Source organism: Alexandromys fortis, unplaced genomic scaffold (assembly GCF_014885135.2).
Source record: "Alexandromys fortis isolate MF-2015 unplaced genomic scaffold, M_Fortis_MF-2015_v1.1 scaffold_1, whole genome shotgun sequence".
Classification (NCBI taxonomy): domain Eukaryota; kingdom Metazoa; phylum Chordata; class Mammalia; order Rodentia; family Cricetidae; genus Alexandromys; species Alexandromys fortis.
This window is the reverse complement of record NW_026067927.1, coordinates 482,967-625,859: the sequence shown is the minus strand read 5'-3', so window position 1 is coordinate 625,859 and position 142,893 is coordinate 482,967. Positions and strand designations below refer to the sequence as shown.

The following is a 142,893-nucleotide window of genomic DNA, read 5'->3' as shown; positions in this document are numbered from 1 at the left end:
CCTCCCCCCCCCCCCCCCCCCCCCCCCCCCCCCCCCCCCCCCCCGCTCCTCTCCCCCTCCCTCTCCAATCCAGAGAGCAGTCAGGGTTTCCTGCCCTGTGGAAAGTCCAAGGTCCTCCCCTCTCTGTCCATGTCTAGGAAGGTGAACATCCAAACATGACATTTTAAAGAGAGTAATGTGCTGGGCTTTCCCTTGATTACAGCATTCAGATCGTGTAGTACCCTGGCTGTGGGCTGCCTTTTTGGTCAGTGCCTTCCATAAATCTTTCTGCACTGCCTGATACAGCAATGCATAAGCTCTTAGCATTACAGCAGGCAGGCGGCTTGCTCTATCTACCAGCTAACACGTTAAGTCTATTGGACTAACACAGACCCAATAAGCACCTTGAGGATGCTCAGATCAATCATTTCTCAGGAGTTTTTAATATTCCATGATCAACAGTGTGTAATCAGAGGGAAAACAAAGATCAGATTAAGTTACCTTCCCCAAGAGTCGAAACAGTGCGTTCTCTGGAGTCCAAGTGGAAGTGTGAAGATGGGAGCTCACAGCTTGTATTGAAGCAGGCTTTCTCACCCAGGTCTTAGCGACTTCTCTGCTGCTGCGAAGCGACACCGTGATGAAGGCAGCCTAGAGAAGAAAGAGTTTATTAGGGCATTATAGCTTCAGAGGGTAGTCCATGACTGTCATGGTAGGGACAGTGGCCGAAGATGGGCATGACTGAGGGATTATATACTGAGACATCAACATGAGGCAGAAAGGGAGCCAACTGGAATGCCATGGCCTTTGAAAGGTCAGAGCTCCTCCCAGTGGCACACCCCCTCCAACAAGGCCACACTCCTAATCCTTCCCAAACACTTCAGCCAACTGGGGACCAAGCATTGAAACATGAGCATATGAGGATCATTCTCATTCAAACCAAAATGATCGTGATGATTTGAGACAGTGTCTCTCTATGTGGCCCTAGCTGTCCAGATTGACTGGCCTTGAGCTCTCATAGATTCCACCTGCCTCTGCTTCCCAAGTGCTGGGATTAAGAGCATGAGTCACCAAACCAGGCTACTATGATATTTTTTGACAGTCTTAGAAACTGCATTTTAAGAAACACATATAGTCTTGCTGTTGTAGCAACAGGATTACAGATGATCGTGCCTGCTCAAAACACTGACCTTTGTAGAAATATGTTCATTGTTTGTGCAGTAATAGTGAGGACTCAGAGATTTGCTCTAATCCTATCTGTGTTCTAACTAATGAGTGAACTTGGTCTAGATATGTTGATTCCCTAGCTCCTTCATTTCTTATTATAAGACAAAGTGATTTCTGAGATCCCATCCAGTTCATACTCTGTAACAAGTGACGGCTTGAGAGATTGTCTGAGAAGTTAGTGGTGTGGTCAGGACAAGAACCTGAGTGCATCCTTTCACTCACTTGCTGTCAAAGAAACATTCCCAAATGTATTTTCTCAAGTTTCCTAAAGATATTCAATTGCATAGTACCAGAAAAATAAACTATATCAAAATATTAGCAGTAGTAAGAAAGGTGTTCACTAAATTTTAACTACTCCAAGGAAAGAGATAAACTTTGGCCTTTATTTTGTGTAGAGGTCACCAAAACAGTGTTCAGATGAAATGGCAACAGATTGTTCTTGAGAAATCACCTGTACACTGGGCAAGGTGGCCATGTAGCAGAACAGCTGTTTTCATTTGCCTAGAAAGCATGCCCAGTCCTTCAGGTGAAATCTCTGATGCATGCAGACGCCTCCCAGGTTTTGTGCACATGCGTTGTAGAGGTCTCTTTGGAATCTTGCTGCCAGGTCGCCCTATTTCTCCCCTTTATTGCAAGGCCTCTGCTATCTGATTGGGGTTTTGAGAGCTTATTATGATTCTAAGGAATTAGCCATTTGATTGGGGGCAGGGAACACCTTTTAGGATAGAAAAGAATTGAGTAGCAATACTGTTATATATACGTAAGTTTCTGTTCTTGTCTGTTGAGTTCTGACTGACTGATGGTAAGCTTCTTTGTGAGGAGGGAAGGAAATGCACTCGGCACTTAAAGCTGCGTAATTTCATATCAGAAACTGAAGTCCCAGGTCATCACAAAATTTGGGAAATTTTAACTTTATTAGCATTTTTTCAGTTGGGCAGAACAGTAGGAATGTTTATTCTTTAATTACTAATCTGTCTCACTGTTGCAGAGACTTCCTTGAATTTTTGGCTAATGAACAATATAACTAACTATTGTACTAGTTACCATTCACTTGTTACTTAGAGAAAGTCGACAAAAACAGCCTTATACCCTCGAAATCTCATTGAAAGTTAATGAAAGTCATTTTATTTCCAAATTGGCTTCAAAACCCAATGGGAGATTTAGGGCACAATTTAGACACACTCTATTGTGTGAACACTCTACCCATAGAGAGGTCCTCTTGCCTCAGCTCTGTTCCGACTGTACATTATGATCTGAACCACACAAAAGGAACTTGAATTCCAAGGCCTAAATTAGGTACATAAGATGACTGGAATAAACTGGAAATCCCCAGGATTATTCTTAATCAAATGCAGTCTTTATGAAGAGGTGTTAATGCTAGCTCCACGTGCAGACGAGAGTATCTTCTTAGGACTGTTTCTGAATAACACTGAAGTTCCCTTCACTTGGTAGACATTAGTAGCGAGAATACAACATTTGCACTTTATTGGGCTTGAAAATTTTACTCCAAGAATGCTGAGTAAAGAAAATAGTTTTTTGGGTGGGAAGATTAATGGTAGGCCTGAAGCATGTTGTCTGGGCTGCATAAAGCTTTCTGGGGAATTGACAGTAGGAAGAAGAAAGATTAATGAAATCGGCTGAGGTTTTTATGAGACTTGTGCAGATCCGGACCCGTAGTCTCCGAGGATTGAGCAGTCTATCTTTTGGAACAATTAAAGTTTAATTCAGAAAATGAAAAGGATGTAGAACATCAGATTTTGTTACTAATAGGAAGAGAAATTTTGCAAAGATAAAGATTACAGGGGTGATAATATTTTAATATAAAAGTTATCAAAGGTTCAAGGTTAACAACCTCCTATAGTTAAACCATCTGTACTTCTTGCATTTCATATGGATGGAGAACGTGCAGATTTCTTCAGCCTACCAAAGGGAGGGACGCTTTGCTGTATTTAATTGACACAATAATTATAAATGTTGGAGTATAGATAGAGTCAGTGCTAGAGTATTTGTTTAACAAGCATGAAACCCGAAGCTCAAACCCTGAGCCCCAGAGGATAATAGTAAATAAGAGCTGTCCTTCTTTACAGGCACCACGTGCTGTTGCCATATGTGTACACGGCACGCCATGTTCAGCGCAGACTCTTTCCTTCCCTGTGGTAAAAATATTCTAAATTTTTTTCATGGAAATAGAAATCCTGTCCAATGTCCACCAGAACTTCCTTCTCTTATCTGATATGAGCTGGGAACCCTGCTCAGCCTTTGCCATCCCTCCCACCATCTCCCCCAGCTTCTGGGAAATATTGTTCTCAGGCTCTGAGATCAGCTTCTCTAGAGACCACCTGTGCCAGCCCAACCTATTGGACTGAACATAATGCTCTCCAACCCCCCAGTCCCATTCATGTTGAAACGACTAACAGAATTCCATTTTTTCTGTGACTGAAAATTATTAAAATGGGTGCTAACTGGAAATTAGCTTGAATTTGGGCTATTATCTTTTTAAGTGTGTTTTATAAAGTTAAAACTTAGCAAGTTCTACACAAATGTGATCTCTCATGGACATGGGAGTTAACACTACCTGAGAGAGTTTACTTTTAGTGCCTACTATAATTACATTTTAAAGGGTTTGTTTAAAATCAAAATTATTTTTTAAATGCTCATCTGTTATTTCAGAATCCCACATGAATCTTGGTGGTCACAGCGTCATAGCGTCATATGTCAGAATTGTAGGTGGCCAAAGTGTCCCTCTTTCCCACAGCATTCAACACAGAGTGTTTAGAACTTCCTGATCTCATTTAAACTTGGGTGGAGAAATGTTGGTCTGCGATGGTCCTTGGTGTGTGGTAGCCTGGCCAGCGTACCATATCAATGTATCAGGGTACCTTGATATCAGCAAGAGGAAAGATGTTGCACTGGTACATTCTTGGGCTGTGCCACAGATGCCTTGAATCAGAAATGAAACTCTGAGGGTTCCGCACAGTAATCTGCATTTTACCAAGCCATCCCAGTAGCTGGAATGTGTGTTAAACAGAGAACCACTAAGCTAAACTCAGGAGCCCCATCTAGGATGTTTGTACAAACAGGCACAGTTACAAGTAGGTATGCATTTCTAAAACGAAATTTATTGGTTGGGAACTAGAATTTGATTTTCAAAAAATGAATTTTTAAGAGTCAACCAGTATATTTAAGTCAACTTGATGGATCTAATCAATATCCCTTTGTGGAAGAATGAGAAAGAAGGTAGGTGCCCCAGCTCAGGTACAGACCTCTCTTCACTCCAGCCTTGGACCAACAAAATGCCAGGTTGAAATGCCAGGAGAAGCTTAGCTGTAGGGGGAGGGAGGCGCAGACACTAGAGAGCCTCACTGTATTCTAACAAAGCTCTGGCTTTCTCTGGTCTGCTTAGCCATCTGTAAAATACAGATCAACCTTGCTCTCAACCCTATGGCTGAGTGTAGTGCCTTGTGCCAAAATGTCACTCATAAATGCCCAGCAGGGTGGTGTAGAAATGTGTAGTTGGGGAGTTAATGTTTGAAGGTTTAACATGGAACCACCGTTTGTCTCAGCAGCTCTGCCTCTGTGTAAATAGAGAGAATCGGAATCAAGGACACAAACACACAGTGTGTGTGTGTGGAATATAATTGAGCATTGCATATGATACATGCGGCAGCAGAGATGAGCCCTGTAAAGATCACTGCTAAGAGAAATAAGCCAGAGATGAAGGACAGATGTGTGACTCCACTTAGAGGAGGTTAGTCGAGACAGACGGGAATGAAAAGTCAATAATTAGTAGGTAGACTTTCAGCAGGGGATGAGGGGAAGATTCTAGAGAGGAAAAGTAGCAACATATCCACCATGTCCACATTTAATGTCAATAAGCATGTGCTATAAAGTGATTAAAATACATTTTAAGTTATATGTATGTTACCACAGAAATTTAAATTCATCAAAACTAATCTAAATGTAATTGAAAGACCTTTTTATTTAAATTTGAATGATGAAGTTGGAAATTCAGAGGCTTTTACTACAAAAAAATATTTCTATTTATGTATCAGAGACTTAAAAAATTATTTGAAAACAAAGAAATTTTTTTTTTGATAAAGATAACAGAGTTCATGTCATGACACATGTCTGAAAAGCTATAGTTACTGTTTCTGCCTCAATTTTTTTTAACTTTCTAAGTGTGAGGAAGAGAGTGTGGGCACACGTGTGCCACAGCACTTGTGTGAAAGCCAGAGATTAGCCTTGGTAGTGGGTTCACTCAATCCCCATGTTCCAGGGATTGCTCTTAGGTCACCAGGCCTGTGCAGCAAGAGCTTGTGTCTGCTGAGCCAGCACACCACCCTACCTCAGTTGTTCTTCTAGATGACTTTCATTATTCTGGCCCTCAAATGTTGGAAACCAATATGATGTAAAAGTTTTGGGATTATGAAGTAGAAGAACATACAATAAGCCAGATACTGAATTAGAAAAAAAATCCTAGTAAGTTTGATATACTGACAGTTTGAAATACTAAAAATGAGGTACTGACCCACAACATTAGTGAAATGTATCTACTATGATACTTTCTGGCAATGATAAGAAAAACACTCAGGGGCTGGAGAGATGGCTCAGGGGTTAAGAGCACTGGCTGCTCTTCCAGAGGACCCAGGTTCAATTCCCAGCAACCACATGGTGGCTCACAGCCATCCGTTATTTGATCTGGTCCTCTCATCTGGTGTGCAGGCAGAATACTAGAACACTGTAGACATAATAAATAAATAAATAAATAAATAAATAAATAAATAAATAAATAAATAAATAAGTCTGAAAGAGAGAGGAAAAGGAAAGAAAAACATTCAAAGCCATCTGTGTTGGTCTGCAAATTTCAGTGAGCTCCACAGAGTATGGCATTCTGTAAGGACAGTGGCTTTAGTTCTCCAGAGCTGTGACTTGACTCCTGCTCTTTCATTGACTCTGCTTCTCCTGAGCAACTAAGTTACCACCTTACAGGCATTTTGTCTTCCACTCCATGCCTAACTCCCACAGGAAAAACCTTTGGATTTTGATTAATACTGTTCAGGAAGCCAAGCCGTTGAGTGAGTCAATGGTATGGTCATTTGGAGCTGAACTGAAATTGTCCTTGCAAAATTGTCAGTGAAATGTGTGTGCACAGTGGCCCTGGAGGAGCACGAGTTCTGGAGTCATCCCAGCTCTGTCCCTGTGTGCACTCGTGATCATGTCTGAGCTCCAGAGTCCCAGCTCTGTCCCCGTGTGCTCTTGTGATGGTGTCCGAGCTCCAGAGTCCCAGCTCTGTCCCCGTGTGCACTCGTGATCATGTCTGAGCTCCAGAGTCCGAGCCCTGTCCCCGTGTGCACTCGTGATGGTGTCTGAGCTCCAGAGTCCCAGCTCTGCCCCCGTGTGTACTTGTGATGGTGTCCGAGCTCCAGAGTCCCAGCGCTGTCCCTGTGTGCACTCGTGATCATGTCTGAGCTGAGATCTGGCTGCAAGAGAGCCCAGACTGGCATGTACAAGAGGAGAGTCTCCTGCTAAGAAGCAGGGTGCCAGGTGCACACTGTGTGAATAGTCCGTCTGCACTGCCATCCTCCAAGTGGCATCCACCCTTGACAGGTATTCCATCTGTTTCAGCCACATTCCTAAGCGCCAGGACCAAAGCAGTCTTCACACACCAAATAGCCCCTCCCTTTCCTCCACCACACAGCCATGTCAGCCTTGAATTTCTTCACCTGCACACTGGATGCTTCTTTTATTGCATGCAGTGGCAGGAGAGGAGGCTTAAACTACTGGGCTGTCAAGAAGGACAAGCATGCTGCTCTACAGTATCATCATCACTTGCTTCTTGGGTGAAAGAAAATACTGTGAATCCCTCAAATACAAAGCAATGAAGACCTCCAGCTTGTCTGTGAGGTCTGCCAGAGCCGTTCACAGGCAGTGATGGTGGTAAGCACTCTGAGATGTGCCCGTGCCCTTTCTAACAGTGTGCACATAACCTGCCCGTGGTGGGACACTAGATCACATTCAGATTGGATTCTGATTTCTCAGACACACAAGCAAGATGGCATGGAGTGTGTCTTTAAAAATGGAATCTACAGAGTGCAGGATGGTATCCATGGAGTGTGGGTCTGAATGACTTCCTTTACAGACCTGTTTTTCCTTTTGTTATAGTGATCTACCTGGATAAAGAAAACAACCGAGCGGAGAGAGGCATCTTAAAGGCCATACTGCAAAGACAAGAACTGCCTCACAGAAGGTACTGGCAGCAGGTTCACAGAAAGCAGCTCTCTATGTCCTCTTTATGTCTGAATGTTGGAATTACTGCCTCCAAAGAAGTTCAGAAATGAAGGCATAGGGGTGGGGGTAGCTCAGTGGTAGAGTGCTTGCTTAGCATGAATGAGACAGTAGGTTTGAAGTTTGATACCCGGCACCATAGAAAAAAAAGAAAAGCAAAAGAAAAAAGGCCACAGTAACTGCAGTAACTCCTACATCCCAACATTGTTCCGTTAAAAATGGCTAAATGTCCCTAACAGACACAAGCGTTCATGTCAAGTTTTTTGTTTGGAGAGCATAGTGCAGACGCCAGGTGGGCATTGCTTGTCTAGTGAATGCTGGGATGCTGCTCACCTCCCTGTGCTGAAGAAAGAGATGGCGTGCCCCTTCCCACAGCCACAGCCAGGGGCCACTAACAAGTGCTCTCTCCTGTTGCTAATACTCAGAGGTAGTTCCCTAGTTTGAGAACTCCCTTACTCAGATGACAGCCCTGCATAATGCCAGTGCTAAGTCACCAGCTACAGCCAGGGGTCACATTCTTCCATGACATGGGCAGCTCATAGAGAATTGCTTACCGTACCTTTACATACTGTCCCATCTGCATTTGGAAATACACAAATGTTTTAAACAACGATACACTGAAATAAAACTTTACAAATTATTAACTTGGGGATGGAGAGGCAGCTTAGTGGCCAAGAGTACCGGCCCGTTCTTCCAGAGAATTTGAATTTGGTTCCCAGCACCACTAGATGGTGGCTCACAACCATCTACTCCAGCCCCAGGGGTTCTGATGCCCGCTTCTGGCCTCCATGGGCACTACGTGCACATGGGACACATACATACATTCAGACAAACACTTGTACACATAAGATATCAAAAAATTCCTTATTAATTTTAGGTCATAGTTTTGAGTGCTTCAAGTTTTCTTTTGATTTCTTTTTCTTGAGTAAAATTTCTACTGAAAAAAATTCACCAAGGAAGAAGACAAACTTTGATGACAATTAAACAAATAAATTAATGACACATGGTGATGATTAGTAATAAAAATTGAACAAACACGGGGTATGGTGGCACTCATCTTCAATCCCAGTACTTAGGAGGCAGAAGCAGGTACATCTCTGTGAGTTAGAGGCCCTACATAAGAAGTTACAGGCCAGACAGAGCTATGTAGTGAGGACCCTTAAAAAGATAAAGAGAAAGAAAAAAGATTGAACAAACTAAATACTAAAAGAGTAGATAAGAATGAAAGCCAATCCGGGAAGGGGACATTTAAGCTGATTTATGAAGGTTGAAGGGACTCAGTTGAGATACAAGAGCCTGGGACATAGGGTTCTAGGCTGAGGGAATACCAGGCAAGAAGGATGAGGCAGAGGGCATTCTGGGGTAGATGGGAGGACTAGCAAAGCTGATCTTAGAAGTAGAGAGTTGCAGGAAGACACAGCTGGGGATCACATGATGTTTGCACCCCCAGATGTGCATCTGGGTCCTTAGGCAGGCCAGGAGCCTCCATGAGGAATGGCCACCAGAACGCATTTGTTCTAACAGCCAAAAGTAGGTCAGGAGGTATGCTTGGGTGCATGCATGTGTGTATACAAGCTAGTTTTTTTTTTAATTTTATCTAGTAAACTTTCTTCCCTTTTGAGTTTAACTTTCTAGTTCTTTCATTGGTTTTATTTATTTTTAATGCTGGGAATGGAAACCAGGTTATTGCTGAGGTCCATGTGAGGCTGGAGTTGTTTTATTTATTTATTTATTTATTTATTTATTTATTTATTTATTTATTTTAAAAGAAAGTCTTTTTTCATTTTACATACCAATCCCAGTTCCCACTCCCTTGCCTCCTTCCCCCCTCCACCTAGCCTTCCCACCCCAATCCCATCCACTCCTCAGAGAGGGTAAGGCACATTGCTTTGGGAGCAAGGTATCCATCCAAAGAGAATGGGTTCCCAAAAGGCCAATACATGCAGTAGGGATAAATCCTGGTGCCACTGCCAGTGGTCCAGTAGTCTGCCCCAGAGGCTAGAGTTTTAACATTGATCTCTGCACTAGATCTGCGAATTTTATTTGACCTCTCATTTGCTCTTTACAGAATGTAAAGTCAGGAATATTACATCTTCACATTCTTAGCCCTTTTATAGAACTTAGAAGATTTTTTAATTTTGTCTCAGAATTAATGTACTACACTCAATGAAGGTAATAGCCTTTCTTTATAAGATGATGCAGGTATGAGCTAAAAATCTGAGATTGAAGTACCTGAAAATACCCCATTACTCTATGCCTCCTTTTCTGTGTGTCCCGCTCTGCAGGATGCCCTCTGCCGGCACTGTTAGGATGGTGTGCCGTAGCACTCACAATGCTACAGTGGTCATATGCTTTAATTTTTTTAATTTCTTCTTTCCAAACTACGTTCATTCTAGGACAACTTTGTTGTTGTTGTACATGAGTGTTTCACTTGCATGTCTATATATGCACCATGTGTATACTATGCCTGAAGAGATCAGAAGAGGGCATTGGATCCCCTGGAACTGGAGTTACAGATATTTGTGAGCTGCCACGTGGGTGTTGGGGCCGAAATCCAAGTTCTCTACAAGAGAGCCAGTGCTCCACCTCTTGGGCTCTATCAACAGTTGTTTTGTCTAACTGAGTAAAGAAATCAGCAGTTGACTTGGAAATCTGTTTGGCTCACCTTCTTTTGCTTTGCTCACCCTGCCGTGTTCCAGGCTCTGCTTACTTGTATCACCGCATCTAATCTCCACAAGAGCCCTCCCTGCTCATAGGTCTAATGTCATTGCACAGATAACGAAGCTGAGATCAGGGAGACGTGAGGGATTTCTTCAGCATCACACAGCTATACAAGTGTGGCAGTCAGAATGTGAACTACAAATGAATGTCCTAACCACGCATCTGGATCCCTGTATCCTGTGCGTCATGTGAAATACTTGGACCACTCGACAGTCGGGATCCATGTCTATGGTTTCTGTGTGAACGGGTGTTAACTTTCATTTGGGCTTAAGAGATCTCTATTTTCTAATTTCTTCACATTCTTTTCCTAGCTAAAAGGGCTTGTAAAGGAGTGAAATGCTGAGTGTTGTCTTCAGCAAGTTGGTTAGAGACATCGTCGTGTTTACCTATCAGCATTTGGAAAGGATTTGATGTGTGTTTTTCAAGTCTGATTTCTCAGGGGCTTCAGTTTTTCTGTTTCTTGTTTGGTTTCTGATTTGGGATAGATATGTTTCACAGAATTTAAAATGGTAAGATTTACAAGCATCCATGGTTTAAGCTATGCTGCCAAGACATATCAAAAGAGTACTTAACTGTAAATTCCTGTCATTTGGTCAATCCAAGTGTGTTTGGCCTCAGCACAAGCCACTAATTCAAATCAGTTCCATCAGAGCCCTGCAATTATGTGTCTAAAAGTAAAGTAGAACTTGGATGCTGTGGTTGTATATTAAAAGGTTGCTGAAGCAATATGAATATCTGATACAGCCGTTGGGCAGAGCTCAGCCTTTCTCTGTGGGCATTCAGACCGCTCCCCAGGCAGTGCAACCTCTGCATTTTGTAGGACAGCACATACAGTTGGGTAGATTACTTGCTACCAACCCCAGAGTTGTACTGCTAGGGAGTGGGGGAAGCATTTCTTTCTGTCAAAAATGCTGACTGTGTAACCTACCATGGCCTTTGTGAGCTTCATCCTTTTAGTATTAAAAGTAGAAGTATCAAATATCAGATTTGGTGCAATGACATGGACATTGGGTCCTTCTCTTTGCCTGGTCATTTTCTTTGATTCTGGAGATAATTACCATCCAGGCTTAAAAAGGAGATTGGTGCCCATTGGAAAGCTTCAAATAGTTCAGTTAAGATCCTTGCCTAAGGTAATTTCCTTTCTATTGGCACCACTGGAAACATTGTCATTTTCCACATAGTTATATAAAACAAAACATAAAACAAAAAAGAATGAGTGTCCGTGACCTTCTCTGTCCCGTTCTTCTTAGTGTGCGCTTCACCGTGGTGAGTGACCCTCCTGAGGACGAGCAGGACCTAGAGTGTGAGGACATCGGCATTGCTCATGTCGACCTCATGGATATGTTTCGGAAAGGGAGAGACATCATCGAGCAGGACCTTGATGGTATGAATGGAAGCATGGCTCTGTCTGCACAGCCACCACTACCAAATTATTATTATTATTATCATTATCATTATTCTGACTTCTTTCTTCTGCCTGGGAGGGGTCTGTCACACCTCAGCAGAAGGCTGTGCAACTCAGGCTAGCAACTGCTGCAGCTGGAAGCCTGTCCCTACACCCTCCTCTTCCCTTCCTCACCCTTCTGTGGCTGATAGAAACTTTAAATAACTGAGCTTCACAGAAATAACTAATGCATTTCTTAGTGGGGGGGCTAAGACACATAGCCTTAAGCTTGTTATTCCAAACCACACCAGCATCTTCTGGAGGCTTCTCTAGTTCAGGGCTGCAGCCAGAGGGTGTGTCTCCTCTGCTAACGCTAGGATTCTGGCATTTCGCATGTTCCTCACAAAACTGTAGCCTAGATTTTTACCTTTCTAGGCATGAGTCCCATCAGTGCGTCATTTCTCCTGTTCTTACATCACACAAGGGATTATACTTCATAAACCATAACCAAGGAAGGCCCTGGCCACACACAGTGAGTCGAGAAACTCAATGCTTCTGCTTCAAGCTGGCTAAGCCCTCTCTGAGACTATGTGCTGGGTTTGTGATTTACCTGTTGAGGTCACAATCAAATCCCTTTCTGAGCACTTTCTAGGGTCCAGGATTCTGCAGTGCTATGGCAGCTCTGTGGAGCTACCTGTCCCAGACACAAAGCGGGTTCTCTGAAGTCTGGACTGCACCAAATGATTGCCCCAGTTAGAGCAAATAAGTATCTGGGAGCATGTTTGGAAGCATCCGTAAAGTTTGCACAGCCAACGTGGTGGCAGCTAGTTACACTCTGTCATGGAGCAAAAAATGAGAAAATGTTCACGTACCCTTAGTCAACTCTCTGGGACTAAGAATCTAATAGGAATCACCAAAATCAGTCTCTGTAGTCAGCTCTGCTTAGTGACCTACCTCCTCCTTGGAGGCCATAGAGTCACACTCGGCTGACACCCAACTGTTAGGACCATGTTTAAGAAGCTAGTCCAATGGCCAGACACTGTTTCTAACAGCATTTTAATACCTTGTTCTGGATCATGTGCAAGTGAGTGGTCTCCAGAAAAGATGAGAGCTCAGGAGAATACGCTGGGAACCACTGGGCCACTGCGCGTCTGGGGGCTCCCTTCTCCACCCCACATGCCTACCAAGTTTTCTTTGAAGGTCTTCTCACAATGGTTCTTTGAAATAACACAGGCACTACTAGAGGCAGTCACTGTAGCTCATCTATTCAGGGTGCTGAGGCTAGAGAAACACTTGATCCACCCCCATCGTCAAAGTTCAAAGAAATAACAAGAAACTACAAGACCCATAAGCACTATCAAACATACAAACTCTAGAATTCTGGCTTTGGATCCCTCGGGAATATCTCCCCAGCTGATAGGGTCCAGGGGACTGACCTGGCATAGCACCAGGATGTGTTCAAAGAAGCCCCGAGACTTAACTAGTCTGCCTTTGGGCCATCACTGGTAACTAGTCTGCCTTTGGGCCATCACTGGTAGCTCTCTTAAGGAAAACCCACGTTCACTCAAGAAGTGAACCTCAGGCCTTCAGAGCCAATCCACAGACATCTTAAGGTTTGTGGGTCTGACTGACATTTTGCTTTTCCTAACGTTAATTGCACGATGCCTTTGCAGAGATTTGGAGGGCTGCAGTTTGTATAGCTGTAGTCTCTCACTCGGTAGGCCTCAGAGCACACCTAAAATGTGTGCCTTCACACATGTGCTCCCACACACTGTGCTCCTCTCAAAGCCGTATGACTAGCCTAGCCAAGAGCACTGCTGACCGCCATTGACCTTGCTGCTGCCCTCTTCTCAGTGTTGGATGCCCGAGCGGACGGAGGCAGCATCGGCAAGCTGAAGGTGACCGTGAGAGCGCTCGCTGCTCTGCGGTCTGTCAACGAGCAACATGGAGAGGACTAGGAAGCCTGGAAGAAGCTGCTGCAGAGGCGTCCACCTCTGAGGAAATGCCCACGTGAAAACTCCAGGATGAGATTTTGAGTAATCACTCTGGTGTGTGTAATCTATAATTCATGGGGAGCTGGGGGGTGCTGGGCTTAGGCTTCAGTTTCAAATCTTATATAGGTTTTTGTTTATTTTTCTGTTCCCTCTACCCATGACTGCCACCCCTTAGGACTTCAGTTCTCCTCAGTGGTCTACCTTCTCAATAATTTATATCAACATGTTAGGATGAAATATCTATTTACATTTGTAACATTTTCTTACAAAGAAGTGGGAATAGTTTTATTTTTCATAAGGAAAAGCCTAAATCTTGGGAAACCTATGGGAAAGAAATATTTTTTACGTTATCCCTAATCGTCCCACTAAAGGAAAAGCTTCTGATTAGCCTCATTAAGACTTTTATACTGTGAAGATTTTATTAGAAGCAATATATGAAAATTACTTGGATTAATGTGTTAATCTTGTGCTTTAAAATGCTAATATCCACTTTGAGCACATTAAAGCTCAGTATGTGTTTTCTTTGATGCATGCGGTTTCTATCAATTCAATATAAAGAAGGAGATGTGGCACCAACTTAGTAAATTGCTCCCAGTTTTTGTTGTTTTCCATAAACAGTGTAGTCGTTATATGGTATCCATGTGTCTGTAATGCTGATATGGGACCCATGATTATATAAAGATAGAGAGATACATACATGCATATATACATACATGCATACATATATATAGGGAATCCATACTTTACAAACTAAAGTTATTACATAAAAAATAAAGTATGACCCGAACTCTAAGATGTTTGGTCAGACATGAAAGGAGACCTTTCATCATTTTTAACCTTACTTCAAGCTTACACAGTGCTGGATGTGTCTGGTTATGCAGACCCTCAAAGAGCAGCTCCAGAAGTTAATTTCTAGCTTTTACACGGTCTTGCTGAAGGGTTTAATTGATATTTTTAATGGAGCTGTGATCGGTGCTGCAAAGGAATTGTCTCTGGGGGTCTGAGATATAATGCATTTCATTTTTTAATTTACTTTTTTATTTGTCGTTTTCTTCAAAGGATTTTTATAGGCTGTGGGTTTTCACTGTTTGCAAACAGGCTATTCCTTCTTAAGCATATGTAAAGTATTCAGGGAGATAAGTAATTTATTAAAATCTACCTAATTTGCCGTGCTATATTAAATCTCTGCTTCAGTGATCACAGACCATTTCATTTAGAGAATTAGGCATTCCCTCTTTGTGTGATTAAAGCCCTGGAAAATGAGTTCTTTGCTCCTATTTGTGAACATTCAAAGCCTGCTAATGGCAGGAAGATGGAATAGATTATGAGACAATTCATTACAGTTCAACAGGGGAAAAAGCAGCTATAATGCAGAAATGCAAGTATGAATATCAGTGTATAGTTGAACCGTCTGTGTGCTGACGGCTTCAGCGGTAACTCCTCCTTGGGAGGCTTTGCAATGACATCCATACGCTATTAATCTGTTGGCACGCTCTGTGGGCCCAGTAGAGTATGATGTGACCACAGGATTCTATAAATTTTCTCTGTACCATTGGGCATCCCTGCCCCCAGGCCTGCCATCTCCAAGAGGAATCTTGTTCTCACCAGACTCTGCAGATCTTCCTAACAACTCACTCCTCTGGAACCTTCTAGTGACCACAAACATCTGCAGACAAAACCTCTCCAATCCTAGTAAACAACCACATGTTTGTTGTCACTTTAGCTGGCTCTGAGCTCATCTTTTTGGCCTCCCTTTCCAGCTTTCTTTGGCTTTGTGCAGCTAATGTGTCATTAAGGCCCATAATATTCCCTGCAGTAATCTAAAACAGCCAGATTATACCCTGGGATTAGCTGAGCAGTTTTTGAAACATTTATTGTGGTATTCTCCCAGGAGGCATGCATTATTGTTTTAAAATGTTATATCCCAAACTAAATAATGCTTTCTGCGGAGAGGAAAATGGATGGTGCTGACTTCTTAGCATCTTTAAGTAGAGACAGGGAAGTCTTAGAAGTGAGTCGACCATATAGAGTCTGTGCCTCAAGTACAAGTGGGGATTTAGGCAGGCTTCTGTGCCGTTTGTATTTACTAGCCTTAAAACCCTCTACCTCAGACTCCCGCAGATGTTCCCAAGCTCACACGCAATGGCTGCTAAAGGGTTCTATGGGGAAGTGGAATGAGTGTCCTCACGCCGAGGCCACGGCTTCTTTGTCTAGCCATGTGTTAGCCAGGGTTCACTGAAAAGTTCAGCTCCATGAGCTAGCCTTGCTTTGTTAAGGATGGCTAGGGTGTGGGGGCTACCGGGCACAGGGACACAGCCCTGGAGGAGAACTTGCAGTTCTCGTAACCGCACAGTGCACGCAGCACTCGGGGAGCAGCAATGCTTTAGTCTGGAAATATAAATAGAGGCGTGATGTGCCGTGTGGGCGAGTGCATTGTACATGGTTTTTGCCTACTGTAGTAGAAATGTCAAATTCCCAGCCCCTGTCATGAGAGGCAGTTGACAAAAATAAGTTTTATGGTTTACAGTGTGGTTTACATAGAGGACATTTCTCTTCACTCTCGGTTTCAACATGTTTTCTGAATTATCATGGTTTGTTGCCATTTAACTTAAATTAGTTTTTTTAAGAATAAATAGAGGCTATGTTTAATCAAATAAAGAACGGCCGTGTTGAAATTCCACTGTTCCTGCCATTCATTTGTTACCACAAAACACAAATAATTTCTATGTGTCAGGAAGAAGTGTGGGTTCAGACGTGGTCATGTGACTTGGGAGGCTCTGCGTGCACCCATGTCCCCACAACAAAACATAAATTATTTTAGTAATCTGACATCAAGAGCTGTGACAATGAGAACCAGTTCTTACACATGTTCTAACAAGAATCTGATTAACATTTTTGTGGATATGGAAAATAGCTTTTTTTTTTCAGTCAAGCTGGCACTGTTGCTGTGTTTAGAATGATTTCCGTATGTACAAAATAGCAAAATGTGAATCATGTCTGTGAACAAATATGAGACTAAAATATGATCTTCGTGTAACACAAAACAACCGAGGAAGAAGCTGTGGTCGTAAGGTGATCACGTGATTGACACTGTTGGGATGATAACTCGTCCCAAAGGTAAGAGTGCACGCTAGTAAGTAACCCACGCCTAAAGGCCTCTGACTCTCTTAACAGAGAGAAACCAAACCATGATTTATGATAGATTGGGCACCACACCTAATTAAATCCATAAGTGGGAGCAAACACAGTCTTACATCCCTTGTGTTCCCAACAAAAACAGCCTCCAGGTCAGCCAGAAAATATCAAAGGAACAGAAACAAGCATTTTAGAGCTGAGACTGCAGCGTTAGAAAACATCCTCTTTCACTTCCATCTCAGAGCATCACCAGTGGACAGTACCTCACAGTTCAACTCCTGGGAGCCGAGCCCACGCTCTAGGTATGACTCCCTTTGTCCTGGCCTCTCCATTTTCTTTTATCTTTCTTTTGTTTAAAAAAAAAAATACAGGATCTCACTATGTAGCCTTGGCTGGCCTGGAAATCGCCATATGAAACAGTCTGGCCTCAAACTCTCAGAGATCTGCCTTCCTTCACCCCCTGAGTGCGGGATTAAAGGCAGAGGCAGGCGTGCACCATCAAGGCTGGCACCCCTTTGTTTTCCAGATAGCATTCAGGTATGGTGTGTACCAGGCTAACAGATTGAATACAAAAGCAGAAGAATCCATCTTTCTTCTACATACAAGAAACACACCTCAACCTCAAAGACAGACATCGCCTCAGAATAAAGGGTTGGGAAAAAATTTTCCAATCAAATGGACTAAGAAACAATCTGGTGTAGCTGTCCTAATATCTAACAAAATAGACTTCAAACTGAAATCAATCAAAAGAGACAAAGCAGGACATTTCATATCAGTCACAGGAGAAATCCATCAAGAGGAAATCTCAATACTGAACATCTATGCTCCAAATATAAGGGCACCCTCATATGTAAAAGAAACACTTCTAAAGCTTAAATCATACATTAAACCCCACACACTATTAGTGGGAGACTTCAACACTCCACTCTCACCACTGGACAGGTCAGTCAGACAAAAAATTAACAGAGAAATAAGGGAACTAACAAATGTTATGACTCAAATGAACCTAACAGACATCTATAGAATATTATATCCAAACATAAAAGAATATACCTTCTTCTCAGCACCTCATGGAACTGTCTCAAAAATTGACCACATACTCGGTAACAAAACAAACCTCAACAAATTCAAAAAAAAAATGGAGTAACCCCATGTATCTTATCAGATCACCATGGCTTAAAACTAGAATTCAACAGCAATACTAATTCCAGAAAGCCCACAAACACATGGAAATTAAACAATGCTCATCTGAATCATTAATGGGTCAAGGAAAAAATAAAGGGGGAAATTAAAGACTTCCTAAAATTCAATGAAAATGACCATACAACATACCCAAATTTATGGAACACAATGAAAGCAGTAGTAAGAGGAAAAAGTTCGTAGCACTAAATGCCTACATAAAGAAGCTGGGAAAATCCCACACTAGTGAATTAACAGAACATTTGAAAACTACAGAACAAAAGGACGCAAACTCACCCAAGAGAACAAGACAGCAGGAAATAATCAAATTGAGATCTGAAATCAACAAAATAGAAACAGGTATGGTGTGAGCTCTGGAGCGAAGTCTGGCCACCTCCTTTTGTCTCTTCCCACTCTCCAGAGAATCACATTGATTACTGTAACAGCACCATCTCTCTCTTCGCTACGCACCGTTTGGTTTTGTTTGATTTAAAGTTTTATATTTCATTATGTCTATGTGTTTGTCATCATGATGGCCGTAAGTTATGTGGGCAGGGCTGTCCGCAGAGGCTGGAGCTGGAGTTAAGGGAAGATGCGAGCTGACAGGTAGGTGCTGGGACCCACAGTCATATCCTCTGGAGGAGCAGCTAGTGCTCTTAACTGCTGAGCCATCTCTCCAGCCTCCATTTCTGTTTCTTTTTTATTAGTGTCTTAATTCTTATCTTTCTATTAGTTCATTCCTCTAGCCAACCAAGCAACCCATGTCTATCAGCTCGTTTGATTGGCTGGCAGCTTGGCCTTGACTTTCTAGAACTTCTCACTACGCAGCTCGCACTGCCCTGGAACTCACCTGCTTAGAGGACCCCAGCTCCCCAGCACCACCCCTCCCCCCCCAGCTCTGTTGAATACTCCTTCCTCTCTTTCTCTGCTTGGCATTCCCCATGTGTGGGGCAGCAGCATCTGTGGCAGCTCAGGGGCTTCTCACAGTGCTCCATTGTATGTCTCTCTCTTGAGAGATGGCAATGGGGCTGGGGACTGCTGTCTGGCCAAGCTGGCATTCCTGACTTGAACTCAAAGCCTTCCTGCCTCAACGTCCCAAGTAGCTGGATGGCAGTGGATGCCAACATGCATGGCACCGGCTTGTCTCTGTGCACATGGCAGGGCACTGCAGCCCTTCTGGAACTGATTTCCACGCCTGGGCTTCAGGTCACAGAGGCAGACGCTCTGGCAGCCCTGGTCAGAAAACAAAAGGGAAGTTTTATAAATATCTAAGGAAACGCTTGATCAAAATCCAGCTGTTCTTGGTACAGATATGCTTTTCCATAGGCTCACGGGTTACTAACAGCAAGGAAGTAAGAGGAATCGTAGAAGAAAACTTAAGATACTATTCGCACAACCAAGATATTAAGTAGACCTCTCTTTGACCCAAACAAGAAAGACAGGCGGTATCAAACACAAGACAGACATGCTGAATCTGTAAACATTAGGGCATCTCAGACCATGAGAGTTCACAGTGGAAACAAAAGGCAAAGACCTTGTACTATTAAAGGGAACAGTGGGCCGCGGATGTGTGCGCTCCAGCCACGCACCAAGGAATTTAGCCTCAAAATACAGCAGCCAGCGGGCTGGAGGATGTTACAGCTGCAGGAATTTTAGTCATAGATTTTTTTTTAACCCACAGACATGGCAGATCAGAGATGTAGAAAAAGTCTAGATTTGTTTAGCATGATCACCAAGCTCAGACAGATATAGAACACACATGGAACACTCCAAGGAAAATCAACAGCATACTCAACCACAAAGGAAACCTCAGTTTCCAAAGGCCTTGGATCTGCTAGACTGCACTACTCTAGGCAAAAGGCAATGAAATGAGAAGCAGATAGCAAAAAAAAGATAGCTCTAAGACCCAGTCCTTTCTAAAAGTTAAAATGCATGGATTCGTTTTCAGTTTGTTTGGGATTCTCACAGGACTAGAAATAACCCCACTCCTGCAACAGAGGGAAGAGAAAGAAAATCTCCAAATACGTTTTGATGCATGAGGGAAGGAAATGTCAGCTCAGAAAGCCACTGCCAGCCAGGCATGGTTTGGCTTGCACATAACGTGGTCTGACAGAATTCAGGTGGTGGAAGAACACAGATGGTGCCAGCGGAGGAGAGGGACCAGCCAACCCGAGTGGCCGAGTATTGGAGCTGGTGGTGAGGCCTGGTGTTACCACTGGAGTCTAGAATGTCCCCTAGAGGCTCACAGCACCCAGCCTGGGTTGCTAGTAGAAGGGGGTGGAGCCTGGTTAGAAGACCTTGGGTCACTGGGGGTGTGCTCTTGAAGGAGATGTTGAGCCTAGCCCTTCCCCCCCTTCCCCCCCCCCCCCCCCCCCCCCCCCCCCGTCTCTGCTTCCTAGAGGGCTGCTCTGTCTGCCTGCCACATACTCTACCATGATGCTCCCCCTCAGCACAGACCCAGAGCGGCAGGGCCAAGTGATTATGGCCTGAAAACCCGCAGCTCTGTGTCAAGATTAATTTTACCTCAGATGTTTTTCCATAGCAGCAGTAAGCTGATGAACACACTTGGCAACGTCAGATCATTAGCTCTTGGAGAAAAAGAAGCCACGTCCAGTCTGCAGGACCAGATGCAGCAGGGAGGAGGCCATTCTGGAAGAGGGAGATGCCTTGGAGACTTGTAGCGAAATAAAAGAGAGAACCAACTGGCTTCCCAAGAAACACGATAAATAAGATTAAATCAATAAAAGTGGGCATTTCCTAAAGAGAGCTGCAGCAACAGAAGAGGGCAATGTTGAGCTAGGAAACTTGGGTTCCCCCAAACCCTTCTCTATCCTGATTGTCTCAGCAGGTCCAAGGAATGCAGAAATTGAAAGGGAATCCTGCCTCCATCTTCTCTGAGAATACAAAATAAGGATGAAGCCTTCTCAGTAGCTGTCAGTTGAGCATCACGAAGCTGGAAAGGGCAAAGGAAACAGCAACTGCCCGTCATCCCACCAACCAGAAGTAGTCATCCACATCTGGGCATGTTCGTTTCCTTTATTTTAAATAAATAAAAATGTTGAAATAGCACAAGAGCCACATGCCCATATGTTCATTAGAAATCAGAATACAGATGGTTAAAGTCTCCCGCTACATACCACCCATAATCCAGACCTGCTTCCCACCACCATTTGTATGTAAACACATGCATTTATCCACACAATATGTATAGAATTGTTTTGCTCTTTATTTACATAACTGTCAGACACTGCAGGCATTGTTTGTACAGCTTTCTTTTTTCCACATAACTTTTAACCCATGTTTTTGAAGTCCACCCTTGTTGCTAACATTTCCGTGCCAAAATGGAGGAGTCTGTGGCTTGAGTGTGAACCTTCTGCAGCAGGACAGTGATCTGCCCAGTGTTAGTGAACCTGATGGTCTTGCCACCCACTGTTGAGAACAAGCAGGCATCATTTGGAAATGTTAAAGATGCCATCTGACTACCTGGGCTGTTATGCTCCATGGTCCCGCCTGCTGAATGCGTGGAGGATGAGCCCAGACTGGGGCTGCTCTTCCCCCACAGGTACTTGCTAGTTTGAACATGAGGACAGGAGACCACACAGAACCTCAGAGACCTCTGGGTCTTGAAGGGAGAAAGTTGGTATTGGACTTGAGACCCAAGTACGTCCTCCACAATTTGAGTCGGGACTGAAAAACTAAATGAAGTCAACCGTGGCTGGGAAGTAGACCGTCCAGTCTGAAGCCCTGTTCTCGTTCTCCCGTCTCTGCGTAGATGAAGAATTCTCAGATTGCTAGAACCACCGCCGCCTGTCACTGTCAGAAGCAACTCTCTAGAAGTTACCCTCTGCATCCTCAAATTAGTACTAATAATGGTGGAAGCAGAAAAACAATCCCTTCAAATTGCCCTCTGACCTACGCACGTGCACAAACACACACATCATATAGCATGCATAATCCCCCACACATAAACACAAAATAACTAAGTTTTACTGTAATGTTAATTTTTTTAAATTATTTAATTCTATATGTCCAGGATTCTTAAACACACCAAAATGTTTATGATACTTTATAGAAAAACTGAAAGACCAAAGGAGAAAGAAAATCTTAAAAGCAAGTGGAGATGAAAGACACATGTTCCGAGGGACAACTCTAAGACTGGAGAGACAACGTCTCAGTTAAATCACCGGAAGTGTTACAAACAGCTGGTGCTCTTCCTCTGTTCTATGTCGATGAAAACCACAGACAGGCAAATGGGCAGTCCCCTTGCTGTTACAGAGGCTCAAAGGCTGGGCTTCCAAACCCAGAGGCTTATGACTCTTAAGCCCTGAGAACCAGGGGCTTCCAAAGGAAGAGAGTTCTCCCTTTGTAAGGCTCATTGTATAGGGTTTAAAGCGCTAACAGTGGCCCACGTTTCAGTTCTCTGGGTATCAAGACCACCAACTCTCTGTTTCTTTGGCACCCTGGAACTATCCAATGGACCAGAGCTGGCTTCCCGTGGAGGATCAGCTCCCACCTTTAGCTCTTAGCAGCCTCTCGGTTTCCCTGCCATCTTTCATCATCTCAACACCTCGAGCATCCTTAGATTTTTGTAGATTCTTCCCTCAGTTGCTCCTGGAATTCTGTTGCATCCCAGTAAGAGCTCCAGTGATGGGGCTCTTTGGAGCTCATTTTCCTCAGCATTGCTGACCTTTGAGTGCTGGGACCCTCGGCTCCCAGTGCCTCTAATGGACTCCTCAGCAACCTGCCCCCTGTTGCTGCTGGTGCCAAGCTAAAAGCCCCAGTCTTTTCCTACTATTCTTTCAACTAGTTCAGCCCACCTTCCCAGTCATAAAGACCACAAAGAGACAGTAGGTAAAAGACCTATCAGGAGAAGGTTTTATTGGAGACAGAAGTTGCAACACTGGAAGTGGGGAGGTAGTTAACCAGTGCACAGAAAAGAAACCTCTAGACTAGAAGACTGAAAAGCATCTTGCTAAGCTAGCTAGAAATAGGTATGCCGTGCTAGTGCTCAGAGTATAATCTAGCCAGTCACAGGATAGCTTCTACTTCCACCAGTCATGAGCCTCACAAAAGAACCAATCACAGCTTACCGACTAGTGTTCATGGTACCAGAAGGTACTCGGCACGCTACCAGAAGAGAAAGGTGACCACTAACCCAGCCACAAACCCTGTGGTCTACAGTGGTGACCTGCCTGCATGATGCACTGGTGCACTAGTGGCACAGACATTGTAGCAGTAGCCAACCACTTGTTGCAGTTAAGGTTCACTCCATGAGATAGAACCCATGCCTGACAGTGCTAAAGTGGCCAGGAACCTGAGACTAGCTACATCATCAGCCTAGGGGAAAACCAAATATCAATAAAAGTATGCCAAACAACATTCTCCTATAACTATAGCTCAGCATCTCAGCCATCATCAGAGAAGCGTCCTCATGTAATAATGGGAACTAAGAAAGAGACCCACAACCGGACAATGTGCAGAGTGAGAGACTTTGGAGCACTCAGTCCTGGATGGTATAATTTCAGCAGACTCCTCCCCTCAAAGCTCAGGTGGTTATGCTGAAGAGGAGATGAAGATTGTAAGAGCCAGGGGGGATGGATGACTCCAAGGAAACAGTGTCTTCCAGACTAGAAGAGATGACACATGGATACAGAGCCAGCACAGGTTCAAGCCAGACAGGGTCCCAGTACTGAGAGAGGGAAGTGGACATGAGTTCCTAGCCTTAACCAAGACATCATCTCCAACAGGCATCCATTTGCAAAGGAAAAATAAGTTTATGCCAGTGAAGTCTCTCTGGGTATATTAACCTCATTTAAGGGGAAGCCCCGTACCCAGTAGCAGATGACGGACACAAAATGGACTCAATTTCTGTCATGTTGCTTTGTCTGAGTATTTTCTGTCATACTAGTCTCTTGCTTGTATATTTTTTATATATTTTGTGTTTTAATGGGCTTTGTGTATATGATACTTGTATGGTTTTCTTTTTCTTTCTTTTGTTAACCGGTTCGTTTGCTTTCTAGAGAGAGAAGGGGTGTGAAGTTGGGTGGGTGGGCAGGCAGGGAGGATCTAGGAGGAGTCGGGAGGAGAAACTATGATGAGAATATATCATGTGAAAAAGTGTATATAATATATATATATGTGTGTGTGTGTGTGTATGTATAAGTATGCATGTACTCAAGGCAGGGAGGCACAAGGGTGGGTCTGGCAACTGTCAATCAAAGGGTCATGTTCTGGAACACCACTCTGCCAACGGTTTAGCTTATTTGAAGAAAAAAGCTAAACACTGAGGTTACCTCTCAATAGTGTTTGCCAGTGCTAAGCTCCTGGCTGATGCGTCTCAGGAGCCTAAGTGGTAGGACACATCTTTAGACCCTACTTTCTCATTCTTCACCCTTCAACTCATCAAAAGAGTTAACATTACAAGCAAACTCTCATGAGCAATGAGATCAGGATGCCCCGGAGTAGTACGTACTCCCCTCCTTCATTGTTCTGATGGGATGGAGGTGTGTTATTCTGTGCCGCTCCTCGGAAGGTCTAGCAGTATCAAAGCCACTGGCACTCACAGAGGGGATCAACTTCAAATACAGCTTTACATTCGCTTCTCCATCCAAACCTCTTATTCCTCCCAGTTCCTCCCTCCTGACTCCCCGCAGACTGTGTCTGCAAGCAAGCCTTGTTGAAGATCTTCCTTCTTTCAGGAAAGCCAGGCTAAGAGTCACCAGAAGTGACTCCAGAAACTAGGACACAAGAGTGGGACTCTGAAAATTGGTCATTCACAAACCTGGGATTGCTAAGGTGAGAAACTGGTTTTAGGAAAGAAATTGAAGAAAAAAGAAAAATAATAACTTGGAAGTAACAATTACAAAGTACCTAAGAGAGAGAGAAAAAATGCAACCAAAAGTAGACTCTTACCAGAAAAGCTAAGTGGGTAGAAACAGTCAAGAAAATGATATGAAATAAATAAGTGGAAAGAATCAGAGAGAAAATAACAGACATGAGCGCTGACTGTAAAATCAAAGATGCTCAGGAAACCATCGAGGGAGATAAGAATAAGAGGAAAGTGGTGATTGTTTCATGCTCTGAAAAAGTAGAAATATATTTTAATTACAGAAAAAAGAAAAGAGTAGAATGTATTCATTAATTTTACCATACATTATGAATGATCCGAGGTATCATTTGAAGTAGGTAAAGCACACAGGCGGGAAAGGGGAAGAAAGGAAGAGATGTGAACATCCACCAACGCCAAACAGGAAGATGATGTAAGCGGAAGCTAAAGAGGGGACAGTGATAGATGGACTCTGTACAGTAATGTACGCAGGTGACGCAGCCGAGACCAAGCTGTGCTTCACAGTGATAAACTTAAATCATCACAGCACACTTAAGAAGCAAACGTCCAGCTTGACCACCCTGCAGAACTCAGCTCTTCCCTGTGAGGAGGCGCTTCTAAAAGACAACAACTGAATCAAAAGGAAAATTACCAGACAGATGCTCATGAGGAAGTGCTTGATATCTCACAGGACAAACTCCATGGATGTTCCTATTCATAGGTGCCTAACGGATCTCTGATTCTAAGAGCCATAGTTCATAGTAAAGACCACAGCAACAGCCTCCATGAAGCATAAACACAGGGACACATGCCACACGCCGCGCCCCCGTGTCTGCGCTCTGTGCGCTGGCACCCAGTTCGCGAGCTTCGGGAAAGGGGGCTGGAGGTTAAAATACACAGACAGAGAGACAGCGACACGGGTCATCCTTGAATTCCCCAAGAATGCCCCCTTTATTGTGTTCAGGGGCGGATTATATAGAGATAGCCATGCCCCAGCCAAACCCACCAGAAACCACTCTCCTGCCATCAGGGACTCCTGAAGGTCTCGTGCTCAGAGCAGCTGTAGGCACTCAGATCAGGGGATTACAAGAAATTCAGGATCTGGGGTCTCACTGCTCCCAACAGTGTGTGTCTCTGTGTGTGTGTGTGTGTGTCTGTGCATGTGTGTGTGTGTGTGTGTGTGTGTGTGTGATGTAGCATTCACATTGGAGGGGGACTATTTGGGAGGAGGAAGGGGATCAGCAAGTGGGGAGCGGAGATGAAAGTTGGGGGGGAGGGAACAGGAACCAAGTGCATGATTCATCTGGGTGAAAATGTCATGATGCAACCCGCTATCTGTATGCTAACTGAAAGAATAAAAGATACAGGACATGCAGGACGGCGCCTGCATGCTGCACATGTCTAACGAAGTGCACTGGACTTTTCTTTTGCCCTCTTCTCGTGACCCAGTCATGCTGCTAGTGTGTCAGGTGAACTTTGGGGGCTTTGTGGGTGTCTGACTTGAAATCAATGCGTGCGCCAACCACTTGGTTGAGCGTGAGCTCTCTGCAGGAGCTGATCTGCCCTTCACACGTGTCTTCAGTGCTTGTGTTCTGCAGAGTTCTCATTTTGTCCCAGGGCCTTTTTGTACCTGTTATTAAGGTGAACAGAAATCCTGATTCCAGCTTATTTTCAAACTAGTCAATACTAATATTTTTAGGTAGCAAGCAACCGTTCAAAGAGGAAATGTAATTAAAATTTAATTTTAAAGAATTTTTTTTTAAAGAATGATTAAGCAAGAACTGCCTATCCAAATCGTTAAGATGGCAATTAAAGCAGAGTCTGGAAGAAAATGCCAGGCTATGTGTTTATAAACGCTAGGCTGAGCACGTGACAGGAAACAAGGTAAACACCCATCTCCAAAGCCGGAGAATGAGTAAAAAGCAAATGTAACAAAGTAGGAGGCGGATAAAAGCAGAAATTAATTCGATTAAAACTCAAGTTGTACCGATAACTAAAAAGATAATTCTTTGAAACAATTCTCTAAACAGGTTATCATTACAAGACGGCAGGAGTACAAACTAAGCCCGATAGTTGGGGAGATTACCTAGTGTCTGAGGCATCCCTAGATAGCAGGTGTCTGTGCAAATGCCTAATTTTCTAGAAAACCCCCTTAACAAAAATATTCTACTAGAGTTAAAAAGTTTAAAAGATCAATTTTGGGGGCTGAAGAGATGGCTCAGAGGTTCAGAGCTCTAGATGCTCTTCCAGAGGTCCTGAATTCAATTCCCAGCACCCAGATGGTGGCTCGCAACCATCTATCATGAAATCTGATGCCCTCTTCTGGCCTGCAGAGGTACATGCAGGGCACTCATACATAAAAAATATAAATTGGAAAAAGACCAGTTTTCATAGATGGCAAGCTTACCATCAACCGTTTTAAATAAAGCAACTTCATTTTATGGGGGATTCTGAAGAGCCCTTCAAAATCGAGAGAATTTCACGGTGACTTGAGTTGTGTCAGAAAAAGCGGGAAAGCTTCAGGAGCCGCCGAGCAAAGCAAACAAATCCTGGAACTGAAAACCCAAGGAGACGGCTAGTATTGGTGGCCACCTTGGCAGGATTAGCGTCATCCAGAGCACGAGCCTCCAGGACACCTGTGAGGGGCTGGGTCAGGTTAGCTTCTGGCCATCCGCGGCTATGAGGGACTGCCTTGATGCGGAAGCCCTGCCTAGTGTAGAGCCACCGTTCCACGGACTGGGAACCCAGGCTGAATGAAAAGAGCAAACCCATGTTGAGCGCAAGCATCATCGCTCTGCTTCCTGACTGAACAAGGGAGCTCGGCCACTGCGACTTCTCCGACATGAGAGACTGGACCCTCAAACTGTAAGCCAAGAAAGCCTTTCCACCCTTATATTACTTCTTCATCCAGTATTTTTTCCACAAGAAAGGTAGCAAGCCCGCACAAAGAGTATTGTACACACATACACAAAAGATCTGCCATATAATCTCAATATGCATATTGAACCAAAATTCCTAAGTAAAATAGTGGCAAACAAAATTGAATGCCACAGGGGCTGGAGGGATGGCTCAACAGTTAAAATCAAGGTGCTCTTCTACAGGACCTGAGTTCGAGGCCCAGCCCTCCTAATAAGCAGTTTACAACCACTTGTTACTCCAGCTCCAGGGGGATCTGATGCCTCTGTCCTCCTCAGGCACCTGCACTTACGCAAGCGTGCACACACAATTACAATAATTAAAATACCATAGTAAAATATAACATTATGCCCTAATGGTGTTTGGGGAATGTAAATGTTGTGATCCATGTCTTAGAGGTTTCGTGCATACCAAGAGCTGGCACACCAAAAGTGACATGCCAAATTTGTGGAGAAAAATAGACTATTCAACAACAGTGTTGAGCATACTGAGAGAGTATCTAAAGAAATATTAATAGGACCCTTCACATGCTGAAGAAAACAAAGTACAGAAACCCTGGAAGGAACAAGCTGTTACCTACAGTCTCACGAGGCAATGGTCTGAGCAGGGCACAGATGCAAATGGCATTACATACGATTGCGTGGAAATGAAGGTTTCTTTGTGGCAAAATTAGCAAAAATAAGAACTCAGAAAAGTAGTTGTTAAAAGCCGGAAAAACAGATTATTTTCCTAATGCATAAAGTGCTCCTAGAGAAAACAAAAGAAAGACCAACCCACAGAAAAAATGGATAAAAGACGATGAAAACAGTCACAGCAAAACACATTGAAGTGACCATGCAAAATGGGCGCAATGTCACTGATTAGGGTAGGACGGAATATAAAGACTGCTTGGCAGAATTAAAATACAAAGTAAGGACACATAGTCTTCAGTCATATGATTGACAAGCTCAAAAATTGTATAGGGGGCTAGAGAGATGGCTCAGCGGTTAAGAGGACCTGGGTTCTATTCCCAGCACCCACGTGGCAGCTCACAACTGTCTGTAACTCCAGTTCCGGAAGACCACGCCCATATTCTGGCCTTCACAAGTACTCTGTGTACATGGTACTCAGACACACAAGCAGACAAAATACCCGTTCACAGGAAATAGTTTGCTTTGTTTATAGCACATGGTATTTCATGGCAGTGGGGACTCGTCCTCTTTGGAAGTAGAGTTTCCTACATACACTGTGCAGATGAACTTGGAAAAAATACACTTTCTTCTGTGCTGGCAGTTGAAGCGGGCATTATGCATCTCAGGGATGCATTCTATCCCAAGCTCCTCACCCCCAAACCCTGGTTATCTTTTAATCCACTTCCAAGATCTTATCCTAAAGGTAACAGGTGAGAATGCTATCACTGCAATGTTTGAGAAAAATCAAGCTTGAAATCACTGCGTGTCCAGCAGGGCGCTCACTCGTAGAGCATACATGTCGTGGAAAGGCATAGCACGCAGCCCTGTAAAACAAAGTGGTATCTTAAGTGCACCCACATGTAGCCATGACCAAGCCCCTCTCGGGTAAGCTGGCTTTGGGCTTAAAACAGAAGCTTGTACTTGCATGGTCCTAAGAGTGAGAAGTCCTAAAAGCGTTAGCAGGACTATCACCCGAGGGTGCTGGAGGAGGAGCTGCCCCTCCACGTTGTGTTGGCTCCTGGTGGTGTCAATCCGTGGTATCCCTTGTGTTGTTAGTCCATCACTCCAGTCTGCCGTCACTTCCAAGACACATTCCAAGATAAAACGCTGTAAGGGAAAAGATGGTGTGGGGCACATGAAATAAGTATTTAAGAAGGTGCTTGGGCACGTGCTGAAATGGAAATGCGGTATCTCTGGAAACGCCAAGATAAGAGCCCCCATTTGCGGGGGGGAGGGGGGGCCGGACCTCAACAGCTGACCACCGACGTCTGTGAGGACTTTACGGTACTTGGCGGTTTGTTAAAACATGTCTCCCATAAAAGATTCATCCATTCCGAGAGTCCAGCGCGTTGATTTTTCATGTAACCAGACTCAGAGTAGAAGCACTTGCCGTTCAAGCCTGACAACCTGAGCCCCATCCCTGACCCTTGTAAAAAGCTGGGCACACAGCTGTGACGCCAGCACTTACCACAAGGTGAGAGACAGAGACAGGAGGATGGTTTGAAGACTCACAGGTCAGTCCACAGCTCAGAAGTAGAAGCAATAAGAAACATCCTGTCTCGAGAGACGGTGAAGAAGAGAAGCAGCCCACCTCCACACACACTGTGCTGCGCACGCATACCAGTAAAGAAACTCACAGAATCCTAAATGAGTAGCTACCGGAGAGGATATACAGAGACAAAGTAGAAATTCAAACAAGAGAGACTGGTGTAGCTCGGTGGCAGAGCACATGCCTGGCATGCCCAGGACCTGGGTTCCATCCCAGCACCACAACACAGCAGCACACAGACAGAGCTGCTGGCAAGACAGCAGAGAAACAGGTGGCGCGGGTGCCCAGTGGGAATGCAAGATGGCATCGCACCCTGGAAGATGGTGTGGCAGCTTCTTGCTAGACTAAACACAGCCGTGCCTTGCACTCAGAAACTGAATTATCTGATACCTATCCAGAGAGGCCGAGGACATGGCCACACAGAAAGCTGTGAGGGTCGTTCACGGCAGCTCAGCCGAGACAGTCTTTAGCAGGCAATATGGAAATGCTGCCAAGTGCTGGTGCTAACGTTATGCGCTGTGAAGTCACGAAATGGCACGGCAGAGCCTTCCATGCCCAATAGTGAGAAGAGGCCTACTATGTGAAAGGTGACCTACTGTGTGGTGCTGGCTGCGTGGCACTCCACGGAGGAGAGGACAGTATAGGATACGTGCTCACAGGAGTTGGGGAGAGGGCGCAGTGGCTCAGGGAGGGACCCCAAGGCAGTGAGAATGCAGCAGGTGGGCCTAGCTGAGTGCCAGACACCCTGCCTGGAATCCCACCACTCGGGAGACTGAGGCAGAAGGATCAAGTCTGTGGCCAGCCTGGGCTACCCTGTATCTATCTATCTATCTATCTATCTATCTATCTATCTATCTATCTATCTATCTATCTATCTATCTATGGGAGTATACTTGAGTTTTCTGAGTGATTGTGGTGGGTCCTGTACCATATGCAGTGACCACTAATGAGACTGTTCTTTTATGCAGCACTGAAGAGGAAAAAAAGTGTCTAGGTTTTTAAAGATTGTCAGTACTGTTTGTCCGTTTGACACCTACGAGGTGTCTGGGCACACCTGTGCGGGGTTGTCTAGATTAAGGTTAGCCTCTGGGAATAGCTATAAGGGGTGATCTTGATCAATTCAGTTGTTATGAGAGGACGATGAGCAAGATGGGGGATAGGAAAGACCACTTCCTGGCGGAGATCCTGAGCTGTATCTGTGGAGAGGACAAATGGGCCCTAGCGTGCACACATTGACCGTTGCTCTCCACTTCTGACTGTGCATGTGAGCAGCTGCTTCAGGCTCGTCTGCCTTGACTCCTCTGCCATGGTGGGGTGTAACCCTGAAGGGGTCTCCTTAAATGGCTTTTTGTCCGGTATTTGTTTATCAAAATAGAAAAGACACTAAGATCGTCATCCTACAAAACATCCCTTAACCAACGACCCATTCCCATCAGCAGCCAAACAAATGGTCCAAGACTAAAATCCTTTCTTCCTCACGGCTTCATTCTCTTGGCGGTCGAATGGCGCCAAGACAGCTCCGAGGTCAGGATTGTCCCTTTAACCCTGTCACCTCTAATCGCAGTCCTCTCTGGGAGTTTTATACCTTTCAGGATGCGAGACTAGGCCTAAGCCTCAGATCCTGGTCTAGTGAGGGGCTTGTTGCCTTCAGAAAACGACCTACTGACCTGAGCTTTGATAAGGGAGAAGCTGGTGCTGACTAGGATACTAAACAAAATTCATTTCTAGAAGAAGCTGACCCTGTTTAGAGAGGCCATCAGTACTCCCTGCTGGGCCTCCCTGGAAGCCTTTTCTCGGCTTTTCTTCCGGCAAATAGGAACCATTGGTTACGTGTGTTTTCCTTTTAACTTTTATCCACTGACCAGCCAGGGCTCCCAAATCTCTTCCACCTGCCTTGATTGCCACCAGCCTTAGAGAGGGAGTAGGAAGAGAACCTTTCCCCTTGGATCTATGCAGAGAGAGTTAACATCTGGTTTTACAAGGGACTCTTGAAAAGGAAAAGAACCGCAGGCCTGAAGCACTCTTTGCAGCGGGCAGAGCGTGGGGAGGCATTTGCCGTCCTAGGGCTCCTGCATAAAGGAATGTTGTTTTCTGAAATGTGCAGTGAAGCCAGGGAAAGAGCCACAGAAAGTTCCCATTGACAGAAAATCAAACCAGCTCACCACCTCATGTGGACCAGTGGGCCCCTTGGCTCTGCACCCAGCATCTGCAGTCAGAGTCCCCTGAAGCCTGGGTGCATGCAGCGGTGTGTGAACATGTGGCTCGTCCCCGGATGAGCCTCTAAGGGGACACTTTGTTTTTCGTCTCAGGAGGTATCCCAGAGGTACACGGAACTTTCCCAGCACCCTCTAACCTTTTAGAGAAGTGGCTCCCCACCTTTCTGATGCTGTGACATTTCCTCATGTTGTGATGGCCCCCAACCATAGCTGTCATTTTGCTACTGTTAGGAAACCTAATGTAAATATTTTCTAAGCAGGATATCTGATAGGTGACCTCCTCCAAAAGAGTTGTGACCCACAGGTTGAGAACCACTGCTCTAGCATCTAATGGTTCCAGAATTAAATTTAAAAATTTATTCTTTGGCTGTCCTGGAACTTGCTTTGTAGATCAGACTGGCCTCAAAGTCACTGAGATCTGCCTGCATCCCAAGTGCTGGGATTAAAGACTTGAGCCACCACCACCAGGCTTAAAAACGTATTCTTATTGAACACACAGGAGACCACAAGTATAAAATGCACAGAGAGGCGCTGGGGTTTAGAAATCATTTATGTGTGCTCTCCAAAGCATGGTCCCTGCTGTGACAATTCAGAAGCTAGTGGGACACTTAAGAGGCGTGGTTTGGTAGGAAGTGTTAGGTCATGGAGGGCATGCCCTTAGAAGGAAGGATGTTGATTTTCTGGGGACTTGGTCCGTTCTGAGAGGCTGTTATAAAAGAGCAAGCCTGGCTCCTCCATAGCCGCTCTCAGGTTCCTGTCACTGTGTAGCCTCTCCTGCCATGATGCCACCCACTCTGGGGTCCTCACCAGAACGAGGCTGACATTGGGATCCTACTGTAGAACCCCCAGACTGTGTATCTCTTTCCTTTATGATGGAATCAGAATCCGGTGGGTTTTGTCTAGTGTAACAGATAATGGGCTCGTACAAAGGACCTGATAGCTGCAGTTTAAATGTGATGGGGAACCTTATTGGACAATCATCTTTAAGAGGTAGGTCTTATTTAGGGCCTGGCTTCGCTGGGACCTAGGGAAAAACCTGTGCGCCTCCAGGTGTGCTCTGCGCCTTTTCCTATGTGACATTGCTATGTTTGGGTTTCTCATTTCCTGTTTCATGAGTTTTCCTCTTATAATAAATAAAATATAATTGTTTTATTCTTAGCTAGCCTGGTTATTTCAACACTTGGAGCCCAACGAATGGATATAGAATTCCTGGCCCTGAATGCCCTTGCCCCACGTCCAGTTCATCTCTTGCTTTGTGTTTGCAGAGAAGATGTGATCTCTCCACTGAATTCTCAGGCCACCTGCTGCCAGGACTCCGCCATTATGGGTGTTCCCTTTAGGACTGTAAGCCCCAAAGGAATGCTTCTTTCTGCTTTGGGACATGGTCATGGCAGTAGAGAAGAAAGTAAGACAGGGGATGGCACCGTCTCTGGCTCAGCACTCTTCACCCAAAGTGCCGTGTTTGGAGTAGTGTTTTCTGAGCACAACATCACCCAGGTGTCTGCCCTTCCCTACAAATCCGCTTAATCATGGAGTTCCTCCTCCGCTGCTCCTCTCCTCTCCCCTCTCCTCTTCCTTTCTTCCCTTCTTTCTTTTCTTTTGTTTGGTTGGTTGGTTGGTTGGTTTTTTTGAGACTGAGTTTTGCTATGTGGCACAGGCTGGCCTGTAACTCTACTTCTTTATAACATTCTCTCTCTCTCTCTCTCTCTCTCGCTCGCTCGCTCTCTCTCACTTTTTAATAAAGATAGGTTCTATGACACAATATTGTTCAGCTCTATTTGAACCGAAGGCAAAAGCCGGTCATGCTAATTCTGTCTTTATTTAAATTCTTACTATTTTATTCATTGTGGATTTTGTATTACAGTTAGGTATTTTTCAAATATTGCATTAAAATATGATCGGTCTTGATTCTCATACGGAAATATCTCACTTGCTGGCTCTTGTCCCCACCCAGCACGGTCATGAGATCTAAGCTCCCACCTTCATCACACCCTGGTCAAGAGCAGCCTCTCCAGGATGGTGGATGGGAGCAATTGTTTCTGGTCTGTGCTGGGCCACAGACACTACAGTCTTCTCCCCACCGTCATGCATGTTTTAGCCAGCTCTCTTGGTCATGCCTCAGGGGTCCTATGCATGCTGCATTGTCACTATTGTCACAGACCATACTATTGTGTGTGACCTGTGTTTAGTTAAGGTCACAGGGTAGGATCAAGCAGTACAAGGGTCTTTAGAGTCAGCCACCATGTTGGTTGGAAGCGTCATGTTCCCTGAGTTACCAGCTGGCACGTTCCTCAAACCTTGCACAGACCTGAGCAGTGTAAGACAGTATGGGAGGATGGGGGCTCTTCACCCTCTGACCTCTCTTGCAAGACCTTGGACTTCCTCCCAAGACCTCACAGAAACTCCCAAAGTCATCTGAAGACCTTTGGCCTCTTTTTCTGTAGGATGTAACCTTGGGACAGTGCCTCTAGGATGTGTCCCTGGAACATTCCTTCGGCTAGCAGACCCAAGGGAAAGAATCCTGTCACTCGGCCAACCAGTTCACAAGCAGCTCACGCTCGTGCCCAGTGATTTACGTTAAGCACCTCCCAGTGTCTGAACCACCTATGCACAGGTCTCGGAGTCACAGCGGAAAGGCGATGTCGTCTCCATCGCTGTCCTCAGCCCCAAGAGCTGGCTCAGGGAGCAGCGGAGGGGCTGGGCTTCAGTGCCATGCACACGCGCACAGCCGTTAACGTTAAGCAGCTTGTCCTGAGTCACTTGCTTCCAGAACCTTAAGAGCTGTCCAGGAAAAACCAAGTCCAGTCCTCCTTTTCCATAATGTGTTCCTGACTCATCCATGTACCAAGACTCCTCCCTGAAGATGCTTAGCTTCCCATTCAACAACACAAAACCATGCCCATGAGTTTGCCCAGTTGGGGAAAGAAAAGAGCTTTTACCCCTCATTGCTCTGGTCCAGCTCGTCCTCATCCCTTGCCCAGAGCAGCCCATCTCAGCACAACAGACCCTTTGGCAGGCAGCCCTCATTCCGGGAAACCTGCTCCAGATTCAGTGGGTTCCAGTAGAGCACACGCACCACGGATATACTGGAGCGGCCCTGGGTTCAAGTATGAAAAGGTGAATGAGAGGCAGCTATCCTGAGACCCTGGTCTAAACAGAAGGCAGGAGCCAACCCAAGGTCAAGTTCATTTCCTAACAAAACTCCACAGCCCCCTGTGGATGCCCTGTGCTTTCCGCCCCTCTCTTGACTTCTGTGACCCAAGGTATCGGATGGCCCCAGTACCAGGTGTTTCTCAGTCTAGAATCTGCACAGCTGATGTGGGAGTGATTTCTTATTAATAAAGAAACTGCCTAGGCCCCTTGATAGGCCAACCCTTAGGTGGGTGGAGTAAACAGAACAGAATGCTGGGAGAAAGAAGCTTAGTCAAGGAGTCGCCATGATTCTCCCACTCCAGACAGATGCAGGTTAAGATCTTCCCTGGTGAGCCATCTCGTGGGCTACGCAGATTATTAAAAATGGGTTAGATCAATATATGGGAGCTAGCCAATGGGAGGCTGGAACTAATGGGCCAGGCAGCGTTTAAAAGAATACAGTTTCCGTGTAATTATTTCGGGGCATAAGCTAGCCATGCGGGCAGCCAGGTGCCGGGGACGCAGCCTCGCCGCTCGTACTACTACACACAGCTGCCACAGGGCCAGAACTCAGCAGTCTCCAGAGCATGCCCCAGCCCAGTGTGCCAGGTCACTCTGTCCTGTCCTGTCCCTCCCACTTTTGTCCTCAGGCTCCAAATGCTCCCCGATGCTCAGGACCCTTTGCCTATTCTACCTGAGAAGAGTGTGTAGTCCAATGTACACATTGACACTTTCCCCCCAAGAAAGAAATTTACCCTGTAAATTTCCCTCCTGCAGCTAAGTCTAATCGCCCACCACATACTCAGCCCAGGGTCTGCTTTGTCCCTCATCAGAACCAAGCATGTTCTCTGTGGATGGAACTGTCCCCTCTGGACTCTTCCTGAAGGCCAATCATTTCTTACTTGTTAACACTCTGCCTAGGAAGGCTTTTCTGCACTGACTCAAGTAGACAAAAGAAAGCAAGCTCATGGCACTCGCTGTTTTTATATAAAGAGGGACTCTCAATAGAGAAAATGCCTCCATAAGGTTTGCTTGTATGGACCAGGCTGCCTGGAGAGGAAACTTCAGGAGCACAGTGGGCCACAGAGACAGCAGTGGCCTCCGGAGATTGTCTGAACACCAGAGCCTCAGCCTCAACCCCAACTGCAGCTGGAGGAGTGACCATCTGAGCCATGGCCTCTACGTGCTTGGAGGAATGATTACAGACGGCTCTGCCTTGCTTGCACCTGAAGGAATGTTCAAGGGAGCCACAGGCTCAACTACATCAATTGGAGAAAAAGAGACACCTCTAAAACACAGGCCCACCTGTTCCAATTGGAGGAAGAGATGGGTAAACGACAGAGTAAGAACACACTCAACAACACAAAGAGTAATACAGCACCACCAGAAACTAGTGGTTCTACAACAGCAAGATCTGAACATCCTAACACAGATGAAGCAGATGAAAACAACCTTAAAAATAACTATGAAGATGATCGAGGCCCATAAAGAGGAAATTTAAAACTCCCTTAAAGAAGTGGAGGAAAAGACAAACAAAAAAAATTGGAAGAAAAACCAAAAAAAAAAAAAAAAGCAATCAAACAGGTGAAAGAAATGGTTCAAGACCTGAAAGGGGGAATAGAGACAATAAAGAAAACACAAACCACGGGAAATCTGGAAATGAAAAATCAGGGTAAACGATCAGGAACTACAGAAGCAGGCATAAGCAAAAGAATACAAGAGATGGGGGAGGAAAATCTCAGGTGTTGAAGATACGATAGAGGAAATAGATTCATCGGTCAAAAGAAAACGTTAAATCCAACAAATCCTTAACACAAAATATCCAGGAAATCTGGGACACCATGAAAAAACTGAACCTAAGAATAATGGGAATTGAAGGAGAAGAAGTTCAGCTCAAAGGCACAGAAAATATATTCAATAAAATCATAGAAGAAAACTTTTCCAACCTAAAGGACATGCCTATTAAAATACAAGAAGCTTACAGAACACCAAATAAACTGGACCCCATAAAAAGTCCCCTCGCCACATAATAATCAAAACACTAAACATACAGAATAAAGAATATTAAGAGCTGCAAAGGAAAAAGGCCAAGTAACATATAAAGGCTGACCTATCAGAATTTTTTTGCTTGTTTGTTTTTTGTTTTTTGAGACAGGGTTTCTCTGTAGCTTTGGAGCCTGTCCTGGAACTAACTCTTATAGACCAGGCTGGCATCGAACTCACAGAGACCTGCTTGCCTCTGCCTCCCGAGTGCTGGAATTAAAGGCATGCGCCACCACCGCCCAGCTCACCCAATTTCTCATTGGAAACAATGAAAGTCAGAAAATCCTGGTCAGGCATCATGCAGACACTAAGAGACCACAGATGCCAGGCCAGACTACTATATCCAATAAAGCTTTCAACCAATATAAATGGAGAAAACAAGATATTCCATGACAAAACCTGATCAAATCGATACCTATCCACAAATCCAGCCCTACGAAAGTACTAAACGGAAAACTCTAACCCAAGAAAGTTAGCTATACCCACAAAAACACAGGAAATAGGTAATCTCACACCAGCAAATCCCAAAGAAGAGAAACACACACACACACAATACCACCAACAAAAAAATAAATAAAATAAAGAATATAACAGAAACTAGTAATCACTGGTCATTAATACTCTTTAGTATCAATGGCTTCAATTCACCTTTAAAAAGACACACGCTAACAGATTGAGTACAAAAACAAAATCTATCCTTCTGCTACATACAAGAAACGCATCTCAACTACAAAGACAGACATTACCACAGAGTAAAGAGGTGAGAAAATATTTCTAATCAAATGGACCTAAGAAACAAGCTAGTGTAGCTATCCTAATATCTAATAAAATAGGCTTCAAACTTTAGTCAAAAGAATGAAGAAGGTCATATCATATTCAGCACAGAAAAAAAAATCCATCAAGATGAAGTCTCAATACTGAATATTTACACTCCAAATACAAGGGCATCTTTATTCAGAAAAGAAACATTACTACTAAGCTTAAATCACACATAATAATAGGAAACTTCAACACCCCACTCTCATCATTGGACAGGCCTACCAGACCAGAAACTTAACAGAGAAATCAAGTAACTAACAGGCATTATGACTCAAATGGGTTTAACAGACATCTATAGAACATTTCATCCAAATATAAAAGAATATACCTTCTTCTCAGCACCTCATGGATCCTTTTCCAAAATCGACCACATACTCAGTAACAAAGCAAATCTCAACAGATAAAAAAAAAAAAAAATTTGGAATAACCCCTTTTATCTTACCAGATCTCCATGGCTCAAAGTTACAATTCAGCAAGAACATTGGCTGCAGAAAGCCCACAAACTGGTGGAAACTGAGTAATGCTCAGATGAATCTCAAGCACTGGGTCACGGAAGAAATAAAGATGTTATGCTTAAAGTCCAGATCCCCAAAACATCACCATGAGCTGTATTACCATGAGACCGTATCCGATGAAAAGCAGTCTTTATTGCGAGTTAACGCAGGTCCCTCTATTTATCTGAAGCAGCAGCAGCAGCAGCAGCAGCAGCAGCAGCAGCAGCAACAACAACAGCAGCAAAAAGAACAACCCAGGAGAGACCCTGGGCAGTGAAAAGAGGCGTCTTATATAGGGGAAGAGGTTTGAGGAATTCCAAGCCTCTTGTGATTGGCTCCCCGCCCAACCCCTGGGAATCCCAGGCTTGGGATTGGCTGGAATTGGCCCTATGCCCCTAAGGGAGAATTCCCAACTGCCAGTAACTGTCTGAGGAGGAATGCCAAGCCTCTATGGGGCTCAGTGATTGGTCCATTTTCCTTGCTCTGGGATTGGACAGTTTTGTGTCAGTGGCAGAGATTCTGGGCTACCTAGACTTCCCTCGGGGATGGACTATAGGGAAGTGTAAGCTGAAATAAACCCTTTCCTCCCCAAGCTGCTTTTGGTCATGGTGTTTCATCATAAGAAAGGAAACCCACCCTAATTCAGACAACTAAGGCCAGTCTCCACACCGGATACCTTTTTCCCTCCGTCAAGGAAAGTAAAGAGAAGGACTAGGTGAGACAGAGCTACCTGGAAGGACGGGGTGGTCAGAGAGGAGAGGCCAAAAGCCGTTTTGTGAGCAAATCTGCTGCTGAGCAGGGCCACTGCACACCTAAAGGAATTCCAAAACTTTCCATGGTTTGATGCGTGGGGCACACCGGTGGAGTCTGGAAGATCGTTTGAAATCATTTTCTCAGTACTTTGTGAGGGATTTGGAGCTTTTGCCACGGAAAGGTTGGAGAGAACATGAATGACAACGCCACCAGGGCCGGCACCGTGCCGTGGGTAGCTGGCCACACGCATTTTTCTTTGCCCAGCCTCTCTCCAGGTATGTAACTCCACTTTTGTGTTGTTACCCTTTGTAACTAGAAAAATAGTTCTTCTAAATCCTTCAAAGCTTGAGTTATATTTTTCAAGAACTTTATTTTTTTTTAAAGAATATTAAGGCATTCTGAGACCAGAATGTTCATGAGTGGTCATTACATGGACCCTCAAAATGCCTCTATAGTACACACACAAAATTCTTCTTTAACGACGTTTCTCCCTTTCTCATCTCTCTCTCTCTCTCTCTCTCTCTCTCTCTCTCTCTCTCTCTCTCTCTCTCCCTCCTTCTCTCACTCTGTCTCTCTGCCTCGCTCCCTTTGTGTGTGTGGGGCGCTGAACTCAGAACTTTGAAATGTGTTAAGCCACACCCAACCAAAGTTCTTTTTTGTACTTTTTTTTTGCTTTAACATGTGAAATAGTGAGTTCCATTATAATATTTTTATACACACATATCATCATAGTGTGTGGTTACATCTAGGCTCAGCATGAAAAGAAACATTTGCTAATTGCCTATTTCCCCTCCATTACCTTCTGTTCCCCTCCCTACGGACCCTTTCCTCCCTTAGAAAGTAGGATAGATGTTCTTCCCCGGGCCTGCCGGACAGACCACCGCTGCTGGAACTGTAGCCTGCCCGCATGCGCCAGGCAGCCTCCGGCAACCAGAGAAACCCCTGTGTAGAGATAACCAAGCCCTAGCAGCTTGGATGTAAGGCCTGCTGGCGAGAAGGCACCATCCAGGGTGAGGCATCCTGCTCTCTGCTGCTGGGCCAGACTCTGTGTCCCAGAATCCTTCTTCATCACCACAGGCTAAAAGCGGCTACAGGACTCTCAGGCCTTTGCTCCCCAAGCCTAGAGAAGTCCGCTGAGGTCAAGGGGTTGCTGACTGGGGGAAAATGAAGGCTGGCTAACACCATCCCCTATCTCCCGTCTCTCCCTGTAAGCTGCACGGAACACAGAAATGTCTGAGTTATCTGGTTGTTCACCCTCAGAAACTGCAGCCAGAGAAGCGCCAAACATCTGCCTTTTACAGCCCCGCACCCCCAGCGTGTGCGCTGTGGTGGCCTTTCGTAAGGCTATGGCTCCATCTACAGCCCGAGGAGGGAGCATCCACGCTGGAGTTCAAGAGGAGCAGCTTAGGGGCGGAGCACGCGCTCATTGCAATTAACACTAATAAAGTGGGTTTTCCCCTCTAGCTGCACCGTTTATTCAACGCAGACGTGGACGACGCTGGAAGTTATTTATTTCAGACTGTGTCTACAGTAACAGCTGTTCAGAATATCCTAGAACCCTTTTAGCCAGAAATTGGCTTGGAATCTCCGTTTTAAACCACTGTTTGTTATGAATTGAGTTAAATAGCCTTCGCCACTTTGTTTTCTCTTGTAACCATGGAACACATACAAGCCTTGGCATAAGCCTGCATGTTCTTTCTTTCACTCTACAAACCTTTAATTAGCACCTTCCATGGAGTGGGTATAGCGCTGCACCTGAACCCGTCCCAATTACCATCAGAGAGGGCTCCTCTTAGTGACGGAAACATTTCTATATAGGTGGAGAAAGACAGAAAAGAGAGCTGACTCATGAGTGTATCAGAAATAGAGACGGTTGTAGCGGCAGCAGACACGGGATCCTTCGGTTCACAGCCACAGGGAAGGTGGAAGTCAACCTCGGACATCAGCTACATGTTTATCCTCTTCAATCATTTTTTTTTCCCTCAAAAGTCTAGTTTGGCTGGGCATGGTGTCCTACAACTGGAACAGGAGGACCAGAGTTCAAGGCTAGCCTGGGCTCAAGAGCAAGTTTGAGGCTAGCCTGTATGCAAAAATAAGGTGTAGTTAGTTTTTTCCTAAATAAGTAACTGTTTTACGCTAGAAACAAGAAGAAAAAAGACCCATGACAACACTACCAAACAAAGCTAAACTGCACCCTGATAAACATGGTGTGGTCTTTTCACTGGCCCGGAGAGAGACATGTTCTCCATCTGCCTGTTCAGTGTGATGCTGAGTTTCTATGGAGCATGTGTGAACACACCATCACTTAGGCTGTATGTGGTCACTGGGATTTCCAGTTACAGGCTTTGTATCGATGTCACCAACATCCACAAACAGATCTACAGATCAAGGAGCACGCGAGAGCTCCCAGCTCTCTGACATACATCCCTTTGCTGGCAAGGTTCATCCTCCTGGACTTCCACGTCATGTCTAAACCAAAGTCTACCTTCAGGAAGCCCTGAGTGCTCAGCCGCAGAGAGACCTGGCTGAGTGGCAAGTGGTGTTCATTGGGGTGGGTAGGGGCATTGGAGCATCCCAGCAGAGACTGGCTAGAGCCAGGCAGACTGGTGCCAGGAGATTTAAATAATCGTGTACTGGGGACACGGGGAGTGTGAGATGCTTTTGACCTGATAACCACTGAATCGATGGTCAGTTAGCTGGGGGTCAGGAAATTATGGAAGACAAGATTGCTTTATCTGTCTTCAGCAGCCCCACCCCCAACTTGTGATTAATGTCATTCCCAGTTTGCATATCCTTCTTCCATGTCTTCCTCCCATATTCTGCTCTGGAAGCAACTACAGTTGTTCCTCGGTATCTATGGCAACTGGTTTCTAGACCCTAAATCCAAGGCCACTAGCATCTCTTATATAAACCCTAAAGGTTTGCGTATATAGAATCTCTGTGCATCCTCCTTGGGCTCGAAGCCATCCCTGTGGACTTCATAGGGCGCTCAGAACAATGTCAGGGCTGTGCAAATGGTTTGTTTTACTGTATATTTAGGGGATAATTGCAAGGGGGAGCTATAAACATTCACTTCAGACATGATTCAGTTCAAATGGTTCCCATTTGTCGTTTGTTGAATCCAAAGGTGCAGAGGCTTGGGATGTGCATGGTAGGTTCCTCTGGTCTTTGAACCGACCCAGGCTGTTCTCAGTGTGAGGTGAGACCTCGGGGGCCTCTGCACAACTAAAGGGTGTCTTTCTTTGGGATGGAAGCATTTTCCACATTGTCTCCTTCAGTCACTGGGTTCCTGTCCAGTTGAGAAGATATCTCAAGGTTTAGTGAAAGGCAGATCTTACAAGGATGGAACCACAGCAAAGACAAAAAATAAAATAGCAAAAGACCAGAAAGGTCTTAGAGACTCCCAGGAAACTAGAACCAAACATCCTTCTTGAGTGGAAACTGAGGCAGGATTGTCCCAGGCCAAAGCTGGAGTAACAGCGCACAAGGGTCTCAACTACTGGTGCAGGAATTCCTCCAAAGGTGATTTGCTCTTAGACAGACTGGGCAGGAAGAGGAGATATCTGGGAGGCTGGAATCTGCTGCGGAGAACCTATCTGCTGTCTGGTTTTCTCCGGCACGCTGAGCCAGGAAGGTAGAAGGAGACCCGACATCATTCTCTCCCACTCTAGCTGCTGCAGGTAAACACACACTGTCCCAGCCCTGGCTTTAACGCCAGGAAGTGGCCTGTCGTGGTGACTTCCTTAGTTTCCTGAATGAGTATGTGTCGTGCCGAGTATGCTCGTGACTACACTGGGGGTTCAGCTTCTCTACCTGAGCCCCATCTTCCATGGGTTTCTGGGTGCCTGGGGTGTGGGGAAGGGGCGCCAAGTAGCAGAATGAGCAAGGGTACCGTCCTATAGGACACCCTTCCTCTATCCTCCGTGCCCCTGGAGGATGGAGCTACATCCATCCCAGCACTCGGATTTCTTTCACCCGAGTGGAAAAACCATGAAAATGTCTTAAGACTGGGCCGGAGGAAAAGCCCAAGATGGAGGTGAAGCCCAGGTGGAGGTGAAGCCCAGCAGCCCTGGCCTTACAGACAGTTGTGAGCCGCCATGTGAGTGCTGGGACTGTAACCCATGTTCTGTGCAAGAGCAGCCGGTGCTCTGAACCATTGGAGCCATCTCTCCATCCCATAATAGCATAGCTGAGACTGGCGTTTCGGTAGATCCCAGGTCGTCTAAGTTACTGACCACGTCCTTGGGCTTTGATTCCCCGGCTGGAAATGAAGGTTAGGAATTGCCCCTGCCCTCCCTCCCACAGCCGTCCTGAGGCTCTCCCAGCTGGAAAGACTACAGACATTTGCAGTGTCTGCCAGGCTTGTTCAATGCCAACGCTCACCTGGAAACACCTAGTCCGTGCTAGGCTCCCCCAGGCGATAGCTGTAGGAGGGGGGCCTCAGCATCCTAGTGCTTAGGTTCCTAGCTGATTGCTTGACCCAACCATCTGGCAGATTCGGAAAAACTCAAGTTAATCGTGGAGAAGACACCAAACTGCACGCTCCAAGGAGTGTTGGTCATGACGGCATGTTAGTGCTGCACTTGACAAATAAGAACACAGAATGTCCATTTCCATTTGAACTTCAGACAAACAAGGAATTATTGGTCTATCCTGCCTTCTTTGGAGGACATACTTATAGTAAGAATTTCCTTCTGCCTGGCCAGCCTGGCAGATCCTCTGAACCCCGTGTTATGGATAAGCATGAGTCTCACTGTGTTGTCTAAATTAGCCTGAAACTGTTGGGCTCATAAAATCCTCTCTCCTAGCCCCTCGGGTAGCGAGGACCACACCTGGTGTGAGCTGTCGTTAGAGGAAAGCACACAGCAGCATCGGCAGACTGGTCGTTCTGACCCTGGCTCTGGGCGCCTCTTGGCTCAGCACTTGGTGTTCGTGGTTTTCCAAGATGCCGTGATTCGTAGCCTGGCAGCCAGCTCAGTAAGTAGATAAGGACGGTCTTGAATTCTTGATCCGCCTGCGTCTGCCTTCCAAATGCCTGTGACAGTTGTGCCCCACCAAGCCCGATGCTCACCACCCCTGTGGTTACCACTCATCTGTCTGCCTAGAAGAGCAAGCCCCAGCCTCCTTCCCCCTCCTCACAGAAATAAAACTTCAAAAAAAGCTACTGTTGCTACGGAAAGACAAAGAAGGTTTGTTTCTTGAGATACCGAGTTTAAAACAGCTCGGCTTTTCAATGAGGCGGTGAAACGGGGTTGAGCATCAGTGCTATTACTTCCTAGCGTGTTTACTGCGGTCAGAATGATTTCTTTCTAAGCCACATGCATGTTGCATGTTTTCCATGACCAAGCTTTCCGAGCTCTTCAGCCCTTCCGTATGGGCAACTGTGAGTGACGACACCTGACTCCCCGGCAAGGGCCTCCCAACACAGATAAGGATGGATCGGTCTCTGCCGGAGAGGTTGGAAATAGCCAAGGATTTGGAAATCTCATCGTCAATTAGAAAGCAGACCTCCCTCGAGGTGAGAGCGAGAAAATTCAGAGATGAATATGAAATTCCATAGCACTGTATGGTCTCAGAATGAAATGTTTTCTAAATCAAATGAAGCTACATGGTGGAAACTGAGGCGAAAGTCCTGAAGGTGGTTTTTTAAAATGAAAATGAAATGTCGGCTAGTAAGTTACAGGGGTGCAGTGACACTGTGCGGCAGGCTGGTGTCTCATTCATTTCCAACATAGGTTTTTATGTGAGCCTATTTGATTATAATTTGATTATCTGACCCTGTAATTAAAGTTTATTGCCAATTTGGAGGCATACATGTAAAATGAACTGGTTTTCTTCAAACCAATATACAATCTTTTGGACTCGTTGGCTTCTGCTTTTGCATTTAAATGGAAAAGTCAGCTCTAACGTGACAAACAGGTTGGGGTTTTGATCATTAATCCTGCTAAAGCAATATTCATAAATTCAATTCTGAATCAGTTGGAATACTTTTCTTTTATTAGTTTCTGTGTTATTAAATGAGATTGTTTCTGACTAATATATTTCTGGACTCAAACTGTAGCTCCGAGCTGTTATTCAAATCAAATAACATGCCCCTTACTTGTGCCTCGCACTAATAAATGCCAACTTGTGATACATTTGCAAGAGGCTGTCAGCAATATTAAAGGAGGCAATAACGCCAAGGAGGTCTCAAAGTGAGCTGATTTTTCTAAAGATTTCTTCACATACATAAGGATACTCAAACCTTTTGTCTTAAGATAAAAAAAAATGCTTTGGGTCAAGGAACTATTGCCAGCACTTTCTTGGCCAAGAGATTGGCTTGAAAAACTCTGAGCTTGAAGACCCTGAGCATGAGAAGTGGGAAGTGGATTTCAGGGTGATTATCTTTAGGAAACTAACTGGGGAAGAAGTGGGGTTTTCTTCTAATCTGCAGGAGCAAAGAAAGAGGCTGCATTACTTTTGAAATTAGCAATGTCTTCACAAGCCACTGCTGGGTCTCTGAGCAGAGAGCCGATCTCAGAGCCTCTTTCTCCATTCAATTTTACAAATGGGAACTGAGAGCAAATCCCAAATGGAACCCACGCTTGATAATCCCGCCATTTTCCAGTACTTTCCTCACCAGTCAGCCTTGTTATTACCTTTAGAAACTGCACAGGAGAAGGATTCAGAAGCCCGGCTCTGCCCTTCAGCCTTTTGCACCCCCAGAAGATAACAGCCACTCATTACTGCTCATACCTGTCCTTTCTCCCCATTAATAAGACCCGACTATAAAGTTCAAGAGGAAAACAGCTTAGCCTCACCGAACTTGAAAATACAACATTCTTCCTGGATAGTTATAATGGCAATGAGGTTTTCGCCCATATTTGGGCCTCAGAAAAGGTCCTCCCGACTAGGGTGCTGACTATGCCCTTGTCTTTATCAAGACACTCCAACACTACCTTCTGTGGTTCCAGGTCCTTCCAGGCTTCCTCCTTACCACCATCCTTGTCACCAGAAAGAAAATATTTCAGAACCTTTGGCAAAATTCAAGTCTCCGTGTTGCCAGAAGCCTTAGAGTTCACCGTCTGCTCTGTTGACAATGCCACCTAACAATAACGTCACCTGGAGTTCATTCACCCAGCCTGCACTCAGCAGGGGCCTGGCTTGCCCTCCCCTGGATCCTTGACTTGAGTGACTGAGTCAACCAGAGAAGCCATTCCTCCCAGGGTCTCTCCGTTGTTCCCACCATGAAGCAGGCACACTCCCGAGTGTTCCTCCTAATCTGCTGGTACTCTACTGGGCAAATTTGCAGAAGGAACAGAGAAGACACCACGGCCAGGAGATCTGGTTACTGAGAAGCAGACTTAGCTCAGGCTTCTTGCTAACTCTTATAACTTATATCAGTCCATTATTAGCCCATTATTATTATCTGTGTTAGCCACATGGCTCGGTACCTTTTTCAGTGGAGCAGGTCACATCTTGCTTCTTCCATGGTCTGGGCAGGACTCAGGAGGAATAGGCTTCCTCCTTTCCAGAATTCTCCTGTTCTCATCACCCCACCTCTACTTCCTGTCTGGTTGACCCGCCTATACTTCCTGCCTGGCCAATCAGCATTTATTTAAAACATGATTGACAGAATACAGACCAATTCCCCCACCAATTTACCCTTTTAAATATACCAGCCAATATAAGATCCTATGGTTGAAGACACCACACACTTTAGGGTTGCAGGCCACATAGAAATTAATTTGGAACTGACTGGAAACTTCCTCCCTGCTAAATGGGGGAAGGGGTTATGCAGGCCACTAGGGTAGAAAAATCTTGCTTGCTTACTTCCTGGGAGCCAGACTGGCCCAAGACTATCTCAGAGGCTCTGATGTAAGTGTAAAGGGAACTTCATTTTTATATCTTTGATCAGGAGTGGACCTGACAAGACCAGTCAGTGTAAGGCTGGAGTTAACGTCTCAGAGGAGTCAAGGCTGTGGTTTCTGGGGACCAGGCTCTTCCCCCTGGGCTGTGTGATCAGCCCTAAGGCAGTGTCTGAGGTAGCCTCTGTTCTCTTTGTCAACATTGTCAGACTTAACTCTCTGCTGGCCTTGGTCATTTTCCCTTGTTGATATTTTAGGATGCTGTACTTCTTCATAAATTTGCTTGGCATAAGTCATCAGTTTATCTAAGACCTCCTGGTCCCAGTTAGTGCTTTTATCTCTTTATTGCACATTCCTGGCTCCTCCCACTCAGCACCACACCGTTCAGCTCCCCTATTCCCATGAATTTGGGTCAATATTACCTGCCTTTGGCCCTGTATGCTAAATACCCATTTGCCCGGTGAGGTGTGCTCACTGGTGGCATGACTATTAAAAGGGTAGCCAACAACTTTCTGGTTGGATTTGAGGCTGGCTCCACAGGAGATAATTCATGCCTGATACTATAAATCTAGGCAAAAGCCCATGACTGAGCAGTCACAGGCTCTAGGGGGGGGGGGGGGACCTAATGTTGTTTTGCTAAATTCTCACATTGTCAAGCTGCATTCTAAATGTGTAAACTTATACCCATACACACCCATAGACTAGTGATGTTTTCAGCCTTGGCCAGAGAGGCTAACTTTTTTTTTTAACTTCTTTATTGACTCTTTGGAAGCTTCACATCATGCACCTCAATTCTGCTCACCTTCTGGTGCCCCCATATCCTCCCCTCACCCCTGCCATGCCCCCCCCACCAAAGGAAAGAAATCAAAGTAAGCAAGCAAGCGAACAAAAGCAAAAACTAAACAAAAACAAAAACAAATGAAACCAAAAGAAAAACTACAACAACAGAAAAATCTCTTTGCTTCTCGTTCATTCTTTCTTCTTCACCACCTCTTCATCTGCCCTGGTGGCAGTGGAAGCTTCAGTGTGCCATATGGTATACCTCTTTGCCCATCAGTCTTGCTGGCAAATGGTATTTTGTTGTTTTTTGTTTTTGTTTTTGAGACAGGGCTTCTCTGTGTAGTCCTGGATGTCCTGGAACTAGCTCTTGTAGACCAGGCTGGCCTCAAATTCACAGAGATCTGCCTCCCTCTGCCTCCCAAGTGCTGGGATTAAAGGCGTGCTGGGGAATTATTGGCAGTTCATGGCTTCCGGGCAGAGAGTCAGTTTTTTAAATGCTGTGGCCCCTTGGAGGTTGTCCCTGGTCCAGCGGATGGCTCTGCACGCATGCACACATGTGAGACACTAGCTGGGCTCAGTGAGTTATTTAAAAACAGAGTTCATGTAGTGGTAAAACAAGGACGTATTGTGGAGGATGTAGGGGAAGTGGAGAATGGATAATAAGGGCTGGACATGATCAAAATACATTGTATTTGTGCATGAAATTAGCAAGGCTGGAGAGATAGCTCTGACCATGGTCCCAGAGGGGGGAGTCGTTAAGAAGTATACTCGTCTGTCAGAGGACCTGAGTTCAAGTTCCAGTGCCCACCACCTAAGGGTGCACATACCTACACACACACACACACTAGTAAAACAAACATTTAAGTATACGTTTGCATATATTTGGATTTTAATATATTCTGAGTTTCTGAGCCATTGTCCCAAGCAATGTTCAAATGCTTCACTGGAAGGAGAGAAGCACCTCCCACAAGTTCTACTCTGACCCCCACTCAGGTCCCATATTATACATTCTTTCACGACCCACCTCCCCCAGCACATACACAAAAGAAATAAATGTGCTTTTTAATATGTTTAATTTTTTTGAAATTAGTATATAGCTATGCCATTTTCCCTATTCCCTTTCCTCCCTCCAACCCTTTCCCATGCACCTCCTTACTCTCTCAAATCTATGGCCTCTAATTCTTTAATTGTTGATGTGTGTGTGTGTGTGCGCGCGCATGTGTGTGTGTGTGTGTGTGCACCCATTATCTCTAGAGGAGATCCTCTAGCCACCACCCCTGTTCCCATCCTCCCCAGACAGACGGTAGCCTCTGAGACCAACACAGCAGGCCAGCTGGCCAGAGTGGTCCTTTCTTCACTCTTGACCCACCTTCCTGAGGCTTAACTTGGTTATACCCTCTGAGCGAAGGTCCGAGGAGACGTGGAGTAGGGATACAGGGATGGATCAACCAAGGTCCCCCTGGTGGCTCACTGTGAGCTTAGTGAAGGTAAGCAGAAAATAGATTCATAGATAAATAAATACAAAACAAGCCAAAGTGAGTCTGTTTCTGAGTGGGGACGTTTATCAGTAACCGATGGTGTTACTAATAGGCACACAGACAGAGCATTGGGGAACATCTCAGTGCTAATAGGGGCACATCTCAGTTTGGCGCTAATAGGTCTTAAGCACCTCTCTTCAACTGTATTTCCTTAAAGAAATACTGTCCTAAATTCGGGTCTCCGTCGGCCAGCCTGAACCACTGCCATGCTGTTGTGTTCTTTCTTTTCCAATCGGCTAGTATTTGCTGACTGACCTGCTGCACACACACACACAAATGCCGCCATTACTATTATAATATAAAGCTTACTGCTTAAAATACACATTTAATTTTAAGTTTTCAAAACTGAGTTTATTTGAAGAAAGCAATTACTTCAGCAGTGAAGCAGATGTGTCAGATGTCGCCCTAAGGACCCTAGGAAGCACCCATGGTGGGTTTCTGGGGCTGAGGAAAGCCTCAGCTTAGCACACAGGAAGCCACTTGCTGGAAAACCACAGGCTGATGGCTAAGCATCTACAGCACTGAGGACCCTAGGCATCAGGTCCCGGACACATTCTTTACAAGTGGGGGAAACTAAGGCTCTGTATTCTCGGGTCCTCACCTTGTCCCTGAGGGAGCAGCCGCAGGCCCTGTGGCTGTGGACTCTGCAAGGTAGGCGTTCTGGTCCCAGCGGCAGCCCGTGTGTCAGAGGGTGTTCCTCTTTTCCCAGCAGACTCAATAAGATAGCACATTTTGCTTCCAGGAACGTGAATAATGAGCGCTGTGGATCCCTCGGCTCTGTCACTGAGGCTTCAGAAAGCTCCAAGGACGAGTCTCATTTGTGAGGAATCACAGACCTTCCCTGGAAATGAGACAGCATCCTGCAGCTTCCACACGCCTTCCTTTCGGAGACTGCGAAGGAGCTTGCTTCCCAGCCCCTGCTAGCTTTAGATATCGTTTTGGTTAGGCGACTAACTGGGCAGTAGTAGCACACGCCTGTAATCCCAGCACTCGAAAGGTAGAGGCAGGTGGATCTCTGTGAGTTTGAGGTCAGCCTCGTCTACAGAGCTAGTTCCAGGACAGCTAGGGCTACACTGAGAAACCCTGTCTCGAAACCCCCCAAAAAGAATAGGTGACTAGTATAAACCTCACCTTTTATTCCCCCTTCTGGTGCTGGACATCAAACCCACGACTTTGTATAAACCAAGCAACTGCCCTCCACAGAGATATGCCTCTACCTCCAAAGTCTGTCTTTTATCACTTAGCATAAAGTGAAATTCACCCCGTGGCTGTAGAGCAACAGCTTTTTCGGTTGCTGACTGAGGGGAGAAGGGGGGGGGGGCTTGATATGCCAGGAGTACGACTGCTCTCCAGCTTGAAGACATGACTGCTTTTCCTCTCTTCTAAAAGTTGTGTTAACTTCAAGTTTAACATAACGTTGATGTTTCTTTCCTTCTGATCCCTGAGGCCTGGTGTGAACTGGCTCCACTCACACCTCTCCCAGGGTGCTCCCTGCTGCTAAAATGATATGTTCATCTTAAATAAAGCTTTGGTTTCAGCAGGCCATAAAAGCAAAGATTAGTGTACCCATATCTTAGAGACCTTCGAGTGCCTGATGCATATGGAACAGGGATGTGTCGGTCAGCATTTCAAATAGGTTAGACTGATTTTAACCCTTAAAATGTTACAGAATTTAGAAGCCTGTTATCCTCCAATGTCCAGCTTTACTTCTCCTTTAGACCAGTAATCAGAATTAAAGAGGGGTGACTTTGTCATTGTATATATAGTGTTGAACTGATGAATTATAACAAGTCTTTCTCTGTCCTGCCAGCAAGCTCCCAAATTATGACATGAGGACTTCTTATTAATAATGAAAGCTCAGTCCGATCTTAGATTTGTCTCACTAGTTCTTATAACTTAAATTAGCCTGCTTTTATTAATCTACATTTTATCATGTGTTTTTTTTTTTTTACCTTTCTTTCATTCTGTATGTCCGACTCCCTCCATGTCTCATTGGATTCTCCCCTGCACCTTGATTATTTCTTCCTACTTCCTCTCTCTGTTCGGAAGTCCCGCCTATACCTCCTACCTAATGATCGGCTGTTCAGCTCTTTACTAAACCAATCACAACAATCTATCTTCTCACCGTATACAAATATCCCACAACAATGGGTAGAAAATACATCGGTTCATGTGTATCTCACTTTTACTTATAGAGTAATAGGATACTTGTAAAGACATGATAAAGAACACACAATACAAGCTGTATTGCATGACGATCTATATATCCATTCTGATTTGGTTTGCTTTGGTAAGACAGGGTCTGTCTATGTAGCCCAGGCTGGCCTCAAAACTTACTTACACACCCCCATGCCTCCAGAGCCCTGGGATTAAGGTAAGCACCACCATGCTTGGGTCTATGAATTCATATTGATTGATGGGCCCCTAAAATACTCATCCAGACCAATAACAAAAGTGGTGAGAGTATTCATGATTGGCAGAGAAACTTGAGATCACTGTTTGTCTCTCAGTCTCAGCCTGCTGAGTCATGAAAGAATGCACAAATGTATTCTGGTTTATACCGATGTGATAAGTTGAGCCCCCGGCCCATCTCAGACAGTCTTCCCTGAACCCCTATAGAGATGACATTAAGGAGGTTCTCACTCATTCCTTCTCAGCAGCCTTATCCAGCACCTCCCAAGTGTCCTTGGTTCTGTGGGTTTGTGGCAAGGTAGACAGACTCTCAGTCCCCTACAGCTTAGTCTAAAGGAGGCAGATGGCAGACCACATTCTGAGGACGGCCCCAACCTTGTCCTGGCAGCAGGAACCTGCCGGTCAATTGATTTAGCTTTCCTCGTGGCCTGGTGGACCTGTGCGTGAACACACGTGTGGTGCTTGTAGGCACGAGACAGAGGATGGGACCCTGCTTAGTGTGGCTCTAAGCTGCTCTGAAGGAAGGGTCCCCAGGGGCTGTCACATACACTACAAGGAAGGCAAAGGGGCTCAACGCATCAGGTGCGAACAGCCAAACACTCCTGAGGCCTGCAGTAGAAGCCATTAGAGAAAGCATTGGTTACCTTTTTTTGCCTTTTGGAAAGTGATCTCTCCCTCATTAGCTGGAGGTGTTAGGCTTCCTTGGGGAGTGTGAAAGGGTCACAGTCGCTTGCAGAAGAAACACAAGAGAGAAAATCATGCTTAGTTTGTGACATTCAGAACTGGATTTTGCATGGCAAGCCAGGCTTATCAGAATAGATCTCTCTGTCTCCCCTCCCTCTCTCCTTCCCTCCCTTCCTCCTTTCCTATCTCTGTCCTTCCCCCTCATCAGAGGCATCGGTGTTTGGATCTCTCCCAATGTGGAGAAGCTGCCCTGGTGTTCCCTGGGACACATGGGATACCACTCCGTGATAGCCAAGATCCTAGCTGCTCCAGAGGCCAAGGCAGATGGACGACAAGTTCCAGCCTGTTAGGGTTTCAGTGCGAGGTTGAGGCCAACCTGGATAATAAATGAGAACTTCCTACAAAATAGAAAGTCAAAGAGGGCTGAGGGCACCTCTCGTGGGATGGAGCGCTTGCCTAGGATGTTCAAAGTTCAATCCACGGAGCCGGGCGGTGGTGGCGCACGCCTTTAATCCCAGCACTCGGGAGGCAGAGGCAGGTGGATCTCTGTGAGTTCGAGACCAGCCTGGTCTACAAGAGCTAGTTCCAGGACAGGCTCCAAAACCATAGAGAAACCCTGCCTCGAAAAAACAAAAAAACAAAAAAACAAAAAAAAAAAAAAAGTTCAATCCACGGTACACTAGTGGGGGGGGGCAAAAGACTTTTAGAAAACAATTTCTTATTTTTAAAATTCTATTTTGGGGGGTTAGAGTTGCGTGTATATGTGTGGGTATACCCTCAAACAAGCGTTGTGTGTGTGCACACGCACACATGTGCACAGTCAAATGTTTTCCTCTGTTGCTCTCCATCATTTATTTTTATTTTTATTTTTTTGAAACAGCGCCTCTCCATGAACCTGAAGCTCACCAATTTGGCTAGACTGGGCAGACAGCAAGTTCGTCCCTTCCCCCAACCACCACCACCACCACCACCACCACCAACAACAACAACAACAACAAATCTCCCTGTCTTTACTACCCAGGACTGAGACTAGAGCATGAAGCACCACACTCGACTTTCTCCATGAGTGTGAGACCAAGCTCAGGTCCTCACACATTCATGGCGAGCACTTCTAAGCCACCCCTACAGGCCCTCTGTTTTATTTTCATTGATGTGGGTCATGACCCATTGACTTTCTTGCCTCCCCCAGGCCAGGCCTCAGAGTTGAGGAAACACTTGGCCGTGTGGCAGTGAAGGCAGGTGAGGAGGCAGCCGGATGTGTGTCCTGGACACATCTCCTGTGTCCCGTAGCTTGGCCTGGAGAGGGAAAGGTGGGACAGAAAGCAGAGGGCGAGGGCAGAGGGATAGGTGTTTCTGCCCAGCATCCCCTCAGACCCCAGATGGAAGTCCCTGGGTTAGTTCTCCTGAATTGGGCCACCACGAGACACACCATGGTTGTCTGCTTGCCAGAGAGGAGGCTGAGCCAGTCAGGGAGTGACCAGGATCAAGAAACACCAGGTCACAAGCCCACTAGGTAGAATGCCATAAGCCAGAAACACTGTGCTCCTGAGAAAGGGAGCTACCAGGGTAGGGGGAAGACAGAAACTTGAGCCAAGTTCCTTCCCCAATGGGCAGGCAATATCTGAGGTGCTTTGCAATGACAGTATTCAGTGGAACTTTGTCTAGTTTCCACCCCCCCCCTTATTTTGTTCTAGACAAAATAAGCCATGTTCGCATGCCTCTATGGGGTAATGGTGGGACTACAGAGACACACAGACTCAGCGAAAGTAAGATCTTACCTTGCCCATCACCTACTGACCAGTGAGATGCCATATAAGTGTTTGCCAATGTCTGTGGTGTAAATTCCTCTTACTATGGTCAACTTCAAGCTACCAGCGAGTTCAATAAAAGCAGAAAGACTCAACTCTGAGGCACCCACAGGCTCTGTCGGGGCTGTATGAGGTGACTGGGGTGCACCCTATCTTTGCAGCCCAGACTTGTCACTTCCTTGGGTGACCAAGGACCACAAAACCTTTCCAGCACTTTCTCCAGAAGCGGGCGTCACTGCCTACGGAAAGGTCTCCCTGGCTCTGAGGAAAGCCCTAAAGTGGAGTGACCAGCCACCCTCCCCAGTTCCCACTTTTCTTCTCCAAGCTCTTCCGGGACCATTTTCAGGTCCCACCTACCCGAGAATGAGCCAGCCCGCCTGACAGAATCAGAGCAAACCACCCCCTGGGGGAAGCTCCAGAGGTCACCCCAGCTAGCCCCCTGCCTGCAGGCAGGTCTTTCCCTAAATCGTCCTAGACACAGCCTTGCCTGGGCTGGGCCACTTGCTTGGAGCGCCCTAGTAGCCCGCTAAAGTTTTGTGCTGACGCCATCTGGGAAGCACCGACCTGCTCAGCGTGCGCGCGCTCCGCCGGCTCAGGAGGGAATCATTAGTGGAACGCAGGCCTGCGAGGGCCCGAAGGCCTGTGGCAATTAATCACCTCGCCTCACCAGGCAGCCTCAGCTGTCTGACTGCAGCCCTCCTCTAGGTAGCCCCTTAATTGTCCCTGGAGAGGGCAGGTGGGTGAGGGCTAGCTCAGCCGGTGTTAGCCAGCAATCCTCCCAAATAAAAAAATAAATAAATAAATAAAATAAAATAATTTTTTTTTAGATATTCAAATATTTCTCCCTTACTTCCCAGAGTCTGTTATTGGTATAAAGGTTGAAGCTCAGGCAGCTTAACTGTTATGTGGGATGACCTTTAGTTTTAATATTAATATATTATCGTAAAGTCTGTGTGAATCATGAATGCAATTTTGGTATTCATATCAAATGCCACACGCTGAAGCCGGTGCAACTCCTCCCCGCCCCCCCTCCCGTCCTCCGGTGGGCTGCAAACTGGGAGAATTAATATGCGTTTCTACTCCTCTCCCCTTTATTTGCGGAGCGAGGGTGGCCAGGCAACTTTATCAAGAGTAACATTATCAAGAGCTTTTCTGCAGGCTTCTTTATCATATTCACACCCGCGTCGGCTCGACACTTGTCAGTGTCAATCAAATCGCAATAATACGCAGATGATTTGCTCATTTGGTTTAATAAAATCTTTCTGCTTATTTGCGCTGCCTCTATTACACCACGTAATTGCCGAGCCGCGGAGGTGAAAGGCAGCCGGTTGCCTGGGGGATAAGAGGAGACGATTGCTATATGAAGGATTTGTTTCTTCCCTCTGACTCTCCCCAGTCACTCATATCCCTAAAATTAATATTGTATTTGAATCCGGCCCTGCTATTCTTATGCAGGCTAACATTGTTATTACTTATTATTTGGATGTGAAGTCATTTATTTTTAGTTTTTATGTCCAAGCTGTCAAGCTAAATTTCATTGTGAACTGCCACATACAATTTTTAACTGCCATTTAAAACGAGATTCAAACTCTAAATTATGGAGGGAGCTTGTTCAAAGGACTGGCCTTGACAGGAAGTGCAGCGAGGGGTCTCGGTGGCCCTGGAAATCAAAGGCACCCGGTGATTATTTTTTCAGGAAGGCGCGAGGCTTTAGTACTTTATCACTTCCTAAACTGTGGTTGGACGCCCAAGAGGGGTGGCCGAGGAGCCTGAGGCTGCGTTCAAGGCCCACTCAGCGCCTGGACTTGGGTTTGCTCGATGCTTAAAAAGAGTTAAAAGTCTGAGAAGGTGATGGGGTCTCCCGCTCCTGGCTAGGGTAGCTTTGCAGATGGATTTCGGTGTGCCACAGTTGGGAGGTCTAGGATGAGAGGATCGGAAACCTGGTAGGGTATAGCTGGGGAGAAGGCACAGTGAAGGCCAGAGCTGTTCATGGGATCTTCGGTATTCACAAAGATTTGGTCTTTGTAGAACATAAGCAGATATCTAGGGGCAGGACTTGTTCCCTGAGACGGCACCCTGCCTGCCTCACGAGAGCCATGTGATCAACAAGGAGCCCAGAGACCACTCTCCTCAAGAGTAGGTAGGTGGGACAGACTTACCATCCATGGCGACCTCACAGGCCCGGCCCAAAGTGGTGCAAAGAGAAAGGGAGCAAACCAAGGCTGTCAGGGTGCCACAAGCAGCCTCAGAATCGTATTCTTTCCACTGGATCACCCTTAAAGACCTAGGTTTTCTTTGCTCTCCCCAAAGGTCCAGTGTCGAAGGAAGCCAGAATGCTTTGGGTGGGGGGGCGTCGGCGACTAGCGCCAGCATTTGGCTGGGCGATAGTGATGCAGCTGTAAAGTCAGTACCCTGGAGCTTGAGGCCAGCCTGGGCTACAAAGCAAGACTCTATTCCAAAGGGAAAACAAGGACCTATGCTTAGAATTAGCCACAGTGGACCCCTGAGTCCCAACTCCTGCTCCGTTTGTCCTTACCAAGCCCCCTTCCCAGAAGGACCCTCAGTGACCCGCTTCCCTGGCACAGATTCCCCGATTTCAAATCACACATATTGAAAAGAGATCTGAGCCCCTCCTCCTCCTAGAGGAATCCCAGCTACTTCCTGGTTCTAAAGGGGCCTTGATTCTAAAATGCACAGACGCTTTCCTGGGTGGGTGTCAATTTGAGTTTATGAAACAGAACGTGTAGTGTGATGAGCACCTGTGGGAAACTGAGACCCCGGCTCCAGAGAAGCGAGAATGGCTTCCTCACCCGATGACGACTCCCACGCCAGATGGTCGCTCTTCCGCATCAAGCTCCCTCAGAACAAATTCCACAGGTCCAATATCGTAATCACCCATGGGGATCTCTGGAATGCTACTGTACAAAAACCAGCGAATTCTTGCTGAATGAAAACCTCCACAGAACCCGCGTCATTTTCAGCCTCTCCCCTCTTTTGCCCAGTGCCCATCCAACTGCCCAGTCAGAGCACAGGAGGTCACACTATAGCGGCTCTTAAGATGTCGTTAATTAAAACCTTAGTTACTGAGAGGTATTCTGTTTTTCTGTTTCTCAGAGTTGGGAAGCCAATCATTTAAAAGCAACAAAACCAAGCCAGGTACGTTGGCACTGGCCTGTAATCTCAGCATCCAGGGCCATGCTCAATGGCATAGTGAATGCAACGCCGTCCAGGGCTACACAAGACCCCCGTCTCGAATACAGCAGCCAAATTTCCAGTTTCTCTGGAGAAACCCAAATCCCCACCAGTACCTGGCACGGATTGATGAGAGTGAGTGACTGGTCACTCGCTGAGCAATGCGTGCCCTGCCCCTCAGACTGGGCCTGTGACTCCCAAGTGTCTCACTGGCCCACACCCATGACCGCCCTTTGGCTCTGGAGAGACCTCAGTACAGTGCTGAAGACAGAGCAGGTCTTGGAATATGGAGGTTGGCACAGCCAGGAACTGCTTAGCAGGTGCCAAGTGCTGAACAGAAAGCAAAACGGGTCACAGGGAGAGTCTGACAGGGAAGAAGCCACTCGAAGGAGCCTTTCCACAACAGTCCTGTGGGACCGTAGCAGCCAACGCCCAGAGAACCACGTGAGAGAACTGTAATGGTTTTAACCACAATAAAGCTGATACTTCAGGGTTCTAGGGGCCATGAATATGCAGACAAGCCCTCAGGCAGAAGTGCCTAATGGCCCCCTGGGATGTGAAAGGGCCCCGTGTGACCCACAAGCAACATGGATTACATCATCCAGGTATGACTCAACTAAGCCCTTGCGTGCATCATGAGCCCTGTTATCTGCACACGGCGTAGCCACATCAAACCCCTGTGCACATGCGCTAGGCAGCTTTTAAAAGCTGGACGCTGGACGCACCATCTTCCTCTCCTCTCTCTTTCTCTCTCTCTCTCTCTCTCTCTCTCTCTCTCTCTCTCTCTTTCTCTCCCTCTCTCCTCTCTCCCTCTCCACACTGACTTCCCCAGGCCTGTACATGCCCCCTCTAATAAACTCCTAAGCGGATTTGTTGTGGGTTTGTTGCGTGTTCCGTGTCTCCTTCTCACTCACACCAGGTAATTTCAAGAACGACTCGTCCATTTCCTCAAGTGCTTGAACAACCAGTGTGTGTTATTGCAGATCCAAAGAGCGACTGTGGACAACAGGCAAACCTTCCTGTCTTCAGGCAGAGGGCGTTCAAGTCTGGGAGGCAGATGACATACAAAGTAAGGGAACGAACATGTGGTTTGTTCCACGATGAGATGGACTGCCAATAAGGAGGGAAGGAGAGTGGAGGTGGAGGTGAGCAGAGCAAATGGGGACCCAGGATAGAGACAGAGCATCCCAAGATAAGTGCAATCTGAAGAGAATAAGGAAGCAAGTCTCCTAGCAGTCTGGGAAAAGGGAGTTTCCTGGCAGAGGGCACAGCAAACATGAAGGTCCTGTGCTCTGAGTACTCAAGCAAGAGTACAGACGCCAGCCAGGCACGGTGGTTCCTGCCTTTAATCCCATCAGCTGGGAGGTAGAAGCCCACAGAGCTCTGTGGTAGGAGGCCCACACTCCCAAAATAACCACACAGAAACTGTATTAATTAAATCACTGCTTTACCCATTAGCTCTAGCTTCTTATTAGCTAACCCTTACATCTTAATTTAACCCATTTCTATTAGTCTATGTATCCCACATGACTGGCTCACTGGCAAGGTTCCGGCTTGTCTCTTCGACTACATGGCGTCTCCCTGACTCCACCTTCTTTATCCCAGCATTCAGTTTAGTTTTCCCCCACCTAGCTCTGTTCTGCCCTGCTACAAGGCCAAAGCAGCTTCTTTATTAACCAATGGTATTCACAGCATACAGAGGGGAATCCTACACCAGAGCTCTGTGTGTTCAAGACCAATCTGCATAGTGAGTTCCAGCCCAGCCAGGGCTACATAATGAGAGCCTGTTCAAAAGAATGCAGAAACTACTGTGCCCAGAGCCAGGAAGGAGGAAGAGACTGTGGGTGTCGACCCCTCTGGGGGGGGGGGGGTCAAACAACCCTTTCATATAGGTCGCCTGTGACGATCAGAAAACACAAATATTTACATTATGATTCACAACCATAGCAAAATTACAGTCATGAAGTAGCAACAAGAATAATTTTATGGTTGGGAATCACCATCACATGAGGAACTGGATTAAAGGGTCATAGCATTGGTAAGGTAGAGAACGACTGGTCTACAGTATATTGGGATGTGTATAAGAAACACTGGGAGTTGTGGCTAACAAATCTAAGTTAGGTTTTAGCAGGATTCTGTTGACTGTGTTTGCAGAGCGTACTGGCCTTGAACTCACAGAGCTCTGTGGGCCCCTGCCCCCCAGATGATGGGATTAAAGGCAGGCACCACCGTGCCTGGCTGCCATCTGTACTCTTGTTTGAGTACTCGGAGTACAGGACCTTCATGTTTGCTGTGCCCTCTGCCAAGAAACTCCTTTTGAGACTGCTAGGAGACTTGCTTCCTCGCTGTCTTCAGACAGCATACACAGAGGTCTTGGGGTACCTTGTCTGTCTCTACCCTGGGCCCCCATTTGCCCTGCTCACCTCCATCTTTACTCCCCCTCCCTCCTTTGTGACAATCCATCTCAACCGTGGATCAAACCATATGTTTGCTCACCTACCTTGGGTGTTGTCTGCCTCCTGAACTTGAAAGGCTTCTCGGTGAAGACAAGAAGATTTGTCTGTTGTCCACAGTTGCTCCTTGGGTCTGTAATAATGTGCACACCGCATACGAAGCTTACGGTTTAGCTCTTAACTGTCCTCCCAAGGCCCCTGTGTTGAAGGCTTGGCTCCTGCTGGTGATGCTGCTGGGGGTGGTGGCACTCTTAAGAAGTGGGGCCTGGTTGGAAGAGGTAAGTCCCTACGAACATGACCTTGAAGAGTGTGTCTTGTCCCTGGGCCTTTGCTCTCTGTCGCCTGCTGCCATGGGGTTAGCATTCTATCACACACTCCTTCCACAATGCTCTGCTTCCCCACAGCCCTGGAACAATGGAACCAGTGACCAGGGGCTGAAAACCATGAGCCCAAATCACCTCTCCCTCCCTGAGGTTGAGTTTCTAAAGTACTTTTGTCATGGTGGCAGAAGGCTGATGACGGACACAAGGTTGTAACCATGATCCAAGTGCGCAAGAAGGGAAGGGAAAATGAGGAGAAGGCTGGGCTGTAGGCAAGGCTGCAGCTGGATGTAAGGAAGGCTGACAATTCAGTGTTGGGTGTGAGGGGAAAAAGGCTTTGAGGTTAGACCTGCCCAGCTGGTAGAGTAGCAGCTCCATGTACCAATCAGGGAGCTGGTACCTGGAAATGACCGGATCTGCTTGTTTTGAATGACAACACCCAAGGGAAGACGTTGAGTGAGCACTGGGTTATAAAAGCCAAGTTCTTGCGGGAGGTTCCAACTGGACACCCAGGCTGGAGCCCACCAGGGCACCTACTGGCTAAGGACACCAAGCGCATTGACACAGACTGAAAAGAGGTCCCAGACCGAGCCCTCAACTCCCCAGGATAGAGCCTACATCCGCTCTAATCCGCCCCACTGACTCTCATACCAAATCCACTTGCTTTTCCAACATTTTGCTTCCCTCTGCCCCTCCAAAGAGATAGCCTTGGTGTTTGATCCCCCAATAAACCTTTCTTTCTACCCAGAAGTGGTCCAGTTTGGCGGGTCACTGAGCCCTCACTACCAGGGGTCTGTAACTTGGGTTGTCATGCTTACTGCTCAGCTTTCCCCTCTGAGCAGGGGGTGTGTTCTAAAGGGAGTTAACTAAGGAAGACCTGCCCCGAATGTGAGAGGCACCATCCCGCATGCTGGGGGCCCAAATGGAATGAAAGGGGAAGGGAGCCAGCATTTTCTCTCTCCTTGCTTCCTGTCTGGCAAGAGGCAGATTTCTCCTCCATGCTTCCTGCCATGGCGGGCTGAACATTCAGCACCTATGAAGCAGCATGAATCACCCCTCCCTTTTCTTTGTTCCGCCAGATATCTCCATCATGGAACCAGAAAGATTAACATAGTCATTACATGAAAACAATGGCAGGCTCTTACACGAGCTTAGATGCCTTTTGACATCGCAATATAAAATTACCATCTGCAAGTGTGGTGGTTTTCTTTATAGCTAATCCTGTATGCATGTGGTCTGCAGACCACAGGTGGGACACACCCAGAGAGCGGTCACTCAAGAGCTCCTTGATGCAATCAAAAGGGGTGGCGACTGAACCAGGAGGCAGCGGCTGCTGACGTAACAGGGCTGTGCCAAGTGCTTTAAAGTAGACTTTTTGGAAAAAGTATAAACATGTATACAGTCAAGTATGGTGGCATTCATCCGTAATGCCAGCATTCAAGACTGAAGCAAGAAGATTGTGAGTTCAAGGCCAGCCTGGTCCATATAGTAAATCCCAGGACCACCTACCTGGGTTACATAAAAAGCAAGTAAAAACAACTGGGCATGGCGGCACACATCTTTAATTCCAGCCCTTGGAGGCAGAGGCAGAAGGATCGTTGTGAGTTCAAGGCCAACCTGGACTAGATAGCAATTCTCAGGCAGTTAGAGCTATAGTGAGACCTTTTCCTTTCATGTCCTGAGCACGAACTGAATAGCTTCTGCCTCACTGTGAGTCCTCAACCAGCAATTCTGAGTGACCATGCCCAAAGTCTCTGGTAATCATGAGCCGAAGATACCTTCCCTCTCTTTAAATTGTTGTTTCAGGCATTCTGTCATTACAGTGACAGCTGTATTGACAGAGCCTCGTTTGGACTCGTACCTTGTTGGGCTTTGAGGAAAGGACAAAGCTAATCCATCTACACTTAGCAGTCATGATGGTACCATGTGAGCCCCAGCAACTCAAGAAACTGAGGCAGGGGGATCAGTTGAGCCCCAGGGTTAGAACTCGGCCTGAGCAGCACAGTCAGAATCGCAGGTCTGGACTTGTTTATGTTCTATTCCTTCCCTCCATGCCTGCCTGCTGTGGATTAAACCTAGCACCTTGTGCGTTCTAAACTATAGCCACACCCCACACCCTGATGTGGACCCTCTGGAGCTCGTGAACTGCCGGGGCCTTTAGCAGAGGGCCGACCCTGTCCTTCTCCTCCACTGTCCTTCCCGCAGCCTGCCTGCCTTTGTGCAAAGGTGCACAAAACAGTCTTAAGTCTTACTTTTCTTTTGACAATGAACTTGGTCTTGTTTTTAAGGTTAAAATTAACCTTTCATTCTGGCCTGGCCCCATCCCACGGCTCAGTTAGTGAAGTAACTCTCCTCTGTGCGGAGACACTGGCACCTGTAGATCAGGCATGGCTTGCTAGGATAGCCAGCATCGATTTCTGCAAGCCACGTGGCACATCTGACTCTCTTAAATCTTCTTGCACAAGTGGATTTTTTTCAGAATGCTTTTAATACAGGTTTGTCTACCTGGTTCATTCATTTATCTTCAGATCTACCTGTGAAGTCTAGAAAAATCCCTGGGGTGATCTTTTAGGTGGTGTCCTCCGCCTGTAGCCCCTCCCCTTGCACACGTGCGTGCACACACCCCTTACTCAGCAGACAGCGTTCCATAGGGGCAGCTAATTACCAGTTCAAGATCTAAACTTCCCTCTCCTGCAGAATCAGAGGAGTTGCTTTGAAGTTCTTTCTAGCTTGAGGTATTGCTTGTTTTTCCAAGAAGGGACCTACCAAGGTAGCCCATGATGTCATCAAATTCACAATCCTCCTGCCTTAGCTTCTCAAGAGCAGAGATTTTAGGTGTATAACACCACATCTGATTCTAATTCAACATCTTTAGGACAAAAATGATAGACCATAAAAGATGAAGGAATCCAGACACTCCCAGTTTCTCCTCAGAGAGAAACTGGGCCTCTTCCTACAAATGGGGCAATCACAGAACAGCACTGATTCCATCTTTGGACTGCGTCTCCCCTTCTTCCACTGATGGGTGTTTTCTAACGTGCTTCTCAAGAGCAGAAAATCCTTCACTCAGAGAAGCAGAGACCTTTCCCTGGGATCTCCAGCAAATGAGTTCACTGGCAGTCTCAACAATGGTTGCTGGGGCAGCGGGCTGAGAAGAGAGACATCCAATGAGGAAAAACCATCTTTTGAAACTAGGTACAGAGGATGTAAGCTGCTGTGTGAAGAACCTGAAGCTGGAATCCTCCCCCCCCCTTCCCCTAAATGGCTCCAATTATGGATGTGTGAAGAAAGAACTAGAACCCAAGAAAGTGGGAATCATGGCTCCACAGAGCAAGGTCAGCCTGAGGGTCTAGGGATCCAAGATCCGAGATAGCCAATCTGTGTCTAGTCTCCCAACCCCTCTTTGGATCTACGTTGCCAAGTTAGTGATCTGCGGACCTGGCTTACCCAGGAAGTAGCAGGCCCAGCTCCTTCAGAAATGGCTCCTGGTCACCTGTTGGACTAGGAGCCAAAATGTGTCATTTCTCGTGACCTCACTTTCAACAGGTTGTCCCTGCGAATGTGTATCTGAGGCCTCTTCCACTATTGGATGGATTTGCAGGAGGGAGGGGACCAGCAGAGGAACATGCATCACGAGAGACTTTACACTGTCCCCTGTCTGTCACACAGGGGCTTATTGGTACGCAGGCTGATGTGTGCTGACATCCATCTTCAGCTCCTTTTAGCGAGTGCAGGTAGATGTCTCAGGGAAGCAGAGCTGAGAGCCGTGACCTATGCAGGCAGAGAAGGACCCTGTAGTCTGGAGCCTCCCTGAGGCTCCACGAGGGTTCCACCAAGCCACCACATCCTCCCATTAAGACCCTGCTAATTGTAAAGCTCCCCTGCATCAGGTCTAGGTGGCAGAGCTATGACAGGCTGAATGCACAGAAGGCCACAGCTGATTGACAGGTCCCTTTATTCTTCGGTGCACTGTTCTCTCAGTTTTTGTAAGTTGTGTTTTAAATGCCAACGATGGCACTTTGCCCATGGGTTTGTTTGCATAGTGCAAACTAACAGTCAAATCTGGCCCCGCTCCTGAATAACAGAGAGAGAGTTCTCAGACGCCTTTGGAGAGTGGAGGGGGTCACACAGTCAAGCCAAGAGAATCACCAGGCAGAGGCGGTTGAAGACTAACAGAGGCCTCTCTTTCCCGACACGTGGGTCCCACCTGGGCAAGTCCAATATGCCAAATTCAAAGTGTGGCCAATGTAGCTACCTCTTGTGTCTTAGGAGAGCCTAGCATGGGCCCATCCCTGGAGGAACAGCTGTAGTAACTGCTCTCTCTCTCTCTCTCTCTCTCTCTCTCTCTCTCTCTCTCTCTCTCACACACACACACACACACACACACACACACACACACNCTCTCTCTCTCTCTCTCTCTCTCTCTCTCTCTCTCTCTCTCTCTCACACACACACACACACACACACACACACACACACACGCACACACATCCCTGCTCTCTGACTCAGAACACAAACAAGTTTCTAAAGAAGGGCAATGCTAATCAGTGTTTTAATTAATATAGTTTCTGTGTGATTATTTTGGTTCTGGGAGGCCAGGATGAACAAGCGGCTGCTTGCAACAGGGCAAGGCTATGCCCACTCCTCCCTTACTCTGAAAGGGCTGATGAGTTGGTAAAGGAATGAGCGGTGACGCTATTTTCACCTTTCTGGTCTGACACCACGACCACTGCTGATGACACTGTCACTGTCCTCTCCACCACTCTGCTGTGCTCTTGCTGTTGACACTACATCTCTACTGCCTGTCACTCCACTGCGGCTCTTACCAGCTCTGCCCTGTTGAGGCCACCAGGAATTCCTGTAACTCCACCACCACTGCCGGCACCATCTTGACTCACTACTTCCACGGCCCCACGTCGGCGCCACCGAGGTCACTAGCCAGCCCAGCGTAGCTCCAGCATTTCTGCAGCTGTCAAAGCTGTCGAGTCTCCAGCTCTGCCGCTGCTGCAGCTCTCCTGGCGTCCCCGCTGCTGTTACTCCAGCATCTCCACCGCCACCTCTGCTTCTGTCCGTTTACCACATCCGCCCGCCCACTTTTTATGGCTATCAAACGCAGACAGGAGCACTTGAGAGGGTCATTTTCTTGGGTTTAATGTTACAACACCAGGAATCGGTGGCACAGGAGGGTGTCTCCCAAATGGCCCCTGAAGCGAGCTGAACGCAAGCGTACTGGTTTGTACCAATCACCAATAGGCCTTCGAGCCAGTGAAGAATTGTGTTTCCACTGGTCACGTCAAAAGTCACAGGCATCCCTCTGCTAGGCCACCTGATAATATCTCCCCTTTGCCTGGTGTGAGAATGGCAGCCATCATAGCTGGGGCCACATGTCAGCAGTAAGTAGCTGCAATTGTTGTGTGGCTTCCTCGGGACATCTGGGGAATGTTCAAGACAGCTGGAGCTATTATGCTAGTCTGGCTGCCGGCTTGATTGGCATTTCTTGGTTCAAGGCTGTCAGGATGCCAGAAAAAAGTAGGTATACCTGTCAATTAGAATGTCAAATCTTCTCCCATGCCCCATCATCTTTGCTCATTTAAAAAAGTAAACAACGGAAGGCATGCTTACAAGAAGAACTTACAATGAGCATTAATAGTGGTTCTTAACATTCCTTTTAGCACCAGGAAAAGGTGGATGTCCTGGCTGTTTGAAGATGAAATGTCCCTCATAGGTTTGTGTGTTGAACACTTGTCGCCCAGCAGGTGGCGCTGTTTGGGAAAGTTGTTGGCATCTTTAAGGGGTGGAGCCTCACTTGGATGACGTAGACTGTGGGGGGGGGGTAGCCCCACCCCAATTCCCACTCATTCTCTGCTTCCTAAGTGTGGCTTCTGGACCATGATGGACTGTATCCCCTGGGACTGTTGCTGACCTCTTCTCCCTTGAATTGCTTTCATCAGGGCGTTATAGCAAGGGGAGAGTAACTAAGCCATTCCTCATCTGTCTCAGAGATGCGAAGAACTAAGTCCCGCTGAAAGTCATGATCAGGACTAACGTTCTGTCAATGTAGTGATGGGAGTCTCTTGACCCCAAGGCTTCTGCCAGAGTCTAGAATTCCAGGACAAAGACTCCTACACTACAGATGGTCCCCAGCATATAAGAACTGAAGTTAAGATTTTTCAAACTCCCGCTTGTCTTGCTTGGCCTCCAGAACTTTCGTCTCAGCTGCTGTTGCTCAGCCTAGAATACTACTGATGGCTAGCAAGAGAAGACAATGCAGGACTGGAAAGCTGGCTCTCCAGTTAGAGCCCTTGCGGCTCTTCCAGAGGACCTGGGTTCAATTCCCAGCACCCACATGTGGTTTAACAGACGTTGGTACTAGTTCCAGGAGATGCCCTCTTCTGGCCTCTGCTGGTACTGCATGCACATTGCTTTGTTATTTATTTATTTATTTATTTATTTATTTATTTATTTATTTATTTTACATCCCAACTGCAGTGTCCCCCTCCCTCGTCTCCTCGGACTCCCTCTCATCCCTCCCCCTTGCCCACTCAGCCCTCCTCCTCCATATTCACTCAGAAAGTGGCAGGCCTCCCATGGGCATCAGCAAACCCTGATCAAGCTGATGTAAGACAAAGCACCCGCCCCGTGTTCATACTGTGCAAGGTAATCCAGCATGAGGGATAGGTTCCCAAGATCCAGTCAAAGCACCAGGGACAGGCCCTGTTACCACTACCAGGAGCCCCAAATCCCAGCCAAACTGCACACCTGCCACACGTGCGCAGAGGTCCTAGGTTGATCCCACGCAGGCTCCTCGGTTGCTGGTTCAGACTCTGTGAGCTCCTATGGGTCAGGGTAGCTGTTTCTGTGGGTTTTCCTTCAATGCTGGGAGGGCATTGGCCTGGTGAAAGGTCTTGCAGGTTACGGGGGAAGAGGGGTACAGTTCCACTTCTAGGCAGGTCACTCACCCTTTCTAGCTTGTGTGGCCCAGGCCTGCTTGACTGAAGTCTTCTGGGGTTGGGAGGAGGGCCTAAGCACGGGGTTGATGGCTGGCTGGGATGGTGTGGCCTTGGGGGATCCTGCACAGACAAATCGTACAAAGCCTAACATGCAGGAAAAATACCCATGAAATGGAAATAAATGAATAAGAACTTCTAAAAAAGAAGGCAGTACAAAAATAAAACACCACCAGGTGGTGGTGACACAAGCCTTTAATCCCAGCACTCAGGAGGCAGAGGCAGGGGGATCTCTGTGAGTTCAAGGCCAGCCTGGTCTACAGAGTGAGTTCCAGGACAGCCAGAGCTACACAGAGAAACCCTGTTTCAAAAAGGAAAAAAACAAGTATGAATTTTGAATTTGTGTTTCTTCTAGGGCATCTTAGTTGGCTTTTCTTTTGTGATCCAACACTGGCCTAAACCAACTAGGGGAGGCAAGGGATGATTTTAGCTTACGCTGGGATCCTGTCTCAGAAAACCAAAACAGGCAAAAGCGAAACTAGACAGGCCCCCACCGCTGCTTCTGGAAGCAGCTTCTATACTAGGCGACAGCGGAGAACAGTGTTATAGAAATGTTATGGGGATTAAAGATGTGTCCAAAACAAAGGAAAAAGTCAACATCAAAACGCCTGCATTCTTCGGCTTTGGATGGTTTCGTGGATCAGGAAGACAGATCATGAACTCTTCGGTGTGTTCCGGGATGATAAACACTACAGAAAGAAATAAAGCAAGTCCTAAAGACCAGGGGGCGGAAAGGCTCTTCTCCATAAGTGGAAGCTGAGCTGTTCTTTGAGGCAAAGGGGATGGCGCTTACTCAGGTCCCAGGGCAAGAGTGTGCCTGGCATGTTACAGCAGCAGCAGAGGCCGTGGGCTGGAGGGAAGACATGGTAGAGGATGTGTCGAGCAAGGGGCAGATGGCAGGTGATGTAGGGGTGGATTTCCGGGACCTCATACGTCTCTGGTCCACTTGTGAAGGAACTCACTGGCTGTTTTGAGTAAAGAGCGGGCAACCTAACCAAGGCGCATGGATCGGAGATCATTCTGTCTGCCGAGAAGAGCCGGGTGGAACCCAGAGAGAGGGCAGACCCCAAACCAGAGTCCAGATGGCTTGGTGGCAGAAGTCAGTGACTGGGGACTCTTCCTGACCTGACTCTAGTTCCTCCCAGAAACCATTTCTTTCCAGTCTTGTTCTTTGGCATTTCTGGCCAGGAAGCAGGAGCCACATACCATCTCATCAGCCCACATTTACGGAAGGAAGGGCAGGGCCTGGCACGGTTGGCTCAGGGCTAAATGACTCTGGCCCTTCTAAAAGATTGCAGAAGCTAATTGGGACCTTGTGCCACACCCTGCCTTTGTGATTTATGGTAGACAGCCCCAGTAACTCTGGCAGCCATCCTGAAGCTGTGGGCGGAAGGTGGCCTGGGGGGGGTGAGGACTCCTCTTAGGCCCTCGTGGGAGCTGAGCAATGCCAGCTGTCCATTATCCGGGCTGCTCAGCTCACGTAAACAGTTATTAAGGCAGCCATTTGTCCTAAGAGGCTGGGTCACAAGACCTAGATGCCTATTGCACGGTAGCCAGAGCCACCATGCCAGCTCACCAGCCTCCTTCTTGCTGTGGTAGACAGGTGCAGGGCCAGCCTCAGCCTAGGTGGTGCCAAAACACTCCCTGTGGGAACCAGAGAAGGGGGTAGTCACCCCCACTCCCTTCAGCCCTCCCCAGCTCCATCTCTCCAGGGTGGAAACCTTGGGCTTCTATGGGTGACCCATCAATTAGCAACTGCTCCATCCCTTTGATTCATGGCGTGGGGCCCCAGTGTGTGTTGACTAGTAAACTCTATTGTCATTTGTATCTAAGGGAATTGAAAATTGTTAGTCATTTGGTTTGGGTGAAAGAAAATAGAGATGGGAAGACAGATTGGAGGGAGCCAAAAAGTCATGACGTCCTTAGGCGGGTGTGGGGATGAGTTTTGAGACAGGCTCTTTAGAGAGGCTTAGGAGCCAGGCTTGGTGAAAGACTTCCCTGTGTCCACCTTGGACCTCTGTTACTAGAACAAATTCTCCATAAATGTGCTGTCCTGCTTAGGACTGTTAAAACACCTTGCTCAATGAAAATCCAAAGCATAAGTTTTCAGGAACTCAAATGTATGTTTTTTTATTTTATTTTTACCGTGTGCATTGGTGTTTTGTTTGATGTATGTCTGTGAGGGTGTCGGATCCCCCCGGAAACGGAAGTTACAGACAGGTGCGAGCTGCCCTGCGAGTGCTGGGTCTTCTGAGAAGCCAATGTTCTTAACCGCGGAGGCAGCTCTCCAGCCCATCGGGATTTTCATATGCATTGGTGTTTTTGCCTTCATATACGTCTGTGTGAGGGTGTTGGATCCCGTGGAACTGGAGTCACAGACAGTTGTGAGCTGCCATGTGGGTGCTGAGAATCGAACCCTGGTCCTCTGGAAGAGCAGTCAGAGCTCTTAACCTCGGAGCCATCTCTCCAGCCTGGGATTTTCTTTTTTAAAATAAGCATTTTTTTTTGTCCTGTTTCTGAGACTGGCTCTCGCTCCATAGCTCCGGCTTATCTTGAGTTTGAAGTTTCTGCCCCAGTCAAGTGCTGAGCAGGGTTTTGCCACCATCCTCCGCACACCGATCTGTTTAAGATTTTCTGTGAGAAATACTTCGGAACATTGATTTTTGCTTCGCTGCTTGCATTCTTCTCGGTGCCCACCAGAGGGCACTCGTCTATTCTGGAAGAGCAGCTGTTGGCTCCTCTGGCTGTAAAACTCAAGTGTTTTTGCAGACCCAGTTAGACAAATTGGGGAAGCGTTGGAGGGGAGGGACCTGTATGAACAGCTGCAGCTATCGCTGGGAAAACACAAATTACGTTCCGAGGAGCTCACTCCTCTCTCTCTGCTTCTAACTTTGTGTAGATTTACTCTCCCAGAGCAAAGAACCAGTTAAGAGCGCGTCGAAACATGCTCTTTCCTTCTCTGAACACACTGTCACATGGTAAGGATAAACAACAGCGAGGGGCATTCCTAAAGAAGTTCACAGTGTGTCAATTATCAGGGATCAGAGGAATCAGCTCAGTTACGTACTTGGGCGTGTAACAAATGTTTGTGTGCCAACCGCGAGACCCCGCCCCTCGGGTCCTGCTGCTTCCTGTTTACAGATGTTCGTACTGCAACTCGCATCCGCCTATTTTTAAACTGGATCCTACTTGATCGGGATAAAGTACTAAGCCGTGACCGTGGGAACCAGTCTGATTTATGGGCTCACAGATATTTGCAAGAACAAATTTATTGGAAGCAAATCAGTCATTAGATTAGTTAGAAATGATGACTCTTTCCAATGGGATGCTTCAAATTTACTAATATGTATAGTCCAGAGTAGTCAAGTAACTTCTGTTAGCACAGAGTAGGTCCAAGAGGCAGATCTGTCGGGTCAAGGAAAGTATTAGGGACCCATGAAGGTAGGAGGCTGTTCTAGAATAGAGAGTAAAGGGATATAACAGTTAATGTAACGACTGAATCTTGGCTGAATCTGGATTTGGCAAACTAGAATATACTAAACCTATTTGGGAATCAGTAATAAAATACCATATAGTCACCTCTTGCGAGTGAGACTTCGGGCTGGGATAGGTCAGTAGGTAAAGTGCCGGCTGAGCGAGCATGAGGACCAGAGTTCAATCCCCAACACACACAAAAATGAAGGACACTGGTGTGGTGCATGCCTGCAGTTCCATCTCTGGTAAAGTGGAGGCAGGAGGATGCCTGTGACTTGCTGATGGCCAGGACAGCCTAATCGGCAAGCTCCAGGTGCGGGTGGGGGCCTTGTCTCAAAAACAAAGTCGACAACTCCTGAGGAAGGATACCCGAGGTTGATGCACACGTGTGTACATGCATGCACACCCACGCACACACACACACACAAGAATAGACCTTTCTCTCTCACAGTTTGGAGGCGGAGACGTTTAAGACGGATAGGCCAGGAAGTCCCGTGAGCGCTGTGCCTGCTTGATCATCCCTAGTCAGCTGCCTTGTCTTTGTGTCTTTCCATAGTAAAGTTGATTCGGTGGAGAGCATTTCAAGCCAAAAAAGCATCCAAGCCCAATTTACAGAGAGAGAGAGAGAGAGAGAGAGAGAGAGAGAGAGAGAGAGAGGGGAGGAGAGGAGAGGAGAGGAGAGGGAGAGGGAGAGGGAGAGGGAGAGGGAGAAAGAAGGGGGGCTTTAATATGGCTACCTAGAGCAATGGTTCTCACCCTCTTTAATGCTGGGACCCTTTAATACAGTTCCTCATGTTGTGGTGACCCCCAACCATAAAACTATTTCGTTATTCTTCCACAACTGTAATTTTGCTACTGTTATGAATCACAGTGCAAATATATGATATGCAGGATATCCGATATGCGACCCCTGTGAAAGGGTCATCGACCCCCTAGTAGGGGGTTATGTGGCCCTCAGGTTGAAAACTGCTGGTCTAGAGAAATGTTTGCCCTGTCCAGCCGCTCAGGTTCTCAGAGGCTGCTGTAATCTCATCCTAAGGGTTTGTAACACCTTGAGCTGGCAGGTTCTGGGCAGTGGCCACTTGGTGCTCTTTTGTAGGCATACAGGATGCAAGCATTTCCGAGTCCTAGAAGCTTGCTGCTGAGGCGAAGCAGGGTCAGCGTGAATGCGTGGAGCTCCTGAGTGGGCTGTGCCTCAAACTGAAGTCTAGATTGCCTGGAGCCCCCAGTCACTGAAGATGCGGGAATGTGGGTCACCTGCCGAAGGCGATTTGGGGCATTTCCTGGACAACCCAAGAGAGAGTCGTGCGTGCACGTGCGCAGTTGCAGGGCCGGAGCTCCCAAGGACTTCAAGCCCAGATAATTCCACCACGCGACTCAGATGCCAGATGTGGAGTTGTAGGGTGTGATGTCTGCCCTGCTCGGCTTTTGTTTTTGTTGTGTTCGAGGTCTGCCCTCTGGTTTCTTGTTCTGCTCTCCTCCTGTATGGGCCAGCAGTGTTGACCCTGCACTGTTATATATCGGAAATATATGACTCGTTCTGTTTTTTTTTTAATTTTTAATTTCTAAATTTAATTTCATTTGTTTTTTAATTTGTTTTTTAATTTTTTTTTTTAAACAGGGCTCACAGTTAAAAAGTAACCTTAAGTCTCAGGAGCCACTGGTGTTTTGAGCACTAACACTAACTGCAGTTGGTCTGAAAGCATTTTGTGTTATGAACTGCCGTGGCCCTAAGTGGACCAGATGTAGACTGTTATGTTTAGACACAGAAGTGTGGCTCATGTGTCTGAACACTGGGCCCTCAGCTCGTAGGATCTCTAGAAGATGCGGTCTAGAGGAGGAAGTGGGCCACTAGGAGACAGGCACTGAGGGTTATGGCCTGGCTCAGCTTCAGGCCACGCTGCTTCCTGACCCACCAAGATGTGAGCCAGCAACCTTTGCCTCTGCCTCTGGGCCATGTTTTCCATACCGTGATGGACTACAACCCCCTCAAACTGTGAGCCCAGTTCAAGCCCTCTACCCTCAAGCTCTGTCTTTTGGGTAATAAAAAAAAGCAATGAATATAAGCACTAAGCTCATGACCTTCCTCACCTTCCTCAGTCCCATCCCTGTAGTGTTATATCGGTGATTAAAATTTCAGCGTAGGAATTTTGATAGGGAATATAACTACTCACCACATACCAATACATACAAGAACTAATTCCTTGGTGTATGAAAATTAAAATAGGTCTGCTATGTTGTGGAATATTATTTTCAGATGTGTTACGTTTGTTTATGCTGTGGAATATTTATTTAATGATGCAAAGATGTGTTGTGTCTTTTATGTTGCATTTGTTTAACTCTGTGAAGCTGTGTTACTTTACCTGCCTAAAACAGCTGACTGGTCTAAGAAAGAGCTGAATGGTCAATAGCAAGGCAGAAGAATTGATAGGCAGGGCTGGCAGGCAGGGAGAATAAATAGGAGAAATCTGGGAAGAGAAAATGAAGAAGCCAGAAAAGAAGGGGCCAGCCACCCTGCTCCACAGCAAGCCACGTAGTAAGAAGTAAAGAAAGGTAGACAGAAACAGAGAAAGGTAAAAGCCCAGAGACAAAAGGTGCATGGGATAATTTAAGTTAAGGAAAGCTGGCTAGAAACAAGCCAAGCCAAGACTGGGCATTTAAAATAATAAGACTCCATGTGATTTATTTGGAAACTAGGTGGCGGGTCCCCAAAGAGCAAAGAGAAAAACAACAGCCCTACCATTCAACAGTCTAGGTGTGTGGAGCTGACGTTTTCAGGTTTGGCTGTGGGGGTGCCCTTGTTTCCGGGGATCCATACTGGAAGAGTGGAGCTGAGGCACGTGATGGACTGTAGTGTGTTTATAAATAAACCAAGAGGAAGTCATTTTTGGTTGGACCCTGCTAAAATGTTGGAATAAGAAGAGATGGTTGCCTCTTCCAGGACAGGCACCAAAGCTACAGAAAAATCTTATCTCAAAAAACAAACAAGAGAGAGAGAGAGAGAGAGAGAGAGAGAGAGAGAGAGAGAGAGAGAGAGAGAGAGAGAGAGAGAGAGAGAGAGAAAGAGAGAGAGTTGTCTCATTCCAATTAGCTGGTGACTTTCAAAATCAGGTGATGATCCTAATAAAGAAATAGAAGCATCTGAACTATGCAGGGACTAGTCCTGTGCATGCAGGCTATTTCCTCTGTCCTTCTTACTTTGGGGCTGGCTGTGTGGGTGTGTGGCTGTGTGGCTGTGTGGCTGTGTGGCTGTGTGGCTGTGTGGCTGTGTGGCTGTGTGGCTGTGTGACTGTGTGTCTGGGTGACTGTGTGTCTGGGTGGCTGTGTGGCTGTGTGGGTGTGTGTCTGGGTGGCTGTGTGGCTGTGTGGCTGTGTGACTGTGTGGCTGTGTGGGTGTGTGGCTGTGTGGCTGTGTGGCTGTGTGGCTGTGTGGCTGTGTGGCTGTGTGGCTGTGTGGCTGACCCCTAGCGTCTTCTTGCTCCTGGCTCCTCTTCTCTCAAGCCTAGACTTCTCCTCCTATTTATTCTCTCTGCCTGGCAGCCCCACCTATCCCTCTCTTCTGCCTCGCTATTGGCCATTCAGCTCTTATTAGACCAATCAGGTGTTGTAGACAGGCAAAGTAACACAGCTTTACAGAGTTAAGCAAATGCAAAGGAATGCAACACATCTTTGCATCATTAAACAAATATTTCACAGCACAAATACATGTAACACACCTTCAACTAATATTTCACAACAGTTCTCTCTCTTCTACCCCCTTACATCCATTCATTCATTTGTTTTGAAGTAGGGTGTTACTCTGACCCAGGCTGGCCTTGAACAGTAATGATTATCCTACTTCAGCCCTCCAAATGCAGGGACATAGGCATGAGCCACCATGCCCAATTTTTTATTTCTTATTTTACAGATCTGGTTATATAGAAACTAAGCATTTAACATTTTAGGGTTTTTTTTTTAGTTTTTTATTTTTTTTTAAACAATGTTTTCTCATTTTACATACCAATCCCAGTTCCCTCTCCCTCTCCAGCATTTAACATTTTAAAAGCTGTAAACCACAGAAAGATGTGGTTTTCAAAAACCAAAGTCAACCAGCAGATTGCTCCTGTGGCTGATGATACCGTTGTCAGCATTGAAAAAGAGGCAGGTTCTTTGCAAGCCTTGTGCCGTGTTCAAGATGCTGTTTGATCCACAAAAGGGAACTGATTTTCTCAGCCTGCATGAGCACCAGTGTTGTATGTGGGTTGATTTTCTTTAAGCTACAAATATTCAATGGTTCAAAAACTAGTCTAACTTTTTTTTTTTTTAAAAATGCTGTTTTGTGTAGGATTTGTTTTTTCAACTGTTCACTTAGCAATCCACCTACTCACTCAAACCTGGGGGTTGTGGGAGTTACTGTAATGACATAGAAAGGACGGCCATTGGCATCATCTCCTCAAAGCAGTGCTTCTCGGGTCCGTGGTTTCTGATGCATCTGATGGTCGTTGCTGTTAATTTCTGAATTGCTATAGAAAAATGTCTTAGTTAGGGTTTCTATAGATGTGAAGAGAAAACACAACCATGACAACTCTTATAAAGGAAAATATTTAATTGGAACTGGTGTACAGTTTCAGAGGTTTAGTCCATTATCATCATGGCAAAAAGCATGTCAGCACGCAGGCAGACATGGTGCTGGAGAAGGAGCTGGGAGTTCTACATCTTGATCTGTAGGCAACAGGAAGTGAACTGTCGCATTGGTCATGACTTGAGCATATGAGACCTCAAAGCCAACCTCCATAGTGAAGCACTTTCTCCAAAAAGGCCACACCTACTCTAACAACGCCACACCTCCTAATAGTGCCATTCTAGAACTACGAGCAAGCAAACATGAGTCTCCAGGGGCCATATCTATTTAAACTCCCATAGGGAGGAAAATTCATTCTGTTCAGGGATTCAATCTATCATGGTGGGATAGTTTGAATAAGAATGCCCCCCCCCCCCCGCCCCGAGGTTCATATGAATGCTTGATCCCCAGTTAGTAGAACTGTTTGGGATGGATAAGGAGGTGTGGCCTTGTTAAAGGGGATGCATCACTTGGAGGTGGGCTATGAGATTTCAAAAGCCTGTACTAGGCTCAATCTCACTCTCTCTGCCTCCAACTTATGAATCAAATGTAATCAGCCCTCAGCTCTGGCTCCAGGGCCATGCCTCACTTCCTGTTACCATCCTTCTTGCCATGATGGTCATGGACTAACCCTCTGAAACTGTGAGCAAATCCCCAATTAAACACTTCGTCTTATAAGTTGCCTTGGTCATGGTGTTTTACCACAGAGATAGAACAGTAACTAAGATGCATGACGAAGAGGGCCTAATGGGATGCAGCTGTTTAATCCATGTTAGCCAGAAAGTAGGCATGAGCTCTGGGAGGGAAGGGTCGGGGCTAACTGTAACCTCGACAAGTCTCCAGCAAGGTACTTCTTCCAGCCAGGCCACACCTCCTCTACTCTAGCCAATGTCGCAATGTTTACATTTCTACTTATTGAGTGTGTGTGTGTGTGTGTGTGTGTGTGTGTACATCCGTACATGCTGTGGCACACACGTGGAGGTCAGAAGACAGCTCACAGGAGTCTGTTCTCTCCTTCTACTGTGTGGGTTCTGGAACTCTAACCAAGGCCAGTAGGCCTGGCAGCAGGTACCCTTAGCCACTGAGCCATTTCCCCAGCCCAACTTCTAGGTATTTCTTTCTTTTTTTTTTAAATATTTATTTATTATACAATATTATGTCAGTGTATATGCCTGCAGGCCAGAAGAGGGCACCAGATCCCATTACAGATAGTTGTGAGCCACCATGTGGTTGCTGGGAATTGAACTCAGGACCTTTGGAAGAGCAGGCAATGCTCCTAACCTCTGAGCCATCTCTCCAGCCCTTCTAGGTATTTCTTAATCCAACCAACTTGTCAATCAAAATTGGTTATCACCATGCTTAACAATAGACTCTTTGCGTATTTAATATACTCCTTTAAATCCATTCAGTTGTAAAAAAGAAAAGCTAAATGTCCAACTACTTTGATCTCACTATCCATAAAGTCTTTGATGTCTTAATTCCATTTTCTGTCAGAAGCCAGCTGATTGTCTTGAGTGTGCTAAACCATACACACAATCCACAGACAGATATAGGCTCCATGCTTTGTGAAGTGCGTGGGGCAAATGGCTCCAGGTAGAAAACAGGTTCATCACATCCCTACTTCTTTCTGTTAAGATCTAAGATAGGAAATGAGAGATTAAAACTGATTTGAACAATTAGCTTCTGGGGACCAAAAGAAGAGCTTTCACGACAGTTTTCCCGGTGGGACAAGACTTCAAGCTCAGAGCACAAGGACCTTTGGGGCAATTTTCATATCAGATGCGTTCCAGAACTTTAGACTGGCAAGCGCCATAAAATGAATGAGTGCTTTGGAAAGTGAATGTGCTTGCTATCAAGCCTGGTGACCCGAGTTCTAGCCCCTGGGGCCACGGTGGAAGGAGCGGACTTACTCGACCCATTCCCACATAAATAAATGTAAAAAGGTCTTCTTAAGATATATTTTTTTAAAACTAGATGTCTCAGTTGCTTGTTCTTTGCTGTGATAAAATTACCCAGCAATGGCAACTTCAGGGCGGGCTTCTTTTGTCCCGATGCATTCTGGGTAGGAGAGTGAGGGAACGGAAGAGGGAAGCAGCTGCCCCGCGCTCTGAGCAATGAGTGCTTGCTCCTGCTCAGTTCCCTTTCTCCATTTCCCTAGTCTAGGATTCCAGTCAGGGAATGGTGCCACCCACAGTGGCCAGCATGCTCACCTCAGTTTATACAGTCAAGCTAATCTCACACAGGCACACGCACCCAGAGCGCTGTCTCCCAGGTGATCCTAGCTGGTCCAGGTAATGATTAGCTCTAATTGGCACAACAGGTCAAGTCCCGGGTGGATTGTTTCCCTAGCTCAGCATTTTATAGCGATATAATGTTCTTTGAGACTGCCTCCTCGTTTGCTGCTCTTTAAGTAAGCCATCCTGGTTTTCTGTTTCGTTTTGTTTCGCTTTTGAGACACTGCACACAGCAAGGCTGACCTCAAACTCTCGATCCATTTGCTCAGATGACAGCCAGGCACACCTGGACCCACTGTCCTTTTCTTAGCGACCTCTGTCGTAGTCTGCTTTCTGTTACTGTAATAGAATACCTGAGACTCGGTGATCTGGAGCTTACCGAGTAGATTACTTCACCCGTGCTTCCCTAGGCTGAGATCCAGGACTGTGGTGTTGGCATCGGGTGGGAGCTGGGGCTGCTTTGTGTCATGGCAGAAAGCAGAAAGGCAATCGGGAAAGTAGAGAAAAGAAGACATGTGGCCACATTTTGTAACAATACATCATTGTGGTGACTGTAAAGGAAGAGAACTGATAGGATGGTGTGTGTGTATGTGTGTGTGTGTGTGTGTATGGTAACCCCCTATCTATCTGTCTGTCTATCTATCACATATATAAGTATATACATATTAGTTACTATATATATTTATATATTTACCTTATAGTCTTGGTAGTCTGGCAATGGCTGTCTCCCACTGGAGAGGCTGAGAACCCATGGTTGTTCAGCTCACGAGGCTGTGTGTCTCAACAGACCAGATCTGTGTCTGTAGTACTGGAGGGAAGCAAGGCTGGTGTGCCATCGAGAGTGAGGGAGAGCAGATAAAAAGCAGTTTTCCTCCCTCCATGTCCTTCTATCTGGACCGCTGCCACAAAACACGGCCCAGATTTAGGGCGGGTCTTCCTGCTCCAAATGATCTGACCAAGAGAAGAGCGACCCCAGCTTGTGGTTTTTAGTGGATTGCAGATGTAGTCAAACTGACAGGTCAGCCATCACAGCGGTTCATGGAGTCCCACAAGAATGGTACCCCCCATCCCCACCCCCCTCACCCCTAATAAGGTGCCTCACCTCTGGACACAGTGCCTTTGGAAACGAGTTTCTTTCTGAATTTCAAGGACAAAGCATTTTGAGCCATTTTTTATGCAGAGAGAGCACACAAACACACTTCAGCCACCTTTTCCTTTTCTGTGGTTTTTGGGTCCCCACTCCACCCTGGCATGAGGCCCTACAGTCATGGTGCCTCCCTTTGCAGAGCTTACTGACTGTGAGAGATGGGCACGTGTCATGGCAGCTCCCAAAGAAACAGCACACTGCACTGCAACAGATTGTGCTGAGAGGGAAGGAGGATACAGGGCAATGCCCCCTCCTGTGATGAGCGCACATCTTCAGGTATTGGAGGAGGCGAGCTTGGGGACAGCCGCGCCAGACACAGCCATCATGAGAAGTCTGGTCTTTTCCTATTAGGAAACCAATGGGAACTCTCAGAAGGGTTTGAACTCAACAAAAACAAGGCTGTGTCATCAACAAAGGAGAGAATAATAACCATTTATTTCTTACACTCCCACCAAACCCCTCAATCACCAACCAAAGCCCCCAGTCCCCCACCAAACCCCTCAACCCCTGACCAAAGTCCTCACTTCCTCCACCAAATCCCTCAGCTGCCAACCAAACCCCCACTGCCCCCACCAAACCGGCTCCATTTCTCACCTCACGGAGTGGTCTGACCAGCCAGTAACTTAATGCAAGTATCTTCAGCTGTGGGTCTCAACCTTCCTAACGCCATGACCCTTTAATATGGTTCCTCATGTTTTGGTGACCCCCCCCCAACCATAAAATTATCTCTGTTGCTACTTTATAACTGTAATTTTGCTACAGTTATGAATCATAATGTAAATACCTCTGTTGTCGGATGCTCTCAGGCGATGCCTGTGAAAAGGTCCTTCAACCCTCAAAGGGGGCCACGACCCACAAGTGAGAACCACAGATCTAGACCCTCACCCTTGGCAGCCTCCTGCTGTAGCTCCCACCCATAGCTAACCTATGGCTTGTTTGTCTCCACCTCCACTCCAGTCCTTAAATACTCTGGAACGCGTTCAGTTCTCCAGCTCCGTCACTAAACTTGTAATTGTCTCCCGCGGGCCTCGGGTTGCCCCCACAGCTACGCTCCACAGAAAGCAACACGTTCTAAACTTTAGTGGCATTCATTGTACGTCGTCGCTCCTTGATGCCCGGGGATCCAAGGCAAATGACTCCGCCTCTAATTGTGGCATTTTTAGTCCCTGGCTTTTGACTTCTGGATTATATTCAGAGACCCAGTGACTCCCGTCGGTCACTGAGATATTCCGGCATTTCTTTGGATGAAAAGTATTCTTGCTCATCAAAATATTTTGCTTGACCTTGGAACCCTCCTGGCTGCAGCCATTTTACTCACAGACACGCCAGGAGGACTGCAGGGCTACTCCTTAGAGCCCACTTCACAACATAAGAAGCCCCTCTGTGACGGAGAGTAGCTGGAGATGGTGGCTGTTTGGCACGCACAGGAATAAGCTCTCGGGCGTTGGAATTATGTGTCTGGGTATCCAGTGTGAGGTAGGCAGGTGCATGCCTGCAGGAAACGAGCTCAGGGCGAGAATGCGCACTGAGGAATGTTTGTGTGTCCACTCAGAGAACAGTGTGTTGGGGAAGCAGGAAGTCAGGGACAGTCTCAGAGGATGGCGTCCCGGGGAGAAACCAAACCGGGCTGAAGAGATTCCAGAGGAGATTTTTCTGGGGCCAGGGGAAAAGACTTCCAGCTCTCCTTCCTTTTATGTGAAGACCAGTGCTAACAGGGCCAGAACATTCTTAAATGTATCCAAACTGGTGAGAGCAAGCCGCTCAGGGCTGTTTTCAGCTGGGGGAGGAAGCTGGATATCAGAACCAATCTCTGGGATAGCCATCATGAGTTTTGGCTTCCTGCCACTTAGTAAAAGTCATTTACCATAATCTCAGTGGCAATCGAAATGGAAGAAGTAAACTGCTCAGACAGGACTTCTCTGGACTGAAGGCACCCAACAAGGCCATAGAAAAGACCCAAGTGTTGTGCCTAAAAAAAAGGGGGGGGGGGAGACCCAAAGGGAGGGTGGCCAGGATTGTACAGTACTGTGTGGTGACGGATTAGAGGACTTGGAGGCATTGAGGCCAATGGCAGCCTTTACAGAATTGGGCAGACCAGGGAGAGGCCAGGAAGGAAGTCTTGAAAGTCTGGGGAGGTTTTTTTATTGAGCTTGAAATGTGCCCAGTGGGAGGCACCTGAGCAGGAAAAGGTTGCAAACGTTTCAGGTTCAAGTGACAGCTTCAGGCAGGAGTGGGAGACCTTGGGACTCTGTCGTTCCCAGGGCCTCAAGGTGACCTGACAGGTCGGTGGGAGGGGCTCCTACTTCAGGCCACCAGCTCCCCTGCCTCACCTGCAGAGAAGGGTGCACCTCGTGAAGCAGAGGACTATGGCCTCTGGTGAGGACTCACTCTATATATACACCCAGGAAAAATCCAGAAAAGCTGTGTAACCAGAGCATCTTTTGGCTCTGGCTAACGCCTCAAAAGAAACTTGCCTCCAACAGAACCTGTCACAGACTTCCAGAGGCTTTAGGCTTTTCCGTTTCGTTTATGCTGCCGTCCTTAAATCTCTTTCAGGTCCTGGCCCCTGGTTACATTTTAAACAACTTAAACAGAAGCTGCAATTCTGGCCACTTGGACAGAAGGGAGATCTACACGGCGAAATACTGGCAGAATTATTTCTTTTCTCTTCCTTTCTTCCCTCCTTCCTTTTTTCTTTCTCTGCCTCGAGTGCTGGGATTACAGGCGTGCGCCGCCACCACCACCCAGCTAGAATTATTTCCTAAGTACATCCGTGTTGTTCTTTTCTAATAGTTACCCAGGGTCATCTTGCCCACCTGGCAGAACTACGCTTTTTCTCCAGAAGAGAAACGGCCCTTATTTTAGGCCAGTATTTAAGGACGTTTGTCCCCCTGCCCTACGTCCCTTGAACTGCCTGTTAGAGGCGCGTTCTCTGCTATAGACTTAATGACTGGTTGTAAATCAAGGTTGTCTCTTTTGGTTATGGGCAATCCCCGGGAACAAACACTGATACAATTATTTCTAACAAGCCTGGTTAGTATAATTCTGTCCTTGGAGATGGTTTATTAATAAATCTGGTATAACATCGATTTTACAACTTCCAGTTTCTCCTACATTCCTTCCACTCCAGACGCTGACTCAGAGTCCCCGACGTGGAGGTCCAGCCCTCTCCTGGGTACCAGGCGGTGCCCCGCGGAGCCAGGAGCTAGCTGCAATCACTGCTAGAGAAAGGCTCCAGTGGCTGCGGCATAAACCGCTGGGCGGGTCTCCATGGTGACTGGCACACGCCGTGTCCAATGGCAGCCGGGTGCCCGTTTGTTTCCCGCCCACCCTACCTTCCCAGGGATGGAAGCTTCTTTGATTGACAGCTTGCCTTGGGAGCTGTTACGTAAGGGGAGGTACGAACGCGGCCCCACCCGAGCGGCGCTGATTTGATTGGCAGGACGGAGTGCGGACCCCCACCTCCCCAGCGCCTTCCGGAAGCACGTCCTTGATGGACAGCGAGAGAACCACTCGGCACGGGCGTCCAAGCGGAAGATCCCAGTCTGGGGGCGTGTCTAGGGCGTGTCCCGCCGAGGGCAGGGCGGGGCGGGGCGCTGCGGGAGAGGAGCGGCAGGGGCCGGCCTGCGCTGCGGCCGGAGATGCTGTCGGGCCGCGGTGGCGCTCGGCCGCCTGAGCTCCGCATCGAGGGCGTCCAGGTGAGCGTCCTGCCTTTTGGCCCGTGACTCCTGAGCCTTCGGGGCCGAGGGGTGTCGTCCGCGGCCGGGCGTTCGGTTCCCTGCGGAGCGCTGGGGGCTCGGGCGACGGCGGCCGCGCAGGGACACGGGGGCGGGGCCGCACCTGTGCGCTCCAGGCACCTGCTGCGCGGCCTCGCGAACGGCCGAGGGAGGAAAGGGAGGCAGGCTCGGTGGCTCCCCCGTCGGGCTTCCCGGCCCGCGCTGTGGCCGGTCGCTCCGCCGAGGGGCTGCTGCGAAGCCCCAGGCCCTCGGCCTCGACTGCAGACTCGCGGGCCCGGCCGCCCTCCAGCCAGCTTAGAGGCTAGGGCCGGGCACCAGCCTTGCATCACCTCGGGACAGGTTTGTCCAGATTCTCTACGTGCTCCGTGACGGGTTTGCGCCCCGAGCGAAGGTGCCCGGCCCAGCGAGCTGCCCCGGCCGGACTGTCTGAGGCCCGAGCTGTTTACTTTTCCTCGGTTCTCCCTGGTGGTCTCTTCACATTGGATTTCATAAACCCGCTTTTGCGGTGATGTATTAGTAAGTGCCCATGTTAGCTCTGTGTCACAGAGGAGGAACGGTGGTAGCCAAGTCTCACTTGCCCTCTGCGGTGTGCCCATCGTCGCACAGGTGAAGATGCCAACTTCACTCAGCTGTGTGTTGTAAAGTCACGCAAATCGTTTTTTTATACTTAGAGCCAAAGGCGCAGGAAGTCTGGTGGTGGCTTTTGAGAACAAGGATAGAGCCTGTTTGTCTTAGATCTGTCATTACTGCTGGACGATGTCATGCTATGCCTTTGACAGATGCTCATCTAGCAACCTAGGTAGTTTCTGAAAAGCTGCCTACAGTTCCATGTGCTTATGTTGCTACTGGGACCATTTCGTTAGAAATATCGCTGCGACGGATGACACACGATGTCTCTTGGAGGAACTGAGGACAGTGTACTGAATTTATAAAGGCAAAAGACACAGCCTTGAAAGGTACCTGCTGCCAGTGTATCTAGAAGTAGGAAACACCCGAGTCTCGACGGGCAACGGACCCCGATAAAACAGGTGTACCTAGACAGTGCAGTGCCGGTCCTGAACACCCAATGTGGTTTTTACTGGAGCCAAACAGGAATATACCTCCTCCCCACTTTTCGATGTCCTGGTGTGTCAGCCACCTTTAAAAGCAGGTTAGCGAAGTCTGCTAACTGGCTGCAAACGTGCAGGTTAATGGGGGAGCTGGGATCCCCGTCCTCTGGTTTAATTACGGGGTGGCACTGTCTCCTGGAAAGCACAACAGCAGTTATAGGCACTGGCTGGGATGGTAGCGCTGGTACCCACCCATGGATGCTGTAGACACTCCAGAGAATGTTGTAGATCCCTGCTGGGTAGAGAGGCACAGCCCAGCAGAGCCTCTTAGGAAGTTGAGGAAACGTTGCTAAGTTTTGACCCTTTTAGCTGTCATTCAGCTTTTCACTGCTAAACACAGCCATTCAGATAAGGAGTCACACCTTAAAATGCAGCCGAGCCTGGCTGTTTCTTTGCGTCTTTGTGTTTTTAGTAAGTGACCCACTGACCTTGTGATCTTTGAAAGTTGCTTTTCTTTTCCACTACCTGACGCCTCAAGCCGAAGGTTTGGGAACTGTCTCCTTTGAACCCTCCCTGAATTTATACATTCACAGTTCTCGGAGTGCCTCATACTACCGAATTTCCAGTTTAGTACTTTGAACAAACCTCCTGTTGCTACGAACCTTTTGCCTGTGACCTGTTCTTCAGTAGTGTAAGGCAGAGGCAGGAATTTGTGGAGTTTGAGACCAGCCTGAGCCGCGTTGTGAATTCATGAACCCTCTGGACCACATAATGAGCCCGTTTTTGTCTTTCGTTGTTGTTTTTTGAGGGCAGTTCCTTGGGGTAATAGGAACAGGATTCTACCCCCCCTTTCCTGATATAGGTCTCCCGTGTTTTTTCTTACTTTGTTGGCTCTTAGTTTTGTACTTGACACAACTTATTCAAGACGTTCCTAGTCACCCACGTTGACCCTGAGAACAGTGACACAGCTTGCGTGTAGGTGGTTAGTGCATCCTGAATACAGCCTTCCCATTAGTCAGGTGCCTGGATACAACGCTAGCAGCTGTGGCTGTGTGGTAGAGCAAGCTGAATCCACTCACAACTATTCTAAATGCTGGTCAGGACCCTGGCACACAGGTGATGTTTCTGTCTGCTTGTTCTTGTGTGTCAGCGGGTCTCACTATGTAATCCAAATGGGCCTCAAACTCTGGATCCTCCTGCCTCAGCCTCCCAAGTACTGGGCTTGGCATGCTTGACTGTGGTGCAGTTTCATATAGATTCCTGAGGGTGTGAGAGGAACTGGAGCCTGCAATGGAAAGGTGTGGCGAAGAGATTATTAGAACTCTCTGATGGCATCCCCAGGCCTCTCCATCTGTGCACTGCTTGACGTGATGCATGTCCAGGATGCTCGGCTCTGTCTTAACTGCTGGTGTCGGTGTGTTGTATTCTTTCCACCTGTTTCAAGGCAGCGTGAACGCTGAGGACAGAAGAGTTTGATGACACAGCACTGAAGTTCTTTGTTTGGAGTACACGTTATGAACCCTTTGTGGAGCATGTCTGCAAACTCTGTGCGCAAAGTAGGTACAGTCAAACAGCAATTCTGATAGAAGGGAAGGCGAGCAATCTCTTATCAGGAGCACATGTAATCTTTAGCCAAAATTACTGGGTTTTATTTCTGAGAAATCATTTTGTCCATTAAAATCAGTTTCTTGGGCTGAGTTCACATCAGCAGTTCTGAGGAATCACTATGGTAAGAGTGTTTCATTTAGATTGTATGTATTCTTGATGAAATTGTGATGGATTCTGAATGTTTCTCTGTTATACTTTCAGGATTTGGTTTTTAGAGAAGCTTTGGTCAAGTCAACTAAGATTTGGGCAATAAATAAATGGTCTAAATAAAATGTCTATTTTTTTTAGAGATAAAGTCTTTCTATATAGCACAGAATAGCCTGGTATTCCATAGCCCAGGTTGCCTCAAACAGCAGTCTTCTTGCCTTAGCCTACTGAGTTTTGGGATTATAAGTGTGAGCTATCATGCACAGTTTTATTATATATTTACTGTAATATATATGTGGACTGGCAAAATGGCTCAGTGAATAAAGGCACTTGTTGCCAAGTCTGAGTTTGTCCTTTGACCTCTATATGTGTGCCATGGCACACATGCACCCCAAATAAATAATGTAATAAAAAAAAATTTAAAAAATAGAAATATAGTTTCCTCTTACGAAAGCTTAAAATATACAAACAGTAATTTAAAAGCTCAGTTTTACCTGTAGCACATCATTAGTACTTTTTTCCTATGCACACAGTCAGAGTATTTTGTACGATATATTAAAAAGCCTCTGCTGTATTTGAGGTTAGGAAGCACTAGTGAACTAGATGCTAGTTTTCTGGTCATTACGAGCTCATTGACTAAGGACAGCAGTGTATGCTGGTGTGGAAACATAGCAGGATCATGTATGACCTAAGCAAATGAGGTAACAGCTTCATTTCTCTGTTCCTATCCCTGTGCTCACATCAGGGAGCAGCTAAGCTCCGCCACCTACACTGTTTATTTTCAACTCCATTTCTACAGCGTCTGCATGTACATGAGGCTCTCTGGTCTTGTTAATGGCTTTCCTGTTTCAGCTGCTCGTGAAAGGCTTGACTACACTGTTCGTACGGGTTCTTTCTGCTTTAGTCATGCTTCAGTCTTATTTGCTCCTTCCATGACCTGCCCTCTCAAGGGATTTGAAGGCATCTTGATCATGGTGTGAGAATTCCTGTGCTAGCGAACTCTAGCTTAGAAGCCACGATGGTGCTCTCCGATGCTGCTTTCAGAGTTGCCATAAATGCTCTCACTTTCCTTCTGAACAGCGAGCTGAAGCTGAAGAGACGACGCTAGCAGGGGACGTGAAAACCAGTCCTCCACGGACTGCACCGAAAAAGCAGCTGCCGTCTGTTCCCAAAAGCGCCCTGCCCGTAACGAAGCCTGCATCTCCAGCCCCAGCAGCGCGGTCAGCAAATGGCACCCATGCCTCTTATGGGCCCTTCTACCTGGAGTACTCGCTTCTTGCAGAATTGTGAGTCCTTCATGGATGAATGGTCAGTTATGAATGGCTCCCTGCAAGTTAAGAATGAAGTCATGTCTCCTGATAGACTTGAGTTAATCTTAAGGCTCAGACTTGTCTCCAGCTTGCTGTTCTTTAGAGAACAGGAGGGCAGACAGCACTTTTGAGAACATATACTTGGTTAGGAACTTGGTAGATTAATTTCTGTCTTCTTTTCTGTGAGAAATTTCTCTGAAGAGGTTTCTGTATCAAGTGGGCAGAAACTGAGTGACATTCTCTTGGGTCACACACATTGGGAAGTTTGGGCTCCATTTTGGCTCTCACGCTATAGGAAGCATTGACAGACTGGGGTCAATGTAGTAGGAAAGGGTCCGGAAGCCACAGTTAGTAGGTAAAGGAACTGGAAACACTGACTTAGAAGAAAAAACTCAAGAGTGCTTAAAATTTTTAAATTATATATATATATATATATATATATATATATATATATTTTTTAATTTTATGTGTGTTGGAGGTGTGTGCTATGGCACAGGTGGAGATCAGAGGATATCTTGTGGTTACTTCTCTTCCACCATGTGGGTCCCAGGGATTGATGTCAGGTCCTTATGCTTGGTGGCAGGTACCTCTACTGAGTGAGCCATCTTGCCAGCCCTCAGAAAAGTATTTACAAAGTTGTTTCGTATGTCAGAAGGTCTGTTTTAGAAGATTTACTTGATAGAACCCTTGAAGGTCCATATCAGGAGGAAAGGTTGGCAGTGTAGCTTGTCATAGGCCCACCCTTGCACTGATGGTCCCCTGCCTAAGGAGAGCAGGGACGAGCACTGTGCAGCACTCCACTAGTGATGCCTAAGGAGAGCAGGGACAAGCACTGTGCAGCAGCATCAGGAATGATGACACACTGCCTGGCACATAGAAGAGTTCAGGCACCATGTAGTTTGGATCATTTGTTAAAGGGACAGAAAGTCTGGAGAATTCCTAATTTCTCTAATCTTTAAGTTTCTCCATAGTTTGGTTATTTTCAAAGCATCCTGATGACTCCTCCTAGAGTACTGATGCTGTAATGGTCGGAAGGAATGAGGCTCCGGTGTAGTGTGGCAATGGTCTCTTCAGCTCTATAATGGATGCCTTGTGTTTTCTGGCTGAGCCATGAGGTAGACAGGCTTCTATTGTGGAGACTGAAAGTTGGCTGTGTGTTAAACACAAAACGGCCCTCTCTGACAAACATCTCTGGGTAGCTCTATCTGCTAGCCATGCTTCTATAGGACCTGCTGAATCTCAGGGACTTGAAAAGGTAATAGCTACACCTGGTACAGTTGCTGTAAGAGCTGTTGTAGGTTCAAGGTCAGCCAGCCTAGAGTACAGTAAGTAACTTAGAAAATGCTCAAGGTCAGCATGGAGCAGTAACTAACTTAGAAAAGGTATTTAGGGAATAAACGAGGCCCCAGCGGCTAGAGAGATGGCTTAGCAGCCAAGAGCACTTGACACTTTTGCAGATAACTGAGTTCAGTTCCCCGCACCCACATGGTAGCTCACAACCATTTGTCTCTACAGTTCCAGAGGATCTGATGCCCCTTTCTGGCCTTTGTGGGGACTAGGGACTCAATTGTACATTTACATGCATGGCCAGCAAAATGCTCATACACATAAAAATCAGTCTCAAAAAAAGCCCCATAAACTGTTCTCTGTGCATTTCAGGATTTCCAGGTAACTGTATTTAGGGTGCTTTGGTCAACACTGTCCTTTTTGGTGGCAGATCACAGCTCATAGCTGCAGCAAAATAGCTGCCAGTGTGTAACTGGGTCCCAGGAAAAACAATAGCATCTTTCTGCCACGATACTTGTGTCTTGCCTTGTGTCAGCATGCACCTTCTCTAGCAAGGCCCAAAGAGTCTGCGCTCAGGGTGTTCAGGAGCTCCACGAGCAACACTGTACACCTAACAGCCTGCCCTCCACTGACCCAGTGAGGCTGACTCAAAAGGACAGCTAAGTGATGGCAGTTCTGGACTCTTAGTACCTATGATTGTAATTAAAAACAGTTTGCGGGGGCTGGAGAGATGGCTCAGAGGTTAAGAGCATTGCCTGCTCTTCCAAAGGTCCTGAGTTCAATTCCCAGCAACCACATGGTGGCTCACAACCATCTGTAATGGGATCTGGTGCCCTCTTCTGGCCTGCAGTCATACACACAGAATATTGTATACATAATAAATAAATAAATATTTAAAAAAAAAAAAAACAGTTTGCTTTCAGTTTAGTACTACAAAAGTAGTATGCTGAAGCCCAGAGGGAAGTACCACATTTGTAATACTGAAAAATAATTTTTGAATATATGAATTCTAAAGCAATAATTTTACCAATACATTTACCTCAATTTTATTGTGTGCTTTTGCATTGATTTGTGTTGTTTTTTGAGACAGTCTCGCTATGTAGAAACTTGATTCATAAAGATCCACCACTCCCTGCCCCCGAGTGCTGGGACTCCATGTGGGAGCTCCCACATCAGCTCATTTACCTCAGTTTTAATGTTCAGAATTACCTGTTTCTCAGAGTAAAACTCGATCCCTTGACCCTGTTTGGCATTCTGAGTCTCACGCCCTGTATTGGCTTGAGTTTCTCTGGACTTGTTTGGAAGGAAGAGGGTGGGTGGTAATCTAGGAGACTTGGGTGCGAGACCAGAATGACTCCATTACAGCTGGAGCACAGCTGTTACCTGTCTCAGGAAATGTGGGGTGGTTTGACTTAGAAGTGTCGCTGGCATCTGTAGCAGCTTACACTGCTCTTGTTTCAGTACATTGGTGGTGAAGCAGAAGCTACCAGGTGTCTATGTACAGCCATCGTATCGCTCTGCATTAGGTAAGATGTAGATTGGACCTTCATTTTTGTTGTGTGGGGTCTTCTGGTACAGATGGGACTTTAGCATGCATATGTTCTCTGCAGTGTGGTTTGGAGTAATATTCATACGACACGGACTGTATCAGGATGGCGTGTTCAAGTTTACCGTGTATATTCCTGATAACTATCCAGATGGCGACTGTCCAGTAAGTGGACTATAGTTGATCCCTTCAGTCACTGAGGGGAAATCAAGGCTAACAGACTTCTCGATTCTTCTCCTGACTTTAGATGTTGTAATGAAATCAGCCTCATCAGATGTATGTTTCCCACAGCCAGCAGGGTTTGGTGCTTTATGCACTCTGGGGTCATGTACTCTACCTCCCTTTCTCCCCCCGGGGGTGTGGGTGAGCTCGGGGCTGTGCTGCACCATCCACTGTCTGCCTGGTGATAGTTATGCTGTGGGAGAAGAGAATCTCCTCTGTTGAAAACTGTTTACAGAAAAGTGGTTGTAGTTAAGGCCCTTATTGGGCTTGATCTGTTTAGCTCATGGCATCCTCCCACTCAAGTGTTTCTCTCTACACATAGCGCCTGCTGTTCGATATTCCCGTCTTTCATCCGCTAGTTGATTCCACCGCAGGTGAACTGGACGTGAAGAGAGCATTTGCAAAGTGGAGGCGGAACCATAATCACATCTGGCAGGTCTTAATGTACGCACGGAGAGTCTTCTACAAGATCGACACCACAAGTCCCCTGAACCCAGAGGCTGCAGTACTGTATGTGATTTTTACTGTTAACTTAGGATAAGCGTATTGTTTACTATTACTATTTAAGATAAGTTGGTAAAGTTTTCAAACTTTTACCACAGGTATGAAAAAGACATTCAGCTTTTTAAAAGTAAAGTGGTCGACAGTGTTAAAGTGTGCACTGCTCGTTTGTTTGACCAGCCCAAAATAGAAGACCCCTACGCAATTAGGTAAGTAGTATGTCTCCTGGCCTTTTACACTTCTGCTTTAGAGAAACATATGGAATGTTGGCCTGGAGCTTTCCACTTTCTGTCAGCTCAACTCCTAATGGCACTTGGGCTCTTGACCTTAAACCAAAGGTTTTGTGTGGCTACACTACCAATAATGGAATACTTAGTGACTTTGGTTTCCTGAGAATCTGTCAAGTGCTCCTTCATTTTTTCATGTGAGGACAATGAGTTACTCTCTATACCCTTCTTCATGGCCTAACATACATACAGCTGAAACCACCAATTTCAAACTATTCCATAGTGCTTGCTCAACTCTCTACTCTTAGTTGAAGTAAACATAACTTACCTCTAATATATTCAGAAAAATGTATCTCAAGGTCCACAATAATTTGGATTACTGAATTACATCATCCAGCCCAACTCCTTACCATTTAGATTTGGTGGAGAGAACATGCTAGAATAGAATGGAGGCCCTATAGTGCAGTGCTGTGTGTGGGCTCAGCTGATGGACTGCTTGGTTTCTGGACTTTCTAGCTTTGGATTATTCTGCCTTGTTTTCTTCATCTTTAATATTTCAGGGGTGGTATGAGGTTTGTAGGGATAAGTCTATTTATAAGAGGTAATTATGATATGAAACACTTTTAGATAACACTTTGAGGTAATATCAGTGTACATGCTAGCAACTGATTAAAAATTGCTCTTTAGCGGGGTTGAGGAGGAGTGGTGGTGACGGTGGTGGCGCACGCCTTTAATCCCAGCACTCAGGAGTCAGAGGCAGGCGATCTCTTTGAGTTTGAGGCCAGCCTGGTCTACAGAGCGAGTTCCAGGACAGTTAGGGCCACACAGAGAAACGTTAAAAAAAAAATTCTTCCTTCTTAAGTTTTATTAGCATTGTCTCAATTGGATGCTGTACATGTTTTGAAAGCCGTGAACTGTTTTTAATATTTTCTGCCCTTCAAGCTTTTCTCCATGGAACCCTTCTGTACACGATGAGGCCAGAGAGAAGATGCTCACTCAGAAAGTAAGTGCATAACCAGTTTTGACATGGCTATCCTAGTTTCTTTACTGTCTGTACTTGAGGCCACTGGTTACATCCAGCTGACTCTTGGGGAAACTAGTCAGTATGATTCGGAACTTGCTCATCAGTATTTTTTTTAAATGTCTGTTTTTGATTGTGCCTAGAAGAAGCCTGACGAACAGCACAATAAAAGTGTTCATGTTGCTGGCCTGTCATGGGTAAAGCCTGGCTCAGTACAACCTTTCAGTAAAGAAGAGAAAACAGTAGCAACCTAAGAGATGGTGGATCTGGTGCACCATGCACTTTCCTGCTGGACTCTGGCCTAGTTAGAGCTGACTAATGGCGAAGGACGGCCTGAAGAGTAAACCGCGTGAACAGTGACTGGCTCTCAGTGTTGTGTATGCGTAGGTTCTAACAGCAGGGTGTGGAGACCTCTCATTGAGTAATGCGTTACTTCTGTCAGAAGTGTCAGGGTGAATCTAGTTCAGTGCTCCAAATTATTGGGGACCTTGAGGCTTAAGTATTTTTCTGAATATGTTAGAGGTAAGTTGTGTTTACTTTAACAGCGGAGAGAATGAACACTAGGTGGTAGTTGGAAGTTGGTGGTTTCAGCTGTACATACTTTAGGCCACGAAGAAGAAGGGTGTAGAGAAGAGATCCAGAGGGCAGCACTTTCAAGTAGAAGACTGGCTTTCCGGCTTCAGCCTGCTGACTTGCTGTAAACGTCTGTCTCAGAAGCATTAGGAAAGTAGGCAGAACCAGGATGCTTGTTCAGTTCTTTTGTTTTGTTTTTGTTTTTTTAAAGCAAATTACTGTATTTTTATGGCCGGAGGAAGAAAGAAGTGTTCAAACGGTTTCTAATGAAGTCAGGTATTTAAATGGTGGATGACCGATGTGTTAGTAGAGATGAAATAAACCAATAAATGATTGTTGTCATTTATGCAGGACACTAATGCTCTTTTTCAATATAACTAAACAGACACTAATTTATAAGTGCTTTATTGAAAAATACACATATTTTCATATAAAATTACAGCAGCGGTACCAAGAGGTTTTATAAGTACTTCGCACAGCACTGCTCCAGTGGACAGTGCCAGGTCTGTTCTTTAGAGCAGTATCAAGTTACTTAGTAACTTGGCTTAGAAAGATCCAATTTACAATTGAATTTTCTCCTTAGGATTATTAGTCCAACTTAAAAACGACTGGAACAATAATGATTAATAAAGATATGTGTAGATAATCAATAGCTGTTAAATAATTTTCTAATTTGTATAAATGGTACTATGTACTAATAAAAACCTAAATTCTCCAACCTATTTTTTTAACTTCCAGGAATACCCTCAAAGATATTTGAATTCTCGATTCATCTTAATTTAAAAATCTTTACTTAGCCAGATGATCCCTATGTAATGCCACTGCTACAAACTAGAGCATTTTACACGTGCTCAGAACGTGTTGCTATATCAAGTCCTTTAAGAAAAGCATTAAAATATTGGCTGTTTAGCCTAGAAGTCTTGTACCTACTAAAGTCCACACTATAGAAAGTGCCATCATAAATATACAGCAAAATCTGGGTTACAATGCCGTGCATTTTACAGCCCTAAAGTGCCACCAATTACACAAGCTCATTCACACATTGCACAACTTTTGCACTGTACCACATCTCCTGGGGAAGGGACAGTGCTCAAGGGAACAGGAGCCTTAGGCAAGTGCCTGGAGATGTCCAGGTCTGGGCCATCCCCTCTGTTCTGTTTCGTGAATGTAAACATGGCAGGTGTTTTCATCCTAAAGCACATGGTTGGACCTAATCATAGGCAAATGGGAATGAATTGAAATACAATTCCTCTGCTGGGGCACACCTATACAACTTCTAAAGTTTTGTTTTCTGCAATACTTGTAAGAGTTTACCAGAGTTAAAAATCCAGGTTTGGATTCTGGGCAGTGTTGAAGGTAAGCACTCAATAGTAGGGGGAGAGGCAATTGGGGTGAATAAAAACATCCTGAAGTAAGTCTAAATTCTCACCACAATGTCCTTCCTTTTTTGTTTGTTTCTGAGTCAGGGTTACAGATAGCCCAAGATGGCCTCAGACATGCCATGTAGCCCAGACTTCTGGTCCTCAGACTTCTGGTCCTCTTGCCCTCTGTCTCTTGTGTGCTAGGATAACAGGTATATATTGCTACACCCAGTCAGAGAGCTTCCTTTTTCTAGCAGGCTCTAATCTATTGCTGGATTAAGGAGCAATGTTCCATAATCCTGCATGCATTAACTGCTAAGCAGTTGATGTGAAGACAGTTTCCATACTGGAGGCTAACCTCAGTGTGAACCTCGGTCGTTGGCTACATCTTGGAGACGACGTAACAGGGCAGAATGATTTTCTGGGCAAATTCTTTTTGCAGGTGATTCACTTCCGTCGTCTAAGAGAATCCCTCTCTTTTTAGTTGGAGTCTCTCCGGTCCGTATCATACTGTTAATTTCTCTCAGTCTCTATGGTGAGGAAAAAGCAGATATTAAAACTTTAAAAATGCTAAAGCACATTGCTCAGTATTAAGCTAGAATCTCGTGGATTCAGCAGTTTAAACATTTAAATTAACACCTTTGCAGAAAGAAAACCCAAGCAGATCCGCCAGGACACTGCTGACTCTGGGTCAAGCAGAGCGTTTGTGTTTTTAACAGACTTCCTTGGTGATTGTGGTACACATATCTACAACACACATACTCAATACCTGGTTCTAGAGTATCATAGTTACGTCATGTTTAGTCACACGTCCACTTTGAGATTTTTGTGTGAGTGCATGTGTGGAGGTGTGCATGTAAATGCATGCTGTGGAGGTCAGAGGACAACTGCAGAGTTTTTTCCTTCTACCTTTATGTGGGGCTGTTGTGGCAAATGCCTTTACCCACTGAGCCATCTTGACAGCATGACTTGGAAGTTCAGTGGCTCACTCCTATGATTTCACCACTTGGGAGCAGAAGCAAAAGCACTGCTGTAGGTTCAAAGTCAGCCTAGCCTACAAAGGACAAGGTCAGCTGGAGTTACATAGGCCTTGTTGTAAGCACCACCCTTCTCTTTTCTTGCTTTGAGACAGGTGTCACTGTAGCCCAGGCCAGATTGTAACACACTCTAAAGCCCAAGCTGGCCTCACTCACAGCATCTCTCCTGCATCACGTTCATGCATGCTAGAATGAAAAATGTGAGCCACCATGCCAAGGTTTTTATTCATTTTGAGACTAGCTTTGAACTCTGCAGCACAAGCAGGACTCAACCTTGTGATTTTCCTGTCCCCAGTAGTTGGGATAACACCTGAGCCACTTGTTTTCTACCTTCTCAACCACAATTTCACTAGAGAAATAAGCTTTGGTCCTGAAGGCATTCATTACAGGTAATGGATGCTTAGTGGCCTCTGGAGGCATGAGTTCTTCGAAGGGAGAGCTGAGGAGTTATTAAAATTATTTCTGAGGTTCAGTGACTTCAGTGAGCAGTCCAATGAAGAAAGAAATCAGAATATGTCATTAGGATTGTTTCTCGGGCCTCAAAGTCTGCTCAGAAACTATTCTGGTACCTGTTGGCTCAGATTTTTGTTCATGTTTCTTATTTAAAGAGGATATTGAGAATGTTAACACACACATAGTTTAAGGAATCTCAAAGTAGTGAATTAATAGTGAATCCTCCACCACCCTGCTTGGACAATTCTGGTCACTTTTCATCTCTCAGATTTTAAAATGCACATCCTAGGGCTAAGGCTGCAGCTCAGTTGGTAGAATGCTTTAGTCTAGCATGGAAAAGGCCCTGTGTTCAATTCCCAGCATTGCATAAATGGTATGGAGGTGCACACCTAGAATACCAGCACTCTGAGGTGGAGGCAGAAGGATCGGAAGTTCAAGGCCATCCTCAACTACACAACAAATTTGAGACCAGCCTGGGCTACATGAGACTTAAAAGAATAATATATCCTAGACATTTCACTTACTTTTTGTTGTTACTGCCTTTTTGTGGTCTGGGGATTAAACCCAGGGCCTAACACATGCCAGATAAACACTCTACCACTGAGCTCTAACCCATCATTTTAATTCTTTACTCTGAAATAAATTGAAAATTTTTAATTAAATGTATATTGTCGGCATATGTATCTTCAAAAATTTAAGTATCATAAGCAAAGCTTTCTTTGATCCTTTCTCTTCTACCCTTTGCATTCTAAAGACGTCTTGTCTGCATTTGCTGTCTCTACGGGTCTCCAGCTTACCCCAGTATTCCTTATATTGCTCACTGACTACATCAGTTGATTAAATGCTACATAATTATAAAGTTACTCTTCATTGTATAGCTAGATAACTTAATCATAGCACATTTATAAAGTACATTTTTGTAGGTAATTATGTTCATACAGTACATAATATTTTTTTCACAGTTCAAACATTCAAATCTTAACACTTGGGGAGGGGTTACCAAGTTGTACTTGTGGGGTCAGAGGGTAGCTTTCATGCTTTGTGCTTTTTCTATACACAATGCATACTTGGCTTCTTTATCTTGCCTTTTTACATATGACAGAATCTAGAGACCAGAGATAAATCAAGTGAGAATTGACACCGGAAGGGAGGCATCAAGGTCTCACCATTAGGGATGAAGTTAGATCAGCAAATTTGCATGAAATCATTTCTTTCAAAGATGTTTTTATTGATACAAAATGATTTATTTTTATATTTTTGAAGAGTTTATATAGAACTGGCATTACTTCTTCCTTTAATGTCTTGTAGAATTCACTGATGTAGCCGCTACCTGCAGCTCCAGTTTTATTTGAAATGTTTTTTAAACTAGAAATTTCAGACTGATATAGTAGACCTGCTTGTTTTCCCGCCACTGAGGAGGCTGAGGCAGGAAGACTGGCGGGAACTTGAGGTCAGCTTGGACTATAGCATAGTGGGCTAGAGGGATGGCTCAGGGTTTACCGAGGACCTGGATTTGATTCCCAGCACCCACATGGTGACTCACAACTATCTTTAACTCCCAGTTCTAGGGGATCTGATGCCCATTTCAGACTTCCCCAGGCACCAGGCACACAAATGGCATACATACACAAATGTAGGCAAAATAGTCATAGACATAAAATCTAAAAGCAAATTTAATCAATATTGGGCTCCTAAGGCTACTTCTTATGTAGTATAGGTACATCACAGAGTCTGTCCATTTCTTCTGTGCCTTCACTTTATAGGCATGAAAGTTACCCCTTAATCCTCAAACTTCTTTCAGTGTGTGTATGTAGTGTGTCACTTAGAAATGTTATTAGAATTCTCAACTATGACTGTATTTTTCTCTCATCTCACATCTCTCATAATTGAGCACAGAGCTTCGTACATGCGAGGCCAATGCTTTAGCGATGAACTATATTCCCAGCCCAGGAAATGAATCTCTTGGTCATATACTCATTGCTCTGAAGTCCAGTTTTCCTGTTACACATAACTACTCTAGTTCTCTTTTAACATGGTGGTAGTATGATATTTTTTAACATTCTTTAACACAGCCATATTGAGACATAATTTACATACCATATAGTTCACTCATTTAAAGTGTGACTCAAGTGGTGTCTGCATGGTACAACCATCTCCACATACAACCTTACTGCTCCCAGAGAAATCTTTTCCTCTAGCAGAAATGTTCCCCTTTTTCCTAATTTCCTTTCTGCCTCTATATATCTGCTCATTATGAGCATTTCACCAAAGTAGAATCATATGTAGTCTTTTATAGCTAACCTAACTCCCTGCCATGTTTTCAAGACACTGGAGCCTGTACTAGTACTTCGTCTTTGAGGACCACATACATGTTTTATTCATCAACTACTAGACATTTGGATTGCCATCTTGGAACTCACTCTGGAGACCAGGCTGGCCTCTGCCAAGTGCTGGGATTAAAGGTGTGCACCACCACCACTAGGCAGGATCCATCCTTTAAACTGTCTGTGTTTTCACATTTGAAGCAATTGCATTAAGTATATCTAACTTCAGATGGCCTTAGTTAAACCTACAAACAGATTGATACCAGTTGATCCCAAAAGCAATTGCAGTGGTATGAGATTTCCTGTATTGGGATGTATTATTTATAAAACTGGACTTGCAATTTTAACTAAATACATTGCCAGATGGGTTGAGGTGGGGGGAAGGGGGAATCAAATACATAAGAGGGCTGGGGAGATGCTCAGTTAACAGAGCTGTAACAAAACAAATTTGGCTTGTCATAGCTTCCTCAGGCCTCATCTGAGCCTGTCTACATTACTACCAATGAGACAGCCTTTGCCTTAAGGCCCTCACTTTCTTCTCTGCTTCTTGGATGCACTTCTACATCTCAGGGACTACGTAACTCTTCACCAGCAAGTCTCAAGTTTCCCAGCTCTCAGACTAAGGCAGATGCTACCACATATGTCTAACCCTGAGCTCTCTGTTTTTTTTCCCCTATAAACAGGGCCAAAAGACAGAGACACTGTCCATTGCAGAAACAACTTGGTAACCAGTTTAGGGGTCCAAAGTTTCTATTCTGAACAGAAATAGAAAAAATAAAATCTTACAAGTGAAAGAAAACTCAATGTCCAAAATTTACAGATAGGAAAGGAGGCAAGAAAAATGGAGTTAGTTCCCCTATTTTATTTCTAATCCTGATGTCCTCAGCAATCAAACCAGTTCACCCTGGGTTTTGTCCCTTGTGACTTTCTGCCTTCTGTTGCCTGGCAGCTACCATTGCTCTAAGAAATACACTTAGCAAAAGTTCTATTCCTCGTATCCTGATGCACTTTAGAGTTAGCTAAAGCCATTTCTGTAGGCTTACCTTTGATGGGCTGTTGTTGAAGTAGTAAAAAATCTTCTCTCGAGGAGAAAGCATTGCTTCGTTTTTATGTGGGGAAATGTAGATGGGATGGTTCTGAGACAACTGGACTCGGCGAGGGGAGCCTGCCCTTACAAATGGATAGGGGGAGAGGGAAGGAGTGTCCATCTGTTGAAAATAAAATCAGTAATTCTGAGGAAGGAAACTTGTAGCTAGGGTGTATTAAAAGTCATCAATTTTACTGAGTGAAAGGCATAATAAGCCAGAAGCCTCTGAATGCTGAACAGCAATGGATCAGCAACAATCAAAGAAACTAAAGAGACTTAGACAGCTAACATGCACAGGTGCTCAGTTCCCGCCAGCCTCTCTGCTAAGCATTTTTATACATCATTTAATGCTTACAACAACCAGATAAACTATTAATTACTACTATTCTCATTTAGAATATGAGGTGACAGCAAGCACAAAATTTAGTCATTTGCAAGGCCATCACCGTTAAATACTCCACAATCTGAATTCATGTGGTTTCTGTCTCCTGCTAGACGCAGAGAATTCTACACAGTCTTATTCATACTGCTGAGTATCATCAGAAATTATATTGATTAGACAAGGTACTTGTGTTGGTTGGAGACATTCTTAGTTTTATTTAATGAAAGAATTATTTGTAAGTCTAGTTTATGATGGAAAAGGTCAAACAAATGATTCCTTCCCCTCAGGAGTAAAGGCAGCACCCAGTGATCCCGATGCACTTACGTTTGCCTGCGAGTACTTCATGGCAAATGTTTGGATTTGTTTGATGTAGACGTTGTTGTAGAACTGAATGAGGTCTCCTCTCTCCTCCTCTTCAATGTCACTGTTGGCACCTGTCAGCCGAGTTGGGGTAGGAGGGGCACTGCTGGGCTGTGGAACTGGTAAGGTGCTGTTTGACCTCATAACTGGACTGGAATCTCTACTGGCTGCAGCCAAGAGAACAAAGGGTGGTCTGGGTTGTTTGAAAAAAGACACTTCACTAGGAAAAGGGGAAACATCTATATGTGTGCATCAGTCATCAACGGCAATAAGCAGGCACTCTGATTCTTTGGAGATTGGTGTGTGTCATTCGTGTGTTTGCAGGTACTTGTGTGTGGAGGCCACAGGCCAACATTGGCTACCATTCCTTGGGAGCTATCTACCTTCTTTCTGAGCCAGGGTCTGTCAGTGTAAACCCCAGTGATCTACTTGTCTCTGCCTCCCAAGACCTAGGATTACAAGTGCTTGCTCCCATGGCTGGCTTCTTACATGGGGGCTAGGGATCAAATTGGTCTACATCCTTGTGCACCACATAAGTTACTGACTGGGCTACGTCCTCAGCCCAGTATTATCATCATCATTATTTATCATCTTGGTGAGAAGGTCTCACTCTATAGTCCAGGCAGGTCTGAGCTCTCAGTCCTCCTGCCTTAGTCTTAGTAGAGATGAAATTATAGGCGTGGACCACCATCCCTGTATCTTGAGCTCTGTTTTTCATACCAGGAAGCAAAGCTCAGAAATAATTTTATTCCCTTATTATAACTGTACCACAGGTTGACTGAGTAGTTTATATTAGTAAGTTACACAGAGGCTTCTGGAACCTGAGCCCTGTACTAACAAGTTTAAGTCAAGAACTAGGAAGAATATTTCTAATAGCACAGGTCTAATCAACAGGCAAGCTCTTTCTGGAATTCAGGCTAGAAATTCCTATCTGAAACATGTTATTCTCTAAATGCCTCAAAGCACTGGAAGAAAGGACAACTGACCACCAAGTTTAGTTTATTCCAACAAATTATCTGAGGATAAACTACATGTATTTTTATTTTAGATTTCTTAGTCTTTTGACCTAAAAATTAGATGTTCATAAAGATATGTCTTTTTTACCTCTGTCTTTATTTAGTTCTGTTGGAGAATTCTGGTGGCTTCTGCTGTCACTGTTGCCAGAATTTCTTCCTTTCCTTCTCCCTTTTATCAAAACACTTCTGTATACCTTTAAAGAGACGGTGAGACGGGGGCAGAAACCAGCGTTTATTAACTATATACTAGCTGGCAGGACCTTGATCCTCACAAAAATACACTTAGTAACGGTTGTCTTCTGGGAATGTTCGGAATGGCAACCAAGTTAGGCACTGTGCATGTCTGTGATACCAGCCCTCAGAAGGCTAAATGAGGAGGGTTGCAAGTTCAAGACCAATTTGGGCTACTATCTCAAAAAGAAAAAAATAACAAAAGCTTTGATCTAGCCAGATGTGGTTATATGGGCACACACACACACTTGTTAAGAGCAATAAACAGATACTCTAATTCTCTAGGATTTCGTGTGTGTGTGTGTGTGTGTGTGTGTGTGCGCGCGCGCGCACACACACACACATTCTTTTAAAACCAGCACTCACGAAGCTAAGGCAGGCAGATCTCTGTGGGTTCAAGGCCAGCCTGATCTACACAGTGAGTTCCAGGCTAGCCAGGGCTACAGAGCCTGTCGCAACAACAACAACAAAACTTTGTGAGCTAGGTCCCAGAAGCTCTTCCCTAACAGCTTATACCAGAGCCTATCTCATACAAATTCTAAGTACTGCCTAAAACTCTACAGAGCAGTACCAATACTGACTGTAAAGTCAAGTTATTTTAAGAAACAAGTCTAACAACATTCTTGGTTTTCAGTGACAAATGAGCCATGTTCAAGATAAAGTGGGTTTTTAATTTTCATTCAACATTGTCTTAGATGATTACTGTGCTTTTTACTAAGCCAGACATAAAGGGGACATGAAAATCAGTTAACTTCTCTGAATTAAGAAATATGTCACAGGCTGGAGAGATGGCTCAGTGGTTAAATGAACAGTTGCTCTCTAGAGGATCTAGGTTCAATTCTCAAAAACCCCACAAGATGGCTCACAACAGTCTAACTCCAGTTCCAGGGGATGCAATGTCCTCTTCTGGCCTCTAAGGGCACCAGGCACCCAAGTGGTACACAGATACATATGCAAGCAAAGCACCCATATACATAAAAGTAAATATTTCACAACATTGCCTTTGCAGGAAGAGGACTTTAAATAACTTGCATGAAATTGAATGCCAGTGATGTAAAAGATTAAAACAGCCAATCCCCTTAGATTCTTGGTTATGAGTCCTGGTGGGGAGAAGGCACAGAACTAACTATAGCTAATTGTTCTTTTTAATTCATCACAGACTTAAGCTTTACTTTCAGCCCTGAGAGAAAACATGGTTACCTGGCTCCGGGCCTGTGGCTGAGTCCTGTAACAGCGCATGATATTCTGGAAGGATCTGTCTTCTTTTGTGACCTACAAACAGAGAATACTTAGAGATCCACACCAGGCATGGCAGAGTGAACAGCTCAGTGAACCTTCTGCCACTGTATTCAAAGACTGTAGAGCAAATGAACAAGCAGCTATTCATGAAAATCTGAAGTTTAGTAAGGAGCCTGGTATGTAAACCACAACCCGTTATAGAAAAGTACAGTAACTAAACTGAAAAGTTGACTGGAAGTGGAACTTGGTAGATCTGAACTGGAAAAGAAAAAAAAATCAACAAACTTGCCCAAGGAGTATATTGTCTGAAGAACAGAAAAACACAGAACTTGGACACGAGGAATCACATCAGCATTCATGGAACAACAGTGTCAAAAGAAGAGGACAGAGGTAGCGAAGCAACAAAAGATGTTCAAAGAAATAAAGACTTAAGCTGAGCATCATGGTAGGCAGGGGCTGGAGGATCAAGAGGTTCAGGCTAGCCTGGGCTACATAGCAAGACACTGAGGTAAAAAAAATAAAAAGACTGACAAGCAGCCAAGTTTACTTTAAAACATTATTGTACACATTCAGGGAGCTTGTCAAACAGCAGACTGAATCAGGCTTATCATAGTAAAAATCTAAAGCCATAGAAAGCATTGAGAAAACCATTTTCCCTTTACAGGGAAGTCAAATATGGTAAGAGCTGACTTCTCATCAGAAACTGTACAAGTGGAGCAACAGATTCACAAAGGTCAAAAAGAAAAGCATCCTGCCCACTGCAAATTATCCTTTCAGAAGTGAGTAAACAGTAAACAGTTTGCTGCTAACAGCAGCCCTCACAGAGAGGCAATGGAAACAAGTGAGACAAACATACATGCAAAGGGCCAGGAACACTTGTAAAGCATTAACATATCAGAAAGACGGCAAATGCATGTGTGTGATGTTTTGTTGTAGCTGTAACAGAAATATACATTTAACAAAAATGTGCAAAGGAGGTGGGTAGGGTATTAAACAAGTGACTGCAGATACCACTTAAACCCACAGGAACCAATAAGCGGAAATGTAAGGAAGGGCACTATAACAGCAGCTATAAATGCACACATGCCTTTACTTGTTCCTTTAGAAGTCTTACCACTGAGTCAAGGTAATGGTGGATTCGCAGTACTTCCAGTGGAATATATATAAATACATAAACAATACCCTCACAAAAAGGTAAATGGGGAAAGAGAACACTAATGCACGTATATCTTGTTGACATGAATTTGAAGCTAAGTTCTGAGGACTTAAAATATGTGTGTGTGAGAGAGAGAGAGAGAGAAAGAGAGAGAGGAAAGAAAATATAGCAAAAAATAGAAAATACCTAATTCAAAATAAAGAAAAAAGGAGAAATAAAGGAACAAAGACATACAACAGAAAGCATTTATATAAGATACCTAGAAAATAAGTACCCAGGCCTGGTGGTATCCCTTTAATCCTAGCACTCAGGAGGCAGAGGCAGGTGGATCTCTAAGAGCTCAAGGCCAGCCTGGTCTACAGAGCAAGTTCCACGACAGCCAGGGCTGTTGCACAGAGACCCCTGTCTTGAAAAACCAGAAAGAAAAAGAAAAAATCCAGAAAACAAGTAAAATAGACAAATGCAGTAGAGACAGTAACAACATACGCAAATGATTAAACACACGGTGTAAGACTGGGAAAACAAACTGTTTTGGGAGACACTTTACTTTAAAAATGCAAATATGTTTGACAGTAAACAACACATATGTTTACTATATAGTTATCCAAAGAAAGCTGGGTTGCTATAAACTATTAAACTGTAAAATAGGTTTTAGAAACAAATATTACTGAAGGGTTAGTTCACAAAGATCAATCCATCAAGAGGCTGTAATAAACATTAGTGTGTCTATTAATAGGGCACCAAATAATAAACTCTAAGACAGAAAAAAGTAAAACAAACAACCTAAAAATATAAAGATTTCAATAACAAAACTTTCAGCAATAGAAGATCTAGGCAGAACATCAAAGAGAAAACTAACAAGTCTCTTAAACAACTTGACCTAACCTAACAGACATCTAGAAAACACTATTTTCTTGATGGCAATAAAATACTTGCTTTGTTTTTTGGGTTTTGTTTTTGTTTGTTTGTTTTCCAATATGGGGTTTCTCTGTGTAGCTTTAGTGCCTGTCCCAAAACTCGCTCTATAGATCTGCCTGCCTCTGCCTCCGAGTGCTGGGATTAAAGGTGTGCTCCACCACCGCCCGGCTAATACTTGTTTTTCTTAAACAAATGTGGAAGGCTAGTGACACTGCTCAGTTGGTACAGTGCTTGCCTATCATGCACAAGCCCTGTTCAGGTCACTTTCAATCCCAGCACTGGGTAAACTGTCATGGCTGTACATACCTGTAACTCTAGCACTTAGGAATGAAGGAAGTTCAAGCCCCCTTTGGGCTACATGAGACCCTGTCATCAAGCAAACAAACTCTCAATACATTTAGAAGGACTTAAATATATAAAGTGTTTTTTCAGACTCAGTGAAATGAAACTAGAAATCAGCAACAGAAGTCTAGAAAACTCACAAAACTGGAAGTTACATGGCCCTGCAGGATGTACAAGTTAAATAGAAGCCATATGAAAATCAAATGTAATTTGAGATAAACATACATGATGCCAAGTTATGAGGTGCAGGTAATGCCTACTTTTGTAGTTAGTGCCCATATTTACAAAGGGTACGGAGATATTTTTTAAAGGCAATGAAAAATAATAATATAATCAGTTACCTAACCATCTGATGCACTTAGAAAAACCAAATAAGCCAAGATCCTCTGAGATGGCCCATGGGAAAAGATACTAGATGCAAGCCTAATGACCTAAAGGAAGAGCGAATCAACCTCTGGATATTGTTCTTTGACCCTGTGTGCACATACACATTCATACACACAACAGATTCATGCAATTTTTAAAAGGCCAAAGTAGACTTAAAGAAGAAAATAATACTAGGGTGTATGTTTATAGAGAAAATAAATGATATCAAATAGTCTTAGAAGTTCTCAAAATTTATCAACCTTTAGTTAGATTGACTGATAAGAAATGAAAGGATTTTACTATAGACCTTAAAGGACAAAAGGGATTATATGGCATTAACTCTGGAGAGACAGACAATGTCTTAGAAAGATGCACACTGCCAAAACTGACTCTAGAAAAGACAGGTGACCTGAATGAACCCATGAGAAGAATGGGACTGAGTTCATCAATAAATTACCCACAAAGAAAAGACAAGCTCCAGTGGCTTCTTTGCTAATTCAAACTTAACAGAATAAGATGAAATATTTCTTTTCCTAAAAGGCCAGATTTACCCCCGGAACAAAACCAGACAAAGCCATGCAATAAAATTTCAGACAACAGCTGTGAGAAGTACAAAATTCAACAAACTAGTAAACCAAACATGAAAGCAAAACTTATCACCATAATTAAAAGGGATTTGCAAATGATCCATCATGAAACCCAACCAAGGTAAAATACTATATCCTTAGAGTATCAAAACTCACAATGAACACAGAAAAAGACCTTTAATAACATTCAACATTTTTAATGAAACAACACTCAATAAGCCAGGAAAATGCTTTCACTGGATTAAAGCAGTCTACCTGAGGTTCAGGTGAGGTGGGGGATATATGTAACACCATATTCCAATAGTGAAAGACTTGTTGTTTTCTCCCTAGGACTAGGAACACTGCACTGGAGGAGCCATGGTAATTAGGAAAGAAAGGTAATTTGGACAAACAGTAGTACAATTATTAAAACTTCATAATCTGCACAAAAAGTCGACACAGATCATGATTAAAATCCACTAGACCAAGAGGTTCAAGACTGGGATTTAATAGAATGCTTGTCTAGCATTGTAATGGCCCTAGGTTCAAGCCCTGCACCAAAAAAGTCAACTAGCTTAACAAGGTTGTTGGACACTTAAGACAGAGAAACCAACTGTTCATTTACTTGCAATGAATACATCAAAAATGAAACAGTTGCATTTACGATACCATCAAAAATACAGGAAAATTAACAAGGGCAAGAGTTACATTCTGAAAAGCACAAATGTTTTTTTTTAAAAAAAGGAAGACCTAAATAAATGTGAAAACATACCATGATTATGACTGAAGACTGAAATTAAGATGAGTAAACTCCCCAACTGAGCTACAGGTTTTCAAGGGACTCTTTTATGACAGTGATATATTGATTCTAAACTTTGTGTGGAATTCCAAGAGACTGAGAATAGCTAAAATCAATGAAAAAATAATAAAGTTAGGATTCGCATCTCCCAATTTCAAAATTTACAAATAAACAAGCGCCATCAAGAGTGTAGATTATTACGTGTGACGGATGCAGATCAACATAAGACTGACAGTCTCGATATAACCCATGTGTCCATGATAGCCACTTTCACAGACCATTCAGAGAGATGTGTCTTCAGTAATGATGCGGCAACCAGAAAACAACACAAAATGAGGAAAACTAGACTGGAATCTCAGGATAAGCCAGAAACTATAAAATTTAGAAGACAGTGGTAAGGGTTCATGATCTTGGCCCTCAAATTTGGCAACGAAAAATAAATCTTTTTTTAAGTATCGATGAGAAACTAGAGGAATTAAGGCTTTCATACACTGCATGTAGGAATATAAAATGGAATACTTTGAAAAGTAAACTGGTAGTTCCTCAATGTATAAACATACAGTTCCCATATGATCGACAGATCATTACTAGGCATTCACTCAGGGAAATGGAAGCCAGTATCTACATACAATCTCATCCACAATGCTCTCCACAATGTTGTTCATAACTTTCAGAGAAAAACAACCCACATGTCCATTAATAGATGGCTAAAAATACTGCCCAATATCTATAAAATGGAATATTCCACGTGTGTGATGACTGCACATACTTGAAAATTGAAGTCTCGATGCACAGCTATTAAAAATGTTCTGAATCACCTTAGTGAGGTAACCCAGACCGGAAAGACAAACATGGCATGTACTCATTAAGTGGATATTAGCTGTAAAATAAAGGCTAACTGTGCTACAATCCACAGATGCAGAGACTAGGTAACAAGGGGGGGGTCATGGGAGGGATGCCCAGGTCTAATAAGGGGAAATGGAAGCGATTACATGAGTGAACTGAGGGCAGGTGAGGATGAGAACACAAGCAATCAGGTTGGAGGTTGGAGGGAAAGGGTGTTAAAAGAGACTACAGGAAACGGGGTGCATTTCAGGGTCAGGTGAAAACCTGGCACAAGGGAATCTCCCAGGAATCTACAAGGATGACCCCAGCTAAGACTCCTAGCAAAACAGATACGCAGCCTGAACTGTCCATCTCCAAAACCAGATTGGTGCCTAGCCATTGTCATCAGAGAGGTCTCACCCAGCAACTGATGGAAACAGATGCAGACCCACAGACAAACATTAGGCAGGGTTCAGGGATCCTGCATACAAGTGGGGAAAGGATTGTGGAGCTAGAGGGGTCAAGAACACCACAAGAAAATCAACTAACCTGAGCTCATAGTGGCTCACAGAGACTGAAAGGACAACCAGGGAGCCTGCATAAGACTGACCTAGACACTGCGTATAATGTTACAGTTGTGTAGCTTGGTCCTCCCATGGAACTTTTAACAGTGAGAGAAAGAGGCTGTCTCTGACTCTTTTTACAGGCTTTTGGGACCCTATTCCTCATACTGGGTTGCTTTGCCCAGCCTTAATATGTGGGAAGGTGCTTATTCTTACTGCAACTTGATATGGCATGTTTTGTTGATATCCATGGGAGGCCTGCCCTTTTCTGAAAAGAAATGGAGGAGGGGTGGATTATGGGGCAGGGCGGGCAGAAGGGAGATGGGGGAAGGGACTTGGGAGGAGAAGAGGGAGGGGAAACTGTTGCCAGGATGTAAAATAAATAAATTTTTAAAAATGTCCTATAGCCAAAGCAGGCCATTGGGGCTGAAGTTACTCTTTTGGCTGGTGGGCCTAAAGGTTATTCATCACAATAAAACCTCACGTTTTGTGGGGGGAAATGTTCTGGGTAACAAAGTAGCACTTTCGCCTTTTCAGTCTTGAATGTGCTTACCTTTGCCATCACGTAAATGGCACACATTAACAACTGGTCCAGATGTCTGTCCATCATCAGTTCAGGACACTGGATTATAGAGAATTCAAAGCAGGTCCAAATTTTTTTCCTCAGTTCATCCGAAATATCTAGTTTTGCACAAAGATCCCGAAGGCGGACACCAGCTAAGTGATAAACCTAACAGAGAAACGGGAATATGTCAAAGCTTATTTCATACTTACACCTGCCAAGCCTGTGCTCCAGTAAAGGTACATGAAAAGTTACCTTTCTAAAGAAAAGTGATAAAGAGCTAGTCTTCCGGGCTCGACTGCTGCTGCTGGTTAAAGGCTGGCCTTGCTTCTGCTGTTGTCCACCTGGGGAAATCTGCTGGACGGCCACCTGACCAGGGACTTGCAAAGTTGTTCCTGTCACCTGTTGGGAACTCAGGCTTCCAGCCAGGGCTTGAGCACTGAGGGGCTGGAGAGAGCCTGTCACAGCTTGTGCCTGGCCTCCAACATTGACCTGGACTGGGAAGAACGTTATCCCTCCATTCTCATTGGCAATACCTACAGTTTATTACAAAGGAAAAAAGGATTGTTGACAGGTTTCCGTTTCTTTCCTCCCCATCTTCCGTCACTGCTATTTTATACTGACACTCTTTCCAAGTCTTAGGTGATTGTCTAACAAATGCCAGAGAACTCAATCCCTAACTCTGCCTTCCTTACCTTGTACAGGAATGGTCACTGTTTGTCCATTGTTGGCCGTGACAGTGGCTGTTGCCATGGTGACCAAGGTCTGTCCAGGAACTGGTGTGACAGATACAGCCTCCCCAGATACATTCTGCACAGGGACAGCATTGACTAGGGGCTGTGGGGGGATGCGCCCAGATGTGCCTCCTTCAGAGGGGCTGTCATTCTCAAATAGCCGCCGTCTAATAGTGCTGGCTGTTGGGGAACTGTACCTGTCATATAATGTGGTTGGAGATGCTATACCTACAACCAAAAGAAACCACTCTTTAACACAGAAACAAATCTGACTTCCACTTAAGCTCTTGTTCATAGGGAAATACAGTGTGTTTCAGATACTGTTCATTGTTTAAAGCAGATAAAGTATACAGAAGTCATGGGACACATAGCTGTTCTAGCGCAAATTCAAGGAAAGCATTTCACAAAGGAAATCCCCGCTGTCTTGCAGATGTCTCTTCTTGGTCTTCCTTCCCAGAAGTCAGATTGGACCTTGTCCTCCCCCACCTTGTCCTCTGCCATATTTTGATATAGAGGCAATTTAAGGAATCATTTAATTTCCCCCATACTCAGATCTGAACAGACCTTACCTGACCAAGAGACATGATGACATGCTATCCAGCAGTTTTCCCCTCAGCTTCCCACGCAGGGAAGATTACTAACATTCTATATTCTTCAGTAAGGTAAACATATAAGGTTTTGATTTAACAAAGCTTTAGTTTTAATTAATTAATTAATTTATTTATTTATTATGTATACAATATTCTGTCTGTATGCCTGAAAGCCAGAAGAGGGCGCCAGACCTCTTTACAGATGGTTGTGAGCCACCATGTGGTTGCCGGGAATTGAACTCAGGACCTTTGGAAGAGCAGGCAATGCTCTTAACCACTGAGCCATCTCTCCAGCCCCAAAGCTTTAGTTTTAAATAGCTTTATTGAGATATGATTCATGTGCCATACATATCATCTACTTAAGTTATATAATTCAATGCTTATATATTAAATAATTTCAAAATTGTTGCAAAAATAACATTATCAGCATTTGTTATTTTTAAATACATAAATACAGCATTGTTTAACTATTAATACTTTCTTGAATATTCATTTTTTGAGACAAGGTCATTCTGTGTAGCCCTAGCTGTCCTAGAACTCACTGTTTAGCACAGGTTGGCCTCAAGCTCCAAGTGCTAGTATTAAAGGCATGCAACTCCATGCCCAGAGCAACTTTTTTTTTTCTTTTCTTAGTCACTCTACACAAAAACTAATTGTTATGGCTTAGTTTATTTTTAAGATTCTTACTGACATGTGAGTTTTTGGAATGTGAGCACTCCTTTCTTCCCTGTCCACTGTCTGTAAGACCTGCATGAATTGCTCTTTCAGATTTAAAAATAAAAGTAAGGAGTTCATAACAGACAACAAAAGTGAGTCCTGAAAGCTATGTCCTAACATCCCTAGACTACATACAAGACGACATAAAGACGGGCAGAGCTGTGGACCCAACCATGTAGATTCATAAAGAGAGATGTAGCAAGTACAAAGAATGGAAGTTTAATGTCAGTTTTCTTTCAGAGACTTGGGGAGGGAAAAACTACAAAAATGGAACTGAAGAAGACCAGCTTATCAGATCTGAAACCAGGTCTACGTACTGAAACAATTATTACTGTTCTTTGAGAGATAAGAAAGGGCTAGAGATGCCAAAGCACTTCTGCAGAGAATCTGGGTTTGGTTCTCAGCACCCAAATGGTGGCTCACAACTATCCATAATTATTCACTTACAGAGGACCCGGTACCTTCTGACCTCTGCAGGCACCAGGCACATACATGGTGCATAGACATATATGCAGGTGAAATACTCATAAAATAAATCTAAAAACAATTTTTAAATGAGAAAATTTCATGAAGTATTCAATTAGTGAGTTAGTTTTTTGTTGTTGTTGTTGTTGTTGTTATTGTTTGTTGTTGTTTTGAGTCAGGGTCTCATTATGTAGCTAAATTATGTAGACTGGCCTTAAAGCTAGGCTCCTCCTACCTAAGTCTTCCTTTACAGTGCTGACATTACAGGAATGTGCCACCACACCCTGAATAATCTATGTTTATTGAGTAGGCACTGATTTAGAGTGAACTTAATTTTAAAACCAATTCTTTTATAGCTAATGCTTATTAAGTACATTTTGAAACTGACCTAGTAATAGCAATGTTCTAATGGATTAGGAGCTTCTTTAAAATAGTTGTGGAGCTGAAAGTGTACTCAATAGTAGGATGTGTACTGTGCACTTGGGAGGCCCTGGCTTCAGTCTCCAGCACTGGGGGAAAATAGAAAAAAAAAATCAAAGAAGACAGACGCCCATACATAAATATAAATCTTGCACCTAGGCAGTCATCTAAGGAGCCAGCTATAACATAAGCCTGTATTTTCTGTACTTCCTGGCCGAGCAGAGATGTCACATTAACCTAAGTAGCACAGCGCTAACAAAGCTGAACATGGTCCAGCCATGGAGCCATCCTGTCTCACTGTATCTAATGGATCCCATAGCCAGCAAGCCTTAATATGTCAGGTGTGGTGGTACACATCTATATTCTCAGATGTTGAGTCAGAAAGACCAAGGATTGGAAAGCAGCCTGAGTGAGCAACACAGTGAGACTCCTATCTCTAATAAACATAACAAAACAAAACCATAAAAGGGAAGACATATTTGAAAGATTGAGAGAATTCACTGAGAATTCTCATTAATGAATTGTTAATAGTTTGTTTTCTTATTTCTGCCCTTTTGTGTGTTTATAGATGAAAATTCACTTACAAATGAAGACCAAATTAAATGTAAAGATATCTAAAAAGATAGCTGTAAGTATGGCATATCCCTGCAATCTTTGTAGTGGGTATGTGGATGCAAGAAGATTTAAAATTCAAGATCAGCCTGGGTTATACAGCCAGACCCTCTCTCAAAAAGGTTTTTTAATGTTAATATTACTTTAAAGCATATTTAAACTGGGTGGTGGTAGTGCATACCTTTAATCCCAGCACTCAGGAGGCAAAGACAGGACGATCTCTGTGAGTTCGAGGCCAGTCTGGTCTACAGAGCAAGTTCCAAGTTCCAGAACAGGCTCCAAGCTACCATGAAACCCGTTTTCCAAAGGGAAAAAAAAACCTATTTAAGTCAGGTGTGGTAGTGTAGTGACACACACCTGGGATCCACCATTTGGAAAGTGGACAGTCAGGAGTTCAGGGTCATCACTGGCTACATAGTGAGTTGAAGACCAGCCTGGACTACATAAGACCCTGTCCCAACTCTCTCGCACAGAAAAAGGCATTTTTACATGATTGATAGATCACTAAAAGACAGAATATTCTTTGCTCTGCATGGCTATTAACTTGACTTACAGGGTCAGATGAAGTTTAAGCATCTAGATTCAGGATGCGAACATTCCTCTAGTGTTAGACTCACCTCCTCCAAGTCCTCCAGTGTCAGCGCGTATTTCACTCACCCTTCTTGGGGGTAAGGGAGAGCCAGCAATACAAATTTCATCTGTCCTTTCTAGGTTCTGAGGTGGCATGACCTATAAAGAATTGTTTCCACAAAATCTTAATAATCAAGAACATTTCACTAGAAATAAAGTAACAGTCTAAGGCAAAAGGAAATTTTTGTCTGATTAGTTATTTCTTAACTGAACTACTAAAAGATTCAAACCAGTTACCTGACTGAATTGTCTGAACCAATGGTCCTGACTATCTGGAGAGTCAGAATTTTTACTGTCATGGAAATTGAGGACAGTTACAGGTTCTCAAGAAACCTGATTCTTTTTCCTCTTTGATTCAGGAATAAACCATTAATCACCCTGCAAACCCCTGTCCCCCGAGGGCAGAGCCTATAAACAATATTGATGTGCTTCCCTTACAGACAGATGGTAAGATACTGTCACAAACCTCCTCACAGGTAGGGACTCTGTGTTCATTCTCTCTAATTCTGTCCCACAGTGGGGACTCTGTTCTCCATGCCAAATGATCTAAAATTTGCCCTTCAATCTGGTTGAGGTGTTGGACCACTTCTCTGCAAAGACCATCTTCTGCTCTAATAAATACTTCTATTACCTGAAATAAAGAAAATTCCCGGGTTAACTAATAATTACTATGATTTTTAATGTAAAAGTCTTATGAGTATAAAAGCAAATGAAACATCTAAATATTTTTTAAAATATTCAATTTATCAGAAATCACAAGTTTAATGATGCAATACCATATGTAGCAAGCAGCTCTTCCTTTATAACATTTGTAAATAATCTACACATATGAATAATATAAAATATTTTGTATAATTATATATTTCAAAATTTATAAACAAAAAATACACTTTGTAAGTCGAGCCTGAAAACAATACTCTTAAAATTTTATATTAAAGGTGTGTGCTTGTAGGCTAAAGGCCAAAGGCTCACTTTCCAGTATCAATAAAACAAAAAATAATATTAAAAATCTCTGAACAAAAGCGGAGTGTGGGGGTTCATGCCTGCAATCCTAGTACTGAGGAAGTGAAGGCAAAAGAATCAAAAGTTTCAAGTTATTCTTGAGTTTGATGCCAGCCTGGGCTAGATTAGATTCCTTATCTCAAAAATAAGTAGGATGATAAAAAATTAATTTTTTTCCTGAAAGATCTTTAATACTAAACTCTCATAAATAAGAAAGGATGATATACAAAATTGGTGACATGAATGCTACTGTTTTAAAAAGATGTGTGATGTTTTGATTATGTTCTGACAAATAAAGCTTGCTTGGAGTCAGGGCGGGGCCAACCACTAGCTGACCAAAATTAACCATGAAGGTTTGGAAGACCACTGAGAGAGGAGACAGGAAGTAGTAAGGTGAGGTAGGAAGCTTGTGGCTGCTCCCCTGCTTCTCTGCTCCCTCAGGTGTTTACCCCACCTCTGACTCCTGTTCCTTTATTGATGAGATTAGTTAGATTTACACTTTCAAAAAGATTTATTTTTAATTAATGTGTGTGTGTCTTTATGTCCTGTGTATGGATGGGAAGGAGTTCAGAAGAGGGTTTCAGGTCCTTTGGATCTGGAGTTGATGTGGGTGCTGGGAACTGAACTTAGGTCCTCTCCACAGCAGGAAGCACGCTTTACTGCTGAGCTGTCTCTCCAGTCCCAGCATCCCCTCTTCTTACCCCTCCACCCTTGCTTCTCTTTTTCCCTTCCTTTCTGAGGCAGCCCTTGCTATGTAGCCCAGGTCAAGCTCGCAATCCTCCTACCTAAGCTTTTCAAGTACTGGATTACAGGTGTAATCCACCACATCTGGCCCCCTCTTTGGTCTTTAATCACAGTATTCTGCAGTCCTTTGGCAGATGGTAGAAGAAATCAGGTGAATGTTTCAGCCAAAAGAAATCTGCCATACTGCTGTATATTACAAGAATTTATATAGGTCTTAAGACTCTGTTTCACCTTAGTTCCCTACATAGAGATTATTAAATATTTAATAGGATAGATTTATATGTTTAATGTGAACAAGGTGGGTAGCAAGAGGTTGGTCTCATTCATAATCATCAGGATAATTTTAAATACCTTATAAAAATGATAATGTGGTACATCAAATATTTCAACAATAAATGGAAAATTCCCAGGAGGCTTATAGGAAAAAGCGACAACCTCAAGGCAGCAGGCCAAGAGTGACTTATGGAATGCGTCTTGTTCCAGAACAACCTATAAAACAAAGTAGCATTTAGAAACAGCAGCCCACTCTGAAAACCATTTCATATCCAGTTTAAATGTACTCATCATTTTATTAAAATATAGATTAAAGGAATATATAAGAACTTCCAAAAACATATGCTATGAAATACTTTTTTAAAGATATTTTAAAATGACAAACAACAAGCTTTTGGGGATATGGATTGCTGGTGGGAATGTAAAATATGAAATGCTGCTTTGAGAAATAGTATGACGGCTTTCAAAAGTTAAACATAAAATTACTGTATGAGACACTTGCCTCACCTCTGTGAGATTCTGGTCCAGTCTCCAGAACTACCATATGACACACCAACCCTAACTCTAGGAATAAAGAGCCATCAGGGACCAAAAGCAAGCACTCAAACAGATGCCTTGCACACCAGCAACCATGGCAGCACTGTTCACAACAGCCAGAGGCAGAACGATCCTAGTGTCTATCAGCAAACGAGTCACAAACAAAAGATTTAAACACAAGGAAAGGAGTTGTAATGCTTGCTAGAACATGGATAAACAGTGAAAGCAAACTTAAGTCAAACACAAAAGGGCAAACATGATTCCAACTATCTGGGAAACCTTAAATAGCTAAACTCAGAAAGCAGGAAGACAGGACACAGAGGCCAGAGAGAAAGAGCAATGGAAAATTAGTGTTTAATGATGGAAGATGGTGAGGATAATGGCTGCAAAGCTCTGCCAACGTACACTGAAATGTAACCTTCAAGATGATGAAAAATGCTTTCTTAAGTAAATTGCACCATATTAAAAATCTTTTAAAAGAGATTAAACTATATGTTCATCTAAATAATATATTAAGTACCTACTTGATATTAGTCCCTAAGTTGTAGCTATGGTTTATATGCAATTCAGTATATGTTTCATGCACACAAAGTTAAGCCATAAAGCAGCCTATATATATGGTGGCCTACAACCATCTGTATCTCCACTTTCAGAGGATCCAACACCCTTTTCTGACCTTTGAGGATACCAGGAGCCACACACATGGTGCATATGCATAAGCATGTGGGCAAACACTCATATACATAAAATAAAACTCAAACTCAGAGATCTGCCTGCCTCTGCCTCCCGAGTGCTGGGACTAAAGGCATGCGCCACCACCGCCCAGCTCAAAATTAGCACTCTTAATTGTAAAGAGTCCCTTTTAAGTTAATGTGAGTGACATGCAGATAACCAGGGAAGTGCTGCAGTGCTTCCCATAGCCCTCACAGTTCATGCTCCTGGCCTTAATTGAGTAGTTCTAGTTTTCCCTAGCTTCATCTTTATAAGAGACTATTTTTAAATGCCACATAAAATTATGTATAATATAAGACACTAGTGTTTGTTTAGGGTATTTGATTGGTTTATAAAGATCATCTTGGGAAAAAAAATCTTTTTTTTTTTTTTGGTGACCTTGCAATGCTAATCAATCATAATGGAATGAATTCATCCCCAGCTCGTCTTTGATTTTTTTGTTGCACAGGATGGCCTCAAACTTGTTATGAAGCTCAGGCAGACCCTGAAATTGTGGTTCTCCTGCATCAGCCTCCAAAGCAGGTAAGATTTAAAGGGTAAGCCATGGGAAAATATAAGAAAAATCATCTGAGTCAAAGAATGGTTGGATACTCATTTTCAAGTCCCATCTAGTCAACGGCCAATGTTTTCCTCCTATCAGACTTGTATAAAAATCCATGTTATTAAACAAGCCCGCTCAAGCCCAGTCTGAGTATTTCAACACTTGACTGCTGTGGTGTGAATGAGAATGTCACTCATACACTCCAGGGTTTGAAGGTGTGGTCCCTATTTGGTGATATTGTTTGGGAAAGATTCAGGAAGTGTGGCCTTGTTGAACCAAGTTGGTCACTGGAGGAGGGCCTTACAGTTTGCTCTCTCTGCCGTGTGCTTGCTGGTGAAGATGTGAGTCCTCAGCTTCCTGTTCCTGTCACTGTGCCTTCACTCAGCCATCATGGACTCCTTCCCTCTGGAACTGTTAGCCCAAATAAACTCTTTCTTCTATAAGTTGCTTTCATCATTGTATCTTATCACAAAGAAGTAATGAATACATCTACAGATTCCTCCTATCCTAAAATCAGTGTTATAGTGTATGATCTGCTACAGTGAGAATAACCCCTTTAGTCCACTCCACATACCTTACACTGTTAGGGTCGAGGGCTCTGTGTACAAGTTTGTTTCCTTAGGTGCTAATCTTATTCCCTAAAGAACACATCATTTCTTTGTAATGGCCTTTTGTTGGGGGGATGAGGGTGAGGATGAAGCTACGTCTTACTGCAGTGATCAATACATTACTATTGTACTCACAGATAAATCCATGTCTCCCAATCTTTTTTGTTCCTGCTCAATAACAGACTCTAATACTTTATAGTAAAGCATTTCTGCAAAACGAAAATATTTGTTGGCAATTTCTGTTGAAATAAGAAAAATCACAAAAAATTAAATACAAATTAAGTAAATATCATGGAAAAAAATTGATCCCTCCCTTCTCTATCCACAAAATAAAATCTAAAAACCAAATCCATACTTTCAATTATTGTAATTAAATTTATTTATTTAATGTATATTGGTATTCTGCTTACACATATATCTGTGTGCCATGTGTGTGCCTGGTTGCCCAAGAGGCAAGAAAAGGGCATCGGATCCCCTGGGACTGGGGTTATAGATGCTTGTGAGCCATTGTGTGGGTGCTGGGAATTGAACCTGGGTCTTCTGGAAGAGCTCTTAACTGCTGAGCCAGTGCTTTTCAACCTTTCCATTGCTGTGACCCTTTAATACAGTTCCTCATGGTTTGGGGAGGAAAATTATTTTCACTGTTACTTCATAACTGCAATTTCACTACTGTTATGAATCGTAATGTAAATATCTGATATGCAACCCCTGTGATATGCAATCTGTGGTCTTGACCCACAGATTGAGAACCTCTGTATTAAGCCTTCTCTCTGGCCCACATCCATACTTTCTATAGTTGATGTTTCAATTATCCCTAAAAATGTCTCAATATTCCTTTTTCCCTTTTTCACTGAGTCAGGGCGCACTCTATAGCCCAGGTTGGCCTTTAGCTCTAATCACTAGTCCTGCCCCAGCCTCCCAAGCACTGGAATTACAAATATGAGCTCCACAACTGGCTTAAGTACCGTTAATGTTAACATTTTCATATTTTCTAAAACTGACACGAAAGCAGCATATAAAGAACTTAGTGTCTCTGCATGAGACACACACTATCACTGTCTCTGCATGACACACACAATCACTGTCTCTACATGAGAACACACACTATCACTGTCTCTACATGAGAACACACACTATCACTGTCTCTACATGAGAACACACTATCATTGTCTCTACATGAGAACACACACTATCACTGTCTCTACATGAGAACACACTATCATTGTCTCTACATGAGAACACACACTATCACTGTCTCTACATGAGAACACACACTATCACTGTCTCTGCATGAGAACACACTATCATTGTCTCTACATGAGAACACACACTATCACTGTCTCTACATGAGAACACACTATCATTGTCTCTACATGAGAACACACACTATCACTGTCTCTACATGAGAACACACTATCATTGTCTCTACATGAGAACACACACTATCACTGTCTCTACATGAGAACACACTATCATTGTCTCTACATGAGAACACACACTATCACTGTCTCTACATGAGAACACACTATCATTGTCTCTACATGAGAACACACACTATCACTGTCTCTACATGAGAACACACTATCATTGTCTCTACATGAGAACACACACTATCACTGTCTCTACATGAGAACACACTATCATTGTCTCTACATGAGAACACACACTATCACTGTCTCTACATGAGAACACACTATCATTGTCTCTACATGAGAACACACACTATCACTGTCTCTACATGAGAACACACACTATCACTGTCTCTGCATGAGACACACACACTATCACTGTCTCTACATGAGAACACACACTATCACTGTCTCTACATGAGAACACACACTATCATTGTCTCTACATGAGAACACACACTATCACTGTATCTACATGACACACACACACTATCATTGTCTCTACATGACACACACACTATCACTGTCTCTACATGAGAACACACACTATCACTGTCTCTACATGAGAACACACACTATCACTGTATCTACATGACACACACACACTATCACTGTCTCTGCATGAGAACACACACTATCATTGTCTCTACATGAGACGCACACTATCACTGTCTGCATGAGACGCACACTATCACTGTCTCTGCATGAGACACACACTATCACTGTCTCTACATGAGACACACACTATCACTGTCTCTACATGAGACATACACTATCACTGTCTCTACATGAGACACACACTATCACTGTATCTCATGAGACACACACACTATCACTGTCTCTACATGAGACACACACACTATCATTGTCTCTACATGAGACACACACACTATCATTGTCTCTACATGAGACACACACACTTTATCAGTCTCTACATGACACGCACACACTATCATTGTCTCTATATTAGACATACACACTATCATTTTGAACATAACAATTCTATTCCACTATGGCTTGGTGTTGGAGGTCTTTCAAAGACTTATGTGTTTAAGCTTTGGTACCTTTGGTGGCACTGTTGGAAGGTAGTGGGACCATTAAGAAGTTCTTAAGTCATCAGAGACATAGCCCTAAAGGGATTGTGGGTTCCTGGATTCTTGATGAGTCTGTATCCCTTGATCTCCCTGCCATGACAATTCCCTTCACAGAAGTCAAAGCAACTGTACTACTAATCATAAGCTGAAAGTTACAAATCAGGAGCTGAACAAACTTTTAGTTTTAGAAGTTAATTATCTTAGATATTTGGAGGAACAAGAGCTAACTAATACATACTATGTTAAGCAGTATATAACTGGTTTATTATTCTAGTATCCTTGGTTTTGATTCATGACATGAAGAAATTCCCAGGCCAGCTTTAGGCCTGTACCAGTTTTAGACTGAGAACTGCTAAAACAAAAATCCAAAATCTGAGACTTTTTTAAAATCAGCATCATGTCACATGATGTGTAAATCAAATACAAGTGCACTGAAAGGTGATGAAAAGGACTAGACTATATACAGGGTATATGAAACATAAGGTACTTTTGTCTTTAGATTTCAGTTCCATGTCCAAAATATTTCATTTTGTATATGCAACAATCTAAAGCTGAAAAAAAAAACCCTACATATTTCTGGTCCCATGCATTTCAGAGAAGGGAGACTCAGGCTGTGCAGCTTCTGTCTTTCTAGGTTTTTGTTTTTGTTTTTTTTCTATGCTGTTTTTCTATGCTGAAGAATCCAAATACAAAGTTCCAGCTTACAAATAAAACCTTACAAATCAAACAGCGCTAAAGGTCCAACATAACAAATTTAGATTAAGCCTTCTGTTTCTGAAAAAGGCCCAGAAATCACGTCACTGACGGAGAAGACGGACCACTACACCGCAGCCTTCAGTTTACAGGTCTAGTCTTTCCTTGTCTGCACGTAGTCAGATGTCTAGGTGAGGAGCAGTCTGGACAACAGTAAATCTTACCTTTAGCACAATTACTAGAATCCTCATCTGGCTGAAAATGCTGAGAATACAGTTCATGCATTTCTTTCAGTCTGTTAGCAATAGCATGAGTTGGGTCTCGGGAACATGTCCTAAAAAGTAATGTGAGATTATCTGATGTAACATGTTTTGGCCACAAAGAAATGCAATGTCTAAAAGTATAAATTTTGTTAACATATAAATAGAAAATGCTTTGAACAGACACTATATACTTTGCAAATGAATGAAGGAGATCCCATACTTTCTTTTCAAAGATGGGATTACTATTTCAAGTGGTAGAAGTATTTCTGTGTGAGGCTGTTCACTTTAAGTTTAGTGGACTTGATCTGGGGCTCACGTGATGCTGTGACTGACCCCAAAACCTTATATTTCCCATCATCAACAGCAACCAAACTGCCTTCAAGTGACTGTCTAGTGGGCAGCAAAACTTCTGGGAAAAACTCCTGGAAAAAAATTAAAATAATAAAGGGGTACAGAACCTATACTATAAGCACATATAAGCCAATATTGGCATTTTTAATCCCCCCATATAAAGCTTATTTCATTGACTTTTAAATATATTATTTGTGTGTGGAGAGTTTATATATGTGTATGTTCAAATATTTATGGGCACACATGTGTGGGGACCTGTGCAAGTGTGTGCTTATGTTTGTGGAATCCACGGATCAACCTCAGAGGTTGTCCCTCAGCAGATATACACCTGTTGTTAAAACAGGGTCTCTCACTGAGAACCTGGAGATCACTGATTAAGCTAGGGTGGCTGGCCAGCAGCCTCAAGGATCCACCTGTCTCCGACCTAGCACTGAGGTATTAAGCCTTTGCCACCAAACTTTTTATGTGGGAGATAGGGAGAAATGTCAGGTTCTTATATAAAGCAAGCACTTTACCAGCTGAAGCATCTCTCTCACCGTGCTCTTGTTCATTGTTTCTTATTAGCAATGTATGTTCAGAGCAGAAGTGTCATTCAGATCATTACCTCTGGGGCTTTTATAACAACTGTTTTAATCTGATCACAACTGTTTAATTTGATCATACACATACAGATATAAATCATCAAATTATAACTATTGTAAATTTAAACAACTATGTTTTAACTTGATCATATGCATGTATATGATTAAATATACAGACATAGCAAAACTTTAGCCAGTTTATAAAATTACAAAAGTTCCATACTTGTGATACAGAACTAGAGATAACTATAAAATAAAGTGTAGAATTTTATTTATGAAAACATACATATACTTTAAAGTTTATCTGTAGCAGTATTTTAATTGTATTTTAATAAATAAAGCTTGCTTGGTGATCAGGAAAGTAAAACAGCCACTCTGGTCAGCTGTACAGCCAGGCAGTGATAACACACACCTTTAATCCCGGTAGCCACACTAGTTGTCATACAAACTGGGCAGTGCATGCCTTTAATCCCAGTGGTGCACAACTTTAATCCCAGAACTAGAGAAAATTATAAGATGGGAGAAAATAGCTCTCAGACACAGTCTCATTCTGAGGTCCTAGAAGCAGGATCTCCATTTCGGACTGAGGTCGAGGTAAGAGCCAGTGGCTGGTTATTTTGCTTTTCTGACCTTCAGGTTGAACCCCAATTTGTCTCCAAGCTTTTATTAATCATGCATCATTTATCAAAAAAAGTTGGCTTTACCTGGCATCTACTGATAATATATAATTCTATTAATAATATCTAAGATTAAAGCTGTCATGACTAGAGATTATAAAAAGATCTGAAAGATTTGGCTATAATATAGGCTTTTATAACATACATCTAAAATGCTTCTCTTAGCTACTCTGGCAGCTGAGGCAGGAGAATAAGTTTAAGGCCAGCCTGGACTACATGGTGAGTTCAAGTACACAGACTTGATTTGTAACATGGCCGCATTCTGTAATGCAGGCTAGTCTTGAATTTATGATCCTCCTGCTCAGCCCTAAGTGCTAGGATCAGGGCCATGTGTCTGGTCAAGACCCTGTTTCAAAAAAAAAAAATTAAATAATTACTCCTTTGAAGGAACATCCAGACCGGTGTTTGGCAAAATTAGGTACTGTAACCTGGCCATACTGACACAGAAAATTAACTACTATATCATATCTAAGTCACAAAGTCACATCTCAGCATTAGATTCTACAGGCCAGTTTTCTTACTTTTTCATATGAGGAGGCGATGAGATAGAAAACACACTCAGATTATGCATAGGACTTTGTGTGCACCTAAATTCCCAGAATGTTTTGTCAATTGCCCACTATCAAATTCATTGAAAAGATAAAAATAAAATGCTTCTAAATTCAAGGCATTTAAAGGTCATCTGAAAAATCTGACTTAGGAAGAAGCCGCTGAAACGTGGACTGTTCAGTGTGAATCATAATCAAGTTTAAGAATAAAGAGGACTGTGAAATACAAAGGGAAAGTAATCATCCTTGAACTTCAGTTAGCCTAGTTAGCTATGGATGGAAACTGTTGAGGTTTATAGATAGTGTCTTCTTTATTCTATATTACCAGAATAAGCTCATATTGCAGGACATCTACACAACCAAACCATAAAGTCTTAGGAACTTTGGAATGGGCTTTCTCAACTCAACTTGCCTAAGTTATACACAGAAGTCCATTGTGAGCTGGAGATGTCTCTCTGCTGGAGGACACGCATGAAGCTGTGAGTTCCACCAGCCCTGCATGACTCTGGTGACAGCAGGAGACTCAGAGGCCTCAAGGTCATCCTCTACTACCTCTGCAGTTGGAGGCTAGCCCGAGTTATGCACAAACAAATAAAAATTACATTCCGCCTATTGTGTTTTTCTTGAAAAGTCACTGATACTCCTATGAGCCTTGGGCAGAGCAAAGAACTAAAGTCGGCCTTCCCAGGTGAGGAGTGTTCCACAGAGCTCGCAGAAACTAAGTGACTGACACACTGAGTGCTTCCAATCTTTTCAAATCTGAGCCACCCTTCAGAATTTTGTTCTAGATCAATTCCCTACACCGTCACTGACATTCCACCCCCTCCTTCAACTTTCTAAACAGCCGGAATAAGAAGTCTAAGATATTTGTAACCACTATCGTACCATCACCACTCTTTGAGGCAATGCCACTTCTAGCTTGCCGAGTTCCAGCAGGAGCAGTAAAGAGAAGTCTCTATATTGTGGTTCATCCAAAGCAGACTGTCCACAGATCCACCAGTGGGAAATCAGAGGCAGCAACTACCTACAAAACCTACTCACAAAATGTGGCCTCTAGTGGAAGAGTACAGAGATCTTACTGCTGGTACTGTGGCACTTGGTGAGCTATCAGAAGTCTCTGAACCTCTGACTCACAAACTCCCCTTTTCAAGTATGAGAAATTGCTCAAGACTTCAAAATAAATTTGTGCTTCCAAAACAGAGCTATTAGTGTTCTGCAAGAGGCAAGTGAACTTACCTGGTTGGTCTATTTGAAGGTAACTTTATGCCCCCAAATACCCAGCTATCAGGGTGCAAATGTGGAACCACCATGAGACGGCACGGAAGTACGTGCTGATAATCCCAGCACTTGGGAGTGGAGGCAGGAACACCAGAGTTTAGTGTCATCTGTGACTACTTAGAAGGCTGAGGTCAGTTTGGACCGCATTAGATCCGGACATACAAACATATTTTTTTTTCCTACTCTTCCTTCATCAGTAGTTCTTCTGAATGGGGTCAAAAGTATGTAAGTATAATATTGTGAGAGAAAAAACAGGTAACAGAAACAAAGTATTGGCTGTTCCTTTCACTTTTATGTATATGTGAATTTTTAATATAAATGTCGAGATGTAAAGTATTGATGCAAGTCAAAATGTTATTATGATCATGATCCAAAAGATCAACCTCTTAACAATTACAAAAGTATTTCCAGTTGGGAAAAATATTTAGCCCAGGTTGATGTCATATATGTTTATAATCACAGTTCTCAAGAAGCAGAGGCAGGAAGATCATAAGCTTAAGGCCAGTTTGGTCTACATAGTGAATTCCAGACCAGCTAGGACTGTTCAAAAACAAACAAACAAACAAACAGTTTGTAAAACAAAATTTGAAAAAAAAAAGATTTATAACTATTAGAATAATAAACCTGCTTTTTTCCAGATAATGCCAGAATTTTATTTTTTAATATGTAAATTTCCTTATTGATACTAATTATATAGTGTTTTAATATTTTTATTATACAGTAGATTCCATCTATGGACTGTATTTTTCTGAATTATCCTACATGTAAGCACATGTTTTTTTGCTTGATTGTTTGGTTTGGGGGTGCTCTTTTTAAGACCGACCTTTATGTAGTCCAGCTGGCCTCAAGCTCCTGTGGTGGAGGACAACCTTGAATTCCTGGTCTTCCTGCTTTCACTCCCAAGGCCTCGGACGGAGGCGTGTGCTGGCTGTGCTGTTCCTTTACATTTGCTGCTCACAAACATGAAACTACAGTGTCGACTCTAGTTACCGTCTGCTATACCACAGATAAATAAGTCCGAGCAAAAGAGGTTGTTTTCTACTTACATATCTTATTTAAAATTGCTTATTTATGAGACAGAGTCTCACTCTGTAGCCCAGGTTAGCCTCACACTTGTCATCTTCATGTCTCAGACTCCTGAGTCATGGAATTACAAGCAAATACCACCATGCATGCTTGCTTATACATTTTATATTGCTATATCATTTACTGATTAATGAGGCTAGCTATACAATGAATGCAAGACCGTGAAAGGGCAACTTGGTAGGGCACTAATACTGAAAATTTATGGTAAGAAATTGAAAATTGGTCAACAACTAACTCTTGGAAGACAGACAAAATTAAAACCCACCTGAGTATCTGTTCAAGCCTTTCACTGGGGGCATTCCTGAGGCCACTCAGCATGGTGTGAAGGCGGCTTAGGCTGTACGTAGTTGTGGAGACGGGGGTCACTGAAGGGTTGTTCTCCTGAACATACCTCACGCCAGTCAGTGGTGTGCAGATTCTAAGGGCTTTAGACTAGAGGACAAAAATTAAGTTTCCTTAAATTACACCACAAATAGGAATTCAAGACAATGAGATTTTCTATCAACATATTTTAGTATATCAAACATCGCCATCTTGAGAATTTAAACATAATTCCACCCAGAGCTTCTATTATCCAAACATGTTCTCCCAAATAAGAACAATACATACATAGTCTAGGCAACTAAAAGTTCTCTTTAGGTAAATCTTACAGCTGAAGTAAGCCTACGCCAGGGTAGTGTGACTTACACACACGGGCTCTGTCTCTCTAGGAGCCCCCCTCAGAGCCCATGCTCAGCACACAGGGAAGTCAGGACTGAAAACACTAAGAACGCCACTCCCACAGCTTCAACCCACTGCTGGGGAGTGACACTCAACGGCATGGAAGCAATGGCTGGAATCTGGCCTAAATAAAAACCAGTGCATCAAATTTACTTCAGAAGGTAAACATTTCAAAACTAAATAAATACTAAGTAAAAGGAAAATCTGATGCCCTGCAAGTCCTCATCAGTCACCCCCCAGACTGTAGTTCCTAGAATCCATGACAGTTCCTCTCAAGCAGACAGGTCTTCAGAGGAGCAAGCTGGTGAACATTTAACATGCATATGAAAAATATGTGAGCAAGAATTTAAACATGAATACATATACTAGCAAATCAGCTTTTCCAAATTTTTAAAGAAACTCTAAAAGGTTGTTATCTTAAAGCATTTTTAATACTCAGAATTCAGCATTTTCCCCGAGTACTGAAAGTTCTTACCCTAGACTTTGAAATGCTTAGCAAAGCTTTCACTTAGTAACAGAACAAACTGCTCTATTCTCAGGACACAGGAAGGCACAAACCATTCACTAAATAGAAATGAATATGTGTTCTATGTCTTAGCTACAGACATGAAGAAATTCTTATTATTATTTAAAGGCAATAAGATGGTCTGGGTAGATTAGGTGCATCAGATGGCTGATGCTATATTGGCTTCTTGCACTGCCCACATCCCTGCACAGGAGTCCTGGCTGTCCTGTGAGATAAAGATGTCCTGGATACATGTGAAGAAGTCATGGCAGCCAGCAGCACAGAAAGCAGTCTCACTCACAAGCAGCACTGGTTTCATAGAGTCTAGGTATGATCAACCGCTGCTTCCTGCCCGAAGTCCTCCAGGTCAGCGCGGGGCTTCCCTGTGTCATGGCACTAGTAAGGGGTTTAGCTCTGCAATTCCCTGCGCATTCTCTTACAGGGTACAGAGCTGATATAAAAAATACTAGGCCAGGTGTGGTGGCACACACCTTTAATCCCAGCACTTGAGAGGCAGAGAGAGGTAGATCTCTGTGAATTTGAGGCCAGCCTGGTCTACATAGAGAGTTCCAGGACAGACAGGGGTATAGAGAGATCCTGTCTCAAAAAATCAAAACAACTAGAATACACCTTTCTCTAGCAGAGACAGGTTTGGTGCGCTCCAGAACTCCGCCTTTAGATCTTTATTTTCCAACAACTCACCAATGGGAATCTTCATTTTCTGATTTTAACCATCCATGCCCAGCTGACTCAGAACACAAAACCACAACTCCAACCTCTCTGGGAAGCTCCAGTCATGCATCTCTGAACTGCCCACTCAGTGAGTCAACCAGGATCCCCAAAAGACATCTCAAATACAACGTGCTAATAACCCTCGCTTTAAATCCACCCCAGACTCGCGCTTCCCTCTTGACAAATATCAATAGTAGAAGTTTAGGGATAACCACTGTGGCGGGCACTGTACGTGGCACCAGCTGCAGCCCTCCTGGCACCTGTATTCTAACACAGAAAGACAGAGCAGTTCAATTACCTACTTATTTACTACGAGGCACCAACATCAGAGTAAGAGAAATGGAGTCTTGAGGGTGGGAGTGTGCTGGGCTATTGTTTTACAGGAATCAACTTAGCAGAGAACAGAAAAAATGAGGAAGTAAGCCACATGAGTATCTTGAAGAAACATGTCTAGGCAGAGGTGGCAGGGTAAAGGTTTTAGCTGGTGGCATGCTTGGCATGTCTGAAGAATGAGCAAAGGTGGAATGGTGAGGAGAACAGGAGGAGATGGACACACAAGCGACAGGACCAGCTCACTCAGGCCCTCACAGGACCCAATAATGCATCAGTAAGTCCTGTGGACGCTATTTCTAAAATGTGGTCCAAATACAAATATCTCTATAAACCAAGCCACCATGAAGAGTTGCTAAAACAGCCTCTTAACATTCTCTTGCCCTGAGCCCGCCTCTCCTAGGCCCTTTAAAAATGTTCATTAGATCATGTAGGGGTCGTCTTTCCAAATACTCTCTTGAAACGTTCCATCTCAACTACAGCCAAAGTCCTTACAATGGCTTCCAAAGACTAATAGGCCTCTTACCTCCTCCTTGCACCCTCATCTTGAGACTCTTCCCTTATGAACTATGTTCTTACCACACGGGCCTTCTCACCATGCCTCCAACATCAGACATGTTCCTACCTCAGATCTTAGGAGTTGGTAATCTGCCGGCTTCAAATCAATTCCATCTGTACCCAAGGCTTTCCTCCTCAGTTATCTCAGGACTCTATTAATACCAACCCCTCAGAGCGCTCCAGCCACCACATCTACAGCGGACCCCAAGTCCATATATTCTGTCCCACTCACAACACTCTATTTTATCTGTCCTGTGGACCATCATCCAACATATTCTATATTTAACTATTTGGTTAGCTATTGTCTACCTATTCCAGCTAAAATTAAGTTTCTTTAGGACAGGCTGCTGCTGCTGTTCTGTCCACTGCTGTATTTCTGAGAGTCCAGAACATAACCTAGCATATGAAAACATTTGAGTGTTATCAAATGGTGTTCATGTCTGTAATCTCAGCACTTAGGCAGCTGAGGCATGATTGCTATGAATTTGAGGTTAACCTGGGAAGCATTGTGAGACCTGTCTCAACAACAAAAAAGAAAAGGAAAGGAGAGAGAGAGAAGCAAGTGGACCAGTGTCAAGCCCAAAGCTTCTCAGTTTTGGGGAAGGGAAAATTAGAGTCACTAGTTTTCATCATCTTAAAATTTGGTTTCAGTTCATCAGAATTTTCTTAAAGATTAGACTGAAGATCCACAGGCGCCAATTAGAGTTGACTGATATTTCCTAAATGCCTCTTGTGTCTACCGTGTAGAGTGAACACCATGGCCCATCTTCCCAAAAGCAAAGACTGCCAGCAAAACATAGCTGTTGAGATTAACAGTCAGTTCCCTTCTCAGACCTAAGTAAATATTTGAAAGTTGGTGCTAAACCAAAAAATAAACCAATACGCTAACTTGAATTTTCTTTTCCTTACCACAGCACTTAAAGCATGCATACACGCAGGATTATGTAGAGCGAGCAGAGGTCTGTTTTCCCCTCATCCCAGTCCCCCTCTCCCAAGACCTTGAGACATGCTCATTACATCACACAGGGCTCACCTGTTTTCTACTTGGCTTGGCTCACCTTGTCAAGATGCTGCTGCAAGATGTCTTTCGCCTGCATTCGTTCCGCACTCTCTGGACCTGAGGCAGCATTCAGACACCGCGAGAGAGTCCCAACTTCCTCCTCAGCATCCTCGCCAAGAAATATCCGTTCATCCAAATTCCCAGCAGCTAACACATACTCTTCATAAGCCTTATTAACAGCCTTACTATGGGGAAACAGGGCCGTCATTTCAGCTCATGGTCCACAGCACATACTTCATTTTTACTATAAAATCTGGTAAGTTTCTCAAAGTCATATTTTAATAGAATAATTGCTCATTACAAAAGTTTGCTTTATTCTGTATGTCCAGCACACACTGAGCAGTGTATCAAGGTGTGGACCCTGAACCAACCTGCCTTCAATAAGCTAATAAGAATAGCAAATGATAGCACACATTCAATACGCTAAATAATACTAAACTGAGGATAAGCAATAGTGAGCCTGGGTGATCTATAACTGATATAAGATCATGTAGGAACACTTCCTCCGCTGTTCTTGGCACCTCTGAAGACTTGGTACTGTCACATTTTGTCACCTCTTTAGTTCCAAAAACCTGTCTTCTGTTCCCTTTTCTTAACTTTTTATTTTTTTAAACAAAGTAGCCTCCTTACAGTCTCCTTACCTCAGGTCCCAAGTGCTGGGATGTCAGACATGTACCCTGATGGCTGGCTGCAAAATCATTTCTTTTTTTTCTCTTTTTTTGTTTTTTTTTGAGATAGGATTTCTTTGTGTGACCTTGTCCATCCTAGAACTAGCTCTGTGAACCTTGCAAGCAGCCTTGAACTCTGATCCGCCTGCCTCTGCCTCTTGAGTGCTGGGATTAAAGACCAGTGCCACCATACCTGGCACAAAAGCATTTCTTAATTTCAAAATTTATAGTCTAAAATCCTGACTAATAAAACTTTAAGCAGAACAAAAACAAGTAGACATTTCTAGACCTGTTGTTTCCCGAGTTCTCCCATACAGTACTAAAAGCATCTGAGCACAGGGCACAAAGGCCGAGACTGAGGTCCCCCGCCCTGGGAAAACTCGGTGTCACAGCACACCGCAGCGCACTACTCACAAGCTCTCCCCAAAGTTGCCGGGCTCCAGGAAGCCAGTGAGATTTTCTTCCTTCCCCTTGAGGAGCTAGGATGAAAGGAGAGCTTTAGATTACACGCCACCAACTCTTTATCCAGAAAGCATGCTTATGTCATTGCTTACAAACCTTTTTTTCAAAAAGTTTCCTAATATAGGGTTTCCAGAAATGCTCCTTGATTCCCTTCGCCTCCAACACCAGGCCGTCGTGTAAGGAGCAGAGCTTCTCGATGACACAAGGTGGGTCAGAGGAAGGCTTAGAATCCTTAGGGTGGCAGTCCTCTGGTGAGCCTACGATGTATGAAATCACAGAACAGAGACAGGTCAGCATCAGTTAGCTAACATAAATATTCGTGGGTCTGCTCAGGATAGGATTGGCATGTGTATCTAATTTATACATGCCTCAGAAACTGAAGAGAGAGCTGTATATGTAGCATCCCCAGTACAAACAAACAAAAAAGGGCACTTTAGCCCAGACACATTGCCTCACAATATTCCAGTGGCCAGACTGCTGTGAATTGGAAGGACAGCCTGAGCTATAACATCCTGTCTCACATAAAGAGATGACTACTTACATTATAAATTAAATGTTTTTTTAAATGGAAATGAACAAAGTACATCACCACTCAAATGATTTATGTGACTATAGATTGTTAGAAAACTTTTTAAAAAGTTGTTGCAAGAATATCCAAAAAAATAAGAACTGTATTCTGCAAATGAGCTTTACATTCAAATTTTTAAAAATCCACTTAACAAATCACATAGTTCTGCCAGGTGTGGTGGTGCACGCCTTTAATCACAGCACTCAGGAGTAGGCAGGGTAGATCTCTGTGAGCTCAAGGCCAGTGTGGTCTACATAGCGAGATCCACAACAGCCAGAGCTTCAGAGACCTGTCTCAAAAAAACAATCATCATTGTCATCATAATAAATTATTTTATTTCATATAATAAATTATGTATTAATATATAACACACAACTATATTATATATTTATATGTTATATACAGCAATATGTATTATTATATGTAACAATAATATATTATTATTGTTATTATTAATTACCCAATTCGGGCTGGTGAGATGGCACATCAGGTAAAGCCCCACTTCCAAGCCTCGCACCCTGAGTTTGGTCCACGACAACTGATTCCCTCAAGTTGGTTTCTCACATGTGTGCTGTGGTATATACATGCCTCCTCCCTGCCCCCCCACTAAAATGTAACAACTGTTTTAATTACACACCTTAAAAATTATCCACTTTGACTTGATTATATTAGATGTATTTATACTCATTTACAGTGCACTCTTTCATAAGAACACAAAATTTTCAAAGAAAATTAAAGGAGGTAAAAATAGAAGAAAACATAAAATATCAAATGGAAGCAATAGCTACATCATAGGACTAGGGTGCCCTGGACTCAGTTCCTAATGGAAGGAAGAAGGAAAGGAGAACAGAAAGGGTAAAGGTCAAGTTTTCCTTGTCCAAAATGCTTGGACCAGAAGGTTTAGGGTGTAGACTTGAATTTCGGATACCTGCTTCATCTTTATTAGAACATGCATAATCTAAAGAATCTTAAATGGAATCTAAAATCTTATTTTTATTTTGTTTTTCTACTTTTTTGTTTGTTCTATAAACTGAAGATAACACTCTGGTAAGGCACGCAATCTGGCATGGAATCTATCTGCAGTCCTAATCTCAAACCTTCTGAGTAGCAGGTAATTACAGTAGCTAACTCCCTAATTCTGAAATCAACCCTGATAGATAGGGAAGTTGAAATTCTAATTGAAACCATGCCAAACTGACAATCAGAATTCTTTCACGGTGTTCTTCAAACAGAATCAGCAGTACTTGATATATTTAGTATATATAGTAGACTATACGTCCTCGGTATTCACACGTACGGTTTATAGCAATTACATCATTTAAAGCATAATGTATGCACTGCCGAAATGAGTGTGACTCTCATACTTGTCACCTAGAGGATAAGGATTTTGTTATTTTAGAATTTTATTTTCCTATAGCAAAAGAAGTGAAATGATATTCTTTAAGTAAATTCTTTTTTACTACCTGGAGTGCACAAAACTCACTAACAGTCAAAAACACTACCATGACTTTAGAGTGATCTTTGATACACTCCATTTCTAAGTTCTCATTTTTCAAAAGCTTCTAAAGTTCTCGCTTAAGACTAAATGATATTTTAGTGGTGGCATTTGCTTTTTTTTTTAAAGGGGGAGGGTTAAGGACTGGAGTGATGGTTCAGCAGTTAAGAGCACTGGTTACTCTTTCAGAAAACCAAGGTTCAATTCCAGGCACCCATGGTTCACAGCCATCTGTAAATCCAGTCCCACGGGATTTGACACTCTCCTTCTGGTTGGCTCTGAGAGCACAGGCATGCATGTGTTACACAAACACACACATGCAGACACAACACTCATATGCACAGGAAAAAAAAACTTTAGAGAAACGCAGATGTGCTGACTCTTCAGTCTAAGTACTCTGACAGTTCCACTGTGAAGTTCCGATACTCGGTCCTCTGATGCTAGCAGACCTAGATTAGGGGAACAATTCCCAAGAGTAAAATCCTGTGGAAACATGGGCTGTCAAATGTTTCACATATAAACTTACCTTTGAAATTAGGGTTCACGAGCTCTTTGCGATTAGAACACTGTAGGGCGTTTCCATAAACTAGATCTAACGCACACAGCAGCAGGTGGTAAGAGTTCACCAGATCATCACTAATCATGGGGAAGTTGCCTATAGGGTCACAGAAAGTCACAGAATTACACTGACATCCACTCTACAATAGTTTAAAATAATCACTTTCTTTCATTATGAGTGATAAAGTGTTTTGGCAAATTTACATTTTGGGGGACTGATATTTTAATGTATGTCTAAGAATTCAATGAAAACTAAAACTTTACTTAAATTCAATACACATTTAATAGGCATCTATTAAGTAGCTGGTAACTCACTAAAACTAATTATTGGTCTGGTCTTTGGATTTCTGAACACACAAAAATTTATCAACTCTCTTAAACTTTTTTACATAAAAAAGTTTTTCTACAGTGAAAATTACTAGAAATATTTCGAGGTAAACCACTGGAAAATGATTGGTGTATGATTTTTTTTCTCATATACATACTCTAGAGAAGAAAGCCTTTCTTCAGAGCCCTAATGGTAACATTTTTAAAATGCTTTTCTATACAGTAATAAACGTTTATACACATTAATCCAACAGAACAGGACTACAGACATTTGACTCAGCAGTCACTATCCCAAGGGTAACTGCCAATGCTTGTAGCAGAAAAATAAACATAGCCCGAGCCGACAAACTCGCCCTTTGTGCAGTGCTGGCTTAAGAATACTGAACAGCTCCATAGAAATTGCTAGCAAGTGTCTGTCTAAAAACTGTTGCCACACCTCTGCATTTTCATGCATAGTGCCGACCCAAAGGCATGAACCACACTTCCACACATAGTGTGTACCTTAATGTATGCATCACCCACGCTTGGTTTTGTCTCATTGGGTCTTTCTTAGACTTTCCTCCTTTGCTTCCTTCCAAAGAAAGTTACCACCTACCTTAGGTCTCTGGATATATGATTCTTTTTCTTTAGAGGATACTTTAAAGCAATAAATAAATAAATAAATAAAAGCCTGCTGCTGCCAGAAAGGCAAATGAATACTAAGAGTTTAACTCTGTATTGATATACTCCAGCTTACTTGCTTGCCTCTAGTATAAAAGGTCAAATATTAAAAATCTACTCCTATTCTTGTACATAAACTAGGAAGCCACACCCACTGGTTATAAGCTACAAAGCCACCACTGGCAAGTCTAAACTTGTTCCTGTGTGCACTTGCAGCGGAGGATAAGAACAGCAGCAGTCCTAACCAAAGGCTGAAATGCCCCGGCAGAGTGTTCTAGTTGAAATTCCAGGACAGTCTCCACACGGAAAAGTTCTCACTTCAGACCCTGGCCTTACAATGGACCTTACTACACGGGCTATTTTATTGTTTAATTAAGAGGTAACAAAAAAACGGAAGACTTAACCGCCAGATTTGGCTTACTTGTCCAGGAATGTGACTTTATGAAAACAGGAAGTGGTTTTCTGCTCAAAAAGCCCTTCGTGTGACAGCTCAAACTTGTCGCTTGCCATACCAAATCCACAAACATACAAATAACTAGCTTATTATTGGGAATGAGATCACCTAAAATGTCCATATGCTGCATGCTCAGTCTATCTTCCCCACAAATAAACCCAACACTGAATGAAAACAACTAAGTTACCCACGAGAACTGATCCAGGCACACCACAAAGTCACTGAGCTGTGTTGTGCACCTGAACGCAGTACTTGGAGGCAACAGAGACTCCCAGAAACTAAGTGTGGTGTCTCCTGCCTAACTGAGACTCTGCCATCATTTTAATAGTCCTTATGCTAGCAAATACATTTGCTCCGAAGAACACAAAATAGATTAAAATCCTAGTAGCCAGGCAGCCATCCAATACAATAAGATTACTATCATATATAATATTAGTTATGCAGACTAACATGGCAGCCTTCACAGAAAGTTTATATGCGTCTAAACTTTTATTTTATGCCACTGATTTATGTCACATTTATTTTATTTTGTTTTATTTTTGTGGTGCTTAAAAGGAAATCCAGGGTCTTGTGCACACTAAGCAAACACCTACCCCGGGCCACATCTGTGACTTCTGACCGCACTAAAGAAAGCGGCCAACATCATTGTTATGGAGAGCAAAACTAAAAAGCTCACAGAGACTCTGCCTTCAGCGGGGCGCACAGCTGATGGAGGACTCCTCTCCCTTCACACCTGGAGACCACACCTGCACGTTCAGCATCAAGCTGGGAGACAAGAGATCTGGATTCAAATCCCAGCATTAGTCTTAACATTTCTGGGCTTTAACTGGCTAATCTTGAAATCAAGTCATTTGAGATAGTTGATCTAATAAAGGGAATCTCTTATACAGTAATTTTCCTTTACCCATGATTTTATTTTTATAGTTTCAGTTACCTTTGATCAATAGACAAAAAAAAAAAGGAAAATTTAAGAAATAATTCTCAGGCAGGGATATCTGTAATCTAAGACTAGGGAGACTGAAGCAGGAGGGTCACAGGTTCCAGGTCAGCCTGGCCTACATTGTAAGCCTCAGACAAATAAACACTAAGTTTAAAATTGCATGTTTTTCTGCTCTGTCCAGCTCTGTGCCACCTGGAACATGAATCATCCCCGTATTCTGCATATCCAGGTTGAAGATGCTATGCATCCACTGGCCAATTAGTTGCTTTCACGGTTACTTGATCTATTGTCTCCATACGGCAGTGATTTTTTTCAAGTAATCTGTAGCTTACTTAACAATGACCCTAAAATAATTCAGCAACTTGCCAAAGAAAAGACAAAACATGGAAGTGTTTCCACTAAGTGAAAAGATAAGTGTCCTTAATTTAAATAAAAACATAAATTTATTGGAGAGATTGCTCAGCGGTTAAGAGCACAGTTGCTTTTTCAGATAACTCAGGGTTTGGCTCCCAACACCCATATGGAGCCTCACAACCATCTCTATCTCCAGGTCCAAGATATCAGATGCCCCCTTCTGACCTCCTCTGGTACTGCACGCACACGGTGCACAGGTATACATGCAGGTAAAACATCCATACATATAAAACAAAAGTAAATCTTTAAAAGAATCATATGCTGATGCTCCTAAGAGTACAATAAGATAATTGATAGGGGTAAGGTTTATATAACCTCTATATACCAACATAACAGCTCTGTTCTTATTACCACTAATGTCATTTATCTCTTATTGTGCCTAATATTTAAATTAAACTTTATGTAGGTATGTATAGGAACCCCTGTATAGGAACTTCTTTGGGTCCAGGTCTTAGAATATCCTGAATACATAAAGGTGGGACTATGGTAAACATGAGGCTCCTTCCAGTTCTGACAATTTGCATCTTATTGAACTATCTTAGTGGCAGTCATATGCCACAGTCTATAGAGAAAAAGCTAATGAATATAACTGTACCTTCTCCCTAGACTGTTAAGAATTATCACTATATGGAAATGTATTTCCGCACGTGCAACCTTGGATAGAGTAACAGAATGAAAAGAGGAGAGAAAAAGATTCTAAGTATCTGATTAAGTTTAGACACACGTTACCTGTGGACATGCAGAAAGTCATCAGAACCACTGCGAGGACTTCAGTCCCACCCAGTGAATCAGACACATCTTATGGAGATCAGAGCCCTGGACACAAGCTGATACAGAGTGGGGCTCCATCCACAATTCACATCACAGGGATGTGGGACAAGTATAAAATGAAAAGGTGTGCCACCTAATACGAGGAAATGTGGGTACTGTAAAGATAGTCTAAGGATCCTTGTAAGAAAAGTGGGCCTTTCTTCCTGATCCATAATACAGCTGATAGTATCAGCACCTGAAATGCAGGTTAGCAATTCCTATCCAAATAAATGTTACTCTTTGCTTACCTTTTGCATATATAAAAAGCACCCAGCAAAAGTGGAAAATTTCAGATGTGGTACAGGGCTGTCGCCTGGAGGGGGAAAAACAAAGTCGTAAGACAAATACAAACATAACAAAGAGACATCCAAAATGACTCAAATCAGTGGAGACAAGCCCACAGACACAGGAGGGAAAGCAGACTTGGCTCGACGGGGAAATGAGGAAGAAGCTCTGCCCCAACCAAATACTAAGAGCAAACAGCTGGGAGGCAGAGAAAGCAGTTCGGGGAACGGGGAGAGACTTTCTAAGTCTTTGGGGTCAAGATACGTAAGGCACAAAATAAAAAGAAAATAACCATTCCTGTTTTTATAAAATCACATCCCTGAAGCCAACTCTAGAGGTTAAGTCTTTCCATTTTTCTGTTTTTGGAAACAGGACGCGTAATCCAGGCTGGCCTTGAACACCTGACTCTGCCATGTACTAGGATTACAGGTGGGTGTCATCATGCCCAGCTTTACAGACCCTATTTTAATAAGGATCAAGAAAAGCAGCACACCCCAGAGAAGAGTAGGGGACGTGGTGTAGTTCTGGCGCTAGCATGAGCAGCCACTTGCTTCTCCTGGCCTTTGTCCTTCACCCATCAAAGTTCCTGTATTTAGAAGTAACACTAGACTTAATCTACTCGGCCACAGTCACAATGAATAGTCAGAGTTGGACTTCTAAAAGTAGCTTCTTACTGCACTGAGGAGGTGGAAGCAGAAGACTCTATAGTTCATGGCTGTGCTTGGATATTTAACATGTTCAAGGATACCTGGGCTAGATGACACCCTGTCTCAAAAAAAAAAAAGGAAAAAAGATAGGGCCTTTTGCCATTGTATATGATAAACTAGTTATTGATTGGCCTCAAACATAAAATTTAGGCTCTTTTGCTTGTAATACATAAGCTACTCTAAATGTTAGCTCTGTAACATTAGGACCCCGGGGATACCTTGACTAACCTCCTTGCTCCCCTGTTCCCTCTGGCTTGTCACTTCTACACCTATTGCTAGTTCCTCTCTAAGACCCCATCTCTATCTCTAAAGTAATCTGCCTAAATCCTACCCATTTCTACTTACTCCATGTAAAGCCATCAAACTGGCTCATCTCGATTTCCTTTTGCCTCCCAAATCCCCCTTTTCCGTCTCTGCTGCACTCACAGTGCCTGTATGCTACTTCCTGCCCCTCATTTTACTGTCACCTCTCAGAAGAGAGACCATGGGTTGTCTAAATCCCCATCCCCTGCATGATACCGCAACAGTTATTTCTGGTTGCTGTGTTTGACTGTACATTACAGTCATACAAGAGGCAGTACAACCATGGTAAAGCAAGCGTTCTGCAGTAAGTCTACCCACTCAGCAGGTGCATGGATTGTCCTAGGCGCTTATTTTCCCATGCCTAACAAGTCAAAAACCTATAAGCTTGTCATAGTACATGTTTGCATCCGAGAAGAAGCTTGCCTCATAACACACACACAGGTAAGTGCCACATATCACTAGTGTGACTGTTAGCAGAACGTGCTCGAAAGTGCCGCGAGCATGAGTCTTAGAGAACGTGTCTAGCATTCATGAAACCTTGGATTCAGTTTCCAGCACTCACCCATAAGTACAGAATAGTATAAATGTAAAATTCCTTGAAGAAATAATACAAGTTCTAATAATAATTAGAACTGGGTGATATACACGCATACCAAACAAGTGTGTAGGAAGTTATTTTTAGACATTCTAAAGGAAAAAAGCTATTGTATTTTTTTTTAAATGATCATGGTAGCCTTACTAAGACTCAAAGACAGCTTGAAACGAAAGTTCAGAACATATCATTACAAAGCTGGGGACAGTGGGGCCAAGGAGAGCTCCCCTCAGGATAGGACAGAACAAGCTTGAGGCCAGCCTGGGCTACGTAGTGAGTTTAAGTCTAGCCTGTCTACACAATGATATTCCTTCCCCCATTTCAGGGGCTTTGGATTTTGTTTTGTTTATCTTTTTGGCTGAGACAGGATCTCTCTTGTACAGTCCAGGTGATCCTCCTGCTTCGGCCTCCTTAATGCTGGAATTACAGTTGTGTGTAACTATACCCAGCCTCTTGAATATATTTTTTTTGTTACTGTTGTTGTTTTTCTACACATGATTTCTCTGAGGACGCTGACCATCCTGGAACTCACTTTGTAGATCGCCTGCCTCTGCCTCCAAAGAGTTGGGACCAAGGTGTGCACCACCACACATGGCCCTCTTGTACATTTTTTAATTTCATTTTACATTCCAATCGCAGTTCTCCCCACCTTGGATATTTCTTATGAACACTGTTTAAAAGGAAATTCCTTGATACACTTTAAGAGCAGAATTTCCCTCTCTCTGTTTTAAACAAACCTGGATGTTAAAGGAGGGCAGTTTTTAATCTTGTAATTGCCCACAGCTGTAAAGACCGAAAACACTAAACCAGATAAGCTGATTTTGTAGAAGTGGACCGGAAAACAAGGCCAGAGTAGTTGAATTCCCCTATTCTCACTCAGTCTAGTTTCTCTGATGCTGATTGGCTACGAACATCAAACTGATTTCAGGGGACTATTATTCATTCAGTTTGACAGAAAGGTCAAATAATAGAAATAGAAAATATGAGTATCTGATCTATACCAAGGAAGTCAACCGGAGAAAGTACTTAAGGTCTGATTTGTCAACCTGCATAAAAATAAATAAAAAAGGAAATTTTATATCAGTATAAAACCCAAACATTTTGCATTATGAAAGAAGCCAGACAACTTCTAACATACAGCAAACAACAACAACAAATTATCATTAAAAAACAAAACAAAACAAACAAAAAAACATTTGAAGTCAGGTGTGGGAGCACACATCTTTAATACCAGGACTGAGAGGCAGAGGCAGGCAGATCTCTATGAGTTGGAGGCCAGTCTGGTCTACAGAGTGAATTCGATGCCCCAAGTCTACAAAGTGAGACCCTGTCTCAAAACAAACGAAAAAGCCCAACTTCTTAGGAAAAAGTAATTTCTGAAATCATGTTTCCTTTTAAAGAGTGAGGAACTGCGCTTCAGAGGAAGGCTGCTCCCAAACACACACAGAAGCTTACCTCTGCTTTCGTCCTCTTTGCTGGCGAGGTTGTTCTTCTTGAGGATATTTAAAAATATCTTGAAAAATGGGTTCATATTTCTTAAAAATCACAGCAGACACAGTGAAGTTTCTTTCTAATCTTTCTGTATGTTCTCTGAATTGTGGGGGTAGATTTGCCATGTCTTCCCACTTCTTCATCTTGTTAAAAAATTCAATTAAGCTGATATCAAAAATAAAATTGAGTACCTTAGTAACATAAAGGTGATGTTGTGCCAATACAATTAACAATACACCCAAATCACTTCATCAAATCATATTTCGGCAATGACAAAATCAACGCATGCCTTTGGCTAGCTTTACCTCCTACCGTTTGTCTATCACTCCAATCTCCTAATCAACTTTGCTCAGACTATGATTGCTTTGGTTCCCGTGTGCGTGTGTGTGCATGTGTTCACGTAGGCAGTGTGAGGAAATACACAGGAAGCCAGAAACTGATGCTGGGTGTCTCCCTCAACCACTGTCCACCTTATTGCTTACATTTTCCTGCTGGGTGTGGCAGGAGCTCTTACCCGTGCCTTCATCTCACTGGCCCCTGCTCAGATCTTTTAAATACTAAAACTGTGGAGCTGGAGAGATGGCTCAGCAGTTAAGAGTGTTTGCTCTTCTTGTAGGACCTTGGTTCAATGCCCAGCACCTACAAGGTAGCTTATGACTCTGTCCCACTTCAGTCCCAGGAGATCTGATGTCCCCTTCTGACCTCCGTGGGCACTAAACATGCACAAGACACACGTTCATACATAAAGGCAAAGTACTCATACACATAAAATAAAATGAATGTTAAAAATTTTTTTAAAATAAGATGCTAAGTTAGTATGGAAACAGCCAAAATTTCAATGTATACATCTTCCTAATCTCATTCTCTACTTCCCCCCAAAATATAACCCCCATTCTGACGTTAATTTTCTATACTTATATTCATTTAAAAAAGTAGTATTTTTTGTTTGCTTTTACATTTTACGTAAAATGTATCATATAAGTAGCATTCTACAACTTAATTTTCATTGAATGTTTCTGAGATTCACTAGTGTCAATACATGGAAATACCTAACTCATTTATTTAATTACTAAAATCATCCTTCCTATGAACATAAAAAAACTTCCTGTATTCACTCAACCAAGAGAAATTCAGATTACTAATAATTTTCTTTTTTTAAAAAAAAATGGTGCAGGGCTGGAGAGGTGTGAGTGGTTAAGAGCACTTGGTGCTCTTGCAGAGAACACAGTCTGTTCCAGCATGCACATGGTGACTTACAACCACCGGGACCTCCAGGTCCAGGGCATCCAGTGCTTTCTTCTGGCCTCACAGACACACACATACATGCAGAAAAACACTCATGCCCATACAAAAATCATGAATTTTCAAATGGTGTAATAAACATATTGGTATGTGGACAGGACTTTCTTTAGGGTCAGAGAACGTGCATTTTCCGTTCTACACATTCCACATACATTAAAACACAAGCTTCATGCACATGTATCTGAGCATAATGCCACTTGATAGGCTGGTCTACCTTTCTGATTCATTCTATCTTCAAAAGCTCGATATCTTTATTTAAATTCATATTAACATTACACAACGAGTCATAACCTTTCATGCATTAAAATGCAAATATACTTGTTAGTAAAATATGAGCCTGACTCTGAAATAGCAAAGGAAAACCATGACTCAGTTTCTAAATTCGGCAGTCGACATGTTAGAGGCTCAGAGACTAGTATACAAAGAGACCAGTCACTGTCAGCGGGATTTGTAAGCTTTTATTTTAGCTACATTCTCCTTTTCAAGCTCTAATAGTTACCTCTGCTCCGAACAGCGAAGGATTCTAGTTAAAGACACATAGTTTCCTTCAACGGTCCCTTTGCTTACAGTTGGGACAGATTTTCTGCAAGCCACATATAAGGCACATGCTAACCAGTGAAGATCATTCCCCTGAAAAAGAAAACAGTGCTTAAAAACTTGTCCAGAGTCACTCGGATTTTTAAGGTCTGAAGTCGCCCCGTTTCTTTCCCACGGCTGTAACAACGGAGACGGGTGAATTCGATGTGTGAACAGATGAAAATATATTATTTCAAAATACACCGACCCAGCAAAATGACACGGGCATAACCACCGCGTTATAGGTAATTGTTTATAGGTATTGCTTAGCCTTCGAATCGTGGGCCTCTATGCCCTGCTTCTTCCATAAGCTATGTATAAAATAAGAGGGCCGTACGCACAGGCAGCTGATAAACAATCCGGACTTCCGTGTCACTTCCCATTGGCCCATGCATGGGAGGTGCCTGCAGAGTTGACAGGCACTGGCCCGAATGGCCATTTTTTTGTCAACCTCAAGCCCCGTCCCAAGCACGGGACACAACAAACCTATAGGTGCGTGACAGCCAAAAAGAGTGCCCGAGCTCGGCAACAAATGTGTGTGTCTACACCGGTTTTCAACTGCCAGGGAGGGTAGGGAGAGGGGTGACAGATCCTAAGCCGTTCTCACACGTAACTTAACGAGAAACTTAACGCGTCTCCTCTGACCGCTGCAAAGCCACGGCAGAGCAAACGACCAAGCGACCCCAGAGCCACACCGAGCCCCCCGACCTCCCCGGATGGTCTGCGCGCGCACCTCCAGCGTGTAGCTCTCGCTCATGCTGCGGTAGCTGCCCCAGGCCTCAGCTCGCGCCGCCTCGTCCATGTTGAGGCGGCTGCACAGCTCCTCGAACCGCTGCTGGATCTGAGGGCCCGGTGACCCCGCGGGCTGAGAGCCGTCTGCGGCGTCGCCATCCTCCTCCTCCTCCTCCTCCGAGCTGGCTGCGGCCGGAGGAGGAGGAGGCGGTGGCGACTGGTTGCCTCCAGATGGCATGGCGCACCGGAGGCCGCGGCTCTTCAGATGCGCCGAGGGCCCGGGCCCGCAGCCATTCAAACCGCGAAGCGCCGGCCCGTCAGCAGCTTGCACCACGACTGTGCCGCCCCCAGAGCCCCTCCGGCCTATGCGGGCACCCGTAAGTCTGAGCACAGCCTGCTGGGAAATGTAGTCTCGGCCGGCATCTCAGGGGGACCAAAAGTCGTGGAAGAAGGAAGAGCAAAAGGAGCTGTGCTTCATGTCGGGGTAAATGAACGCTCCCTCCCATTTTAAGTGTCTCTCAACAGTGAGACCATTCAGAAGGCTCTTCTGAAGAGAAAATAACCAAGAAATATTGACAGGAGAAGCCTTAGTATCTAAGCTCTTCGCGCAAACACTTCCTTTTCACCTAGAATTTTTCAGATAATAGTAAAGATTAAAAGGTCCAAAGTCTGGATAATAGCTCAGCTGCTCGTTCTAGTTTGTGTTACTGTTACTGAGAAAACACTGACTGAAACCAACTCGGGGAGGAAAGGGCTTATTATTTTAGGCTTCACAGTCCATCACTGAGGGAGGCTAAAGGAAGACACTTACAGGCTAGCTCCTCCTTGCTGGGTCGGTTGCACTTCTAAAACAGCCCCCCATCTGCCTAGGCCAATTCAACTGAGAAGATTCCTCAAGAGACGCTCCTGTGTCAACACTATCTATGGCAAAGATATATTGGGCCAAGAAAGATCTCATTAGTCAAACAAAAAACAAAAAACAAAACAAAACAAAAAAACCTCTCAACCAAACAAGTAGTCATTAATGTGTTTTCAAAGATAACTTAAAGATTATATTAGCCAATACACTTGCAGGATTGACATCTTAGTGACACCCCTAATTTCCAGGCCTTTCACACTTAAAGTTGTGTGAGCAAGGACAGGCAACGGGAAATACAACTAAACAAGGTAGCAGTGCAGACTGAGCATGCTCAGAACCTAGGACTAGGGAAGCTGATCCTTTGGAATCTAAGATGGAAAGGTGTTTCAGGACAGGTGACTGAAATTAGGGAAATTACCTGGCATGCGTGAGAAGGAAACACAAAACATGTAACAAACCTAACGAAACACGCAACAAAGCTGGTTAGGAGTTTATTAGAGGGGGCGAATACAAGACTAGGGAAGTCAGTGTGGAGGGAGAGAGAGAGAGACAAGAGAGAGGGGAGAGAG

At 44.3% G+C, this 142,893-nt stretch overlaps 3 protein-coding genes across 10 annotated transcripts in view; 2 read left to right on the top strand and 1 right to left on the bottom strand.

Annotated features, from left to right (window-relative positions):
* Rpgrip1l (RPGRIP1 like) overlaps positions 1-16,267 on the top strand; it is a 94,659-nt gene extending 78,392 nt beyond the window's left edge. For both annotated transcript variants that reach the window (XM_050143934.1, XM_050143935.1), the window contains exons 24-26: positions 7,366-7,450; positions 11,460-11,593; positions 13,448-16,267. In XM_050143934.1, the coding sequence (XP_049999891.1) occupies positions 7,366-7,450; positions 11,460-11,593; positions 13,448-13,551 (323 nt within the window). In that variant the 3' untranslated portion in view covers positions 13,552-16,267. The remainder of the gene's footprint in view (positions 1-7,365; positions 7,451-11,459; positions 11,594-13,447) is intronic.
* Positions 16,268-82,379: 66,112 nt separating this feature from the next.
* Positions 82,380-101,475, top strand: Aktip (AKT interacting protein). Of its 7 annotated transcripts, none has more exons than XM_050143944.1 (9): positions 82,390-82,514; positions 85,047-85,158; positions 86,438-86,643; positions 89,416-89,480; positions 89,565-89,665; positions 90,045-90,232; positions 90,325-90,432; positions 91,393-91,453; positions 91,618-92,399. In XM_050143944.1, exons 2-9 carry the CDS (start codon positions 85,117-85,119, stop codon positions 91,723-91,725), a joined length of 879 nt encoding a protein of 292 aa, XP_049999901.1. In that variant the 5' UTR covers positions 82,390-82,514; positions 85,047-85,116; the 3' UTR covers positions 91,726-92,399. The 7 variants fall into 7 exon arrangements, with proteins under 7 accessions (XP_049999902.1, XP_049999896.1, XP_049999895.1 ...); XM_050143940.1 differs by having other exon boundaries at positions 82,391-82,514; positions 91,615-92,399; XM_050143941.1 differs by having other exon boundaries at positions 82,405-82,514; positions 85,051-85,158; positions 91,615-92,399.
* On the bottom strand, positions 92,434-141,804 carry Rbl2 (RB transcriptional corepressor like 2). The gene is made up of 22 exons (XM_050143936.1): positions 141,467-141,804; positions 140,657-140,787; positions 138,820-139,020; positions 135,726-135,790; positions 131,841-131,969; positions 129,348-129,508; positions 129,204-129,268; positions 128,120-128,306; positions 124,482-124,648; positions 119,657-119,766; positions 116,372-116,475; positions 113,897-114,034; positions 112,266-112,430; positions 111,787-111,898; positions 108,327-108,593; positions 107,887-108,167; positions 107,623-107,799; positions 101,496-101,567; positions 100,153-100,258; positions 99,013-99,215; positions 98,263-98,427; positions 92,434-93,935 (listed from the first exon to the last, which is right to left on the bottom strand). The coding sequence occupies exons 1-22, from the start codon at positions 141,701-141,703 to the stop codon at positions 93,765-93,767; spliced, it is 3,414 nt and encodes a 1,137-aa protein (XP_049999893.1). The 5' UTR covers positions 141,704-141,804; the 3' UTR covers positions 92,434-93,764.
* Between the last annotated feature and the right edge of the window lie 1,089 nt (positions 141,805-142,893).

Coding starts and splice junctions, on each gene's coding strand:
- Aktip (XM_050143938.1), top strand. CDS start 82,458: ATGCTGTCGGGCCGCGGTGGCGCTCGGCCGCCTGAGCTCCGCATCGAG. Junction 89,481..89,564: donor ATCGTATCGCTCTGCATTAG/GTAAGATGTAGA, acceptor TGTTCTCTGCAG/TGTGGTTTGGAGTAATATTC. Junction 90,233..90,324: donor AACCCAGAGGCTGCAGTACT/GTATGTGATTTT, acceptor CTTTTACCACAG/GTATGAAAAAGACATTCAGC.
- Rbl2 (XM_050143936.1), bottom strand. CDS start 141,703: ATGCCATCTGGAGGCAACCAGTCGCCACCGCCTCCTCCTCCTCCGGCC. Junction 114,035..116,371: donor TGGGAGACATGGATTTATCT/GTGAGTACAATA, acceptor TTTGTTTTATAG/GTTGTTCTGGAACAAGACGC. Junction 108,594..111,786: donor CACTGGAGGACTTGGAGGAG/GTGAGTCTAACA, acceptor TTTTGGTTGTAG/GTATAGCATCTCCAACCACA.